The sequence below is a fragment of the Squalius cephalus genome (genome assembly GCF_949319135.1).
Source record: "Squalius cephalus genome assembly, chromosome: 21".
In the NCBI taxonomy this organism is placed as follows: Eukaryota; Metazoa; Chordata; class Actinopteri; order Cypriniformes; family Leuciscidae; genus Squalius; species Squalius cephalus.
In genome coordinates, this window is record NC_137142.1 from 22,882,022 (window position 1) to 22,989,701 (window position 107,680).

Here is a 107,680-nt window from a genome sequence, read left to right on the forward strand (position 1 = left end):
CTGTAGTGCACAATTCAAATTCCAGCCAGCGGGGGCAGTTATGGGCTGGTGTGTGTGTGTGTGTGTGTGTGTGTGTGTGTGTGTGTGTGTTACATAAACGTGCAACTGCTTGTGTGCCTGCTGAGCTGGGCTTGTGGTTGGCGGAGAGTAGGTGTGGCTTCTTTTCCTCCGTGGTCACAGCAGAACAAGATCATTCAGATATTTGCACAAAGCCAACCTGACAGGGAGAAGGGGGAGGAGAGAGAGAGAGAGAGAGAGAGAGAGAGAGAGAGAGAGAGAGAGAGAGAGCAAAGCTTCTGCAGTCTCTCTCATTCTTCTTCTTTCTTTTCTCTCTCTCTACCTCTACAGAAACAAGGAAGACTGTCTACTTCATGCCCTGTGAACTGAGCAGAATCAAATTAGAACTGCAGCTGCATGGGAAATATTTCTATTTCTCATTTGGTTTAAAGGGATAGTTCGCACACAAATAAATATTCAGTCATCATTTACCTCATGTGTTCCACGTGAATTTAGGAGATTGTCCAAGCTTCTCTTTTTCCAAACAGTGAAAGTGGATGAGGACTAGGGACAGCTGAGGTTAATTAAAGCTCACAGTAAAATAATTTGGATTATTTTGACCCTGACGGCCTTTCGGACAGGTGTCAACTGTCACGAAAAAGAGTTAAAAAATCACCCTGGTGTTCCCCCCCCCCAAGTGACTATTCTTGGCTTGTGACTAAATAAGAGGCTTAAAGACTCCCCTCTTCAAAATAAAATATAAAAAAATACTAATAAGAGTATCGTTAATGTAAACCTTCACAAACTCCTGCTGTATTTCAATTTGATGTAGGCCTATTTGTGAGAGAAACAGGGTATTTGAAGTGGAAAAATGCAGGATAGGACTTTTTTTTTATTTTTTTATCTTTGATTGGTTCCTGAAAAGTGAGTGTTTATAGAATTGAGGCAAGTTAGAAGTCAGAGGTTCAGGTAGAGGTAGAGAAATTCATGATGTCATCCAAAAAGTTGTTTCAGAGGAACGTTATTTCATGTTGACTTAGGCTAATACTTAAGTATTCATTTTTTAGAATGTCTTCTAAACTATAAGAAATTGTTGCGCTCTAAATTGACAAAAAAAATCATTTTTCTTCAGGTGCGAGGAGCCAAAGAGATATGGAAAACGAACAAGAAGGTAGCTGGCCGTACACTGAATTCAGTAAAGACTACAGAAATCTATCAAAACATTTTTTTTTTTTTTTTTTTTGGATTGTAAAGTGCAAAAAGTGCAAAGTGAATTAAAAACAAACGAACAATTCTTGTTCGTTTAGAATGTCTTCTAAAAATTAAATGTTCATTTAAATTCAACTAAAACGTTTTTAGCATAAAAAACATGAAGACACTATCTGTCAGTCATTTTGAGTGCTTAATATAGGTATTCAGATATATCTTTAAATGACTGAAGTTAACGAAACTGCAAACACGTCTTCTAGTGATTCATTGCATTGAGTTGCAGTAAGGAAACATACATTCGTTTCCTTTGGTTTGACCCATTTCTTCCCGTGGATGAAAGTGGGCCAACAAAGAACATTGAAGGGAAAGGACGGATACTAACCACAGCAAATTAGTCAGCTTTATGACACAGGCCCCATAGCGCTTACTGGAAACAATACAGTATGAGAAGGCAAATATTTCACCCGCTATCTGCACGTGAAACACGAAACGTGTTAAGCTTGACCATAGAGGGATGTAAAGCGAAAACAAGCCCTGACTGACAGCGCAGGATTATGGCCGTTTCCAGAGCATCCTGAACATCGTAACTGAAAGACTTGTTTTAGATAAAGAAAAACAAATAGTAAAGGTGAGATGGTCAGCTTGAGTGATACAGATTACACACTGACTCTGATAAAAAGCAACATGATCCACAGGGGGGAAACATTCTCGCTGGCCTGAGATCAGTTCAGCTATGTTTTGAGCTGGCCATCCCCCTACAGTTCACACAGACACTGCCACGTGCTAAAACTGTCTTTGCTACACAGCTGTGTGGCCCCAATACTGGAAATAGATTCCTGCTACCAGGCCATGAGTCATAGGTGCAAAATGGAGGCAACTGTTGATGCAGAAAAATGTCCGCCGTTTCGAACAAAGCAGAGTGACTCAGAAATGATATACCTTAACCTGTTCAATTGTCTATGCACTCACTACTACAGTCTTTAAACATAGTAACATGCTTGATTTTAAAGGAAAATGAAGAAAACAAACACAGAATGTCATTTTTATCCGTTTATTGTATGATATAAAACTAGAAAAGTAAGACTGTTTCAAATTCATAGACACATGTCCATATTTCATATATATTCTACAGTCCACACCTTGATGCAAATACAGTGATCATCAGTTGATGGGTTATTTTTCTCAAAATGAATGTGTCTGTAATATTGCATAGAAAAAGGCACAGCTCAAAGGCCTGAAGATACGGCCATTCTTAATGAGCAGAAAAAGGGTTTAGACCCTCCACCACATTTTGTCTCTCTATTTCTCTCTCTCTCACACACACACACACACACACACACACACACACACACACACACACACACACACACACACACACACACACACACACACACACGAATAATCCCAGTGGTCACTATCCTGAAACCACTTTAAACTTCCCCGAATGTATGGCCTGAACCATGGGACAGTGAGATACCGTTAAAAAACAACAACCAATACCATCAGAAATCATGCTGCCTTTCTTCTTTACATTTGGCATTGAGGGTTATCAAAAAGATTTTCCCAGATATAGGCTTTGGAAGATTGAAATTCTGAAGTTTGTAGAGAATAAAGTATTGCTTCACAAACCTTTCCCTTGCACGCAATCTGAAATACATAAAACATTAAATACTTATAATTAAATAGCGACAGGGAGTGTTTGACTAGATGACTAGCACAAACACCACACCAAATTATAATACAAGAAACTAAACAGACAAAAATAATGCATTATTAAAACAAGATGAAAAAAAAAAAAATGGCTTCCACCCCAATTAATAAGCAGTGATACATTCCCATAAGCATAATACATTCCTATCTCATATTCTGTACAAATTACAATCTGGATGTTAGCATAAAATAAAAAATAAATATATTTACACAGGAAACAAAAAAATAAATAACTTAAAACAAACACTCCAAATCTAAAAATCCTATAAGAAATTGTAATCAGTTTTGATTCCATAGTTTTGTCCGCTCTGCTCTCATTCACTCATGCTTTTTAATTCTCAGACAATCTCTCTCTTGAACTCTGGGTAATAAATCCAAATCGTCACCTCTAGCTTAGGTCTCTGTGACAGGAAGTTCAAATCTCAGATTATTAATGGTCACACTTATTTGTTGAATAATATACTTATTAAAAATACACATTTGACAAGTTTTCTTCCCTCACTGACATTGCACTTTCCAGGAAGGCATATAATGCACAGTTTTTGTCGGTATGTAAATCTATCATTATTAATGATAGCTTGTTTAGTGCGACAAACAGCAATGTGAAACTTATACAGGCGATATGATAAATGGTCCCTTTCCTTTTATGTCAGATGCACATAAAATAATCCTTCCAACCAATCTGATTTCAGCGATTTAAAGCAAGTGTTTTTAGCAAATATACTGTGCTGTCTTTTGCACATACATGCATAATACTCTCCCGCCAAACTTGTGCATACTTAAACTCCCCCAAATAAACTCCACTTAAATGTAATGTGACCATTCCTACTGGCCAAACGACACTAAAACCCAGCAGGGCAACAGAGAGAGAGAGAGAGAGTCTGACTGGAACACGAACAGATACCATTAAAAAAATTAAAATAAAATAAAAAAATCAAACAAACAATGGTATAAATAAGATAAAATAAGACCAAACCATACACAAATCATCTGACATCTGTACAATTATGAGCTATAATCCTGCATGCATTAGTATGTTAACAGAAATGTACCATTGTACTGGTGAGAGATGTATATGAAGGAAATGTTTGGCAAAAAGATTATGAAGATGGAAATAGTTGAAAATGAACTGAATAGCAACCATAAACTTACATGTGCGGTACAGTTTTTTCCCCATTTTGCACGAAGAGACATGCACTGACCCTCTTGCTGTGCATTAGTGTAGCATTAAAACTGAACCAGCCACTGAGTCTGAATGATGATATAAAGCCAAACCAAAGGCCAAAATAGGGAAGTTACGGCAATGCCTTGACTCAGACAAAAAGGAAATGCCTGAGAGAAGTTGACAGTTTGCTTATTACTGATCAGAAGGCATTGATTGCATCCATTATTTGTAGCATAAAGGGGTTTAGCGTTTAGCGTTGGCTAATCAAAGAAATGTATCTGTAAAACAATACATTGCCAGCTGAGACGTAAACACATGGAATCTGAGCCGTTATGGCAGATCACAAGAAATTTGGTTGGTTGACTGTAAATATGTGACCACTACACACATCCATGAATAAATAATACCCGGTAAAGCATGTTCCATAAATGAGTACATTTCATAAATGCATATGTTTCACTGAAGGAGGTTTAAAGGGGTAGTTCACTTAAAATGAAAATCTTATCATCATTTACTCAACTTCACTTCACTTCAAACGTGCACTACTTTATTTATTCTGTGAAACATAAAAAGATATTTTAAAGAAAAGTCGGTGGGGTGCAAATCAACATTGGACCCCATCGATATTCATTATAAGGACAACAAATATTTTTTTTAAATATGTTCTTTTATGTTCCACAGAAGAAAAAATCTCATACAGGTTTGAAAGGACATGAGGGTGAGTACATGGTGAACTATCCCTTAATGAACATTAAAATGGAAACAGACCCAAAAAAATATATGAATAAATGACCACATATTAACAGACTATTTTGAATATTACTAAAAAGCAATAAAACAGCTCTGGATAGAAAAACATACAAACAAAATAACCAAGTTCCTCTTTTAAAATCTTTGTGCTTTGTGAAAATGAAAGAAAAATATGAAAATAGGGCTGCCGTTGCACATTCTTGCACCTGTATGCTGAGAAGGGGAAAGAAAGATGCTACTTCTCAGATAATCCATCTTGTTCGATTAGAAATTATGAGAAAAATGAGACAAGACAAACAAACAGTAATTTACCAAGTGGTCATAAATGAAGGCACTCGGATCTGCCAGAGGCCAAAGTGTGTTCCATAAAATTTCTTCATGTTCATTTTTGGGACAGGCAAGCACAGTGCATGCACAGTGTTGAGAAGTAGTACTGGGAAACATCACCATTAAAATGGACAATTTCCTTTGTCTTTAAAAACAAAACGAACACAAAACTGTACAAAAAAAAAAAAAAAAAACTCCAAACACTCACAAAGTGATTCTTTAGTTTCTTTCTCAGTTTCTATTTAAAAACTCTTTGATTGGTTTTGCATTTTCTTCCCCAGTTCCCTTCCAAACCCGGTCATGATCCTACAAGCACCTCCATAATATGGTCCAGTTCAGTGAGGTCCATTTTGAAAGGTTGGTTTGAGCTGACAGCAGGAGCGGAACCGCTGTAGGGCGAAAGAGTCTTGAGGAGCTCGTCCGCCGTCACCATGGGCGCCAGTTTCGATGGAGCCGCACCTGAGGATGAAGTGCAGGGGTCGAAGTCGTACATGGAGGTGTCAATGTCTGCAAAGAGAATGTCGTCCAGGGCAAGGTCTGTCAGAAAGCCCGAGGACGAGGCGGAAGGTGAGGTGCTCATGTCCAGGCTGTTAGGAGGAAGATTCTCTGGTGCGTTGGGGGCCGCTGAGCTTTCCTCGGGCAGCGGGACCAGCCCTCCAAGCTTTGGGCTGCAAGGCTTACTGCAGTCTTTGGAGTCCAAGACCCCAGAGTTTAAGCTGGGGGGAAACAGCGGCATTTGGAGGGTCAATGTAAGGGACGAGAGGGAGGTAGCACCGGGCACAGATGTAGCTGTAGGTAAGGGTGAAGGACAGAGCTCCTCAATCTCATCCAGGGCAGAAGAAAAACTGTCTCTGGTCACAGGTGAAGGGAGTCTGGGCAAGGTTGGTGGAGGAGGAGGAGGAGGAGGAGGAGGAGGAGGAGGAGCAAGCGGAGAGGGCGATGTGCAAAGCGTGACACTGTCCTCCTCTAAAAGCGAAGCTGGGGTAAGACAGGCCTCCAGAGGTGCTTGGTTTGACAGCCCTGACGAAGGCGATGTAAGGACTGGAGCGGAAAGTGCTGGGGACTGGGACAGTGGCGGTGCCACCATGGACAACACGCTGAAGGCAGGCTGTGCCTCACGGAAACCCTCGTCCACAGGGTCGTCGGGTGGAGGGGAAGGAGGAAAGAAGAGTGGCCGCAGGTTGCCCTCCTGTTTCAGCTCGTCCTGGATGCGCCTCAGCATGTTGTTGATGAGCACGCGCTTTTCCAAGCTGGGCTCGGTGAGCGCCCGGTGGTTGTACAGCTTCATCAGAGACATGTTGAAGATGGTCTGCCTCTGCAGTGTGTAGGAGACCTTTGAGAGCCCGTCGGCCATCGTTCCAGGCCCTGCCGCCAACGCTTTGCCTTCCAGCCCCTCTTCATCCTCATCTAGTTTCCGCTTTGCCCCTTTACCCAACATATATCTGCTAAGAGTAAAGAGAGAGAGAGAGGGAGAGAGAGAGAGGGAGAGAGAGAGATAGAGTGTGTTAGCCACATAACCACTCATTACGTTCATGACTCATTGCTGTTTACCTCTCTTACGACTTGACACTGGTTCCATATAAATTTCTTGATCTACAGAAAAATATCTAATGGCAAAAAGGTCAAACATAAACATTTTAAAAAACTGAGATGTTAAAGGTGTAAGTGTATAATTCTATGTTAAAATACTTTCTCCATGCTAGTTGAACATGTAGAGCAGAGGCACGGGAAGTAGGGCTGCTGGGGGTGCTGTGCTGTCATATTTACAAGTGGGAAACTCTGAATTCTGGATGATACATTACTAGTTTTCAAGTAGTGATGTTAGAAGGGGCGTGTTGATTTGAAACACTGATCTACTACAATATATTATAGACAATATATCTTTTTATAGAGATCAGTGAGAGGAAAGCAAGTCAAATCAAAAACTTTCACCATTTGCTTTAAGTAACAAAAACATTGATACAATTTATAAAATAAGAGATAAAAAAATCCTCATTGTGAATTCAGATGTAGTTATTTGGGTTTACTGTTCACAATATAATTATTTTGTTTTTTTCAGGCTACTTCCCTGTTCTGTTTCCTACATGAATATGTGACATGGTGTAAAAACAAACTCCTGAATTTGAGGTATGAGTTTACCAGGTGCACTTGAAGGGTATAAAAGTATAAACACTGCGAAACTATCAAAACATTGGTGTTTGTTTGAGAATTCCAACCAGTTTAACATAGCAACACTGGCTTAACCAATGGTGTGAGTTCGGGGGCGAGGCTGTCTTTTTGTCTGACCAATGGCAGGAAGGGGGAGTGTTTGGGAAACCTGTTTGATTATTTTTGCTATTCTGTTGGGTGCTGCTAGTTCACAGAAGCTGCACTTTTTTGGCTTTTCTTTCTTTTTTTGAAAGCATAGTGAGGAAAGATACAGGAAAGTACAAGCAGAGTAAGAGGGAATAGGACTGGGATATCTCTTGAACCTGGGTCAACATCTTGATAATTCACAAAAACACCAACTTTTTGTTTAGAGATAATCAAAAAACACTTTCGATAAAGGTAATGTAGTGTTTTTAACTACAATATGTACATATTTTTAATAATATAGCCAATAGATGAATAACAAATACAAGAAATTGTTTTGATTAACAGATTTGTGGCTTGAAGCTTGGTTGCTATGACATTGGCTTGCAAGCTGTTGTCATATTAGCATTCGGTGATGTTGCAGAGAGTTGAGAGAGGTGAGAGTCAGTACAGTCTCTGTGCATCCATCGCAGAGAGCCCATAATGCCTCACGTTACAACTGTGCCAAACAGATAAGGTAACAATATGGGTACACACTCCGATGTACACACAGTGTTTAGCAATCACAGCATCTCCAATAGGACATTAGCAACAACAATCTCTAAACACAAGAATTCAAACTTTTAGGGGAAAGATGTGGTGCTAGAAATAAATGTAAGCCATGAGTTGCTATCGCAGGAGCGTTTACAGGAATACAGTTCTGACTACTCCTTCCTGAGCCGTGCTGCAAATGTGTGTCAGACTTTCAGTAAGTACTCACGGTAAGAATGTGTCAGACGAGTGCAAAGCCCTGATCACTCCCTGCTTAAATACATGCTGGCTGCAGGAAGACAAGATCCAGCTGAGTGTTTGGTGGAAAAGAGGGACGGAGAGAAGGAGCGAGTGTGTGACCTACACTGAGCTTTGAATGTAGGCAGTAGTGTTCTCAGATGCTGTAGCTCTAGGTTCATGATACGAGAGATTTAAAACAGGTCACATGGGCCACCGTAATATTACAGTGCACTGATTCACCATTGCTCTGCTTAAGGAGAGACTAGGGGAAAAAGGGTCTGGGGGTTGGGGGTGTGGAGACACAGATGGTCCAAACAACTTAACATTGTACACTGGAACGTTTCATCATGCTTACAACTTGACGTGACTCACATGTGTGTGGGAGCTATTTTAGAAAAACACCCTTTAATGAAAGGTTTTTGTCATGTGTAGAATAAGTCATTTAAAACTTAACTCATTTGGTAGCCGTTGTTATCCAAAGCGATTTTCACTGCATTCAAATTATACCGTACATTTGATCAGTATGCGTGTTCCCTGGGAACTGAACCCGTGACCTTGACATTTGGAGCACCATGCTCTTCTAGTTGAGCTACATTAATTGTGCTGCATGTTATAATTATTTTTTGACTGTATAAAGCACAAAAATACCATAATATGTTTGCAGAGATTTAGAAAACATGCTAAGTCCACATCCTTGTTTCTCCGAAAAACAATGCTACAGCCAGATATTCTACTTTGAAAAGTGCATTCCATGTCGGAATGTCTGTTTTTGTTTTGGTCTCTGTGTGATCCCGCCCACTGCTAATTTACCCAATAGTATTTCGACACTCTGGGTAGCCATTTGGCAGAAAACACAGCGTATTGTTGCCACGGAAGCCAGAAAACAAACTAGGTCAGAGACTGTAGATTTTAGCCAACCTAAAAGCCTTGGCATCCATCTAAAAAGCTCTATGTCCAAGGCATAAAAAAGGCGGATAAATTAAGGCCCTGTCCCAAATGGCAACCTTTGGTCTAACACTTACGGTCTTCCTACGAGTCCGCACTTTCGTGACGTAAGGGCACTTTGACTGTCGGGAAGAAGTCTGCTGCGGAGCTTGCATCAGTGTGGGGTCGGCAAAAGTGTGCATCGAGGGCGCATATCGACCGCAAAGGGGGCGCTCGCAAGCACCCTTCTGAAACCTAAATTGACAAATGGGACACCCTTCGGTCTCATGGATTTAACTAACACGTGCACGCAGCAGCCATTGTAAGCCCACAAAACCTAAAGTGCATATGAAGTGTGCCATTTGGGACAGAGCCTAACTTACAGTGTAAGGCTTGTCAACTGCATTGTCAATTGCACTCGTTCCTGTTGCGTGCCCTCAATCTGGCAACCAGCTTGAGCATGGAGTCTGAGGAGGAGGAGGCAGGAGAAATAACCCTCTCCATAATTTGGAATTTGGACTGTAGTACACATTTCAACCACTAGCTGTCAATATTACATACTGCACCTTTCATAGATTTCATTCATTCTTTGAGACACTGTATATTTTAAAATAGCATTTGCCACCCCATTTTAATTCTTTCTTTACTGCAACATACACTACCATTCAAAAGTTTGGGGTCGGCAAGATTATTTTGAATTATTACACGACTCTTGTGGAATACTTGATTCTGATTGGTCAATAGCGCCATCCAGCGCTATGTTATTCCCAGATAACAACCGCTCAAAACAGATAACGCAGGCTCATCCGGGTTACTGAAGTCAGCAATGCTATACGCCTGCTAGGAACGGTTTTTCTTTGTGGAAGTTTTTCATTTGGTGAGCTAATAAAATATTAAAACTCAGTCGAATCAATATTTTGTGTAGTTATTTAATTATGCCATCCAGTATCGTGCACTCGCTCTCTCCTGTTGAATACACACGAAGCTGTTGCCATTTTGTGACCATTGTTTACACTGTTGGATTATGAGATACAAACAGGTACGATTTTAAAACAGTTTAATTTGAAATCAATATCCCCATAATGCTGTTTAATAAGTGATATGAATGACTGTATACCATATCTCTTAAATGTCCGTTTAGTTTGAACTTGCCGCGCTGCAACTGCTCTCTCCGCGAAAGCTTTGCGTTTAAAGACCTAATAAAATATTTCAACTCAGATCAATATTTCGTGTCTAATTATTTACTTATGTGGCAAGTAGCCGTGTAATAAGTGGGATAATGTACATCCAGCCGGTGGTTCTCTCATAATATCCCCCTTCAGGCTGATCAAGACCCCTCCGTTTCGTGTCGGGGTCCTCATCATCCTGTCGGGGGTTATTTTGAGAGAACCACCGGCTGGATGTACATTATCCCTTACTTATTTCACGTTTGAAAGAAAGACTCCTATGCTCACCAGGCTTTTATTTTGTCAAAAATATAGTAAAAGTAATATTGTGAAATATTATTGCAATTTAAAATAACTGATTTGTATTTTAATATATTTTAAAATGTAAATTATTCCTGCAATGGAAAAGCTGAATATTCAGCAGCCATTACTCTAGTGTCGCATGATCTTTCAGAAATCATTCTAATATATATAATATAATATAATATAATATAATATAATATAATATAATATAATATAATATAATATAATATAATATAATAATTTGGTGCTTTGAATAATAGAAAGTTCAAAAGAACAGCATTTACTGTAATCACTTTTGATCAATTAAATGCAAAAAAAAAAAAAAGTATTAATTTCTTTCATTAAAAAAAAAGAATTCTTACTGACCTCATAGTGTATTCCACTGAAATAAGAATTCCTTCAAGGAAAAAGAAGGATAGCACTTGACTAAGATAGCAAACCACATGAGGCAATCCGTCTAAAATAAAACAGCTACTGATGTGATTAAAGTCTTCACCTCATGTGTGTAAAGGATTTTAAACATTTGCTTAAAACTACAATTAACTTATTGTGTGTCTGTACCTAAAGACAGTACAACCATTAAATATGGTCTAACCTGACTGTGGGCAGTAAGAGGACTTGGTGATGTCAGCAAAAAAAGAAAGTAGTTTCAGAAGCAAAGCAAGTTATTAAATTTTCATAAACGATTATTAAGACCAATAATTTTTTCCTTTGGAGTAAAAAGTGCCAATGAATCACTCACAAAAAGACCATGAACATGTATTAAGTAAAAAGAGTCCATTTTGATTTCAAATCGACTTAAGGTCAGAATGGTTATTTATCGAGTAAAACATGAGTCATTTAAAACAATAGATCAGTCTTCTCTCTAGCCCACAAGGAAAGCACAGAGATGGCAGCAAGGAGTGAGTGAGTGAGAGAGACAGAAAGAGAAGGAAGCCCGTTCCTGAGGCCTCCCCTCATTAGCATAAAGTGAAGCCCGGTAGCAGTAGGCAGCATTGCAGTGGGCTTGAACCTAATACAGGCTGACAGCCTCACGCACCCTAGCCCTGCCTTCACACACACACATACACACACACACACACACACACTGCGCAGGCGCAGATCTGTCAGGCAGCTCCACTCACTCAGGAAGTGCAAGTGGCTGGGCCTGTTGCCTTGCTGCCTGTTACCATGACAAACACAGTCAGCTGGGAATCCACCCAAAGACTTGACAAAGAGAGTGAGAGAAAGAGAGAGAGAGTTTGGGGGGAGAAGAGGGGCTGAGTAAAGTTAAAGAAAGAAATGTTTCTCTTCCTTGACTGTGCTGCTTCTGAGGAGATGAATCTAAAACAGTATACGACTAGCTGGAGAGAAAACGGGTTACGTCTGATGGATGTACATTCCAGAGCATGCTGTTTACATGCAGAGCACGCAAATAATTCATGATATGTAGGGTTTATGAACAAGTAACCAAGATGTACAGTCATATGCAATTTGGTTCAGTAACATTTAGGGGGAATTTTTCAATTTAAAAGATATTTAGAGAGATATTTAAATCAATAAGCCATGAGATAAAATAAGTCTGAAATGGGAAGAATAACCCCAAAAAATAAATAAATAAAATAGTGACAGATACGAACACAAATTAGTCATTTAGTTCAACTTCTAAACACCTCCTCTGCTACAGTAAAGGATCAGCTATTAAAAATAAAATTGTAACGTGACGTCTATAACGATCGTTCAGACTGAAAGACTATTTTTGCAGTAGGAAAAACAATTTCAGGCTATTTTTGAGAGGTTTTTTGGTGGATGAGTAAAAGATAAAGGGTATAAGAATGACTCAAGTGATAAAAATAGCATCTTACACTATGCAGCTAAAAAGTCACTACAAATTTGTGTTTAGATCTAGGAGTGATTCGGAGAGGCAGACACAAACATGACAGTCAAAATAGTCAAAAATCAGTACCACAGAAGTATTTAGTCATTCACTTTGGATATAAACTTACCCAGACTGGCCCCAGAACTGTATGCCATTGTCTGAAGCTTTCAAGAAAGTCTCAAGCAAATAAAGTTTCCCACAGTAATCCACACAGAGGAATGCCACGGCAGCTGAACGCGTCCTTGTGACTCACGCTGAGGAGTGGATACGACTGTCTGCAACGCTCAAATGCCACTGCCGCCCCACCCAACGCATTCCTTCTGATTTTGCCTCTGTCTGCTTCTGCTTCATCCATCCTTTTACTTTCATCTTCAGTGTGAAAAGTCAAAGTGTGTATCATTCTGCTCCCTAGTTCAGAAGTACACTGGCCAGGGAGTTTCTAGGCCTGTTCTGTTCCATTGTCAAAATCACTTCAGTGCACTGAAACATTCGCTCCCTAGAAATTTCCAGAATTCGTTGTAAAAGCCAGTACCGATTGGCTGCTCACTATATTCACAAGCAAAAGTACCAATATACAAAGAAAAAAGCTTATTTTCTGTCTTTAAAAGAGAGTTGGTTTGTAATTTATTAAAAAAAAAATGTTTTATCGCTAATGTGCATGAAAAAATAAATAAATCAAGCTTCTTTGAAGTATTATTCAGGAATTAAAAAGACTATTTTCAGTAAAACTGCCTTGAAACAATATGTATTGTGAAAAGCGCTATACAAATAAATTAATTGAATTTTTCTTGTACTGAGGTGCTAACATTTATTACAGTATAAACAATCATACATATATATGCCATTATGTACATTTTTTTTTTATATAAAAAATGTCAGTCTGACAATGGAAACAATGGAAATCAGTGTCTCGATGTTTAGAGGCTAAAAGGCCCTTGCTAGAGCCCAATTTTGTGTTCAATATATAGTGATTCACATCGTAGGGAACTAAGAAGTATAATGAGACAACCAAAGAGATAGACAATATAAGTGAGAAGACCTTCACCACTACTGTTGCTTCTCGGTTCTCTTGGTTCTTTTACTTCATGTGATGGTCAGTGGCCTTTACCAGATTAACTGGGCAACTTGTTCTTTGGCTCCTGACCTGGATATACTAACCACAGGAAGACAACTTGAGGAGCCAGAAAGAATGAGGAAAAAGGAGAATATCGAGTTCTCCGCAGTAAGAAGCGCAGGGGGAGCACACCGTGTTCCCTCACGCAAAGAGACATTCATAAACAGACAACCTGTCCCTTTACTCCCTAACACGTGTCCTAACCAGACGAGATGCGATAAGATTCCAGCAACAAATAAATTGTCTGTCCACGCGACGCGACTGCGAGATGCGTCAAAATCAATCAAAACCCACAGCCAATCAGAACAGCGTGTGGGCGGAGTCTCGCGGCAAGTGCACAGCACCAGTAAGTGCGTTTCTGAAACACAGCAATGGAAAACGGTGGAATTAGCGTAAAAATGAAGGCATAGGCCTTTTCCGGAGGAGAGCTCTGATTGAGCTGTCAGAGCAGAGCTTGGAAATATGTCAGGGCTGCTAGGCAGGCTGTACGTTCTGTTCCAGTCCTACACATAGCACATACGGCACATGAGGGACCGGGTGTGACGCCGGAGCTTCGGCACTGGGTGTACTGGTGGAGACAGAGTGAGAGAATGCGGCAGAAAGGATGGTGTGAGCAGGCGAACAAGTGCAGCGGAAAGGATGGAGCACAGAGCACAGAGTTTTCAGTGATATTATGATCCTGTAACAGGATCTGCACGTTTCCATGCCTGTGCTTCAGAGCTCCCCTCCCCCCTTCACCTCCACAGAGTGCTATTTCAGATCCGGAGGGTACTGATTCCCACAAACACACACTCACGCTGTCTCTAGCTCTCAAACACCTGCAGATATAAATGCACAAACATAGACAAAGTCGAATTATGCTGAGAAATACTGAGATTCACTAATGGCAAATGAGTGCATCAGATGAAAAGAACATATACAGACATTAATAATTTGCACACACATAAAGGACAACACCAGTCATGAAGCGTGAAAGAGTGATCTGGATGATGCTACTGGATGATGCTATTTTTTCCCACAGGAATTTAAGAGTTAAAAGTCATGAACCAAACCAACCAGCTACGAGGTGGATCACAACAAACTTTGACTGAAGCAAAACAAGTATTTGAAAATGATATAAAAAGACAAAAGTAAAAGATTAAACTAATGAATGACAACTGAATGAAAAATGATTTAAAAGCGAATTGATTTAAATATGTTGATTATAATAAATATAGAAGCAAACAACATATTTTACATTTACTGGAAAACATGCATATTATGCATACACATATTTAAGAATTTAGAGACACTGACTCGATTATGTCATTCGCAGTGCATCATGGGGGTGGGCGGGCACTAAAAAGTTGTTTTGGCATGATTTGCTTGTTTCCATCCTCTTTTTTTTGCAGAATCATGGGTAATGTGGTTTTCAACAAGAATTCTTCTGTTGAACAATTATTTAAAAAAGATTTGAAATAATGAATCGATCGCTTCAACAAAAGTATATACCATCGATTAACAACCTACTGTATAGCTCGCAGTAGGTCAGTCTTTGAAGGTTTATAAGTTATCGTTAAAAATGTATTCATCTATGGAGAAAATTTATATATGTTAGCACAGCCGTTAACTATCATATGCAAATGTTAGTCAGTTGCACTTAATTAAGGGGAGGGGCATTCACATTCAAGAGATCTCATTAGATTTAAAAAAAAAAATCTGTTCAGGATGAATCATCAATACTTTTAGTCAATTTTCCTAGAATAGAAAAAACGTAAATATGAATTTTTTGTTAACAATTAGGAGTTAACATATAGATTAGCCTCAAAGTTAACATTAACTAACAGGCACAAAACTAATTTTGCTTTAATGACAGATGATAAGAGAGGAAAGAGACAGAGAAACACTCAATTCTACAGAAAGATTTCAGGTACATATTTCACCATCCTCTCCACTTGGGATCTGTACTTAGTGTAATTTGTTGCAGTGCAAAGATGGAGTGTAATTTAAACTCCTAAACAAGATCCAATGACATTGAACAAACAAGCAAATAAGTGAGAAAGACTAAGAAAAAATGGGGGGGGGGGGAGGCAAGATAGACAGAGAGAAGGCAGTGTGAGAAAGGAGAGAGAGGGATGTGCGAGACAGTAAACATAGAGCGATTGAGACAGACAGATGGAGAAGGCCCAGACGCCACATTCTCACACAGCACCGAGCGAAAGCTGCAGGGGTCAGACAACCGTCTGACATCTTAAAAACTTACAAAATAACATGTCTGTAAAACTGTCGCATGCTGGATCTGTACTGTACCTCACTCGTGCCTGCTTTACGATCTTTACTGCACAGCAAAGGCTTACAATACTAAAGACAGTCAAACAAGTGGACATATGTATCTGTTGCTGTACTGCTTTTTAAAACAATCAATATACATCAATAAACAGACAAATAAGCTGTATGGGCATAGCAATTTTTAGAGCTGCCTGTCTTCACTTTTCAGAGTTTCAAGAGTGCAGATGAAAACTCATTCTGCAACTGATGCTCTTCAAATTAGCAGATAAGATGTCTGTAAGATGTCACAGCATTTTTAGGCATTGTGAGTCATAACTAGTAACGCTATGTAAAGACAGTTACTATGACTGATATAATACTGATACATTATATATACATAATGTATAATGTAATGTATATAATGTATCAGTATTATACATTATATATATATATATAATGTATCAGTATTATATCAGTCATATATATATATATATATATATATATCTTTAAATGTTTTTGAAAGAACTGATCAAAAAGAATCGTTTATTTGAATACAGTATCAAAAATACAGTAAAAATGTACAATATTGTAAAAATATTATTAAAATTTAAACCAACTGTTTTTTGTTTTAATCTATTTTAAAATATAATTTATTCCTGTGATGGCAAAGCAGAATTATTTTAGCAACCATTTCTCCAGTCTTTAGTGTCACGTGATCCTTCAGAAATCATTCTAATATGCTGATTTGCTGCTCAATAAACATTTCTTATTATTATCAATGTTCAAAACAGTTTTTGCTGCTTAATATTTTTGTGGAAACCTTGAAACATTTTTTTTCAGGATTTTTTAATGAATAGAAAGTTCAAAAGAACGACATTTATTTGAAACAGAAATCTTTTGTAACATCATAAATGTCTCTGCTGTCACTTTTGATCAATTGAACGCATTCCCCTCTTCATTGTGTATATAATCATAAACAAGGAAAAAGGCTGAATTTAAACGAACAGTCACTAGCCAATGCAAATGATCTCATAATGGCCAACTATCACCCAACTAGTAGGCTAATAGATATTGATCTATCAATCAGCATAAAAGAGCAACTTTACGAAACTCATAAATGAAGTATGGAGAGGGTGACACACTTAGAGCAGGCAGAGCTGTGGGTCTGTGAGCAGCAAAGAGGCGGCACACACTCAGAGAAGCTTCTTTACGTCATCAAGAGTAACAAGACAACCCACATTACAGATTTCCACAGGCACTGACTGTTGCAAAGCACTGTATCATGCACTCATTTACATACTTTTTACATTAAATTGGAGATACATTACGGAAGGATTTATGAAATACTCAGTAGTTTGGCACTAAAATTATTCCCTAAAAAAATAACACAGTTTTTGGAGTAACCTACCTAACCTGTGTTGTGATATATACTAAACAAAAAAACAAAAAAAAATGTGTGCAATATACATGAGGAAAGATAAAAGCTTCCTTTAAACTTCTCCTAAATGTCAGACTCCTGTTAAAAAAAAAACCCAGCTAAACAGTAGCATAGAGAGGAACGCCACTCAAACCGGTTTGACCAGAGGGGCAGAAGTCTTACAGCACTATGTGAAGGTGTAAGATACGTCCACACGCACACCATTTAAACGAAAATAAAACTCAAGCAGCAGGTGACATGAAATGAAACTAATAAACAGTAATAATTAGTCTTTCTTCTTTTCACTAGTCCTTCTCTTTTGACTAAGCAGAGTCATATCTCATTTTAAGAGACTAGATTGTAAGACAAGCTATATTTTATTTGCAACTGAAATAGCAATATAGTGTAAGTGAAACTTGTCTTTAAAAGACAAATATCATCTCTGGAACAATATCCAATTGACAAGACTAAGTCTAACTTTGCAGCGTAAACCTTATAGGAAAAACATGAGTGGCCCATCAATATATAATGGTACAGAATAACTTTGTCCACTCGCACAACACTATAAAAGTAAAAAAGGTGAATTCTCTGGACCTTGAATGTGACATTTACGATTAATTGAGGGACAAAACCTCATTTTACTTCTGTGACTGTGTTGCAGGAAGGAAGTTCACATTTCAAGATGACACGGAGAGTACAACATGTAAATGTCACAGAGTCAGGTTTTTTTGTTTCAAGGAAATAAGACAGCAATATGATGAGCAGACTGACGAAAGCAGGGGTTGTAATCTACTCTGCTTAATGTGAACCGTGCATACACTAGAAAATCCAACTGGACCTTGATCCTCTGAATTTACTGAGTGTGTGCGTGTGTGTGTGCTTGCATGTGAGTTATTCGGACTTTGAATGCCAGTGTGTCTGACAAGGATAGCAACTGCAAAATAACTGCTTCTCTGAGTCGCCACAGTTTCAAAGAGGTCTTAACAATAAAGATAAAGAATAATCAGTTTAAGTTATGAAAACAATGTAGCATTTTTCACTACATGGTAATGAACTTATCACTGCAGGTTGAGACTTAAGATTTTACTTTAAAAATTAAAATTAAGTTTAACCCTGCAGTTTTTTTTTACACAGTGTGGTTTAAAAGCATTTTCAAAAACAAAGACGAACAACTTTGCTTACACACTGAGACAAGAAGACACTGTCCTTCAATCCCCCCCCCCCCACCACCACCCCCCCCCCACTGCCATTTTCCAGCATGTGAATTTGTTCCATGACGACCAAATACATTTACATCTACAATCAAATAAAAATCATCTACTGTGTCAAAGCTATTCAATGCCAATTTACCATCTAATCTAAACCAAAGAGCCCATTTACAAGCCATGTCTAATTCAACAGTGAAATGAACATGCATCTTTATAGCCTACACAAATGAGACTGCCAAAATCATCATAATATTATATTAATATCTTCACAATAATTTCAGTTAGCCTTCAACTTCATCAGCAGTTAAATTCAAAGTGGTTGAAATGTGTAATGAACAGGCTGCCACTTTAATTTTTACCTACAAAAAAAAAAAAAAAAAAAAAACTTTAGTTTCCAGTTACAGTTAGGTCCAACATTATGTTTTATGATTAAAAATAAAATAAAACAATATTCAAACGATTTCAGTGTAAAGTCTCTGTCTGGTTCTGGACCTCTGTCCCAGAGCTGAACTCTTCAGCCAATTGGATCTGTATCTTTAATATCAGTAAAACAGAGCGCAAGCATAAACATGTAGAAACATCAAGATGTTTAATGGGATTTAACTGACGACTCGGTTCGGCTACAGAGCGGTTCTGCCTTGGGTTGCGACATGCCTCTGAACTTTCCGAAGATCGCACCGACCGCCAGACAACAATGCAAGAATACATGTATGACTGTTGCCTCTGCTATGAGCAACATCAGTGACGCCGCAGCGTTTCCAAGCCACTTACATGATCTCAGTTATTTATGAATAAGATGCACGCTTACCTCGTCTACTTCAAGTGGAGGAATAAATTGAAGCATCGGGATGGATCTTTGTTTTATTGTTGACAGTCGGTACCGATAAAACTCTCGCAGCTGATAGGGAAGGTCGGCAGTGAGTTTGTGGAGAGAGAAAAGGACGGGAGACTATAAGCGAGCCCCGAGTCAGTCACTATGACCGACAATCGCCTCCAAAAGCGAATGACGTCGAGTGAGACTTGTGCTCGACTACACAGAGCCTGGCCTCGGAAAAGTCCAACCCCTACACACGCAAGCACTCCCTCCACGCGTCCACCCACTAACTCTCGGGCTGTGTCTCAAACCCTAGCGTGCTGCCTGCCTAGATAGCGTCACGGACGCATTGAGAGAGCGTGCGTGAGTTGAACTGACGCCGAATCCGTTAGATGAGGCAGGCAGCTCAGTAGGTTTCGAGACACAGCCTTTGTCTCTCATAGCACATAGGCAGCAAAAATAAGACAAGTTCTTATAGTCTACATGTGCTTTTTCTTCTGAACCTAGCAGGGTTTGAAGCTCTTAAAAAAATGATGTAGGTTCTGGTCAGCGAAAGGTGCTTAGTCTGCAGAAAATGCTAATTAAAAACTTCAGGAGGTCAAACTACATTTCATATGAGTGGTTTTATTTTATTTTCTATGGGCTTTGCGATTTTTTTTTTTTTTACTCAAACAAAAATGTTTTGCTCAAATTTGTAGCAATTTTCTTCAAATAAATATGAAATAAATAAAAGATAGGCTATATACAGGTGCTGGTCATAAAATTAGAATATCATCAAAAAGTTGATTTATTTCAAGAATTCAACTTAACAGGTGAAACTAATATTATATAGACTCATTACATGCAAAGTGAGATATTTCAAGCCTTTATTTGTTATAATTTTGATGATTATGGCTTATGAAACCCACAAAATCAAAATCTGGAAAATGAAGTCAGCATCTCCATAAAGCTTGTCTGCTGAAGAAAGCATGAAGTGCTCTGGAAATGTCCTGGTAGACGGCTGCGTTGAGTGGACAGCACAGTGGACCAACACCAGCCGATGACATGGCTCCCCAAACCAACACAGACTGTGGAAACTTCACACTGGACTTCAAGCATCTTGGATTGTGTGCCTCTACATTCTTCCTCCAGACTCTGGGACCTTGGTTTCCAAATGAGATGCAAAATTTGCTCTCATCAGAAAAGAGGACTTTGGTCCACTGTGCTTTATTAAATCCAGAGTCAACGCAGCCGTCTACCAGGACATGTTCAGAGCACTTCATGCTTCCTTTTGGATTTGCACCTGCCCACACTGCCAAAAGAACCAAAACCTGGTTCAATGACCATGGTATTACTGTGTAATTACTGTGTGATTTCATGTAATATTCTAATTTTCTGGGAATTTGATTTCGTGGGTTTCATAAGCTGTAAGCCATAATCATCAAAATTATAACAAATAAAGGCTTGAAATATCTCACTTTGCATGTAATGAGTCTATATAATATATGAGTTTCACCTGTTAATAAGTTGAATTCTTGAAATAAATAAACTTTTTGATGATATTCTAATTTTATAACCAGCACCTGTATATATATAGAGAGAGAGAACGGCGGCAATTTTAGCTTAATTTAAAGTGATAGTTTACCCAAAAAATCAAATTCTGTCATCATTTACTCACCCTCAAGTTGTTACAAACCTGTATCAATTTCTTTCTTCTGCTGAACACAAAATAAGAGATTTTGAAGAATACGGCAAACAGTTAATGAACCCTGTCCCCACTGAAAATACTTTGGAAGTCAATGCGTCCCATCAACTGGTACCCATAGGCCTATTCTTCAAAATATCTTCTTTTGTGTTTGTGTATGAAAGAAATTCATACAGGTTTGGAACAACTTGAGGGTGACTAAACGATGACAGAATTTGAATTTTTGGGCGAACTATCCCTTAAAGCTGTGGCCTAGATCATCACAAGCTGCAAAGGAAATTATTTGTTTGATCATTTTTACTTTGGTAACAGGGTTGAAGGTTGAGCATGAGGAATGCAGTCAACACGACAGTTTGTATTAAAATAGAGAACATGAAATGAGATTATTTACTTGTCTTCCCACCATGCTGTAAAGTTCAAATTATGCTTTTTTCACAAGAAATGTTACACTTTTTTATATATAATTATCAAAATAAATTCAATAGATGCTTTAATACTTTTAAGTCATGAGATAGTGTACTGTCATGCAAATGGTTAAGGCTGATAAAACAAAATGTTCTTCAGTAGATTTCATGTAATGAAAAATGGTTTCTTTGTGAGGAGAGCAATGTGTGTGCTTGACTCCAGTTGACCACAGCTGTATACTGTAAGACCTTACTGATGATGCTCTTACAGGGCCTCAAGCTATCAAACTGCCACCACATGGCAAGGACAAGCACTGCATGGTTCATTCTGTATTCCTGTACACTAGAACTCTAGCTGTATATTAACAGTTAAGACACAGGCAGTTAAATGAAACAATATGATTCAATATTTATAATAAACAGGACAAACAATTAAACAAATAAATCATGCCTTGTTCGCAATAAGCTCAAGGTCAATTCAGGAGAGTTACAACAACATCAAAGAGAGTATAATATCTGATGCAAAAAAAAAAGTCATACATTCTGTAAATGTTTAAAACTGCCTAAATGATTGCTTTGCCAGATATAAATACATCATTTCAAACTGGACATAATATGACATTTGAGATCATAAAAGTGGCAAACTTGTTTTAAGCAATGCATCATCCCAGAATAAAATGCTTCACTGTCTGCTCTTATTTTTAGACGTGATCCACTATATTTATGCGGCAATTAAGTATTATTTCCAAAATAAATACGCAATCCAAAATACATAAATAAATTCTCTGAGGGAACCAACATCATTTGCACAGTTCAGCAATGCAGTGTTATTTATTGCCACCACTGCAATAACACAGGGCATGTATCCATACTGTGTAAACCATTCATGTACCATTGCCATGGCTATGAGGCATTATGATGGGCACAACACTCACCTATTTTAAGTCTCGCAGCCAGTTTAGGATGTTGCTGTTCGAATGTCAAAGAAAGCCACGCATATTGTGCACACAACAACAACAGCGCATTGCACAAAAGATGCTAACTTTATTAAAGAGGAGCTATTATGCCCTTTTACAAAACTTGACTTTGTTTTTGTCATTTTCAAAAGTAGGTTTTCATGCTTCAATGTTCAAAAAACACATTATATTTCACATATTTTATATTATTGCAGCACCTCTTTTCCAGTCTGCTCTGTTTAGTTCCTGCCTCTATGAAGCCACTCCTTCCGAAAATATGCATTGTGCTCTGATTGGTCGGCTGGACCAGTGTGTTGTGATTGGTCAAACGTTTCGAGCATGTTTCGATAATGTCACAGCCCTTACCCTAGCCGCAATTTCAACACACTACTAGCAACTCAGGCCTCGTCCCTATTTTGCGTATGCCTTGGGCGGGAATTATTTAAATGAGGAATATAATGACGTCCATTCCCGGAAGAAAACTGAAGACTACAAATGAGGCGTTTCAGGGAGTTCAGAAACAGGGCTTACTGATATAGTGAATAAATCTCTTTAGAGTGTACTTCGTGCGTTGTATATTTGCAGACCTATTTCATGCTCAAACAGCAATATAACATATATTATGGCAATATTAAGTGCATATATGTATGTAGGTCCTCTTTAAACATCTAAAGCCATGTACACATCGATCTTACACTATAGCTATACGGCCCTCAAATATCACAAAAAACATCACTGGAGTAGACGTGAGAAAAAAAGCAGTGGTGTGAATCCATGTTCCTGTGCCTATCTCTGAGTTGTTATAAATGAGGAGGAGAGCTGAGCAGAAGGGTGGTTCTAAATAAAGATTTCAGGTCAAAAACAGGAAATGGCTCAGTGAGCAGTCGAGGTGGACGGAGAAGTGCTGGCCGCTGGGCGGCATCTACAACATCCCCTTTGTTCCCCCACACTACAAGCAAGGAAACGCAGCCCGTCCCATTTCTCTCTCTCCCCCTCGGTTTCTCTGTCTCCCTGTCTCTCTCTTTCTGCCCTCCCTTTCTCTCCCTCGCTCTCTTTCTATTCATCCGAATCTCTCCTGCCTTCCTTTACGAAGCCCGTCTTATATATTGTGACAGTGTGTGATCATTTGTTGTGGGAACCTCCCAAAAACTGCCCCTTCAGCAGGAGCACTGAACATGGCACGAACAGTGTGGGCAACCATTCAAAAAAACCAAATGAGTCACTACCAAATAATGAGCAACTGCTTTATTTCCTGGACTAACCCTACTATGATGTGCAAGTCTTTCATATTTAAGATATTTTTGTATTACATACACATGAACAATGTAAATAAAATCATTAAAAAAGACTAAAAATGCTACAGTAAAAACCTAATTTAATTGGTTAACAATAAGTTCCCTTACTCTGTAAAAAATAAATGTAATAAATCTAATGGGACATTTTATGTAATTTTACAGTAGAATGTTGTTAAATTAAGTTCGAATTTTTGAAAGTGAAAAGTTTTTATTACATTATCTTAGTGCTGTGTGTTACCATGGTGGTTTTTTGTACTTGTGGGCATGACACTTTACCTGGAAAAGCTTGTGATGAGCTTTGATTCAACATGTGGCTTTCTCATTACCACCTGAATTTTTTGGTGGTTGTGTGTATAATAAAAAGTATAAAACAGAACTAGTATTTCAGTAGTAATTTAACATTCAATCAGTTAATGAAAAACAGGTTTTTACTGAAAATTTATATTCAATCTGTAAAACCTAAAATGTTGTTACCGTATATTTTTATTAATAAAGTTGTCAAGCATCGCTACCAGGTTTTTACTGTAAATTTCACAGTTTTTTTTTTTTTTACAGGGTGTTAAGTATTAAGGGATATTCACCCAGAAGTGAAAACTCTTACCTTTATGTCATTCTTATCTCTATATCTTTCTTCCGTGGAACAAAAAAAACAAGGTAGGCCTACTGAAAAAAAAAAAAAAAAAAAAAAAATTCTAAATAACTTCTTTATGGTTTCATACAAGGATAGAGGCTTTCGGCGGAGGAATGTTTTAGTTCCTATGAGTATTGGCGGAAGTTCCCGCTTTTTGACGTGTTTGTACCTCAGGGGTTAGTTATAGGAATGCCTTTGACAGATGCATGAAAAAACAGTGTTTTTGCCGGTAGTGTCTCGCCTTAAGGGAGAACGGGCTTCTTTTTAATGGTTGCAGATTTTTAACGGTTCGATTCTCTAAAGTCTGCACTCGATGCATCCTCGATATCAAGAACACATCTGGATAATTTCATGAGTCCTCTGTACTTCAGTTCTCGAGCACTGGAATTGAACTTTTGATGATGACGTAGTATAACACAAGGACGCAAAATTGCTTATGAACACATATTGAGAAACAGCCTAAATAGGGTCTTACCAAGATCAATAGGAACTACCAGTGACGTAAGTGTACATTGATTGGCCGAATGCATGCCATACAAAACACCGGCACCTGCCATTTTTAAAAAGCTGTGTAAACACAGTTTACAGCGATCGATAGCATTTACTTGTCGCCTTTGTCTGTGGAGTTGTGCTCTTTTCTCAGCCTCAATGATATGTAACACTTAAGTTGTCGTTGGAGATTTCGTCTCTTAGCCCTCCTTTTTGCTCTTTCAATCGCATAACATCTAGATTCCATCTCTGTTTTCACAAAACCCACGACACAGCAAAAACACATCAGATCATGGTGTCCATGACGGAACTTGTTCAAGTTGCTGAATGCAACGCTGTCGGCCGGCTTACGTCACTTCAGAGTTCATACTGGCGGTGCGAATGCAACCAGGAAAATGGCCGTAGGGGAAAATTTTGTTCTCGAGGGACCGCTCTTGTGGCTAGTTCATATAACTGAATTCCTAGAACTACCCAGTGCGAAAGCACCTAAAGACACAGGTTTGGAACGACATGCGGGTGAGTAAATAATGCAGAAATGTGAATTTACACGTGAACTGTCTCTTTAAGCAGCAGATCAACAAGTCATGCAGTAAACATGAAGGCTTCTGTTTCATGATATGATGACAGATATTTGGTGTTGATATCACCAAAAGAGGTGTGAAATCATTCTGCTCTATTACGCACATTAATGCAAACAAAAGAGCTGCTTGATTGCAGTGCTGTTAATTACAGGCCTCTTTAGGGTCCCAGCTCTGGTGCCAGCAGAAACAGCCCTGACTACACTCCTGCTAAACCCTCCGCTCCACACCACAGTCCACTCTACTCCTCCTCAACACCCCGTCAAGTACCCTTGGCACGTCTGTCTACCTCATTATCTAATTTGGCTCATTATTATGCAGACACACTTCAGCAGGGGGTGCTCCCTCATCTTAACGCCACAACTGATTGCCGCCATCGATAAATAGCTGCTTATATCAGTGGCCTGGAAGAATGGGCGATAAACATCACCATTGAAAAGTTTGGAGTCACTGAGGTGTTTAACAAAAATCCTCTTATGCTCACCAATGTAGCATTTATTTGATGAAAACATGGAAAAACAGGATAAAATTATTACTGTGATAGCAAAGCTGAATTTTGAGCAGCCACTACTCTTCAGTAGGCGCGTTTCCATTACAGATTTGCGAGTTTTTCTAAATGTCGACAAACAAACGATTGTGAAATGACGACGTTTCCATTAACCGATGTTATGCGACTAAAACGTCATTCCAAACATCATGGTGATGGATGTTGCTAGGTTTACGTTTATCCCAGCCACCGCACTGGCCATTATTATTAACTGAAGGAGACGTATGTGTGTCATCTAAGCATTAATGAGGAAAGACCCTTATACTTGGAGTGGCTGGTGTTTCTGGATATTTCTCCCTCATATCTGCTTCGAGGTGTTGATTGTGGCATTTCTTTGAGGTTTAGAATCCAGTCTTTTATGAATTTAATAAAGAACTCTGTCTTGTATTCTGTCTAAACATACTCGTCAGGTGACCTGTAAATGCGAAAAATCTGTTTCCATTGCAATTTTGCGAAATATTTCTTTTTCGAATTGCCTGAAAAACCACCTCATGCGAGCGTATTTTCAATTCGCAATTTCAATTTGTGTAATTTGAAGGGTAATGGAAACGCGCCTACTGTCACATGACCCTTCAGAAATCATTTTAATATGCTGATTTGGTGCTCAAGACATTTCTTGAAATGGTTGTGTCACACGCTGGCTCGACTTGATTATCCACAACGAGGACACTAGGAACCAAACAAAAATACATACAGCACGAAACATTAACACAAGACAAAGAACAGACGACGACTGAGGGTTTAAAACCGCAAGATGACAAGGGGCAAAATGAAGGACAGGTGTAGGTGATTAGTTGACATGGTAACAAACAAGATGACAATGGAAACAGGAACTAAATCACAAAAACTGAAACTAGAAACATCAAGACAGAAGAACATCAAAATAAAAGTCTTTGAATCATGACAGGTTGTGCTGCTTAATATTTTTGTGAAAACTGATACATATTTTCCAGGATTCTTTGGGGAACAGCATTTATTTGAAATTATTTGTGACGTGTCTTTACAATCACTTGTGATCAATTGAATGCATCCTTGATTAATAAAAGTATTAATTTCTTAAAAAAAAAAAAATCTAACTAACCCCAAACAGTGGTAAATCTGTAATATTCTCAATATATATTCACAATTTATTTGTTGGTGATATAAAATTAAGTTATTCAGAGCACTTTTTATTTTGCCATTCATTTTCTGTGCAATTACATAAGTTTTGCATATCATTCCTTGTCTCGTTATTAAGGAGTGTGAGCATGGTGAAAAGTTTTTGGATTGAAAAAAAATAAAAAATTAATTTCTCTATGTAAAATAGAAGAAGAAAAAATCTGTTCCAATAGTCAGCTTCAGTGAATCAATTTAAACCTAAATCATTTTTTCCATCAACCTCCCAGGGACTACAGATGAAAATTAGCCTGTATGACTAAATCTGGCACATGTATGTGATGGACTTAAATTATTATATGCTCATGTAAATGAATGTGCATTGTCCCTCTTAAAATAAAATTCATGATTCAACATCACTCAATTTTCTGTGACTGCTCATATATTAAAATATATATTTCTTAAATGTAAGCAAGTAAATATTACAGTTTATTGCCACATATTGGTATATTGATGCATATAAATTAAAACAATCAAAAACATTTTAAAACCTTGTCTTCATTTAGAGTAAAACAAACTTTGATAGATTTTATTGTTTTACTTTTTTGCACCAATGGCTGTTTGGTTGAAATGATGTATCCTCTGAATGCAAAAAGAAAAAAAAACTTTTCTTGGAGATGTTCTTGGCTATATTCCCCAACCGTTGTGGCCAAGAAAGTTGAGAAGTTAAAGCCAGTCTGAAATCTGATTCCTTTTTGTTCCTCATTTATTTATTATTTGCCGTGCTCTGCCCATGTTTGAGATGCACCGCGTGCCAGGCTGTCGGACGAGCATGACATGATTCTCCCCCATGCGAATCCAGCTGCCCACTTTCCCTATGGCCAACATTATAGCATTTCCCAACAGTGCCGCCTCCACATCAGACTCACTCACACCCTAACGACTCACCTCTTCCACTGCATACACGTGCGAAGCAATGCTACAAATCTTGAGTCATGCAACATTTCAGAAAGAGAAATCAGGAGATATAAGAGAGTATGTGTGTGTATGTAACACTCTTGCCTTGCAGATAGTGGGCAGGTAAAGAAAAGAGGACAAGATAAAGCACAAAGCGGAAGCACAAAGAAAACAGATATTTAATTATAGGGATCATCTTAGCACAAGTAAGAGGGGGAATTTACAAGAAAGCCTACTAGCAATTTGCTGATAACAGTTATTTTGAAATAAGCAGAAAATGTGATAGCTTGATAACAATCATCATCTCAATAGCAAGGAAACAGAAGATAAATGAAAAAGGGTTATTTTGAGTCATCCATCACTGCTCTCCCTAAGGTGCTGTGTATTAAGGCAAAGAAAAACAGGCTGCGCTATGAGGCATGCTGTGCTTTACGAAAAAAAAAATTGAACGAATGCTGAACTTGCTTGTGTTTTATCCCATTTCCATGGTGATTATGTAGAACAATATTGATATAACACAGGGTTTTCCTATCCTCCTCCAGACATTAGTAGGTTTGCACGTCTCACATGAACAAACACTCACATAAATACACTTACACATCCCCGGCTGGAGCAAAACCAATGCAGTGATGGTTGTGGTTTTGGAAGAGGACTTCATATATGACAGGACATCATACATCATGCTGTTTTTCTTTTTCATTCTGTGACTCTCCTGGCTGGCGCTGGAGAACTTCAAAACGCTCAAGATGTGTTTATTGGGAGACAAATTTTTGAGTGGACACAAAGACCCAGTACGAGCGGAAAGGTCTTACATTAATGGCATAAAGTTTTGGCACAGAGTATCCCCATTAAAATCCTGCAGGAAAAGGGAGATATTTCATTAAAAGCTGGTGCCGCGACTAAAAGGAAATTCTCTATGGGAGGATAAAAAGATAATAATTCAACAGGAATATGAAGTGCAAAAAGGGACAATATCATTCTCCCCCCACCCCCCCACATCTATTAATTTATTTACAGATAGTCATATACTTTAAAACTATAACTCATGCAATGACTTTTATGATGAGTATATTTTTCATTTGAATATATAAAAAATCATTTTGATACATTTTTATGGCATGAAATTACTGATACAACTGTCCTGATATCATAATAAAGAAAAAAAGCCTCATTATAAGGATGAAATTCATGAAAAGAAAACTGTGTTATGAAGTTGGGTATAATCGTTTATTATTATTTCTTAAAAAATGCAGAAAAACAACATAACACAGGAAATTATATCATAAAGAGGACCCCTGTCAAAGTTAATATATCTCTTAAAATATCAAAAAAAGGCTAAATTAGTTCAGGTTGTAAAAACATATGTGGTGCAATTCACCCAAAACATATATACGCTGATATTTATTAATGAATAATTCATGATAAATGTTTTACTTTGAGAAAAATTGATTTTAAAACTTTATTGAAAATAATAATTAAGATGTGTACATTCACATGTATTCAAGGTGTCAGGAAAATACTTTTTGCTTGATATGGCTACACCACATAAAACATTACATTTATACATTTCTTGATCAAACTTGATTGTGTTTTAAACTAGATTCTTCAATGTTTAGTTGTTGTTGTTGTTGTGGACACTCTTATTTGTCATTGACACACTTTCAGCGTTTGTATGTCCACTGGCGCCATCAAAACGTTTATCAAGTGTGCATGTGAGTAATCTGCCATCATGTCAGTAAATACCATTTAAATAAAAGCATAATTACATGGGCGAGCACGAAAAACTGAGCAAGTCTTTCTGGTGTCTGTCTGTGCACTTAATGCCCAATGAATTATTACATTCCTAGTGTGCTATTCATAGACTCACGACTAATGTAACAGTACCAAACCCATGTTGGGAGAGACAGTAATTGTAGAAAACAGGTAGGTTTGTACAGTGGTCAGGTCACACTTCATGGCAAACATTCCTCTATCTTGACTTGCCTTTTTTTTCTCAGGCTGACTAATTCAATAAACATTCCAGTGCTGGACATTGCACCGTCAACAAAAAGTGAAACCGTTTTCTCTAAACATATCTTATATCGGTCTTCCTCACGTCAAGCAGTTGTTTGATGGAGTACAGTTGACAACACACAGCACCACTGATTAAAAAAGCATGAATCTATTAATATTAGTCATAGCTGAAGATGGCCTGAGTCATAAAAGAACATTGTTTTCACCAACATGGCAATAAGTTTTCTGCTACATAGCTTCGAACTAGAATGAGGAGAAAAACAGCAGGTTTCAAATGAAAAAGATCAAATGTCTTGATGAAAAACAACTCCTAGCTAAAAGCAATCATTTTGGTATTTAGGGCTTATGCATGCCAGCACCTCCGTATTCACCATGTCTCTAGTGTTTTTAAAATTGTGGGCTCCTAAAGAATGTCTCAAATCCCCATTTCCATGTTCTTCTTTTTTTCCCCCCCATTTAATTTTGGTATTTTGTGGTTGACTGCTTCAGTTATTTTAGTTTCTGTTTACTTGCGGAAAACACTACAGCATTTGTTACCGTGTCTGCTCTCTCTGAAATAGCCTGTTGAAGAGAATGAAGCCACAGATGTCACTAAGAACATCAAACAAAGAGAAATGAAAGGCACCAGAGTGCTTAGGATTGTGGGTAATGAAATGATTGGACGACTCAGCCTGGACCAAAGCCACAGCTGATATATGTCACTTGGGATAAGAGCTACACCAATAATTACTGATCACAATGTGATGTTTTCATACCAGTATTAATATTAGCCAAATTCAGAGTTTCATGAGCCAATTTATGTCTTGTAAAAGAGAAAAATGACACAATAATTCCATATTTGTAGTCCAGACTCCCCTGAGCCAGGCCATTATGGGTACATTGTTCAGCCTGGTCAAATGTGGTTGTTTGAGGAGCACAGTGGAGTGAGTTTTGCGGTGAGGAGACTGTTTACAATGGACGGAGGAAGACCCCTGTGGAGAGAGTTTGCTGCTCTAATAACTAAGGTCCAGTCTCACTACAACACAAACACAACATTAAGGTCACTAAGAACATTGTGCTGAACATTGTGCTTTACTTGTAACTTCTGGGTTGGTGCACAGAAAATTGTCAGAAAAAAATGTGCAAAATTAAGGGCACAACAACTTGTCACAGAGGCTGAACCCTTAAAGGGACAACTTTATACTTAAAGGTTTATTGTAGTACCTTAAGGGTACATACGGTTCAGTATGCTTTCTGTACAGCAGAGGGAAAACATTTAAAGCAACACCAAAGCACTTTTCCTCTTCGGTCCCCCTACAGGTTGGAAGCGGAATTGTCCATTACCGCTGTCGTAAATAATTTAGCCTACCGCAGGCTATCGCCACTAGCCTGGGAAAACCCAGACAACTTCCGGCAAATTTAGATTTGCTCTGCAAGTAGTCTGGCAAAGAGCTCATTCAAGCCCATTTCTAATCCGTCGAAATCGCGGCACCAATCAGAAACGTTGGGGCGGGCTTTACACGACGACGATCGCTCTGATTGGTTTTGGGTCTATCCAATTGCGCCCATTGAGCGACGTCCGTTGGTGAAGCGCAGCAACTTTTAAATGCATTATTATATTCAAAATGCAAACACATGAGGACAGTCTCCATGAAAGACCCACTGGCAGATGAACGTGCTACGAAACGGTAGGAAATTAAATTAGATTTAATAGAGGATTTTAACTGTGACAAGATGATTGACAGGGCAGTTTACGTGACAGGATGCACGCGACAGATCCGTCCGATAAAGATGACGAAGTAGTATGTCCCAAAGCTTGCCTACTTTTTGCTACACATTCAAAAGTAAATACCTTTTCTTCACAAAAAGAGTACATACTTTTATGACGTAGTGTAACTTAGGCGAATTGGGACGCAGCATATGGCTTTACACGATGACGATCGCTCTGATTGGTTTTAGGTCTATCCAATTGCGCCCGGAGGCATTTGAGCAACGTCCGTTGGTGACGCCCCTTTGGAAATGAGTTATTAATGAAGCTTTGCCAGACCATAACTCAGTTACTACTGAGAATGGTCTGGTTTTAACCAGGCAATATCGCCACACGCACGCTATTTGTTTATCCAGCAACGGGTTTGGAAATAACGATGTCCACAGACAAGGTAGAGTATGTTGTATGATTTTATGAAAGTATGATGTATTGCGATATCAGAAACGAAGAAAAACAAAATAATGACATTGCTTGCTATTTATTTGCTATTGTAACGCTTGCCATAAAGCAAGTCAAATTTGTAGTTTCTTATGTCTCATTCGAACTACAGATCTGCTACCTGATCTGGCAAACTTGCATAGTGCGGTTATAGCCGATAGAGGGTCGCAAAGCGAATGCAGAAGTGCCGTTCACCCTGTTATGACTTGATGAACCACTGAAACGATTTTGGAAACATTATTTTAAGGTAGAAAATAATCTTTGGTGTTGCTTTAATTTAGTTTCTTTTTTCATTAAACAGTGATTTACGAAGAAAAAAAAAAAAAGAAAAAAAAAAAAAAGAGTCTTCAAATAAAAAAAATAAAAAAAATCTGTCAATACCACTGCAACTGGTTGCAACATACTCTTTGTACTGCAGTTTATATTGCTGTTGTAAACAGAGAAGGAGATTTGAATGCAAAATATTTTAGCAAAATGTAAATTTATTTAGAATTATTGCGCTTTCATTCTATCGCGCTCCTATCATGCATGCTGGCGCGCCTCCGTCAATAAAGTCAGTGAAGTTTAATGAAGTCTTTGCTTGCTGGGGATGAGCCTTTATGCAAAATGTAAATACTGGACTTTCTAACATTTACAGAGAATGATATGTCTTACGGTTATATCATTCTCTGTAAATGTTAGAAAGTTATACGCTGAGGAAAACAGGTCTCAAATGCATTAAGCAGCACACGCATCTGACAAGAGGTGTATAAAAAAGATCAGCATGTTCAAGTAGTCACGTGACTATAGAAAAACATTCTGTGAATCAGGTCTGACAGCATATTAACCACTGCACAAAAACTCTGCTAAATCCTTCAAATAACAGCCTCTTTGCAAAGCCTGATGATATGAGAGTGGTTCACTTTAACAATCAGTAATGAAATGTGCAGCTCAAAATGGAGTGAAATTATCTTACAACCATTATTTGGGCGTTAGGGTTAGGATTTTTATAGTATTGTGTAACACTCTAAATGTCTTTGCTCAATTTAATGCATCCTTTCCTAATTTTTTTTTTTTTTTTTTTATAGTGACAGCAAACTTTTGAATGGTAGTGTATATATGTGCCTTTAAATCTCTACGTCTCGTTCCATTTCTGTGTAACTACATTTCCCAGCATCCTCTTCAACACAAAGCCATCTGAACTAATTTGCTTCAGCAGTCACTTTTTCTTTGTACTAATTGCACTCACTTAAACAGTGATTACCTGACCTTCATAAGAGCACTAATGCCTCCTCCGGTTAATATCAGCCTCCTTTTCCCTCTCTTATTTCCTCTCTGACACACATACGCGCGCACGCGCACACACACACACACACACACACACATTAGGCTGCTGTATCTGAGTATGTGCCTCAGGGCTTCTCCGGCAGAGTGAAAGAGAAAAGCTTTGGCCATCACAGCTGTTCCCAATGCTTTAGTCCCCATTGCTCAGCAACAGAGAACAAAACAAAAGCACATCCCTCCCCTCCAACCCTTTCCATCTCCTCCCATCCTCTCCAGCACCACTGCCACATTGCAAACCGTTTGCTCTGCCCCTGCTCACACACACACACACACACACACACACACACACACACACACACACCCCTTCTGTCCTCATACCCTCACCCCTCCCACCATCCTCACACACAAACACCAAGTCCTTTGTCCACATTCACTTGGCAAAATATATATATATTCTGCACTAACAGTGATTAGTAGTCTAGCCAGAACAGTAGTAGGAACAGCAAACAACTCATGTTCTGCTGAAGCAAACCATTAACTAAACAAATCAAAGTGAATCTCCATTCAAACTTTTTTTGTCACTGCACTGTTTCACTTGCCGAATAACTCAGTAAGGTAAACACATTGTCACAGGTCTAATCTGTCAACATTAGTTTAGGACAGACAGACTGAATATATGAGGCTAAAAGAAAATATGCAATTTTATATGGACTATGTCTCAACAATGGCTGCAAAAATCCCATATATTCAGCAAAAGCGTAGGCCCAGGCTAAATGTAAACATGAAGAGCATTACTTTAACTGACATGGTAAATCTAACATTGGCATGAAACATTGAAGGCATTTTTAAGGTTTCTTGCCCTCCCTGGTAGATATATTGCTAGTCACACAGGGAGGCCGAGCCACAAAAAAGTGGTCCAAAATCGGCCAATATTAGTTTAATAAATGTCTGATAACTGATAAGACACTAATATATTGTGCATCCATGGTAGGGGTGTGTGATATTGACAAAAAATTATATCTCGATATTGAAATATCGAATTATTATTTTAAAAAAAGAAAAGGAAATGATACTTTAAATATTAAACTAAAACCACTAGTAAGATTCACAGATTGATTCAGGAATGAAGCAAGTGGCTATCTTTGAGAATGAGTCATTGAATCATTGACTTACCCGATCTGTTCAAAAACGTGGATTCATTCAGTAAAGAAACACTGCTGTATTGCTCGGAGACACCATTTTTGTTGGTGAAACAGATGACAATACTGTGTCTAAAATGTAAGTCATTTCATATCAATTTGTTTATTGCACTGTTGTCAATATCACATTTGCAATCCAATATTCAGGTAAATAAAACAGCACTATACTTGTGTAATATTGTCATATCATTATACACATAAAAAAAAAAAACTCATACAGGGTCATTTTTGCCCCTATATTTTAAATGATTGCGATATGATCATAGACAATGCATCTTATACTCCCCTAATCCATAGTGAAAATGCTATAAAACTTTTGGCTTATTTTCTTATTATTATCCCAGATTAGAATGAACTTAGAATGACCAGAACATGACCTTTGACTGTTAAACCTTGAGTTTTGTAAAAAAAAAACATAGACTGTCAGAGGGAGGTTGGTGGTGTCTCTGCCTGTATGTTGTACTCAGGCAGGACAGTAAGTAGCTGTCTATCTCTTACTTCCAAACTTCATTTATGTTGGCTACCATAATGAGGTTTAAACAGAAATACAATATGCGTCTCCTATCAGAGCTTTAAGGTACTCAGTTTCCTTGTAGCCAGCTGACAATACCAGTCAAACACCAGATCACAACGCTGACAACCCACCCAATCAGAAGGGCGGAAACCTCATATGGCACACGGTGCCCACAGCCTTTTCTCACACTCAGCCATGATTTTGACCCTGACACGCTACGTGAACGAGTCGGATTAGATATCGAGCATCTGTTTGATGAAGCAGTGAAGGCGTCTGCCTGGCCTGCCCCTCTCTCTCTGAGACAGCTGCTGTGCTATTAGAGCTAGATGCTCCGATGGTTCACACCTCAACACTGAACACATGATAATAAAAAAAAATGTTTCTCTAAGGTTTCTCTCCATAACCTTCATCTATATCAGTAGTCTTCAACCTTTTCAGGCCAAGGGACTCCTGCTGGATCAGGCATCCCTGCTACATATAAAACTGAGTGTTGCATTTTAAGCCTGATCTATAATATATGAAAAATGCAACAGTTTATTTACATTGTTATGATGCTTACATAGCAAAGGCATTGCACATTACATTTTAATAAATAAATACAAGTTTTTATGTGGGTGTGACAATGAAACATTTTAAGGTTGAATTAAATGTACTTTTTAATTAAAATTGTATTTTATTTTAAATTAACTTCATTGCAATTAATATTTTACAATAAACAATGTTCTTTTTACAGTAAAAAATTGAGGAGGGAAAAGTGTCTTACACAGACTCGGAAATCTTTCACAGATATTGGAGATCAAATACTTGGAGGACTACCTGTTGAAGACCCTTGATCTATACATGTTGACTCTTTTCTTAATCATAGAGTTGCAGTATCAGTGCTTTTAAAAAAAAACTTAATCAAATTAAGAAAACAGGCCATCATGCCATCAAGAAGTTTTGAAAGACCACTGCTTACAAGAGCGAACTTGCTTCAGCACATCAGTTTCATTGTTTCTGTGTTAACTTACTGTACTGAGATGCCTTTTTGCACAAGATAGTTATTTTACAGATTTGGCGGTGGAAGAAGAAAAGTTGGCTCAATGCGGTGTGATAATAGACAGTTTTATAATAAGAGTCCACTTTGCTCCACTCCACAGACATAATGAGGAGGTTGGACGAGAGGGCCAGGCATGTGAGAATGCGCCCTTTATTCTAGCAGCTCAGAGCCTCACTAAAGCCTCTGTTGTGCGGGCCTGGCATACATTTATGACACAGGGCACCAAACCAGCGCCGGTTCTGCGTCTTTGACTACAACATGGGGCTCAGATGTTAACACATGGTGCACACAGTGCAATGAGCCCACAGCAGTTAATCAGCTGATAATTATCCTGTTGGTGTAAACACAATCACGACCACAGGCACCAGAGTGATTGTGGAATGACAAGTGGTTTATTATTTAAGTATTCTGATAAGGTACCAAGTGTGCAAAGTAATGACACCTTTTGTAAACATGGTATAAATCGTAACTAAACTTGCACATCAAGACATATTGGTGGCAGAAAATAGGCTGTGCTTTGTATAGTTGTTGAGGCAGGGTTTTGATCTCTCTTACTGTATTCAGCGTCAGTATTATTCAATAATATCAACAATTCACAGCACAATGAGACTGTAGGGAAGAGACCATTTGAAAAGCTACAACAATGCTATGCCTCTGACATACAAAGAGATCAGGCATGCAGGAGTTTGATGCCTAAACTTGTTTCTTTGCATAAGATAATGAACGAAAGCTAATAGATCAATAAACACAATACAGTAAGAATGGTTTCAAAAGTGGTAATCTTTGGCAAGACAAATTTTGAACTAAATCCATTCTGGAGGATACTGCCACCTTCAATTGTAATATATGTATTTAAATGAAAATTCTGTCATCATTCACATATAAGAAGAATGTATTGCCTGTTATTTTGATTGCAATTAAAGGTACTGACATTTTCAAGTATAAAAAAATGATTTTTAAAATGTTTTTAAAGAATTGTTTTTGCTCACCAAGACTGCATTAATTTTATGAAAAAAAAAAAAAAAAAACTAAACTAAATATTGTGAAATACTACAATTTAGAATAATGGTTTTCTTTTTTAATATATTTTAAAATGAAATATATTCCTGTTGACAAAGCTGAATTCTCAGTATCATTACTCCAGGCTTCAGTGTCACATGATCCTTCAGAAATCATTCTAATATGCTGATTTGGTGCACCCAAGAAATATTTCATTTTATGAACTGCGTAAGCGTTTTCACCATTGATTATTTTTTTGAACCGTGATTTTTTTTTCCCAACGATTCTATTGATCCAAAAAATAAAATAAAAAAATAAAATACAAAGTATGAATGTTTGTGAATTTGTTCACAAATCGCAATAATTTGTCTCTTAAAATCCAGTTTTTCTCAGTCAAAGCTACTGTTACTTCGAAGATCTGGAATATGGCACACAAATCATATAGACCACTTTAATGACACCTTTATGGTGCTTTTTCATCCTTTTAAACATTTAAAGCAACATCTGCAGTTCATTGTAACTGTATAGATGGCACAACCAGCAAATTTCTCATTTTTGTGTTCAAAGGAACAAATAAAGAATGACATGAGGGTGAGTAAATGATGACAGAATGTTCATTTCAGGGTGAACTGTCCCTGTAAGACGTTTTCACTGCAGGTCAGAGATCTTGTGTGTCCAGCAGAAGATGTGTGCTTCAGTGCTAAGTCATCAGAATTCCCCTGCCTTCTGCAATACACACACACACACACACACACACACACACACACACACACACACACACACACACACACACACACACGTATCACAGCAAACCTCAGGGAGAAAAAAAAAAAAAAAAACATGCCTGAAAACGTACTACACCACAATATTATTCAATTATCAAATATTACTGATTAAAGCTATATATTTAAAAGAAAAATGTTGACAGAACAACTATCATGAGACATTATAAATGACCTTATAATTTGTTACATAGAACTTTTCTCTGCACTCAAAGAGCTTTACATGGAAGGGGGAATCTCCTTAATCACAACCAATGTGCAGCATCCACCTGGATGATGCAATGGCAGCCATATTGCACCAGAACATCAGCTTATTGGTGGAGAGGAGACAGATACCCCTTTTCCACCAAAAAAGAACTGGTTCAGAACTGGTGCTGGTTCAAAGTTGGTTCAACTCGCAAACCGTCTCAGAACCTGTTTGTTTTTCCACTGACTAGAGAGCCTAGCGAATGACGTCGTTACGTCACTGTGTACGTTGCCATATGTCTTAGCTTTCGCCAACTTCAAGCAACACAAGGAACCGGTTCGTGAGTAGGCACCGGCTCCGAACCTGCACCAGCACTGCCTTGGTGGAAAAGGGGTAAGAGTGATGAAGCCAATCAGTATATGGGGATGATTAGGAGGCCATGATGATGGACAGAGGCCAATGGGCAAATTTGGCCAGGATGTCGGTGTTACAACCCTATTCTTTTTTCGAAGGACATCCTGGGATTTTTTTTAACGACCACAGAGAGTCAGGACCTCGATTTAACATCTCATCCAAAGGACGGTGCTTTTTGACAGTATAGCGTCCCCATCACTATATGGGGCCGGGCGTTAGAAACCACACAAAACCACAAGGTGAGCGCCCCCTGCTGGCCTCACTAACACCTCTTCCAGCAGCTACCGAGTACTCCCAGGAGGTTTCCCATCCAGATACTAACCAGGCTCAACCCTGCTTAGCTTCAGTGGGCAACAAGTCTTGGGCCACATGGTGATATGGCTGCTGGCCTTATGTTGATTCCAAGCCTTTATTTTTTAAACCACTGACAAATGCGAAAACATATGAAACCATTCACACACTAACTCCTCCCTATCCAAATTAAAGAGGTGTTTACAGACAATGTATTCAATCAGAATTGATCATGTATATGCCATTTTTCCACCCCCAACATTCAAACATTAAAAATCTTAAAATCATTTTATACAAGAGCAGAAGACATTTTTTTCTCATGCACAACTTAAGCATGCTGCACAAATGTTTCTCATGCTAGAGGGAGGAAGAAAGGCTGCATTGAAAATACGCCAGATAGACAGACAAAGAAACAGAGAGCAAGAGAGACTGAGATTCTATATCAGGGGTTTTCCTGCATTTTTTTGGAATAATATCTGAAATAATCTGTTTTTGTGTGGGAATCACTAAATACGTTTCCTAACTCAACCACAGTGTGTATGACTGGATAATGCAAAGCTTACTTGTTAAGAATACTTTGTGAACCGCTGTATAAATGTACAGACCTGAGTGACCCATTTGAACTCTACCGATAATTTTATACTTTAAAACACTATGGAAGAAATCAAACATTTCAACTGAACATTCTGAACTACAATGACGAAAGAGTAAGAACTATGCCAATTACTGTAGTAACATCTGTGGTAACTGTGTCTAAATTCATATTAAATAATCAGTCATGGGAAATGAGGAAGACTTCTTTATTTTTATGATAATGCCAGTTATAGTTATAGATTAAGTTTGTAGTTTAGATAATCAGGAGGATGAATATAAATAAGGTAGAAGTCAGTGTCAAATTCATAAGGTTCCAGACGCTTAGATCAATAAAAAATTATTATATTAAATATTAATCAACTGCAATTATTAACAGTATCATCTAACAACCCAGTACATAAACTACCTACCAGACACAGAAAATTCACAGAAACATTCAATATTTCCATGTCAGGCTGGATGGACATACAGCTATGTTCAACATTAAATCCACAAATATAAAGTGGAGAATTAACTTAGTACTGGAGAGCATGTGAAGCTTTCATGCACTGTCATGGTGTGTGCAGACGCTTAGCATGCCTTATTGAGCCATGGAGAATGCCCTCTGAGCTATGCTTTTCCAAGGCCCCTCTCCGGCTTGTTCTCTCAGCCCTCCTCCTTCTTTAAAGGTGGGTGTATGAAATATTAATGCTGCAGTACAACTGGCTGTAGGAGAGCGGCCTCTCTCTTAATGTGTGTGCGTGTGTGTTAGAGAGACAGCCGGCTAACTCTGGCATTGCTGCTGTTCCAGAGACACCCGATCTCTACAAGCCCAACCGGCTGGGGCCTTCGCTGCTACTGCTGATTATTTTAGAGTAAATACTCGAGAACACTGACTCAATATCAGCACTTTATTATAATGGCATTTAGATAACCGAACACCAAGTATAAGCAGATCTCAAATGCTACTTGTATGTGTCAGGATATCTTTCAAATGTCTAAAAGTCTAAATGACTGGATCTTTCTTGACTTCGTCAAAGATAATTGATGAAATATGCTTATGAATGAACACTGGAATTAGAGCAACTTGTATCAGCAGTCTAACTTTGCAGATGAGAGAATCAACCAAATTTCTCAAATAGGGTGACCAGACGTAATGAAAAATTCGGGACAGTCACGAAATCTAAGCTGTTGTCCCGAATCCGGCCCTAATTGTCCCGAAAATATTTGTCTTGAGTAGTTATTGTCTGAGCCAGCCCCTGCCGGCTGCTCATTGGCTGAAGCATCTTTCTTTTTTTTAAGTTCTACAAAGATACCGTAGGCGCGAATTTAGATATGCATTGATAAGCAAATTTTCATTAATTTGTTTCGTTGACATGGCTGGTGTACCGGAACCCCAACACGCCGCTAAAAAGCAAAAACGTCTCTACAGGTGAAATGCAGGGGGAAATTTTGACAGCTAAATTCTTGTTGTGTCGTCAACAAGAAACATGTCAGACTACCTTTCCTCTATTGCATAATTCCACCTAGTCTCTCTTTTGTTTTTGGATAATCTGTCCCTGAAAAATTAACACAAAATACACATGAAAAACACCTGGACTAACCATTACTATTGTAAAAGGGAACTGCATGATAACAAACAAATCTGGTGATGATCAAACTATGTTGACAACATATATAACACAGCAATACAATACAGCAATACAACAAGATGCAGGCCACAGGTTATAAAGTTCTTAAGGGGGAATTTTGACATCTCTCTAGAGGTTTAGCATTCAAAATCCCCAGGTCGTCAGTGTGCCTGACGCTTCAGAGTTCAATACAGTGAATGTGCTTCCTGCACATTATAATGAAAAGCAGGTCACTGCCCCAGGCACTGGCAGTTCATTTACACAGAATTCAATGCAAATGCATTTGAGCAATTCAGTAACACTGGACTCATAATTTATAGCACATTAAAACATTAAAGACTGGCAGAAAATGTTCTTTAACCATGTTATGGATTTAAGTCTTCCATGGGAAGCTTATTCAGGCTTGGCCTAAGCACACGTTAAAGGAATACAAAACAGACAGTGGAATTACAGTCAAGAAGAGTGCTTAATGAAACTATAAGCTCTACTTGCTCCTAACTGGCGAACGTTATCTCTATGAATAGGCTCTGTTACACAGGATACTGCCTTTATCCATGCAAGCTACACACTGCAGCTAAATACAGTTGTAACCTCTCTTCTGTTTTCTTAATCCCGCTCTGAAAACACAGAGTTTGGTTACTTATGAGTGTGACTGACAACAGTATTCTACAACCAAATTAACTTCTGAGTGGCAGTCAATGGAGAAAGATGCTTTTGCATCCATTTTCATTTTAAAAACAATTCACTATCCACTGCTATTGTATAAGAAAATGTCAAAATGTCTTTTTTGTGTTCTACAGAAAAAGTCATGTGCATTTGTAACGGCATGAGGCTGAGTAAATAATTACATAATAGTCATTTTCAGTGAACTCTCTCTTTAAAATCAAATATTGCGTAATAAAAACGTTCGACAACATAAATATTTGTAAAAAATATCAAGTGCTGGAAAGCATATCAATTTGTCAAAAATGACCTCTAATGAGGTGATGAGTATGAACTCTCAGCTCTCTGACCCAACAAAGCACTGTACAAGCACATACCCTAATCTGGATTATCAACTAAATTAGATGTGTCTCTAATCCGCAATTGCCAAACTCTTGCCTTAACCACTAGATTCCAGCCCGGCAGGACACACAAACCAGTACGTCTTCCATAACTGTACTGATTGATCTTATTGTGAAAGAATCATTCAAGTATAGGTTTGTTTTTTTTTTTTTTTTTTTGACCTTGTAATCTTTAATCAAAATCGACAGACTTCTCTCTGGTGAACTATGCAAGACCTCTCCAATCACGGGGCTCGTTTGAGATAAGCAAAATCTGCACAGAACCAATCACCGGTGATCACCGCGAGATGAATACTGGTTAGATAGGTGGTCCGACATGCTCTGATGTCATGCTTGCTGAAAAAACTCTTGCAAAAGGAAGGCAGTAGTGCAGGATTGTGCAGTCGGAACCGTTGCTCTCCTCGAACTGCACTGATCAAAAGCTCGATGGGAAACGACTTGCTAACGACGCTTTCTGCTCAGTGGTTTAAGCAACCATTGTGTATTGTTCCATTTCTAATATGTTTGATTTTAAAACTCTGATATCATGTTTTATGTGTAAATTTCATATTTCTAAAATAAATCTAAAATACATGTCTATATTGAAAAAATGGATGGAAAACACATCTTTCAGATGGAATTAAATAACAAGAACGGTAACACTTTATTTTACTTGTTACACGTTACATAGTTACTGTGATAATGACTACAAATTATACATCATTACATGTAATTAACCCTAAACCACAAGTATTATGGGTGTCTTGTTCATCACATTTACTTTCATATAAAAACAAGAGAACTTAAATTACATCAAATTTATTAGCAACCCAGCACATGAGTGTGAATCAGAGATATCCGCCTTAGTCGCGTAGGTGTCTGATGCACAACATAGAAAAGTGTCCGACTTGTCTGCACTTATTTCACTCCTCCCCTCAATACATCCGCCTACTCTCATCTGAATTCCAGACGAGGCCATCTCAAACAAGCCTATTTAGTCCAGTGGTTCCCAACCCTGGTCCTAGAGTACCCCTAACTCTGCAAATTTTGTATTTCTCCCTAATCAAACAAACCTGATTCAACTCATCAGCTCGTAAGTAATCTGAAGGGTACTCCCCAATTAGAAGTCTGCATCCTAGTGAGAGTGGAGTTTGATGACGAGATATTATGCAGCCTTACTAGGATGCAGCCTTCAAATTAAGAAGCACCTCACAATGGTTGTGTCAGATTAGAGAGACATCCAAAATGTGAACTTATTGGGGTTCTCCAGAACCAGGGTTGGAAACCACTGATTTAGTCAGCTTAAACCCCGCTAACATCTCAAAGTACAATCAACAATCAGTGAATTGATTTCCCGTCATAAGAAAGATCTGTCTTTACTTTTGCTTCATCACAACTTTAAAAGAACATTCATTCAATAATTTTCTAGCTGCAAATGATAGAGGTGTGTTTTGACCAAGCCAAATTTTCCTTTGAATTCGTGCGATCTGGTGTTTCACATAAGGGTGAAAAAGTTCCCACCACAGATTTTCACAGATGTTCAATCTGATCCCTTGAATTTGCCACACCGACCAACAGAAAAATGCTTGATTTAAAAGTGACTCCTGTGAGAGCTTTGCTTCATGAATTGCTACAATACTGACAACGGACATTATTTTTTCCCCCTAATGTGACTGCACTTTAAGTTGAGCATTTTTGAGGTAACTGAAAAGTTGTTTGAAAACACTGCTAAATTGCACATATAATGTAAAGTAACATAGCCTACTTTAATGCATACTTTTAGTACCCCCCTTTCCTTTGACCTTCTTTGTGTGTTCAAGCCTTTCTTAAGGGGTCATAATTGACTGTCTATTATTATCATCGCAGTAATCATTCCATAAAAAATATTTTAGCTTTGGAAGTTGCAACAGACTGCATCAGCAGCTTGCACTGTTCATTTCTATTTTTAGCCCTTTATTTATTAGAGAAAAAAGCCAGAGCCACTGGTAACCAAATAGAAAATCGAGAAAACTCTTTAATCTTTAGTTAATACAAATCTAGCAGGAATACTGAACAAAACATCAAGTAGCCTACTGTCCTACGTTATATGACCGAGCAATGCAGCAGCATGTCTCAACGGCTTCAGAAAACAGTTATATAATAACACCAAAACAAAACAAAAATGCATAGCTTACTCGGGTCGATTACAGAAAACTATCAACACGCAGCAATCATAAGAATATCGTGTGGCTTCCTCGTTTAAGACATTAACTATTTTGCATCCAGAGAATGGGCTTCTACAACTGGCAACTTGTGTTTACATATATGCCAAGTTTGTAGAATTAGGCTATAGCCTACTGTATGCAAACAGGTCACTGCTGTTGGGGTCAGTAGGCTACATGCAAGTCAAGAACGACCCACATCAAAAATGACCAGTCAAAACACGACTTTATGTTGATAATTCAGTAGGAACGTCAACTCACCCTTCTGAAGGACTTGTACGATCCGGTTAAATGAGTGTAAATTACTGAGTGCTCAGCGGATTTATTCTCGAATGCGTTTACATTGTATCAGTGCTTTCTGCATGCATCGATAGTCGACATGAATTCACATGGCACTTTTTAAGCGTCCCGTGCCTCATCAGCCTGAGAAAAAAAGTAAACAGTTGCACATACGAGAGTCAGACTTCACAGTGCCCCCCGAAAGTAGTAGCAGGCAGGTTGCCTTTCGGTGACTCTGCGCGTGGTCGCAGTTGCAAGACATTGGATTTGACTGATAGGTTGTTCTGTAGGTCGAGGCGGAATCCCAGTTCGTATGTCCCGCCCCCTCTGGTAGAATCAACCAATCAAAATGCAGAACAAGGCTGCTGTTCGACATGTTATTTAAAGAGCCTAGTCTAGTAATGTGGTATTTACAGCACGATGAAAAAGTGACGGCGCAAAATGTGAGCTCACAAATCAGTCTAAAAGTCGTGTCACACTGACAAATTATGAATGGGGAGCATATCTGAACTTTAAAATGTATATTTAAAATATATGATACGTCGCTGCAATACCTACTGTAGGCTACTTGAAGCGTCAGTGGTCATTTCTAGCGTAGGCTACTTTAGATGGCCAGAGTTGAGTTCTTTAAGTGGCGGAACTGAGAAAAGGCGACAGCATGCTCTGGCAAGATGCCCACCGACAGCTTGGCTCAATCTTTTTTGTTACATGTTCAATCTCTGCTGCATAACAGGAAATGGAGTGTTCAAAAAAGCCTGCCACTGCGGAAAATGGGCATTAACTAAAATGAAGGGTCGAAAAAGCAGGGAAAGTGGTGAAAAATGTGTTTTCTCTCACATGCTTGTTCTTCAGTGAATTCACCGGTAAAGGAAAATATAGAGTGTTTAGTTACTTCTAATGTTTGACTAAATGGGACAAAGAGCCAAGAAAGGCTACCCACGTGTGTGTGTGTGTGTGTGTGTGTGTGTGTGTGTGTGTGTGTGCCACAGCTGATGGAGCGTGGTCTGATGGAATAAGTGCAAACAGTCATTAATCTTGGGAGTCTGACATTTGATTTCAGGTTTTCAGGGTAAAGCTTGCTGCCCTGACATGCTCATTATCTGTTAACCATAACCTCCCTATTCGATTCTAGGCCTCTTAAAATAAATATGATAATATCAAGTATAGTATAGGTAAGTGTAATGTTATTCTCATTGAGTTAAGTCACTTCATAAATCACCATTAACATGATTAACATTACTTTTATAAGAATAAAAAAGTGAAGAAGAACAATTTTTTTTTTCTGTCTATCATATAATATTACAAGATTCTTTGCAAATATTATAATAAGCAGCAATGATCAGTAGTGCCTGATGGTTTGCAATCACTCAAACAGAGAAAGGACTTTATTAAACAAAAGAATGCCATCTGGTGGTTTGAGAATATTATTACAGTCTTGAGGAGTTACATCACTCTTTCTTATTTAAACATAGGATCATGTTGCCTTTCTATGTATATCTATGTATATCTATTTTTTTGACAACCAAAATGCAGCTTTGAACCACATTTGAATATTTTAGGAGATATTTCTTAAAGTAGACTATAATCTTGCTTATAATGTAGGCCTACAACTGTGAACATAAAATAGACCTATAGGGAACACTTTACAATAAGGTCTCATTTGTTAACATTAGTTGGTGTATTGACATGAACTAACAATGAGAATTAAACGTGTTACTGTATTTATTAATCTTTGTTAATGTTAGCTAATACAAATCCAGCTGTTCATTGTTTCTTCATGTTAGTTCACTGCGCATTAAATAATGTTAACAAATAAAACTTCATTTTTAAAAATAATATATTAGTACATTTTGAAATTAACATTAGCCAAGATTAATAAATGTTGTAGATGTATTGTTAATTTGTTCATGTTAACTAAAGTAGTTAACTAATGAAACCACAAAGTGTTACCAACATTGCTAAATTACATATGGAAGCCATATTTTGGGATGGAAGTCAATTTTAATCCAATTGTTCTACAGAAAACAGTTCAACCTTGCACAGAAAGCAGAGGGGAGACTTTTTGTAAACTATAGGAGGGGGTCGTGTGGACAGAGCTCATCTTTCTTCGGCATGACAGCAGCTGAAGGATGTGGTCTGATTTTACATCAAATCAGATGTTTGTTGTATACAACCCCTTTCTTGTTGTATTATACTCTATTGCTTTATTGTATTACTTTTGCAATACTTTTTAACAATATTATACCTTTAATGCAAGCTACTTCTGAAGATTGTACAAGACATATTGGGGCTTAAAATCTTCACAGTCTTGTTCTGTCCAAGCCTCCTCACAGTGGGGTTCAGTATATTATAGCAAAGACTGGAGAGCAAACTCAGCTTCCTGTGCTCCTGGTTTGGCAGCTGTGAAATGTTATTTTTGGAACAGAATAGTTGAGGTTCAGGGGAAAGCAACTACAGACAGCTAAAAAGTATTTACATCTTAGGCTCTTTAACTTGGGGGAAATCTTTACACAAAAATGTGTAGATTCTGACTATAACAATAAAAAAGTGGACACTAACTATGTCTTATTATAGTCATTGTCTAGAGTGTTTATTTTATAAATCCATGTTTTTTGACCTGTCCCTGGATAGATAGATAGATAGATAGATAGATAGATAGATAGATAGATAGATAGATAGATAGATAAACCCTTTGCCTTGTTGCAATTTATTAGCACACAAAATGGAAAAAGCACACAAATATGAAATCACCCAATAATAATAATAATAATAATAGGCTAATAATAATAAATCATTGATTTATTTTTTGATATCAGCAACCCTTTGCCTTGTTGCATCATTTCATCGTGGTCCAGGAGTGCGCATGCCCTGAGTCTTCATCTTTGAAAGACCCCTCGCCATTGGTGGATCAGCACATGTCTATAAGTGCCGGCCGGTTTTTACAAGCGCTATCCACTCCGCTCCGTTCCAAGCGCGCGCACGCTGCTGATGAGAAGAGCCTGCACCTCTTATAAACGGGTGGAAATACTGAGCGTGAAGAGAAAATCATGGAGGAGAAGAAGAGCGAAATCAATGGGCACGCCGGGAACAAAAGCCCGTTGCCAGCGGTCTCAATTAAATCAAAAAAGAAAAGCTTTAAAGACAGGTTGATGGGCTTCCTCAAAAGAAATCTCTTAGTGATCCTGACGGTGTCCGGGGTTCTGGTGGGCGTTGGGCTCGGGATGATGGTTCGGAACATGAACCTAACCCGAGCGCAAATGACTTATTTCGCCTTCCCCGGGGAGATGCTGCTGAGGATGCTCAAGATGATCATCCTTCCTTTAGTGGTTTGCAGTTTGATTTCTGGCGCTGCGAGTCTGGACACGCGCTCGCTGGGAAAGCTCGGAGGCATCGCCGTGTCTTACTTTCTGGTGACCACTCTGATAGCTTCATCCATCGGGGTCGCGCTCGCCTTCATCATCAAACCCGGCGTGGGAGCCGGAGCGCTGAACACCAACAACTTGGGACTGGAAGGCTTGAGCTCCAACAAAGAGACAGCGGATTCGTTTTTAGACCTGGCAAGGTATCATTTCGGTTATGAAAATTACTGATAGTAATATATAGTAAAAATTGGTGATAAAAATATATTTCAACCTGACGTGAGAAAGAAACACACCACTATGGCAACTAATCCGCTCCTGCAGGTTGCCGGTGTGATTAACGATGTAGGCTATGTGCCACACACACGAATGCGTGCAGATCATGTGACAATAATCTCATACTTTCCATCTTCTTTTCTTTCTTTCTTTTTTCTTTTTTAAACTATTTAAGTCACCGACTGTTGTGAATTTAATTATTGCTCCAGACAGGGAAAGAAGAGCTGGAAAAACAACTGAAAAATTCTCACATTTCTGGAAAAAGGAGAATGTTTTAGACAGCATAGTGAGAGTTCAACACAATTGGGACATCAAGTAAAGTAGGAGAAAAAATGATTGATAAGCTTCTACAAGTAAGGAAACAATCAAATCAATTAATAACTGTCACAAATAAGGATCATTGTCATTCTGAAAATGTAATTTGCCTGGAATCATCATAATGGGCATCATGTTTCAATATGTATCTCTGTGAACACATGAAAATCCATCAACAGATTTTCTAAAAGCCTCTTAAAATTAAAAACCACTGACTCTAAACTTTTATTAATGTTTTTAAATGATGATTGGATAATTACAAAAATATATTGTATTTAATTGGTTGTCTGTTTTAAGTGGCATATTTCTTTTTCTAACATGTCAAGGTATAGCGGTTCTGATTGATTTGGACCATTATGTGTCTTACTATTAACCTGGCTCACAACAGTTAAAATATTTCATTACAGCCCGATTGTTGCTGTGCTATAAGACCAAAATTAGACTATGGCTGCCTAGGAGTTACATTTCTGATGCTGGTTTTACATGATTTGTTTTTGCAGGATATGGTCTTTATTCATCTAAGTTGATCTAGATGATGGACAAAATGGATGGATTACCAGCTGGTGGGGTCGCAATCGACCTGGTAGATCTGTATTAGGGTTGAGAGTTCACCATGGACCAGTAACAAATCAGCTACAATATTGCAAAAAATATTTTGTTTTTCCAGCAGGAACATAATTGTGACAATTTTATTTTTCATGAAAGGAAATTACATTTTTCAAAATTCCAGCAAACATGTTTGCTATTAACTTAACATAACTGTCCTGCTTTTTCCACTAATCAGTAATTTACAAAATATAAATTACATCCAATTTAATCACAAAAAATACATCATTACATGAACACACATGAACATTATTGTTGTTCACCCTATTTGGACCAAATGTGCACATATCTTGAAACCTGAAATCTGTTAGTAAAAAGTCTTTAAAGTTTCTCTTGTTGAAGTATAAATCTTCTATGCAATTATGTAATCAGAACTTGAAGAATGACTATATAATAGGCTTGCGTGAAGCTGGAGAAAATGCACTCCACTTTGCCCCACAGTTCACAGGGTTACTAGATTAATCCTCTTTTAACTCAGGTCATATGATGAATAAGAACTAATACTCAGTTTAGTTTAAAATAATCCATTCTGTAGAGTGAGTGAATATCTGTTTAGATAAAGATATTGATCTGCATGGATCAATGGAAAACTTCCTTTACAGGTCCATCATGCAAACGGGTGGGAATTTAGCAATGGAACACCAGTGGTGTCCATCTGTGATGATAAGAGCCCATTTTTACACATGTCTGCATCACTGGTTTATCTTTCTTGCTTGTTTTTCCTTTTCAGAAACCTGTTTCCATCCAACCTGGTGGCTGCAGCTTTCCGCTCAGTGAGTTACTTTTTTTCTACACACACACACACACACACACGTGCGCACACACACACACACGTGCACACACAAATGCGTGCACGCACGCACGCACACGGTTATGTCCAGAATGAATATCTGTAGATCACTTCCTCCATGTTAACAGCTCCTTCATCTCTAATTGAGAGAGTCACAAAATGGAGTGACCATTTTTGTCCCTACTCAATAAATACCTCCCATCCTCTCTCACCACTAAGCAACCAGGCAGTTACCATAGAAAGCTGATTCCATTCCTTGGTGCCTGGCAACCTGGCTTAGTTCACTGAGTTGTACCACACGGTCAGCTGCTTAACAGTGAGCACACTCTGCTCAAAGGAAGGTCATGGGGTTTGGTGGTCTGGGTAGGAGATAACATCTCTGTCCCCAGACTGGAGCATGTGCGCAACCTCACTGACACAAACTGAACAGGGTACCCAGTTATCTATTTGCAAAAACTATGTTTTTTCTAAAGGCCAGAGTAGCTTTAGAAAGAAAAACAGGGTCATTGGCTGCAAATAATGGGATGTTTCTTTAGGAGAATGTTTCTTTATCCAGTGGGATTTCCATCAACACTTACCTGGATGGAGTCCAGACAGGCTTTAAAGAAGATGAGACACGGATTAGCAGGATTAATACAGAAATGCCTGGGAATTATTTTAATGGCCAGTTACATATGAACTTGTCCAAACTAATTTTTGAAGATCTATTCCAGGTTGCCTTAATTATCTCTAACTGAGATATGTTTATTTGCCATCAAATGTAAGTCAACATCAGAATATGCAAACACAGTGTAAATTCATCTCATTAAAGATACGGCTGCCTGTGAACCTTTAACAGACGAGTTTCTGCATTCCACTACACTGATTTTTATATGTAAACATATGTTTGTCTATGTAAACATAAGCTACCCAGATAGCAAATGACATCTGGCCCAGTTGTGGCCCACATCCCGCATGGCATACCATGGCATGATGGCTCAACCTGAGTGTGGCTGGCAATCGCATCCGGGCCACACACAGCAAGCCACAACTCAAACTACCGGCTTGATGTGTGTGGGCCAGATACGGCCCATATGACCTTTGCCACTGCCAGAACTGAGCCATTTGTGCCATAGTTAGCCCAGATGAGGCCCGAATATGTATGCTATCTGGGTACACGGACATCTATCAACACTGTGCCAAGATCTAACTTTTTTTACGATGAAGTTAAACTTAACTTAAACTAAGTTCAACTTTTAAAAATGTATCCTGAGATCCTGTGTTCTTTTCTATTCCTTAGCAGCACAAAGTCTCACATTTTTTTAAAGGCAGGAACACATTCTGTGAGAAAAGCGCCCCGCTTCTAAAAGGCAGCTACTTTCGTTAAAGTTGGCATGAAATGGAAGTGGTGATTGTTTTTTCTTCCCTATGTGACATATATCTGGGTAAAAAGCCTTTTCGAATGAGAAAAAATGTAGGACTGGACTTGATTTTGTCAATGGGGAATTGATTGTATTGTTTGCTATTGCTGAGATCTCATTAGAGTGATAGGTTGTTCCACCCTCACACCGGTAAACAAGAGATATCGTTGCAAGAGGAAGGGGAAGTTATTTTGATTAAAGATTACGAAGGCACATTAATAAAAACATAATAATGATGTGCACTGGTAAATAATTTATAATAAATACTGCAACATTCCATTAAAAAAATAAGAATAGTCAACTTTGATTTCATGGTGACTTTAACACCACTCCCCCACGATTTTGCTGCATTTTTACATTGCCGAAAAGAGATTCAACCTTTAAAAACATGTCTCGAGACCCTGCATTATTACCATAGTTCAGTGCCACTGCCACGTCTCATGTTTTTGACCTACTCCGATCGTACTTTTGAGGTAGGAAGTAGACGGAAACTAAACTGAGTGGCTTATAGCTCATAGAATTGGATTTTTTGAGAAACAGGGGTTCTGAATAGGAGAGCTGTGGGGGGATCACTTTCATTGTCTCTGTGTGTACCAGTCTCAAAGTCCTCTTCAGCTAAACTTTAAATGCTGCTTTTGTGAGTATTTTGGCACTAGACATGCACAGAAACACGCTCAGTGCAGAGAAGTAATCAAATGCATCCCAGTTCATGAAGCCGCACACTGGAACGGGTTGAAATCGGCCAGAATAGCTCTTTGATAAGCACTGCATGTAGCTCATAATGTTTTCTTCCTCTGTCTTTTACTTTTGTCACAGTATATCACTGATTACAAGATGGTTCTTGTTGGAAATGGAACAAATGGAACCCTCATCTACCAGAAGGTACATGATCTCTTTATTTTCTAATAATAATTTTATTTAAAAATTATACATTTTTATGTTACGATAATGATACATTTTATAATTATAACATTATTATTATTGTTAATAATAATTAACATTTATTTTCATTAATATAATTATTAATAGCATTAGGTCTATCCTTTCCCTATATTAAGCATGTACTGTCAATTGTAAACACATGTCACTTGCTGAAATGTCAATTTAACCCAGTAGTTTTGCACTTCTTTTTTTTTTTTTTACTCAAGTCCAGTTAGGGCTTCTTGGCTGGTTTGTCTCAGACCACTCAGTAGTGTTTGGCTCTTTGGCAGCCTTGAAAGAGCTTGCTGTTTGTTTGCACAGGGCCAGGGTTGACGCAGCCGGTTTTGCTGCTCCTGTCCTACTGAGCACTCAAGCAGCTGGAGATGGCAAGCCTTTCCCATAGGGCCTCCCATGTGTCTGCATTCTAGTCGCAGCAATGTGCTTGTAGAAGGACTCAGGATGTGCTAAGAGATATTCACATTTCAAATAATTTTCTAATGAACATTTTCTGTCCTTATAGTAGTACAGTCAGCCTCAAATAAATCTAGTTACATTACACCCAGACCCACATGCATGCAGATTTCCACAGAATTAGAATGACCTTCAGTTTATGTCTCGCTACTTCCCAGCAAGCAATTTAAAAGACGTCTTATAGCCGCCCAAACACAGCGCAGACGTCTAGGCTAAAACAAGGCAAAATTTGGGCCGTCAGTGAAAATTTAATAGACGTCTAAACCATAGCCGAAGAATAGACTAGTCAATTAGATAACAAAGAAATTAAATGAGTGAAGAAATGAAACCAAACATCTTGTAATCACTGTTTATTTTGCTTACATGATGGAATATCATACATCTTGCAAATTATTTAGGAAAAAACGACATGTAACCAAATTCAAGGTTATTTTGACTAGAAGTGGGTTACTCATAGCCGGACTATATCGGGTCTATAGTTAACCTAGATGGTGAAATGACAACTATTGCTTGTTGGGTTGTATATTTGTTCATTGATAATTGTAGCTAATTTGATCGATTTAACATACTTTAAAGGGTTATTTCACCCAAAAATGAAAATTATGTCATTAATGACTCACTCTCATGTCGTTCCAAGCCCGTAAGACCTCCGTTCATCTTCGGAACACAGTTTAAGATATTTTAGATTTAGTCCGAGAGCTTTCTGTCCCTCCATTGAAAATGTATGTACGGTATACTGTCCATGTCCAGAAAGGTAATAAAGACATCATCAATGTAGTCCATGTGACATCAGTGGGTTAGTTAGAACTTTTTGAAGCATCGAAAATACATTTTGGTCCAAAAATAACAAAAACTACGACTTTATTCAGCATTGTATTCTCTTCAGGGTCTGTCGTCAATCCGCGTTCACGACTCCGCAGTGACGCTGCTGACGTAAGACGCTGCTAACGTGTTATCTGGTGCGCCCGAGCTTCGTTTACAGTCTGAGGGAGACGCATGCTGTATTCAAGCTATTCTACATTGTTTGTATTTTGGTATTGCTATATTTATTAATATATTTTTAATGTCAGCAGCGTCTTACGTCAGCAGCGTCATTGCGGAGTCGTGAACGCGGATTGACGACAGACCCTGAAGAGAATACAATGCTGAATAAAGTCGTAGTTTTTGTTATTTTTGGACCAAAATGTATTTTCGATGCTTCAAAAAATTCTAACTAACCCACTGATGTCACATGGACTACTTTGATGATGTCTTTATTAGCTTTCTGGACATGGACAGTATACCGTACATACATTTTCAATGGAGGGACAGAAAGCTCTCGGACTAAATCTAAAATATCTTAAACTGTGTTCCGAAGATGAACGGAAGTCTTACGGGCTTGGAACGACATGAGGGTGAGTCATTAATGACATAATTTTCATTTTTGGGTGAACTAACCCTTTAATGTTTAAATCTATTCCATCAGTATTTCCTTCAAATTCAGTGCAAAAAAGCAAATAATAAGTCACAGATGCAAATGAACTACTCTATCTAGTGCTGTATGTGATTAGCCTTTGTATAAATCATTGGGTCTTCATTACATCCTGGCTCAGCTAAAATGTCTCGTATCTGTTGGTGCATGGGTAAATATGTGGGCAATCCCTCAGAACGCTTGAGGTCCATAATTGCTTAAGTAGGGCTTACAGAACAACCAGTGTTGTGTGCCAAGTGATGAGCCATGCCTGGATGTGTGATAAATCCCAGAACAAGAGAGGGATTCTGTTGAACAGTAGCTCAGTCCCGTCAGATCTTCATCACCTGTGACCCCACAGCCATAACCGCTGAGGAAATTCTGTCTGAGAGCCGAGCTTCATGACGTTTTTGGCTTTTGAAAGTCACTTGTCCATGAACAGTCATATCAGTGACAGGAGATATGATATTGCATCAGTGAGTGGGAACATTAGTTCATATAGGTTACTTAAATTCAGCACTAATCAGAGCACATTAATATGTCACATTTTATTGCTTAAAATAATGATCATCAAATCATCACATTTGTTTTGCTGTTGCATTTTTCGCCTTTAACCAATTCTTGACTGTATGCTGCCAAGAAAACATTGAGAAGGCTGAGCGGCAGTATCCTAATATTTGAATGTCTACTTATGTAAGCCACTTTATAACAATGATAAACATGTTTTGGTGGGTTTCAGGTTCCCTATGGAACAGATGCAGATGGAATGAATATTCTGGGCCTTGTTCTCTTTGCTATGGTTTTTGGAGTTGCTTTGAGAAAGCTTGGGACAGAAGGAGAGGAGCTCATTCGCTTTTTCAATGCCTTCAATGAAGCCACTATGGTATTGGTGTCATGGATCATGTGGTAAGTAAAGGTATTTGATCAAATTGACATCTAATGCAGTCTAAGGCGCAGAGCCTTAATGTGATGTAATGGAATTTATTACATCATATATTGTCCCGATGATAAATAATAGGGACATGAGGAAAAAAAATACACTTATATTCATATAAAATATTGCATTATTTGCAAGTGCAGTATGTGTAAGTACAAAATACTAAAAAATTATTTTACTATTCAACACTGAAATCTTAAAGAAAGCGAAACTTTTATACATTTTAAAAGCTTAAGTTGCACTATGCACATGATGTCTGATACATTCTGTTTTTTTATCCTTCAGGTATGTGCCATTTGGCATCATGTTCTTGGTTGGCAGTAAGATTGTGGAAATGGAAGATGTGGTTCTGTTGGTCACTAGTTTGGGGAAGTACATTTTTGCCTCTATCCTGGGCCACGTCATCCATGGTGGCATTGTCTTGCCTCTTATCTACTTTGGGTTCACTCGTGAAAACCCCTTCAGTTTCCTGTCTGGCCTCATCACACCTTTCACCACAGCCTTTGCTACCTGCTCCAGGTAATTTGTTCTATGTCATTTGTAGTCCTAAAAGCAGGTTTAGTTGAGCTAACCTACATTATTTTTTTCTATAAGCAAAAAATAGCTTAATACAGGCAATATGCAGTTTAATGTTTGGGTTAATTTGTTTCCCAGAATGTGACTAAAAAGCTTTGTTTTCTTTTTTCCTGGAACCACCAGTCTTGCTAAATCTTTAGTAGTGTTATTGGAAATGCAAAAACCTTGATTTGTTGGCAAAGGAATAAATTCTGGTGGTCAGTCCTTAGACCAATCCAAAGCAGTGTTGTTATTGTTAACTAAAACTAATGCAAAATGCTTTTGTGAACTGAAATAAAGTTAAATGTAAATATTACATGAAAAACGTAAACTTTAAAAACTTTAGAAATGTTGCAACTACCTGAAATAAATAATTTGAAGTTGAAGTAATAATTCAAAAGCATATAACAAAATTACTAAATCCTAAACTAAAATGAAAGCTAATTCAAAGCAATAAATACTATAATAGTACTTAGTAATTCTAAAATAACACTGATTCAAAGCCATCATGTAATGGTTGTAATGTTACTAAAAGATGGTTATATACCTTTTTTCCACCAATAGAATGGCTTTGACCATTATTACATCTATTTTGCCATTACATACTCAAACCTTGTCTGTTTTCTTCAGCTCAGCGACCCTGCCCACCATGATGAAATGTGTCGAGGAGAACAACGGTGTTGACAAACGGATCAGTCGGTTTATTTTACCGATTGGAGCCACTGTCAACATGGACGGAGCAGCCATTTTCCAGTGCGTTGCTGCTGTGTTTATTGCCCAGCTCAACAACGTTGAACTCAACGCTGGCCAGATCTTTACAATCCTGTGAGTGTACATCCCTATGAGGTCTTTCTTCAATCAGCAGGAGTATTCATAGATACTGTGAACATTCCTATATATACAAGGCAGAGATGCTAAGCTTGATCTAAATTTACAAGTAACACACACTCACTTTCTGGAGCCTGTCCCAGTGTGGCAGGCTATGCAGTAATGGGCGATACAGATCTGAAGCTCTGATGGAAGGATGGATGTTGATAGCTTTTAGCATTATGGCACTTAACTCCGCTTGTCTCCAGGGAATTTGTCCCTGTAGTAAGTGTACCATTGGTTGCTTTGGATGAAGTATCTGATAAATGACTGCTCATTTGCTTATTCACATGTGCAGGGTGACAGCCACCGCTTCCAGCGTGGGAGCAGCTGGTATTCCAGCGGGTGGGATCATCACCATCGCTATCATTCTGGAGGCCATTGGTCTGCCCACCCATGACCTGTCACTCATGCTGGCTGTGGACTGGATTGTGTAAGACAACTTTCCCATTTTACTCATATAAATACATTGGTCTCAACCAACAAATTAATACTGTAAATCGATATTGTAATTAATACACTGATTAATTACAATTAACCTCATATATCAGTATTTGCTGAGTGTTGTAATTTTGAGATGCCATATCAGTGACAAGTTTACATTCAGGAAAGGGAATAATGATTAATTGCATTTAAAAAAAAAATGTATTTGTTTAATTTATGTCAACTATTTAAATGTATTTTGTCTTATTAATAATGCTTCAGTAAGATTTTTTTTTTTTACATTTTAAAAGAAGCACTACATTGATAAAAGTGACAATGAAGAATTTCTATTTCAAATAAGTGCTGTTCATTTGAACTTACTATTCATCAAAGAATCCTGAAAAAATGGTTTCCACAAAAATATTAAGCAAAACAACAGTTTTCAACATTAATCATAAGTAATGTTTCTTGAGCAGCAAATCAACATAGTATAATTATTATAATATATTACATTTTAAAATTATTTAAATACAAAAAAGTTATTCTAAATTATAATAATATTTCACATTATTTCTGTTTTTACTGTATTTTTTATCTAATAAATACAGCCTTAGTGAGCATGAGACTTCTTTAAAAGAAAACATTTTTAAAAATCTTAAGGATCCCAAACATTTGAACGGTAGTGTATCTATTTACAAAGTATATATATATATATATATATATATATATATATATATATATATATATATATATATATATATATATATATATATACACACAGGATCCAGGATCCCAAACATTTGAACGGTAGTGTATCTATTTACAAATTATATATATATATATACTGTATATATATATTAAAGGTCTTTATAAAATGCACCCTCCCCACACATATCATCATGAAACCTGATAGCTTTACAGTCTATGTTTGTTCCTAAGGGTCTTTTAAGGCTTCATATAAGAATTAGAAAAGTTATACTTCTATAATAAGAAACTAATATTATGTATATGCATACAATAAAGTACAATACAGTTTCAAACATAAGGACACAATGTAAAATTTTCAATATGGAATTAAAAAACATTTACTTTATCCAATGCAATTTGAACCCATATTTGTACCTATATGACCTTGGCATCGCTATAGCGCCATGCTCTACTGTTTGAGCTACATGAAGGCATATAGAATTAGGAATTAGAATATAGAATAGAATTAGGATTTTCTAGCCCTTGAGTTAACAAACTGTGTGTCTGATGTGTGATCAGCGACCGCACCACCACAGTTGTGAACGTGGAGGGGGATGCCCTCGGTGCTGGAATACTTCACCACATCAATGAGCGAGAGATGAAGAGACAACAGCAGCAGCATCAAGAGGAGCAGGAACTGCAAGAGGTGAAGGTGGAGGTAGTGCCTAATGTCAAGGCAGAAGAAGAGACCTCCCCTCTCGTCACACACCAGAACCAAGGAGAAAGCTCCTCACATGAAACACTCAATGAAAAGGACGGTCTGGAGTCTGTACTGTAAAGTGTTGACTGTGGTCTCCCATCTCTTTCATCACTATTTTCTCTCTTTAAAAACCACTACATGATGAGTGTGAAGTTTACGTCAAACGTAAAGTTTACTCATTCCTGTGAAAGGAACACTAATGGTCAGTTTACATAGTTTGGACTGTTTTTTTGTTATGAAAATCTTATCCAACTGTGCCAAAATGATTTCTTATAATCAGATTTTGTGTTTGAGAACATGTCCCAGATGATATGCTAAATCAAAAAGGGAATATTTCCAGTCTGTGTGCAGAGATGGGTAGTAATGGAAATCATTCACAGACTGACCTCTTGATCTGTTTGTTTTTCTATATTTTGACTGACTGTGTGAAATATTAACTATTTCAAAGATACACCGGAAAGTATTGCTGTATATATTTGTGTCCTTAATGGCAAATCCTGTTGCATTGTGGTATAGTCTGGTGATTTATTGGGGACTATATCAAAACTGCATGTGTGCTTGTGAAGTACTGTGAATTCTAGCTGATTTTAGAGCTTGTGCTTTATGGTTTCAGTAGCCTACATTCAAATCTGATTTAAGTGAACGCCAAGCTCAGAGATAGAGACAAAACCCAGGGTCACGTGTGATATTCAACCTGATGATGAAACACTGTAGGGTCAAACATTTCCTGATAGACCTCCGTTCTCTACATAAAATATTTATTTTTTTGTTTGACCCAAGAACATCACCCATGGTATCTAGTGACATCTAGTGGTAAGTGGGATTACAAACAAAGAACTTGTCGTGGCTTTTTTTGTACATTTTATGCCCAAATATTAAGTTTGGTTATTAGTTAAAGAGCAAACAATTTTAAAACGACAATTAGATAAGAATGAATAAGCTTAATTTATTCTAATTGCTTACCCTTTTGTACTGCATTGAAAACTATTTTTCGTAATCTGTTGCTATGAAAATATTCAGATGTTAGATGAACTCTAAAAGCTATTAACTTTATTAGTGTGTTTTTATATGCATTTTTACCTCCATGTACTTTTCCCCATATCCTTTAACCGTTAGTTGTCTTCTTGTTACCGATGTGTCTGTGTGTCTCTGCTTACAATTAAATCCAAAGCATCTGTCTCTGATTTACATGCATACACATTTTCCTGCGTGTGACGGATAATTATTTGTTGATAGTAATAATGTAACTGTAATCAACATTTATAGCTAATAATCAAAATGATATCTAAACACAACAATTTCTATAAAATATTTTTGTTAAATCCTAATCAAATAATCACAAACTACCGTGATTGGTTGGTTCTGACCAGCGTCAAGAAATGTAACATGTATGGCGTGACAAGGCGTTATTTCAGCAGTGGTCTGAACAACAATTCATACCAGAATAATGACCAAAAACAAAAAAAACTTTAATAAACATCATTGTCTCAGACAGTGGTCTCTCCACAATAACTAGTATTTTACGTCACATTGTCATGCACATGCGCATTAATGAGTAACTTGAATTTTGGCTCGTGCAGTTCTCCTCGTTTTATGACGCTATTGGCTGGAGAGGCAACAGTGAGTCTACGCTACTTGACCCGCCTCTGTGTTATGAACCGTTTCCTTTAACGTTTGGATTCCTCTACAGCGGTGTTTTATTTACCGTATTATATCTCTTGCCACATGCACGTAGTTCATCGAGCTGTCTATGGATTTTCCATAGCCAAAAACGGTACGTAAAGACAGTTTAAGATCAGTTACGTTGGGTGTTTTAGCCATGAAAGCCAAGTGAAAGTGATGTCGAGTGTCGACATAGCTGTGAAGCCACTGTATGATAGATACATATTTCTGGCTGATATAAAATGGCATTTACACGAATCACTTTGTTTCTTGCTGCTGTTTGTTTGTGATTGTGACTGATACCCAAATACATTTTATCATTCCGTTATCGATGCGTGCCACAGTTTTCAGTTAGGAATATTTACTTTATTCTATTTAAATAGGTATTGGTTGCAGATTGTGGCTTTCAAAACAAGTAACGTTAGATTTTATATTGTGAATTATAAATGGTGTGTTTTATATTTGAATCGATTTAAAAGTTTTTTTCTTCGGTTTCTTAGAGGGATTGTATAATACAAACACTGTGCCGTCCATATATATATATATATATATATATATATATATATATATATATATATATATATATACATACATATACATATATATAATGTATGCATGCATGTGTGTGTGTGGTGCAGTCTCTACTAGGCATTTGTTTGATGACTGGTTTGCCATGGTAACTGCCAATCAATCAAGCCTATAGCCCTATGACTTTCTATAGGATTTCGCACTGCTTTATTTTATCTAGTGCCATTGTAGCCCACAGGATCTTGCTGGCTTTTTATGTCCACAAAAACATATTGATGTCAGTAACAATTATGTGAACCGACTAGCCGTGTCCATGAGGGTTCTGTGGTGAAGACACTTATTGTCTTTGTTTGCAATGCAAGCAGGCTACGATTTAAATTTACCCACGTGATCACATCTTATGACATGCCGTTTTCTGTTGGTCGCCATGGAAACCAGAAGCATCAGCCAATCAAAAAACAGTGCCTGCCTATTATTATTCCACAGAGAAATACAAGAAACTGCTTTGTCTGCACTGTTGCATTTATCAGAATTCATCTGACACATATTAGCCTAATACAACTATATTTTGTCAGTGTAGAGTATTATTATTATTATTTTATCACTAAATTATTGAATTAATTAATCATTTAATTTTTTCTTTTAAAGTGCCACTATTATGGATTTTTGAAAATGACCTTTCATGTAGTGTGTAACATAGTGAATGAAAGTGAATAACTAAGTGAATGAAAACATCCTGCAAAGTTTTAAATCTGAAAGTGCACTGTATATAAAGTTATTGTCTTTCAAAAGCAAGAGTCGACTCTCTCTGAGTCAATGAAATGAATTGTTTTTCAAATGAGTCATAAGCTGTTTCGTTGTGACGTCAAGACGAAACATTAGCATATTGCCTGCCCACTTATTGTGCGCAGACACCAGGGAAAACTTGAACCCCAAACCGGTGTTGTGCCGAATTTCGACCCTGCCAAATTATTATGGATATAGATGGTGTTCAAAACACTTAGTTTTGAGTTTTATATTGTGTAGGTCTGCTAACTGGTTAACTCACATTATTACTGTTTGCTGAAATACTTCTGCTAATCAGTTGTGGGCCACTATTACCTAAAACTGTCTATTAATGCAGATTGTCCGTCGTTCTCACTACTTCGAGGAAAGATTAAGCATGGGGCAAGATTTGTTTTACCAAAGTTTATGTTATATCAGTCATTCACGTTAGAGCTTGGCTAATGTATGCACTGTTATTGATACAGTTTCCATATGTTCACCGCAATAAATTAGAAAAATACTCGGTAAATAAATAAGTAGGCCTACAAGTAAAATTGACAAGGTTTATTGAAGGACATGCACTTGTTAATGCTGATGGTGAGGAATTACAGGTGCAACATCTCATAATGTGCCTCAAACTGAGTAGTGTATCACTAAGAAACGTCCTGCTCGAGTTGTCCTTGCGATGGAGGTTCGAGTTGATTGAATAGGCCTAGTTCTTCCAGTATTTTATCATCGGACTCGCGCTCGGATTGATATGGTAAAATCAACATCACTGTACGTTACTGTGTTTAGTTTACGGTGTAGGAAGCCTCAGGACACGCAGAGCTGACGTTGTTATGGCAATGGGCATTTTTGTTTTCAACATGCGCCAATCACAACAGACTGAGCTGTCTTGGCCAATCAGAGCAGAGTAGTTTGTGGAAAGGCGGGATTTAGAGAGATTGATTCATCTGACAAGTCTTTTGAGAATCATTGAAAATGTGGTGATGTGCAAATGTATATTATGAGAAAATTAAACTGTTTTTTTACCTTTGATGCATGTAAACCTGTTGTAGGAGACTCCAAAACAACATTAGGAAACTTTAAAATAGCATAATAGGGGCACTTTAACAACAAAATTGAGCATTCATGACAGAGCATTCTTGAATTTCAGGCAAGCCTGAACATGTAGATAATGACCGATTACAGTAAATGAGCCCTGCATCATGTTAGACCACACATCACAGAGCCTCCTTCTGTGATCATTCAAGCCTTTGTTTTGCAGTGTTTATAACACAGTGTGATTTTGACCTTTTAGCTGTCGCTCTCGACAAATGAGGAACTACAAAATCTGGAAGTGGTGCTATGGCTCTCGGAGTTGACAAGGCTTTATTAGACACCTCTTCTCAGATGGAGAACAAGAGCTATGGGAGGTGGAAGACCAGGACCCCAGAGTTTATTCGCAGCGGTCACTCTAAACCCCTCAGTCAAAGGGCAATTGAGAGGACAAGGTCTGCAAATGTCCTGGGGACCAAAGACTCAGACACAGAGAGGAGTGGCTGCAAAAAGACAGTCACAATGGCACCTGTTTCCAGGTATATGACAGACAGAAGCCTCTATACCATGAGAAAACCACTGATCTCCACACAATGCCAGATTCCCATCCTGAAGAACTCATCCACACATGAAGACTCAGAGATGGTAAGAATCTAATGACGCAGTTCATGTTGAACCAGGAACTATTTACTACCACTATTTAGGCTACTAACTGAAACAATAAAAGGGCATTATATTGCTTTATTTCTTCCTGAACTTTGAAATGCTAGTCTTATATAGGGCTCCAGACTGCAACTAAAAGTTTTGAAAATAAAACAACAATATTTTTCAATTAGTTTGGAAAGCTTTGTGTGTCCAAATGTTAAGAGTGCGAACCAGTGTTTCCTGCAGACAGCAACAAACACAGCACAAGCTGTGTTGTCCGATTAGCAAACTGTTTTTTATCAGTGAGATTTGTGAATCTGTTTCAAACTTGTTTGTGAGTTAGGGGTTTGAATCATATTAATTTAGTCAGTGAATGTTCAAAGCTATTACTGAGCCACAGCTGACTCCATCACTGAACCACAAGTCGTTATTTTGGGTTATGTCTGAATCTAAATGAACCAGAAATTGTTACTTCTAATTAAAGATACATATTCGCAATTGTGTTTGATGTTCTAAATGGTATTTTAAAAAGATATTTACAAAACTTATATTATTGGTCATGGTTTAGCATAGTAATACCCAATTGTAATGTTTGGGAACTTGGAAACTTGTTAAAACAATATACACACTACTGTTTTTTTTGCATTAAATTTATCAAAACTGTTTCAACATTGATAATAATAAGAAATGTTTAATGAGCAGCAAATCATCATATTAGAGTGATTTCTGTAGGATCATGTGATGCTGAAGACTGGAGTAATGATACTGAAAATTCTGCTTTTCTGTGAAATATTAATATATAGAAAGTTATTTAAAATTTTAATAATATTTCAAAGTATTACTGTTTACTGTATTTTTAATCAAATAAACTTAGCCTCGGTGAGCACAAGAGACTTCTTTCAAAAACATGAAAAAATCTTACTGGCCCCAAACGTTTGAATGGTAATGTTTGTTTAATAAAAGGAGCCAATGACTTTCTGGTTATGTTTTAGTCTACATCCCAGGATTTCCTATTAACATTTACTTTTTTTCCCCTCCTCAGATCAATTACAAAGCAGATTCCTCTAAAGAAAAGGACAAAAGTCTGGCCAAAGAGTCATTCAGAAGGATCACACAAGCTTCTCCATATTATAAATCCTCCCCCACATTATCCAGAGAAGACCTGGATACTTCCATGAATGTATCGGACCTTAGACTAGGGTCATGTGACAAGGATCCTTTTTTTACCACTTCAGCTGCCAAACGCAGTCTGTCCAGTCCCCCTTCAGCTTCCTTGAGCCTTACAGAACCCCCAGTGCCTAAGTGGATGTCCACTCCTAGAAGCACCTCTCACTTGTCCAATCATACGTCTCGTTTCACGAGAAAGGTAAAAACAAGAACAGGTGAGATGACGGACACAGGAAGAGATTCTCTTCTTAACACAGGATCTTCTGAGTTTTATAGTAAGAACCATCAACGTGGGTTCAAACACATGTCGCCTCATCAGGCCAACTATTGGGCCTGTGCCATCCCCAACTCCATGCCACCCTCCCCAAACCGCAATTCCCCCAGCTGGGATCCTGAAAAGGAATACCAGGCTCTCCTGGACTACACATACCCTCTGAGACCCAACATCACAGGCACATGGGGTTCACCAGATGGAGATCTTCTCTCACAAAATGATCCGTTGTTGCAAGACTCAGGCATTGAGTTGGACCGCTTTTTCAGCTCTTCCACCCTTTCCTGTTTGGACCTATCCCATACAGGGACACAGCAGAGATGCTTTAGTCCAGAAACAGGTCGAAAGTCAACTGAGTTTCCAGCTCTAAACCAATCACGCTCAAAGTCCTCAGATGGTATCATGTCCAGTAGCCTGTACTCCTCACTAGACCAAACTGGCTTGTCAATTGAGAGTCTTGATTGCGACGGGAAGCCAGGGGGTCATTACCGTAAATTTGGCATCTTCTCAACTTTCAGGTCTGTCCCCAATTTCATTAGTTCAACACTCGTCCTCCCCCGTCCTAATTCGCAAGACGAGTTAGACGAAGAGTTCCTTCGCCTACCAGAACATCTACAGGAACTTCAGGTGCTTTCACAGCAACTGAGGGACATTAGTGACCAGATAAGCCAACCGGTCATCACCAGCTGGGAATCCCTGGAGAGCGAGATTACCTCCATCAGATCACCAAAGGTTCAAGTAGGAAAGCATGAACCGTTGATGGAAGAAAGGGGCGATGAAGACATTGAGGCGAGGAGGGGATCTGTTACTGAAGTTCCTCTTACACCTGAGGATCATTTAGAGAAAGCAAAGGAGCCTGCTGCCAGAATCCAGATGATTAGTCAAGACGTGAATAGAAGGAACCTGAGGGAGGTGGAAGCTATTATGAATCAGCTGAGCGGATTGTCAATGTCAGAGCTTCAGAGGACAATACAAACAGACCAGGATGAATATGAGACCCAGGAGTCACTAATGCAGCACATACAGGTGAGTAGACTTTTCTGGTATTTAATGATTCTGAGATTGCCATGAATTTATGAGAACTGTTACATCCTTTCTCAACAGTCATTTTGCTCAAACCTAGAAAAGCTGATTCAGTGGCTGCACAAGGTGGTAGAGAAAGTAGATTTTCTATCTCCTCCAATGGTTGAATTGGAGAGCGTCAAAGCCTCCTTGGCTGACTACAAGGTTTGTAAACTACAATACCATTCAAAAGTTTAGGGTCAATAAGATTTTTTTTTATTATTGAAAGAAAGTAACATGTTTTTTCCCAAAGATACATTAAATTGATCAAAAGTGAAAGTAAAGAGATTTATGATTTTACAAAAGACTTCCGTTTCAAATAAATGCTGTTCTTTTAATCAAATAAAAATATTACAAGTATATTACAAAAAAAATATTAAGAATCAGAACTGTTTTCAACTCTGATAATGATAAGAAATGTGTCTTGAGCAGCAAATCAGCACATTAGAATGATTTCTGAAGGATCATGTAACACTGAAGACTGGAGTAATGATGCTGAAAATTCAGCTTTACCATCACAGGAATAATTACATTTTAAAAGATATTAAAAATAGAAAACGGTTGTTTCAAATTGTAATAATATTTCACAATATTACTGTTATTACAGTTTTTTTGATCAAATAAATGCAGCCATGGTGAGCATAAAAAACTTATTTCAAATACACAATGGCCTGGTTTCACAGACATGGCTTAGATTTTGCCAGGATTAGGTCTTAGTTCAATTAGGACATTTAATTTGCTCTTTAAACATGCCTTTGAAAAAAAAACAACATTACTGGTGCATCTTGAGGCAAAACAATGCAAGTTGCTTTCAATTAAAACAGCTTAAACATGCATTTTAGTCTGGGACTAGCTTAAGCCTTGTCTGTGAAACCGGGCAGAAAAAGCTTCCCGACCTCAAACTTTTGAATGGTAGTGTATATGCATCTAATAACAATAAGAAATAATCATTTTATTCCAAAAGAAGTACATTAAAAAAAAATACATAACTGCATCACATGATATCTTTCAGAGTTTTCAGGAAGAAGTTCAGGCTCATAAGCCCCTCACAACAGATGTTCTTCAGACTGGAGAGATGCTTTTGCATTGCATGAATTCAGCCTCTCCGTGTGAGTCTAATTAGCTCTATCAAACTATAATACAATAAGATAATATAATTGTTTTTTACATAACAGCAAAAACATCTCTCTGCAATTCAGCTGCTGTACTGAATACTGAATTAGCACGACTCCTTTTAATGGAAGGGAAAAGCTGCATTTTGTTACTGAACCCTCAGTTGTGGCTCCATAGCTGTGAAGTGAAATTATATTTTAAATTAGAAGAAGCATTAGAGCTTTTTAATCTTTGTTTCTTGATCATTCGGTACACTTCCACAAGTGTCTACAGCTTCTCACTTTTGGACATGTTGTGCAGTGTAACCCAATACTCACAGTCACATAGGACAGAAACAGGAAACGCTCTGCTCGGAGAATGCGGTCATGCATGCATGAATTAGAGAGCAGTGCTGTTACCTAGCATTCTCCATTTCTGCATTCACATCAAGAATTAACACCATTACTTTCGTCAACACATCACTAGTATTTAGATGTTCTCATACATACTGCTGCTCATATATGTTTTTTTCTGATCCTACAGTTCTGAAAGACACACTGGTGCTAATAGAGAGGCAGTCTCACACACTGGAAACTCATTCAGAGTATCTTTTCTCCTCTATTCTGTCAGCCATGGACTGCCTCACTGACCCCAGATCTGAGGAAGCATCAGGTAATGATCTACTGTTATAGTGCCCTCTAGTCTAGTGTCATCACATGGTTATATTACTATAAATGGATGACTGAATATGCTGCAGTGATGACATTTTTTTTGTTGGCCAACATAGAAGTTGAATAGAATTTTGGATTATTGCAGAAAATAAGCTTCGTGACCTGTTGTTTTGTGAATTTTTTTATTTTTTATTTTGAATTATTTTGATGCCTAAAAACAATGGCAGAAGTAAAAAGCTATTGCGATAATGCTGCGTTCACGTCATGTCGTAATTTCAAAGCTTGTATTAACCACAGACTTTATTTCAGGCATTTAACCAAAAACCCATTGACTTCAGGACGATGGAAGCTGAAGTGCTAAAATTCTGATTTCTGGGTTTTGGTCTACAAAAATATTTCCTCCCTGCAGCAATCTATTTCAATTCCTACAATATACAGTTCATTATTCACATTTTCCCCTATGACTTTAGCCTCTTTTGATTATTAAAAGTGCTGCATAACTTTTTTCACTCTTTCTCCCCAGAAGCAATTTCCTGAGAATTATTAGGAATCTGGGAAGGCAAATATCTGGTCCGCACACTGTTTTCACTGAGATGTATTTTTTTGGTGTTTTCACATGAAAACGATACTCGGTTACTCACGTAACCTCGGTTCTCTCTAGAGAGGGAACGAGTATTGCGTAAGGAACTTACGCTACGGGAAAAGTCATCTTTTCTCGAGATACTGAAGCCAAAAAATTATCCTTAATTAATTTTTCATAATTTGTCAACGCAGTGCAGCAGGCAGCACAGCAGAGCTAGAGCGGGCAATACTGCGTGCTCATTGGCTGCCGCGCGGCAACTGCTTAAGCCTACCAGTGAGCCCCGCGTGACGTCACGCCCAATCAGGGTGCGCGCGCCCTCGCGCGTCACAGCCCGCCAGAAGGGGCGGCGTCAGAGCGTATAAAAACAGGGCTCGGAGGCTTAATTCTCTGGTTTCTGTCGAATGAAGCGACATGAGCTCGAGGCGCAAGCACGGCAGGGAACGCAATACTCGTTCCCTCTCTAGAGAGAACCGAGGTTACGTGAGTAACCGAGTATCGTTCTCTTACGAGAGGTTCTCTCGTATTGCGTAAGGAACTTACGCTACGGGAACCCTTTGTCAACGCCGTGCGCGCCATGCATCCACACACAACTCCAGGGGGAGGGGACCCGGGGAGTGAAGAGTGGGGAGAGAGGTGGCCAGCAATGCGGGCCAACACATGTACATAAGCACCCGTAGGGAGAAACAGAGCGGCGCAGCCGGTCTGTATATAAAAGCTTTCCCTGAAAGTGCGGCTCGACCAGAAGAGTCAAATCTAATATCCAGCCTGCGAAGAGCAGGGCATGAACATGATTTTAGACTGCAAGAAGTTTAGCCTGCAGGGCGGGAACTTCCAGGTTATAAAACCTAACAAATGTAGACGGGGAGGCCCAGCCTGCTGCCGTACAAATGTCATAAATGGAAATCCCACTGGACCATGCCCACGATGAGGCAACGCCTCTGGTGGAATGAGCCCGTATGCCCAGAGGGCACTGCAGGTCTTTGGACGCGTATGCTGTCGCAATAGCGTCCACTATCCATCTGGATAGCGTCTGTTTCGAGGCGGCGAGACCCTTGGTGTGCCCACCAAACGAAACAAAGAGCTGCTCTGAGAGCCTGAAGGCTGCAGAGCGCGTAATATAAAGCCTTAACGCCCTGACAGGGCAAAGGAGGTTATTATCGACCTCGCTGGCTGCCGGCGGCAGGGCTGAGAGGGAGATAACCTGTGCTCTGAAAGGAGTACCCAACACTTTAGGGACATAGCCATGTCTAGGTTTGAGAATGACTAACGAGTCGTTAGGTCCAAACTCGAGACACGACGCGCTAACTGATAGCGCATGCAAGTCACCCACACGTTTTACTGAGGCGAGGGCCAGCAGAAAAACGGTTTTGAAAGTGAGGTATTAGAGACCCACAGAGTCTAACGGCTCGAAGGGAAAAGCTTTAAGGGCCTCCAGGACCGAAGACAGATCCCATATCGGAACCGAAGGTGGCCGCGGAGGGTTCAGCCTCCTGGCGCCTCGCAGGAAACGGGTAATGAGTTTGTTTCTTCCTAGTGCGCGGCCGCGCGCCGAGTCGGCGAACGCAGCAATCGCCGCAACATACACCTTGAGCGTGGAGGGGGACCTGCCCGCGTCCAAGAGCTCTTGGAGGAAGTTCAGAACCTGTGGAACCCCACAGGACTGAGAGTTCAAACTCTTCCCTGCACACCATTTGTTAAACACTGACCATTTAGACGCATAGAGCCGCCTCGTCGAGGGGGCTCTGGACTGCGAGGTCGTGTTAACTACCCCTTCTGGTAGATCAGCGAATATTCGTTGATTACCCACGCATGCAGAGACCAGCGCTCTGGATGGGGATGCAGAATTGACCCTCGGGCTTGAGAGAGACGGTCTCTCCTCGCCGGAATCGGCCACGGGGCTGTGTCTGACAGGCTCACCAGCTCCGGGAACCAGGGTTGGTTCTCCCAGTGCGGGGCTATGAGGAGCACTGCGCAGCGCGTTTCCCTGATCTTTGCTAATACCTGAGGCAGCATTGAGATCGGGGGGAAAGCGTACAACGGGACACTGGGCCAAACTTGGGCCAGCGCATCCTTGCTCTTCGAAAAGAACCTTTTGCACTGAGCGTTCTCGCTTGTGGCAAAAAGGTCCAATTTCGCTTCGCCGAAGCGGCGCCACAACGTCTGTACCGTCTGGCTGTATAACGCCCATTCCCCTGGGGTAACATTGTCCCTGGACAGTTTGTCCGGGTCGTCGTTCAGGTGCCCGGGCACGTGCGCGGCTCTCAGCGAGCGCAGCGAGCCCTGAGCCCAGACCAAAAGGCGTTCTGTTAGAGCGCGCAGGGCTCTGGATCTGAGTCCGCCCTGGCGGTTCACGTAGGACACCACTGACATGTTGTCTGAGCGAACTAGCACGTGGTGTCCCCGCAAGTATGGGAGAAAATGCTTCAAAGCCATCTCGACCGCTAACATCTCCAGACAGTTTATATGGAGGTTCCGCTCTGGGCCCGACCAGGGGCCGCAGATTGGTCTGCCCCCGTAAAGCGCTCCCCAACCCATGTTGGACGCGTCTGTCGAGACCACTTTGCGGTGTGAGATGACTCCCATTGTCACTCCCTGTCGGTACCATTCGGGCGCTAGCCAGGGCTGCAGGGCTGAGACACAGACCTGAGTCACGCTGACTTGAGCGCTGCCCGAAACCCACGCTCCGCGGGGTATTTTCGATTTCAGCCAGCATTGAAGCGGGCGCATTCGAAGTAAACCCAGCTGTAGGACCGCTGCGGCTGATGCCATATGGCCTAACAGCTTCTGGAAACGTTTCAGAGGGAGGTATCTGCCCTTTTGGAAGGATGCCGCGAGGTGTCGAACACAGCGCGCGCGCTGTTCTGACAGCCTGGCCGTCATCGCCACCGAGTCCAGTTCTATTCCTAGGAAGGAAATTGACTGACTGGGGATAAGTGAGCTCTTGGCCCAGTTCACCGAAAGACCCAGGCTTTCCAGATGACTGAGAAGCGCTATCTTGTGAGAGATGAGTTCCTCTTTTGACTGCGCTAGTCTTTCAGATCGAGAGATATGAACCAGTCCCTCGGGCGAATTAGCGCGAGGATCTGCCTGGTCGTAAGCATTTTGAACGGCCGTCTCATGAGAGCCCTGTTCAAATGTCTCAGATCTAATATGGGTCTGAGCCCACCGTCCTTCTTGGGCACGAGGAAATAACGGCTGTAAAGCCCGCCTCGGTCAGAGAAGGAGGAACTCTCTCTATCGCCTTTTTTTTTTTTTTTTTTTTTTCGTAGCAGCTTCGCTATTTCTGCATGAAGCAGATGGGCTGCTTCTGCGTTCACTTTCATTTCGGTCCGGGCTTGAAAGCGCGGAGGCCGACGACTGAACTGTAGCGAATAGCCCTGTATTACCGTGTCCAGCACCCATGTCGACACACCCGGAATAGCTTTCCATGCATTCGCACTCATAGCTACGGGTCGAATGGCCTCTGAGTCCTGCCCGCTGCATAGCGCGGGACGAGGGAACTGCAGTGGCGGGCGCGCGGTGCGCGCCGAGACAGTGCTGCGAGACGGGGACTCGCTGATAGCAGTGACCGGCCGGATTGCGCTGAGAGAGCGCGCGTGAGTGTTTATAGCAGAGTGTGAACGCAGGGGAGCGGGCACAGGACTCTTTATTAAAACACGGCCGGTGGCAGTGGCGATATCTGAACCCTGAACGTGTGAGACAGAGCGAACAGCGTGTGGTTGTGAGCACTCGTGAGCGGGCACCTTTCCTACACTTAACACTCGAGCGGCAAGTGCGCGCTTTATGTGAGTGTGCTCTGTGGGGTACACAGGGGGAATTGTGCTTGTGTGTAGAAATGAACACTGGGTCGTGGGCATATTTACTACACTCAAACACCGTCGGCGTGAGCCGAATAACCAGAATTAACACTCTTTGCCAGATTTTCTGGGCCGCTGTACGAACAGCGTTTGTGTGCAGGCGAGCGAGTTGTATAACTGACTCATTGGCTGCAATACACACACTTTCTGCGTGTGAGAAGCTGGCCGCGAGCTTGGATCAGCGAACAGCATAAAATTTTTTGCTGCCAGAGCCGGGATCGAACACGGGTCTCTGGTGTGAAAGCCTGTTATTCTGCCACTGAGCCACAGGGGAAGAGTGCATAGGCTATCGGTTCGCTCGAGCATAAGAGAGTGCGGGTCATGTTTTTCGTCGGCGATAGCGTGCAGACGTGCGTGTATTATAACAGGCTCGTTGCTGCAACATTAACATTTTCAGCCGCCTAAACTCAGAGGGGGCTGAGAAACGTATGGGAATTGGAGAATGGCCCGGCCTCAGCGGGGCTACAAACATCTCCCTCCTCATTCCGCCGGTGAGTGAGGCACGCGGGGTGCTGAGCATTACTCGTGACCGTCCGCTCTGACATCCCTGAGAACGGCGCAGTTTGCGCGGGAAGCGGGGCGAGTAGCCGGAGCGTCGTCATGTTTTGCAGGCGAGCGTGTAAGGTAACAGGCTCGTTTACTGCAATATTAATATTTCCAGCCGCCTGAACTTAGAGGGGACTGAGAAATATGTGAGAGAGGCGGAAGCCAAGCCTCGGTGGGACTCGAACGCTCTCTTTCCTCCTATCACCGGCGAGTGACGGACGCGGGGACAGTAGCTTTCTTGTAACGTAAAGAAAACTAACCCCGCGACTGTCAGCTTCTGCAATCCCTTGTGAGCGGCGCAGTCCGCGCGGCTCGAACAGAGGGAGAGAGTGCGGGGAGAGCGAGTAGCCAGAGAGCGTTATCATGTTTGCAGGCGTGCGTGTGCTGTGACAGGCTCGTTTACTGCAATATTAATATTTTCAGCCGCCTGAACTTGGAGGGGACTGAGAAATATGTGAGAAAGGCGGTAGCCAAGCCTCGGTGAGACTCGAACACTCTCTTTTCTCCTATCACCGGCGAGTGACGGACGCGGGGACAGTAGCTTTCTTGTAACGTAAAGAAAACTAACCCCGCGACTGTCAGCTTCTGCAATCCCTTGTGAGCGGCGCAGTCCGCGCGGCTCGAACAGAGGGAGAGAGTGCGGGGAGAGCGAGTAGCCAGAGAGCGTTATCATGTTTGCAGGCGTGCGTGTACTGTAACAGGCTCGTTTACTGCAATATTAATATTTTCAGCCGCCTGAACTTGGAGGGGACTGAGAAATATGTGAGAAAGGCGGTAGCCAAGCCTCGGTGAGACTCGAACACTCTCTTTTCTCCTATCACCGGCGAGTGACGGACGCGGGGACAGTAGCTTTCTTGTAACGTAAAGAAAACTAACCCCGCGACTGTCAGCTTCTGCAATCCCTTGTGAGCGGCGCAGTCTGCGCGGCTCGAACAGAGGGAGAGAGTGCGGGGAGGGCGAGTAGCCAGAGAGCGTTATCCTGTTTGCAGGCGTGCGTGTGCTGTGACAGGCTCGTTTACTGCAGTATAGATATTCCCAGTAGCCTGAACTAGGAGGGGACTGAGAAATATGTTATAGATGGAGGTTAGAACTGCCTTGGCGGGTCTAGAACACTCTTTTCTCCTTTCGCCGGGAGACGGCGGGCGGGGGGGAGGGGGGTAGCTTTCTTGTAACGTAAAGAAAGCTAGCCCCGTGACCGTACGCGTCTGCGATCCCTTGTGAGCGGCACGTTTTGCGCGGCTCGAACAGAGGGAGAGAGCGAGCCCCGTAATCATCCGCATCTCTAACACACCTTGTGAGAGGCGCAGTTGCGCGGCTCGACAGAGGGAGAGAGAGAGCGGGGAGTGGTGCGAGGCATTTGAAACAACGCCTCGTGTAAAGATACATCAGTGAAACACATAATGAGAAAGGATATATCGCCGGATAGCTGAGCTGGCACGGCAGGCTGAAGGCGGCGAAGATTCGTCCGGCTTCCTCAGGCTGTCCTAGGCTGGCTCGTTGCTGGTTTCGACGGCGACGGCTTCTCTCAGAGAGCAGCGATGCGAAGAGCTTCGCTGAAGAGACAGAAATCAGAGAATTAAGCCTCCGAGCCCTGTTTTTATACGCTCTGACGCCGCCCCTTCTGGCGGGCTGTGACGCGCGAGGGCGCGCGCACCCTGATTGGGCGTGACGTCACGCGGGGCTCACTGGTAGGCTTAAGCAGTTGCCGCGCGGCAGCCAATGAGCACGCAGTATTGCCCGCTCTAGCTCTGCTGTGCTGCCTGCTGCACTGCGTTGACAAATTATGAAAAATTAATTAAGGATAATTTTTTGGCTTCAGTATCTCGAGAAAAGATGACTTTTCCCGTAGCGTAAGTTCCTTACGCAATACGAGAGAACCTCTCGTAAGAGAACACTTATAACTTGACTCATGTCGCCTTTGTTTTACACGCTTACTGTATCCAGAACTGGTGTTATGTGCTGTCACATGCTATCTGTCACAATATACGTTGAACTTTTCACTTTGTTTTTTTTACATACCAGCTAATGATTGTCTGTCTATACATACAGTAGTCAACATTTGAAGTGGATCAAAACCTTTCATCAAAGTTAAACATGAATCTTGTCTTAGGACACTGTTTGATGAATTTTTTTTGATCCACTTCAAATGTTGACTACTGGATTTTAACATATTCATGTCAGAAAATGTTCTGAGATGGCCTAATTTATTAATACTGTTCAGCTCTGCACATATGTGCCAATCATGATTGTGATCTCAGATTATTATTACCTTGTTAAGTTTTAATGGAGGACAGCCCAGCCTTCATTAGCATCTCTGCAGCTTTAGTTTCCCTTCTGAGTAACTTGTGCCTCGAAAATGTATTGTATTTTTTGACTGATTATTAGTGTCAGTAATGGTATAATGATCAATATATGAATAATCTGTTGGATGAGCATTCATACTTTACTGTTCACCCAAAAATGAAAATGGTCATTAATTACTCACCCTCATGTCATTCTAAATCTGTATGACTTTATTTTATTGAATGTAAATGCCTGTCTCAGTGTTGTTGTTGATTTTCTCTACACGATATAATTCAAAGGGGTCCAATGTTGTGTAGTTACCAACATTGTTCAAATACCTTCTTTTGTGTTCCACAGAAAAAAAGAAAGCATAGAAAGACATGAGGGTGAGCAGATGATGCAATTTTCATTTTATGTATGAACTAAACCTTTAGGGTGAAAGCATTGTCAGTATGTTAACATTTGGAGATGTCAAAGGAACAAAATGCAAAAACTAAATTATGGTGCATATGCATGTGGAATGGATTCAGCTGAAAGAATGTGACGGAAAACTAAACAAAACCTTGAGGCAGAAAGTTTTGGAGAACTTCAGCTGTAGAGATCACAGACTGATGTGTTGCATTTTTTTTTTTTTTTTTGCATTTATGCATTTGCATTTGTGTATAAAAAAAACTTTTTAACAATAAACGGTGTCCTTTTTGATTGTTTTTGTCTTGTTTTTTTAGTAAGGATAAATATATATTTCTCTGTAGGTTTTGATGAGGATACTTGATTAAATGCAAAAGTACTCAATTGCTTACAAGTATGTACATAATATACTGAAGTATTACCATTCATGCACACAGATTTTATAGGCCTGGTTTCACAGACAGGGCTTAAATTAAACCAGGATTAGTCCTCAGTTCAATTAGTAGCTTTTATAAACATGCCTTAGAAGAAAAAAAACCTTACTGGTGTGTATCTCGAGAAAAAACAATGGCACTGACATATTTTAAGACACGGTAAGTCAGTGCAAGTTGCTTTCAGTTAAAACAGCTCAAACATGCATTTTAGTCTGTGAAACCAGAGGATACTGTATTAAAAGAAGTTAAGTCATTTTTTTAAAAATCCTAAACAGTAAATCAGTTATTTCATAAGGTGGATCCACAAACCAGTGTTGTTATTGTTAACGTTAAATAAAGCTCAAACTAAACCTACTAAAGAAAAAAAAAATTATAGATATATATAAGATGAAAAACTCTGGACTAACTGGAATAAAATACATTTACGCTGAATTATTAAATTACGAATACTGAAATTGGAATTAAATTACAACATATTGAGAAAATGCCAAAAGCAAAAAAAAAAATGCAATGAAAACTGAAAATATAAAAAATAATTCAAATTATTTAGAAATACCATGATGGTATATAAATACTAAAATATGAATGAACCCCTTTTGGAGTGTTGTAAGGGCCATGTACCGCAACAAGCTTTAATCCTACTTGTACTAAATGTCCCATATCTGGGATGTAAAATATCCATCCAAAACAACAAAAAATTATAAACTACACATAAACGGTTTCCAAGTTCATTCAAAAAATGAATTCATTTGTCTTTATTATGAAAAAGAGAACATAGTGTTTGTCACATATGCAAAATGTGAATTTGTTGCTTTCAATGTATTCCGCAGGTAAATGGCCAATATTAAGAGATTGTATATTACTGGAACAATATATTTGCATATAAATGTTGAATAAATAAAACACAAATGGTTTCTACATGTCCCACCAATAATTGCAGACATACTGATATTGTACAGTATGGTCGTACAATATTTATTTATATTTTTGTTAACTGTTACACATTGCGCAACAAAACTACAAGTCTGCAGACACAACTTAATGAAAAAGAAGTTAAAACTACTCGAATCATGTATTTAACTCTACAGAGTTGTCAATTCAGATCTTATATATATATATATATATATATATACACACACAATGTATATGTACATATATTTTACTAAACCGATGTTGAGCTGGGAACCACCGCTGCCCGGTTGATCGCAACAGACTGACAAAACAATCTGTGGGGACAGAAACCTACACATGCAAATATCAACAGTAAAATAATCAACAAGTAAGAATAAAGTAAGAAAAGAAAAAGGACAGAAAAACAAAACGTCATTGAATTTTGACCACAGACCAGCCCTGCAGTAGGAATGCAGTGAGATAAATACACACATTATTCTTAGAAACCTGCAACACAGAGAATTTAAAATCGTTGAGGGAAAATGAAATCCATCCTTTCTTGATGTGGGGTTGGTTAAAAGCAGCCCCTGACAGACGGCAGGGGTGAAGGGGACTGACCGTTACCAAATCTCATCAGTTACAGTTTGTGAAAAGCCAGGGAGGGGAGGGGAGGGGGCAGCAGATTTTTGAATGTTTTTGGTAGTGCGGCTACATACAGTACAACTTGGGTAACTTTAATTGTTGCCTGTTTCACACTCTCTTTTATTCGTTCTATTCTCCATATTCACTCTTTGCTCCATAACAAATGATCTATTCCCCTTTCTTTCTCCTATTGTGGGGGCTCTTGCTCCAAGATCCATGGGCCGAGGTGAGGGGGGGGGGGGTCGAGGTTGAGGGGGTCTCAGCAGCAGCCTCCAGATGCAGGCTTCACCGGAGTGCTCTGGATCTTCACGTTAGACTTCTCAGAACCTCCAGCGGTGGCTCCGGGGCCCATTCTCTTCTTGATCTCAGCAGCCATGGTCATGAAGGCCTGCTCCACATTAGTAGCATTCTTAGCGCTAGTTTCCAAGAAAGGAATGCTAAGGGAATCAGCAAATTCCTAGAGATAAACCAAGTAGTTATTTCTGTTAGAACATTGGAAAAGTGAACAACTGGAAGTCTTATGTGCATATAGGCTCTGCTCCAAAACCTAGAGAGCTGCATATGTAGGCAGAAACTTAAGGCACACTCCCGACCATCATTGTGCAGCATCATTAGCCAACTATGGTACTTGTACTGAGGGGAAGCACCGTCGAGAAGCAAGCAGAGAAAAACTATTTGAGCTTTGGGGTTAGACAAGTCTTAATGAACTCGTTTTTGTGAAAATCTCAAAATTCGCATATGGTAATAATTTTTTTCAACTGCTTACACACAAAATCCTTACTTGTCACAATTTCTGAAACCTGACACTCAAACACCATAACCCACACACCAAATCTGCAAAACCATACACCAATTCTTGGCCTTCAACTCAGTTTTCAATTTCATAAAACACTTTTTGCAAACCACAACACACAATTCTCTATGTAACACAAAAATCTAACAGGAAGTATCTTGACTTCCTTTCTCAAACACAACCTATCAAAATGCCACACTAATTCATCAGTGCATCACACTAACTCCTCACATGTGCAAACACTTGCTTTACTTAACACCAACCAATCATGGCTTTAGAATAGGCCTATAAATAGGCCAAAGGTCGAGTTATAGGTTTTTCGGACTGTGTAATACTGTATTCACAACCACAAACGCTTACAGTAAAAAGAAAAAGAAAAAAAGGTGGGTTCAATCTTGCTTTCGTGTTTACCATGATTTTTTTTAAACATCTCTCTGCCAATTACTTTCAATCTTCTACAGAAATGTACATAAAAGCTCATGAAAGAAGAGCTTTAAGTTTCGAATAACTGTGTATATGATATCCAAAATATAATATTATGGCAAAGGTGTTTGCAACTTAAGACAAATGTTGCTTTTGAGATGTGTTAGAGTGTTTAAGCAGTTGAAAAATACTGTAATCGTTAGTGTGTGGGGGTTTTTTTTCATAAAAATGTAATATTTCATATGCATGTTAGTGGTGTAGTTGAGGTACTTTGCTGTAAAAAGGTACTTCATATCCCCCAAAACACAGCATAAACATATAGAGAGGTAAATAAAAACACTATATATCATTTGTATTATTTAAAATCTATACGCTCTATAAATGTTACCAAGAGTGTAAACAAGGAATAAGGAGAATAGTAATAAATATGAGTGCATTCTATGCATTTTTATGCTTATTACAACATCAAGTTGTTAGCGTAGCAAGACGATAAGACTTAAGTCTATTGAAATCAGGAGTCTCCAATGAACTGCGTTGTTGCCCAAGTACACAATTCCAAATTAGTCAGTTATGAGTTCTTGTTTTAGTTAGAAGGCAGCTTGCTATGTAGGGGGTAGACAGCCAGGTAGCTCACTAGGATTGGAACAGAGTCGTAATAATATTGGAATAAATGGAGTAATATGGAGAATAGCAATATTACCTTTGCTGTTGTGTAGTCCACCACTTTTTTTGTTGTTAAGTCACACTTGTTGCCAACCAATAACTTGTTAACATTTTCACTGGCATAGCGGTCAATCTCCTGTAGCCACTGTTTAACATTATTGAAGGACTCCTGAGAGAAATGGAAAAAAACATTAAAACAAATACAGTGGAGCAGAAGTAAAACCAGTTTTGTTTCAAGGCATTTCCACAGGTGTTTGAAGTAAAATTAGGACACTTGCTTAAGGTTTGGACGAGCTCACCTGATCTGTAACATCATAGACTACAATAATGCCATGTGCTCCTCTGTAGTAGCTGGATGTGATTGTGCGAAACCTCTCCTGTCCTGCTGTATCCCACTGTAAGGGAGAAGGAATCATATGACACCAGAATCAAACACAAAAATAGGCTCTCAAAATATTATTTTAGCTATAGTAGCAATAGTGGCAAAGATTTCACAAATTGATTTGATTCTCTTAACTAATGCTGTAAACTATATAGACCTATTTAGAGAACCCAGTTGGTGCATTACCGTACTATAATATTAAATGTTAAAATTAACAAAAACTATTAAATTCATTTGCCACTTAGCCTATTTTTTTTTAGATATGATCATAAAGACTAATAAAAAATGTGAAGTTGTATACAAACATTTTAATTACACAAAGCAATTTTAAATTTAAATTTCTTAGTGATACAATGTTTTCTACTCTAATTTATTGTGGAAATATAAAAATATAAGCTTGTTTTCCTGACAGACTCACTCAAACATACATTAAATTAACAGGCTAAGTACAAATATAATGGATATGTAATCGATTGCATACATTTAACAACATTTTCTAGAGCTATAGCTATTTTTCTGTAGCTTGTGTTATGTTGCCGACAAGCTATTTCACTTTATGTGGTTAAAACACTGAGCAGTTACATGGGGACATCACAACATTTCAGTAGGTTGTAATGTTTCTTTCATGCTTATTTGTTCATATTTTGTGCTATAACTAGTAGCAAAGAGGAAGAGATGATCAGTTCGTGTGCACTCACTCTGCTGCTTGAAATGAGGCGCTACAGCGATCTGTCACGTCATATTAAAGTGTGTAAAAAATTACATTTATTGTTTGAATTTCATGATAAAATTACCAGAAATTCATAGCTGAGACTTTGTTTCTAATTAACAAAGCACAAAGTTATTGCTATTATATGTTGTGTAGTGAAGTTTTCTTCGTGCATTAACAGAAAACAGAATAGAATAAAAGATCAGTTCTTGCGATTTAAGAATTGATATTGGTTCATCAAAATGAGATAGGCTAAAATTGAATAATCAATATCATCAACCCAGCCCTATTCATAGTTAGCAGAGAAAAGTCCTTCTCGGGCATAATTTACATCACAAGATCAAGGGAAATGAGATTCTGAGATTATGTGACCACTTTAAACATGGCATAATCTCTCTCTGATGTTGTCCCAAAATATTTAAAATGATACCACTAAACACTAAGTGTTCACTTTTCTTCAATCACATGCTTAAATATTCAGCTCATGTCTTATTCACAACCATTCATTTCATTAAAGGATATAAAGGAACTTACGATTTGAAGTTTGATGGTCTTTCCGTCTAATTCTATAGTTCTTATTTTAAAGTCCACACCAATAGTGCTAATGTAGCTTTCTGTGTATGTGTCATCCTGAAAAAAGTCAAATAACAGGTGAATTAGATATTTCAGTAGTCACATCTATTTTGTTCAGTTCAATTTAATTCACTATAAAATGTGATATAACATTCTCTTATTAATATTATATAAATTAAATCATTTTTATTATTAAACCTCTGCCACTTCTGACCAGAAATACTAATGTAGATTCAAGCAAAAATGACAGAAACCACAACACTAGGGAAACGTATAGTCTACTTACTGCAAATCGGAGAAGAAGGCAAGACTTTCCAACACCAGAGTCACCAATCAAGAGCAGCTTGAATAAATAGTCACTAGAAGAGAAATAGCGACAAAACTTTAGACCATCAATATTTGACAGTGCATTTGTCTGAAATATTCACTATTTTCTATGTCAATAATATATTTTAAAATATAATTGATTCTTGTGACGGCAAAGCTGAATTTTCAGCATCATTCCTTCAGGCTTCAGTGTCACATGATTCTTAAGAAATCATTCTAATATGCTGATTTGCTGCTAAAAAACAAACATTTTATTATCAATGTTGAAAACAGTTGTGCTGCTTAATATTTTTGGAAACCTTGATACTTTGTCACGATTCTTTGATGAATATAAAGTTCAAAAGAACAGGATTTATTTGAAATAGAAATCTTTTGTAACATTATAAATGTCTTTTCTGTCACTTTTGAGCACTTTGTATCCTTGAATAAAAGTATTAATATAAAAAAAATTAAGTCTTACTGACCCCAAACATTTGAACGGTAGTGTAACCATTATACTGATGCAAACAGTATGGCGTACATCTCAAAAGCCATGCATGAAACCAACTGTTGCTTTCTTTCGCTGTACATTTCGCATTGTTTATTTTCTAGGCATTCATAAGCAATGAGCTCATTAAAATCCCCCTGCAACATGTGAAATAGGTCAAACTTATTGTTGACAACTGATGGAGCTCAGCTGAAAATGCAGTAAATCAGACACTGGACCACTTGTGCATGCAAAAAATAAAATGTTTGTTTAACAGAGACAATGTGCTTGAGGACCTCTGAGGTCGGGAAACTTGAGTAAGCTGATTAAGCATTCCACAGAGAGGGATTTTTGCCCGTTGTGCTAAATCCTCTGGCCCTATTCAACATGGCCTAGTAAGAAAAGTCCATAGGAAGGAAATTCAGCAGATCGGCCTGGTCAAGAGACCAGCTCATTGGCGACTCAGCAGAACAGTCTGATGTTTTCCTCTCTACCCTTCCGCTGAATTCAAGTCATGCTCTCCTTGTTAGGTTGACTGCAACAAACGATCCTGTGTAGGGAGCCACTACACAAAAAACTGCATGTAAAGACCCTCTGTTTGCGAACTGCAATACTTTCTGATTTCTATCAAACAGAATAAGTAGGTGTAGCAAAAGTTCCTTTACAGTTAATTATGGATGCAAAATATTTAGTTTAAATATGACTATAATAACAAACTTTTTTCACCAACAATGAGAGACAGTATTAGGAAAGACAAAGAGGTGTGCATTTTAAAAGTGTATCATGCAGATCTGAAATTCTGCATTAAGTCCTACAATTGAGCTGAACGTTAAAAACTTGTGTCAGAAAAGACAGATAATATGCACGAAGTCCTACTTGCTAACTATCTTTATTTAATCACAATTCATGTAATCTTAGGAAGCCACAATCAAATCTGTGAGCACTTTAGCATTGAATCTTCGATACGATTCGAGAAGAACCGAAAGAGAAACTACAAATGAGTGTTAAACAAGCACCATTGTAATAGCTAGGCTATTAACTATGACAGAACATATTTCACTCCTATTCTGCCCGTGTAAAATTCATGCAACAGCTGACATGAAGTCTGTTAAGCAACTGAGTTGCTTAACACTCACACTAGTGATGGTTATAATAGACCGTGTAGCTTGTCATTTGGCATGTGACCTACACATGACTACCTTGCAAAAGGAAGGGCTGGGCACTTCAGTTCCTTTAGACATACTTCACATCTGCACATTCATTCATTTGGACAGGAGTATAGAAACCTTACAATTCAGTGCCAATGAACACAGGAAACATAGAATCAATGACAAAACACATTTTAAGATTATGTAAACCAGTACAAATAAGGAAATAAAGATAGCACAAATCAGACTGGTGTTGTGGAAATGTGTCTATTAAATCCTACTAAACAATTTTTTATTTCGAAGAACCAGATATAGAAACCCTGTTACTGTTATGTTTTAGTTTAGTGTCAAAGTGTGGAGTAGCCTACTTATACACCTGTGATTACATTTTTGTGTTAAACAACAAGCCACGTGATTGTATTTCTGTGTAGGAACTCCAGGTGATAAAAAAGCATTAATAAAAAGACAAATAATTACATCCAGACTACTTTAAATGCTGTATTAACAAATAAATAAACTCGACAGACTCTGATAACTCATTAGTAATTTACAAGTCCACATTCCTGACATTGACAAAAAAAAATGGCTACTAAATCAAAAACCCCTTTCTGATCAAATTGGAGATCAGCAACAGGTTACTAAAAATGTTAACGATATTTAAGTCATTTAACGTTACCCACTTTGCCGGCTCGTCAAAATGTTTAAAAAGTAAATGAAATGCTACCCGAGACGTTAGCTTACATCAGCTAGCCTTCATAATACTTTCTACTGATGCCTGACAGCTAAAATCGGCTTTAACGAGTGGAAATTTAAACATCACAATGTAAGAAATGGTAAAGGTGCGGCATGACTAACTAATGAGCTCTAACGTTACTTGTCATAAATGTAACGCGGATGGATATTTAACTTGGCTGAGCTCCGCTATACAACAGCCGTTTAATTACAAAAGTTTTGACTCGATGTGAGAAAGCGATGTGTTAAAAATGCTTGTCTTGCAAATCACGAAGCTTTCGGGTTTTGACCGGTGAAGTATATCAAATAACGTTACCGTGATATTCTTTACTGGTAAGATTGATCACACAGCTAGTCATCATTGCTGCTGCCTGTCAAAAGTAGCTACAGGTAAATTATAAGCACAGTAACGACAAACAAGCCGTGTAAAAACTCCTTCACTTACTATTCGGGATTCATCGTGGACTGGACACTGTGAAAACGTCTGTCTTCTAACAAAAAAAACTCCGCGGCGTGAAGAGACTAGAAACAATAACCTTTCTCCCGATTAAAAAGTAACTAGCTGGCTAGCTGCTGCCGCAAAGTCTAGTCGGTTGAAACCCAAAATGGCTGACTCTTCAACCAGGAAATAGGAACTCCTTAAAGAGATTGCGTAGGCTATGTCGTCATCAGAACGTGTGCGGAAGTTGTAGTTCAATTCAGATAACACCTGGACCGTGCTAAAGGAAGATGTCTGTATAAAGGACTACAATACCCACATCTATTTATCAAACCTTCAAGATGAGTTCATAGAGACTTGAATCGTTCATGCTTAGGACTGGCGAAATCCTGCCCCCTATCATAAGGGGTAGAAAATTACGTAATTTGTGAAACGTGGCATTGGCTAACGTGAGTGTGAGTCACTGATCAATACACGTCAAAAAACAACAAAAAAACCGGTGAACCAAACCACCAACTCTTTATTGATTATGAAGAATAATGAACAAAGTAGTTTTTTATTGAACGCTTAGAAAAGTTGAACAAATGTTAAAAGTAATGAGGTTTTGATCACCCACATGCTTAATGAGTAGAAATTAAACGTTTAGTGATTTTGGTTGGTTAATAAGCTCCTCCACTGAATCCAGCCCTTGGTTCCAGAATGTGTATGGAAATTCCACTGAAGATGCAGCTCCTATCTCTCCCTGTGAGAAGACCATAAGTACAGGAATCACCTTGTGCATGATAAAATATAGAAACAGCACACCAACAATATTTAAAAATAATATTTATATTGAGTAAAGTAAATACAGTGGACCATATAAAAGGTGTTTACCTTCATATTCAAAGAAATAAGCCCAATTTCAAAGCATTTATCGTCACCTATTCTCCTCTGTATGTCGGCAAGCACAGCATGACAGGCTTCATTAGGAGATGAGCCCTTGGTAGCAGACAACAACAGATGAGAGAAATGTGAGCCAGATCTAATTTACTGAAGTACAAACAGGTTGCTAATGGTTTAATGAGATTTTCATTGACCGTTTTCACTTTACACCACTAGTCAACGACACAACCATCAGGATACCCAGATGCTCCTAGTATTCAACATGAAATGTACTACTGAAGACAAATTACACCTCGGCCTTCGTATACATTGACATAATCCTATGTATAATTACCTAAATAAATACACGACTGTATGTTCATCCAAGGTGATAATTTAATTTATACCAAAATAATAACATTACTTGTTTCATCAGCTGCACAACATGAAAGCTTGGGCAGTAGCACATGATTTTGTCTCCATCTCCTGTAGCTGTAGACAGAGAGAATATATATTTTGAAAGTACATACACTATGAGGACAAATTTACTGGGACACCTGACTATAACACCAACAGGGACTGTAATGACATAACATTCTAAATACATGACATTAATATGGAGTTGGTCCCCCCATTGCAGCTATATCAGCTTCCATTCTTCTGGAAAGGATGTGAGGTCAGGCACTGATATCGGGTGCAAAGGCCTGGCTCACAATCTCCGTTCCATTTCATCCCAAAGGTGTTCGATAGGGTTGAGGTCAACTCATCCAACTATGTCTTTATGGATCTTGTGCACTGGGGCACATTCATGCTGGAATAGAAAAGGGCCTTCCCCAAACTGTTCATACAAAGTTGGAATCATAGCATTGTCCAAAATGCTGAAGCATTAAGATTTCCCTTCACTGGAACTAAGGAGCCCAGCCCAACTCCTGAAAAACAGCCCCATACCATTATCCATCCTCCACCAAACTTGTCACAATGCAGTCAGGCAGGTAACGTTCTCCTGGCATCCGCCAAATCCAGACTCGCCCATCATACTGCAAAACAGAGAAGCGTGATCTGTCACTCCAGAAAACACGTCTCCACTGCTTCAGAGTCCTGTGGCAGTGTGCTTTACGTCACTCCATCCGACACTTGGCATTGTACTTGGTGATGTGAGGTTTGCATGCAGCTGCTCGGGCATGGAAACCCATTCCATGAAGCTCCCGCCGCACAGTTTTTGTGCTAATATTAATGCCAGGTATGGAATCAGCAGACCTATGTGCCTTTACATGGTCTTCCACTTTGTCGCTGAGTTGCTGCTGTTCCTAAACACTTCTACTTTCCAATAATACCACTTACAGTTGACCGTGGAATATCTAGCAGGGAAGAAATTTCACGTACTGACTAATTGCAGAGGTGGCCTCCTAGCACAGTAACACGCTTGAATTCACTGAGCTTGTCAGAACGACCCAGTTTTTCACAAATGTTTGTAAATGCAGACTTCATGGCCCCAAAATATGCACACTGTATGGTCAATAGTACAATCTAATTTAATCTAATAAAGTGTTAAATCGAATCCAGTCTAATGAGGAAACGATACATTTGAGGAACAAGCTCAGGCTGCAAAGTCAAAAGCAGCAAAAAAAAAAAAATATATATATATATATATATAACCCTACCTGCTGCAGCCCCCACCTGAAAATACAGAGAATAGCCGTCATACTAAAATAGAATAACACTGAAACTTGTCATACTTAAAATTAATATAATTTGATAGTAAAGAAACAGACTATGAGTTTAATGATAAAAAGCCCTGCAGATTGCACATCTTACTGTATGGTCAGCATATAGACCACAGCCTGGAAGCGGAGAATCCCCCACCCTCCCTGGTGATTTGAAAGGAGCTCCTGATGTAGAAACTCCTGCACAATACTTTTAAATTTAGGAACATACAAATGATAGTTGTCAAATAACAGAATTTGCACAAAAATACCTGGCAAATATCACATTTGTATAATTAGACTAATATTGATACTGTATCATGCATAATTATGAAATATGAACCCAAATGTAACTACAACATCAAAACAGTATTTTTATAGAAATAAAGATAACAGGAAGTGTAAACATTTTCAACCTTACCTACTGTTATGTTTCCACTTAGATCGAGAGCAATAAGACCTATGAGAAAGTAAACCAATTTAAGCTGGAATCTGCGCAAAATGCACTGCTTGACTACCATAAAGCTGTCACAAAAGTTCATTATAAACATGTCAGATTCATTTTATTACATTAGGCCATACCCAGTTCAGAAATAATTAGAGTCATAGTAGATGTTTCCCTGCCAAGTGAGTTAACCAACCCCCACCACAACCTGGTTGAGTCATCAGACTTAAAAAATGGGTTAGCCCCATATATGATTCACTCATCGCGAAATATTTCAGGTTATATTAATCTCTTACCTATTGTATCATGCCCACCACTAACAGGTTGATTTTTTTCAAGGAATTCCTTTTGGAGCACATATAAAATAAGAAAACAGAAAAATGTCATTAAGCATATGTATTCTCTCTAGGGATTTAAATAATAAGTAACCATGTGTGTGAATACCCGGTAAGCAGTAGCTGTATGGTGAGAGAGCATATTGTCATTGGCCTCAGATGTAAAACCTAGATCCTGAGCAAATGCTTCTGCTCCATCTCCAACAAGCAAGCTGTGAGGACTCTTCTCCATTACTTTGCGAGCTACACGACATGGCTGTGCAATACTAGCAATGAAAACAAAAGTATACAAAATGGTTCTGGGCCAGGAAAAACTGATTTCCTGTTTGTTTGTTTTCTCTCTCCAAGCAGTGCATTGCAAATGAAAGCATTGTACCTAAGGGAAATTTTGTTATATGTAAGAGATTCTAATGGAGAAAATACTCAAAAGACTTTTATTTTACCCTCGCAGTGCAGCCACTGCCCCAAATCTCCCTGGCACACCTTCCATAATTGCAGCATCACATTCAACCACTCCCTTGAAATTTGGATATCCTCCTCTGCCAACAATGTGCCGCCCCGTGTCTGCATCATCTTCAACCTCTGAGAGAGTAAACATTTATCAGAAAAGCATATAGGCCTATGCCTGGTTATTATTTATAAAAGAAATATGCCATAATATAGAAAACCATTTACTTCATATGTATGGCATATTTAGTAAATAAATTATTCTTAAACAGTTCCAATACATCCCTTAAATAAACAAAGTCTGCTAACATTTACAACAAATGCTTGGGATTAATATGAAAAATGGGAATGAATTCTCTAATGATAATTACTGAATCTCCAGTAAACATAGTTACAAAAACAATTGTTGAAGGTCCAACCAGATCCCTAATTATTAACAGTGTCTGTATTTATCCCCTTTAAATAATAAAAGTTAAAGTATTTGATTGATGAAGAGCACAACAGCTGCCTATTTACCTGCCATTGCTGTTTCTACAACATCTGTAGCATTTTGTCCAGCTAGCAGCATACATCTCATTCTCTCCACTGCAGGACGAGAGAAAGACCATGTCCCCACAGCTGCCATTTGACTTAAGTGCATTAAAATATGTATACATGTATTTATCTACGGGAAACATTCATTTCTCTCTTTAGTGAAAGTAAAAATGTAAGCCCGAGGGTTGTTAAAACACCATTTCAAAATAAAAGTCAGCGCGTTAATTGAAAGTGAAAATGTAAAGTTTTTTTTTAATGGCAATGGGAGAGAGAGAAAAATAAACACATATGATAGAATCATTAATATTACTGTGGAAGTTGCATATACATAAAAATGAAGTGGTCTGGCTTTCCAGTTTTGTTTTAATTTCATACATCATTCCAAAACTTTTTATTCATAGATGAAACACCTTTTTACTACACTATGTTTACGTATACTTATTTTATTTTTTGCATAAGTGCATAATTTCCCATTATATTTTATAAAGTGTTAAAAAATATTATATTTTGGTATATGATTGTGTGCATATATATTTAAAAATCCCATGATGCACCGGAAGATAATAAAAAAACTCGACGGAAGTTGTTGCGCATGTTGTGCGCGCTCCCTGTGTTTCTGGAAGTATTCCACTCAAACTCTCATCCAGCCTGGTGGATCCTGCGAATTACCGGTTTGTTTTTGCTCTTTTTTAATGCACAGGCTATGACACTATTTCGGGAAAGATGTCTGTTATATATTTAGCATGAATTGTTTGAGTTTGTAACGAACAGATTAGCGCCACAAGCTAGCCACGCTGGGCTTCAGTCTGCTCCGTAGACATTAGTAATGTTTTGATCACTACTAACGTTACCTGGTTAACTGTCAACTCAGTTGTTAGTCCAGTCATTTTAAGCCAAAACGGGGGTGAACCTAGGACAAATTGCAGAAGAAGCAAACTCAACTGATTTTGTATATGTCCTCCTGAGTAAGGTAAAAAAAGCCCCGTAGAATCCCATTAGGGGAAAGTTTCTAAAAAGACACAAATATAGCCTATTCATACGCCTATTTATTCTTTTTCTCACGTGAATAGGGTAAACATTGTAATCTTTAGATATCACCATGAAAATTACTGAGTTGATTACTTGCATCAAGACAAACAAAAAATGTGTTTCAAGCTTTTTGAAATAGTTTGTTAACATGGGCAAACGTTGCATAATCTAATTACGTAGGTGGTCATTTGCATAAATACCACAACAGATCTAAACATTGGGTATAGCCAGGTGAACATGTCTTGTTCAATCTTGTTGACATATAACAGTAAAATACATAATGTTGAGGTCTGAATGGAACCCATTTAGGCTACCCATGAGCATTAATACATAGAGGCAGGAAAAGCCCCGTAGAATCCCATTAGGGGAAAGTTTCTAAAAAGACACAAATATAGCCTACCGGTTTTCATATGCCTATTCATTCTTTTTCTCACGTGAATAGGGTAAGCATTTTAATCTTTAGATATCACCATGAAAATTACTGAGTTGATTACTTGCATCAAGACAAACAAAAAATGTATTTCAAGCTTTTTGAAATAGTTTGTTAACATGGGCAAACGGTGCATAATCTAAGGTGGTAATTTGCATAAATACCACAAAGGATCTAAACATTGGGTATAGCCAGGTGAACATGTCTTGTTGAATCTTGTTGACACATAACAGTAAAATACATAATGTTGAGGTCTGAATGGAACCCATTTAGGCTACCCATGAGCATTAATACATAGGCAGGAAGAAGTACTTTAAACCAGCCTTTATGAATTATTATTGCAGAGATGGGGTTTGGGGCTGGGTCCGTGGGACTCTTTCTGGGGGTTCACTTTTTATTTTACCTACCTTTTGTCTTTTGCATTCTCCTTGTTTCCTGTTCTTCCCTCAGACTCATCCCCCAGAAACAGTCCCACGGACCCACCCTCAAACCCCATCTCTTTTAAATTTGATTTCCTAATTAACTTGGTGTAATGACACCCCACACTGTTTATTCTACAACCAAACCATGCAATTTTGTTGCATTTACTTATCGGTCTACAATACACGGAAGTGTCTCAGAAGTATTGTGCTGTTGTGTGTTAAGTGTTTTTTGTTTGTTCTTGATTTCAGCACAGGTCTTCTGAAGCCACTGAGACTTGAAGACCTAAGCTAGTCTTGAAATCACTGCTAGGTTGTTTTGCTTCATAACCTGTCAATATGGAGCAGAACAACAGTATACCTCCTTTTACTCAAGGGCTGTCTCCACAGGTGAGTAATGTAAACATAGTGAAGGCTGGAATACACAGCTTAACCGATTTTAAAACATAGGCATCTTACACTTTACAACTTTGTAAATGGTTACAGAAGAAAACTAGGCAAACAACCGAGGATCGCACACTACCAGACTTCGTTCGTTCCGAACACAACAACCTCACAGACGCACGACAAATGAAAATGTGTCATAAAATCGGCCCAAAAAATCAAACATTTTCAATATTCGTTGACTGGATGGAGTCATAGTCTGAGGCTATTTTTTGATGTTGTGATTGTCAACTCAAATCTGGAGACTGGCTCTGACTTTCGCCAACTAGTGTTGACTCCTCCAGACTGTAAATCTGGGCATCATATAGTGTATTCCAGGCCTTACAAAACACAGGTATTTTAATCAAAACTTATTCAGTGCATGAACTTAATTCACCTCGTCTTTATTCAAAGGGATCCATGACGCCTGGCTTGACCCTTTTCAGTCCTATGATGCCGTATGGCACGGGTCTTACACCACAGCCAGTGCAGAACACCAACAGCTTGTCCCTCCTGGAGGAGCAGCAGCGACAGCAGCAGCAGCAACAGGCTGCCTCACAACAGCAGGGTGGGATGGTGGCAGGTTCAGGCCAGACACCCCAGCTGTACCACTCACAGGTCTCCACGACCACGGCACTGCCAGGCAACACGCCACTTTATAACACACCTCTCACCCCTATGACCCCCGTCACTCCTGCCACACCGGCCTCAGAGAGCTCTGGCATTGTTCCCCAGTTACAGTGAGTTCTTTAGCTGTCATCACTGCACAATCCTGTTAGAAACATTGTTGATTGCCTTTCAGACAAAAAAGTTATTAAATATGTCTGCTATGATGATCATCTAGAAGAAGATCTTAACATGACTGTCATTTTGAATTTATTAGAACTGTTTACAATTTCCATGTTATGTTAAAAAAAGTTAAATTATATTCCATTTTATTTTTAAGGAACATTGTGTCCACTGTAAACTTGGGGTGCAAACTTGACTTAAAGACGATAGCACTTCGAGCCAGAAATGCTGAATATAATCCAAAGGTAAGACTAGTTTTTAATTTTTTTAAAGCATTGACCATTCATTTTTGTACAACCTTTTAAATACCATTTGACCATTAAAAAAATGATGGGACTGGTTATGTCAGATTTGGATTTTTCTGATTTGAAATATGTTTCAAGTAGATAAGAGTTGGCCTTGCATGCCTGAAATAGCTGCCTGGAGTTGTTGCAAATATGACTGCAAAGTGAACTGACTTTCCTTAAAAGGGACTTTGCCTATTGTTAGTCTAACTGTTCATAAGAATCTAAATTACTTGTGCAAGTGTACTAAACAATAAGCAAAATAGCATAAACATCCACTTTAGTTGAACTCATATATTCATTAATAACTATTTCAGCGTTTTGCTGCTGTCATTATGAGAATACGAGAACCCAGAACGACAGCCCTCATCTTCAGCTCAGGGAAGATGGTGTGCACAGGAGCCAAAAGGTACGAATCCCATCTTGCTGTGGTTTTCTTCCTGTCACACACGTGTAGAACAAACAGCAGTGTGTGTGTTTGCCTTCTGCAGTGAGGAACAGTCCCGATTGGCAGCCAGAAAATATGCCAGAGTGGTGCAGAAGTTGGGTTTTCCTGCCAAATTCTTAGACTTCAAAATTCAGAACATGGTGGGCAGCTGCGATGTAAAGTTTCCCATTCGATTAGAGGGCCTGGTGCTTACACATCAGCAGTTTAGCAGGTTTGTCTATATTTGTTAATTAATCGGTTTTATAGTACATCTCAAACTAACTTCTAAATTAATTCTAATTTTCTACACTATTACTGTTTGTACCACTTAAGTTATGCTTATGGGTTTATTTTAATATTATACTAATACAATATTTAATCCACTGAGCTTTTGAAATCAGAATCATTCTGTCTGTGAGATGGAAAAACTAATACCATTTGATATAAAAGCTAATATTCCTGCTGATACTTTTCCCCAGCTATGAACCGGAGTTATTTCCAGGATTAATCTACAGAATGATCAAACCAAGAATTGTCCTTTTAATATTCGTTTCAGGCAAAGTTGTACTCACAGGTGAGGTCATTGTTGTATTTAAAATGGCACAAACAGTAACTTTCAATGCTAGTATGAGATTCTGAGTGATATTGAGGTTGCATAATGATAATTTTCTCTCTTTTTTTCCAGGTGCAAAGGTTAGAGGAGAAATCTATGAAGCGTTTGAGAATATATACCCAATCTTAAAAGGATTCAGGAAGACTACATAATCTCTGGGCAGAGCATCATTCTGTTATCGCTGGTGAATTACTGGCTGAGCCCACCAGTATGTCTGGGATGACCTACGCCGTTTCATTTACTTTTGTAAGCTTGTAAATAAGAAGGACACCTTTTTCTTCACTCAGAAAGTGAACCGATTTGAGGATAACATGTTTTTATTTTACCTTTTTAAAATGTTTCTCACCTGCCATTCGGTTTTCAAAATACTGTTTTATCCATGTTTGATTGTTTTAACGAATTCTTTTATGGTTTTATGACGTATGTTCATCACAAGTATAGATACTTTAACACATTCCCTTTATTAGCAGGTTTTATGTGTATTGCATTACTGATGGTCTGTGTTGACTGCCCATCAGTGAAAGGAATATGTCTGGGAAATTATGCCTTTGTTGAACAGTGCGAGTATTTTTTTTTTTTTTTTTTTGGAGCGTATTTTGGTTATTTTTTAACAAAGCTTTGCAAACGAGTTGTTGAAATCATGTGGATTTGACATTAAGTTACAGTTTTAAATAAGATGTTACAGTTGGCATATCTAACAACTGAAATCACATTTCATTGTATGATGTGCTGTAGGTCTCCCAATAACCCCATGTGAAGCACTGACGTCATTTTAATTTAATTTGTTTGTCCATGTAACTAACTTTGCTACATTGAATGCAAATAAATCTTTGCCAACTTCAGCTTCCTCTACAGTATCTACATTTTTTTTTTTCTATTGTTCTAGAATGTCAATAAGACATCTTATTTTTGTTGCGTTATTATGACAAGTTTTTGCAATCAGAAAAACAGGTAGTGTGAAATTAATTTGGATTTCATTCCAGGCCTTCGCCAAATAATAAATGATCCAATTGTATTACGAATAACAAGGCAGGAAAAAAGGCATAACAAACATATGTTGCTTTACAAATTGTATTTTTTTTTTTTTTTTAAATGCAAGAACTATTAAAATTTAAGCAAGAATACCAAACTCAAAAATACAGTAAAAACAATGTTGTGAAATATTACAATTTAATATTTTAAAATGTAACTTATTCCTGTGATTGCAAAGCTGAATTAAGAGTCAGTGTCACATCATTCTTAAGAAATCATTCTAATATGCTGATTTTATGCTAACATATTTCTTATCGATCTTGAAAATAGTTGAGCTGCCACTGATCTATATAATGACGTCATTCAATATAGATCAATGTGTGCTGCTTAAAGGTATAGCAGAGGATTTTCCCGAATTTTAGAAAAGAACCGCCCTCTCCACTTTATGAAAAAATGCACATGCGCAACACTCTACCTGCTCCCGAGAGGGAACGCCTATTAAACGTGTGCACGAGCTAATCATAGCTTACTTTAACTTTTACTAGCAGTGATTTTAAATGTATTTCTTCAAATAGCATGCCAAACTTTACCTGTCAAGTAGAAACTTCGTGACTGAGGCATCAGTGGGAAGCCCAACCTGTGTTTTGAGCGCACGTCATCGTGTGAATCGTGTGCACGAGCACGTACGACGGCCTTACGTAAACATATCACCAGAATGATTGACACTTAGGAGGACCAATAGTCTTGATGATCCACCCGGAAAAAGAAAATCCTCCACTATACCTTTAATATTTTTGTGGAAACTGTAAGGCATTATTCTTTAATGACTGGAAAGTTGAAAAGAGCAGCATTTATTTGAAATGGTAATATTTTTAATGTAAACAGCTTTACTGTAACTTAATTGAATGCATCCTTGATGAATGATTAATTTCTGTAAATGATATATATATGCTTCTTGTGAAGATGCATCTTTTAATTTCAGTTAGGGACAGAAATGGTGTATGTGGGTGCCTCAAAAGAACCAATCCTTTATTGTTCACATTTCTTTATTATATAAGTCTAAATAATAGTTAATCTGCATGGATTAATTCTACACTGTTTGATCTCCTGAAAAGTCTTGTTTCCAGATGAACTCGGCTGAATATTTGGTGCCTTGGTCACAGCTGTCAGCACATGTGTAGATGGCCACTGTCCCCCAGTCTATGCTGGCATCTGTCCTATCCACTTTGAGGTGATTAAGTAACTGAGGCATGATCTGAAATAAACACAGCGACAATTTAAACAGTGAAATGCGTTAATCTAATGACATGTAAGAGATACACCAAAGCATAGCTGTGTATTTTAAAACAAAAGTTTGGGTTTTTCACATCCTTCAGAAATAATTTCAATATGCTGATTATGGCGCTTAAGAAATATTTATTATCTATGTTCAAAACCATTTTGATGCTTAATATTTTTCAGGATTCTCTGACGAATAGAAATTTTGAATATATACATTATAAACAACTTTACCGTCATTTTTGATCAATTTAATGCATCCTTGCTGAATAAAATCTTACTGACCCTAAACTTTCAAATATTAGTGTATAAATGACAATGTGCTTTATATTTAACATGTATTTTACATTACCTGAAATTCAAAGAGACGTTTAGCACCACATGGACATTCTGGAACTTCCTCATCACGTGGCACATGTTCAGCTGACACCCACAGAGGAGATCCTCCTTTACAATACCGCAAAACCTTAAAAAATACATATACAATCACATAACCATTGAACCATATAACAGACATTACCCATGGGTAGCATTTGCTCTTATAACTCACCTGTTGTGGGTCATTAGCAATTCGCTTCTTGAACTTTTGAAACACTTTAGCGTCTTGTGTTTCATGAAACGCCATACTCTCTAGCTCACTGTCCTCCAAATCTGAGAGAGTAAATCAAAACTGAATGACAAATCCAAGACAAGACATAGAAATATCAAGCTGCTGAATCTGTTCTGAAAGGCATACCGTTATTTAAGCACGCCGTGCTCTCTTGATCCAAACTGTGGGATTCATGGTGTTCCTCATCTGTTGCTGGAAGCTCTTCCGGTTCGGTAACCAGCTCCCACTCAGGAAAGAGAAATGAATTAAGCTCCTCTGAAGTTTGAGAAGCTGTAGATCCAAATATGAAGGCAACACAACATATATATTAAAGCTGCAATCATTAGAAATGATGTATAATTAAAGCATTCACTCACCCTCATTTGAACATTCTCTCTTGTGCCGGTGTTTCCAATCTATGGTCTGATGCTCTTTACTGCAGTATGTGACAGAGTGACATCGAGAGCAGGCTTTCTGTCCCAGACAGCCACACAGTCTGCACAATTTGAGCCCAGATTCCAGAACCTGATGTTCATCCACTGCGTGGTCTGGCTTCTCATCAGAAGGTGGATCAAAAGGGTAAAAGTCATTTTTCCTTGGCAGTTGACATCTGAACACTGGAAATGGGGATAAAGCAGAATACTGTAATGTTAATGTTATACAGATGCTTGCACGATTAAAACGAAACCACTTTTAAATAATATGAGAGATGATGCCCAAATGAATACCTCTTCAATTAAAATATAACACAAACACAAAGGGTAATACATCAGAAAGTTCTACTCAACATATTTCGACAGCTCATGAATTACCTTTAAAACACTTGTTGTCATTTCTTGTATAGCAGGCTGGTGTCTTACAGCAGAACACAAATAGTGTTCTGTGAAAGCATCGATCATATTCCGTAACAGGCGCATACACCTGCAGAAGAAACACTGTTGGGAGTTTGCACTTCTCACACTGTAGCTCAGACACAGTTGGCAAATCCAGCTGGCGTAACCACGCAGGTCTCCCTCCGACTTTACTTGGAAACTGGTCGCTAAGAAGTTGCCATGATTCTGCCTCCTCTAAGAAGCCCAACACGACCTCAGGGACTGTCTTAACTGCTTTTGCAGCCATCTGTCAAACTCTCATATAAAGCAAAAGGTTTCAGAGTCATGTGCGGGTGTCTGTTCATCTGAGACTGGGGCTCGGGTCAAACAAGATCTGCGACTAACGTTCCACACACAAATAAGTATGTTAGCCTGAGCAATGCGCACATAATGTGGATGTAACCTACCATATGTGACTTATATATCAGTTAATATTATTAATAATTAAAATCCTGAACTAATATTCTCTATTAACTAGCGTTAAACGTCTTTATCTTGTTCTTGGGTGAATTTAAACCGTTTTAGAGTTTGTCCAATAGATGGCGTCACAATTCAATTAAATTGTAAACGCTTGCATAAATTGTTAAATTGCAGTTACATAAAAAAAAAATAGAGACATAAATTCCACATATAAAAGCCATATGTATGTATGTGTATAGTAGTGAAAATACAATTACAGATATCAAGAATTATAGTTTTTACTAGTTTAAATTCAATTGTTGATATCAAGAATTTTAGCATTTTAACTAGTGAAAATAGTAGACCTATCTAGAAATGTAATTTTTACAGGTAAGAATATGGTAATGAGTTTATGAATATTAATGTACTGGAATGGAACGCAGACCAGGTCAGATAATTTGTGTTCTCGTTTTTGTCTTCAAAACGAATTTTTTTGTTTTCTTCACACTTATTGTTCTAATGCATCAAGAAAAATCGTTTTTTCCAATGCATTTTTTACCTTTACAAATTCCTTTATAATATAAATAATGTTTAAAAAAAAAAAAAGTTCTTATTATATCTTGGTGTCATTACGGGAAATGTGTTGAAAGAAGATAGATACATATTGAAAATTATGTTAGCAGCCTGTAAAAAGGCAATTACAAGAAAATGGTACAAGATTGACCCACCATTACAGGACGACTGGATGACAGTTATGGACGAATTACATATTATGGAGCAACTAACCTACAGAATAAGGACTCAAGAGGATCAATACTGCCAAAAGTGGGAGAAATGGATTGAATACATAAAATCGACAGAACAAAGACCATCACATTGACATTGAGAAAGGATCAAACTGTAGAAACATGGTGATCCAACATGTTCTTTTTCATTCCTTTTTTTTTTTTTTTTTTTTTTGTTACCCCCTTCCCCCCTGTATAATGTTTAAAGAAAAACAATAAAAAGAAAGTATCAAAAAAAAAAAAAAAAAAAAGTTCAATAGAGAAATATGCAATGATGGTAAAAACGAAGTGATGCTTTTAAATATTAAAACCGCCATTAGGTGGCGGCAAGTCACTGTCTTTATGAGTGAGTCATCGAGTCATTCATTCATTCAGTAACGAAGCAAGTGGCAGTAATTATGAATGAATCATTGAAGCATTGACTCTCACGATTTGTTCAAAGCCGCAGATTCATTCACAAACACTGCTGTGTGCTGCTGTTCTGCTGTGGCTTTCATGGAGCTATTATTTTGTTGAAAAAAATACTGACACTACTGTTTTTAAAATTAACATCACTTAATATTAATACCTTTCGTTTGTTGAACTGTTGTATAAAATCAATGTCACATTTGCAATCGTGTGGATATTTGATTAATGTGATCAACATTAAACACAGGAACTCACACAGGTTATGTTTTTGTATCGAAGAGAGTTTAAATCTTAAATCGATCTCTATGCATAGTCTGTGTCTATATTTGTTCTTCATGCTAGTAAGTGCTAAATCCCCAACATGGGCTACATGTTCGAGAACGGCAGTAGGCTATAGCGCGATTTGCCACCGTCTCCGGCACGGACACCCACGTCTCTGGGACGTCCCTGCCGTCTCCGGCACAGACACCCACGTCTCTGGGACGTCCCCGCCGTCTCCGGCACAGACATCACCGTCTCCAACATGGACACCAATGTCTCCGGCATGGACACCACCTTCTCTGACACCGGCACGGATGCCACAGTCTCCGGAACAGACACCACCGTCTCCGGCACGGACACCATCGTCTCTGGCACGGACACCGGCACGGACTCCACCGTCTCCGGAACAGACACCACCGTCTCCGGCACGGACACCATCATCTCCGGCACGGACACCATCATCTCCGGCATGGACACGGACTCCACCATCTCCGGAACAGACACCAATGTCTCCGGAATGGACACCAGAGTGTCCGGCACGGACACCGGCACGGACTCCACCGTCTCCGGAACAGACACCAATGTCTCCGACACAGACACCAACGTCTCCGGCACGTACACCACCGTCTTCAGCACAGACACCAATGTCTCTGGCATGGACATCACCATCTCCGGAACGGACACCAACGTCTCCGGCACGTCTACGCTGTCTCCGGCACGGACACCACCATCTCCGGCATGAACACCAACGTCTCCGGCACGGACACCACCGTCTCTGGAAAGGACACCGCCATCTCCGGAACGGACACCAAAGTCTCCAACACGGACACCACTGTCTCCGGAGCGGACACCAAAGTCTCCGACACAGACACCAACATCTCCGGCACGTACACCACCATCTTTGGCACGGACACCAACGTCTCCGGCACAGACACCGGCACGGACACCACCGTCTCCGGCACGGACACTAATGTCTCCGGAATGGACACCAATGTCTCCGGAACGGACACCACCGTCTTCGGAATGGACACCACATTCTCTGGAAAGGACACCACCATCTCCGGCACAGACACCAACGTCTCGAATTATGAAAATCGAATTATTGATATAAAAAATTAGATTTGTTACTAGTAGCAATTCAATTGTTGATATCAAGAATAGACATTTCAATACCGACAATTGAATTCTTGATATTGAATATAAAGGATTTACTAGTAAGAATTGTATTTCTGATATGTGAAATTGGAATTTCAACTAGTAAGAAATCAATTGTTGATATCAACAATTGAATTTGAATGGCAGCCTATTCTGACATTTCACTAGTGAACAGGGGTTAAAGTGGGCTGGAACGGTCCGGAACTGCGTTCCGACACCTCAGATAAATTTTAAAAAAGCCTGGTGCTCCTTCTGAAAGAGTCCTTCTGCATCAAATCAAAACGTAATGTGGGCTGGTGTGGCTACAGTGCCAGGGCTGAATTTTTGTCCAAGTCCGCCCCTGACAGCTACTGTTCTTCTAGCCAGAGTGGATGTTGCAGTGTGCAGTGGAGTTAAAAGTCAAAGGTGAAGAAGGCTAATTTCAAATTTACATAATTGTGGTTGTGATTTATTTCTGTTAGTTGTCTTCTGTTGTTCCATACTGTGGTGTTCAGCAATTTTAACATCATATCAGTGTAGATGTAGATGGACCAAAATAAAACCATTATTTGTTTTTTGTGATACTTGGTGCCACAGTGACACTCTTGTCCCAAAAAGTATTCCTATACTATACCACAATACTCAATATGTTGTCCCATGGTGAGTCATTTTTCCCTGTTGGACCTACACAAAATTTGAGGGTTCCCCACCTGCCGAATCCCACTTTAACTACTCTCACTCTCTCTCTCTCTCTCTCTCTCTCTCTCTCTCTCTCTCTCTCTCTCTCTCTCTCTCTCTCTCTCTCTCTCTCTCCAAGATGTATGATGGTGTCGATATCTATATATATTGCACATGCTCTTCTAGAAAAAATAATAAACACTAATGTGTAAATGTTGTTCATATTAGTCAAGCACAAATTTATATGCACTTCGCCCATTTTTATTTTCAAGGACATTATCTCCCCGATAACAAATAAAAATGCTGACGCGTGTATTCGCGCCGGTTCAGTTGAGTTTATCAGAAATGACAACAGGTCTGCTGAACTTCAGTTCACGCACGGATAATGCAGCTCACAGTGGATGATGTCATGGGCTCTGTCCCATATCCCACTCATCTTCCTACCTCGGGTACGACCAAAAATGCTGCGCGCGCCTCAAAACACTGTCTAGTAAGGCGGCTGACTAGGCATTGAGACACAGCCACAGTATTTGGGTGTAAGGGAGTAAAGTGCTCAGATCAGTTTTAGAGAGGGCGGAGGATGGCTCGCCTCATGAGGGCATAACGTCAGTGCATGTGTGGGCTTCGTATTTATTTTTGCCTCAGAGTTTCTTTGTTTTACGTCCAGATAAAGCAAACACTTCTTGATTTGAAATGCAGCTTTTAGCGGACTTTTCCCCGCTCTAAAATAAATGGACACCGCGATGAAATCAGAGACTGGCGCTCCGGTCTCTCATTCACAAGCGAGATGAATCGCTGAAACTGGCGTTGAAACTCCTGGACGGTCAGTGTTTTCAACGATGCCTCCGCAAGGAGGTGGAGAGTATAAGCCTGTCCCAGGTACGGTTGTGCCGCCGGTACCCCCGAGGAGATTCAGGGGCAAAGATTTGTCCTCCGCGGTGAAGAGCCGCTTCGGGTCTGCAGCGGCGGAGCGCAGGGTGAAGTGCGTGTTGGTCGGTGATGGTGCAGTGGGTAAAACTAGTCTCATTGTGAGCTATACCACCAATGGATATCCCACCGAGTATGTTCCAACAGCGTTTGACAACTTTGCAGGTAAATATCGCGCCAGCATTTAAAAATCAAAATGTAAAATCTAAAGGTAAAAAATTAAATAAAATGTAATAAATTAAAAACTTTAACTACTCTTACCACCTGCTAGAAAATCCAGTTTAAGCTAGTGCTGCTTTGGGTAGCTGGTTTCTAGTTGGTCTAAGATGGCCATTACTTTACTTGTCCAAACTGCTGGTCATTTGCTTGATAGACCATCTTCAGCTACCATCTGCATCTGGTCATTCCAACTTAACAAGGTCATACTGGTTTTTGGAACATGATGTCTAGCCAACTAATAACCAGCTTGAACTAGCTAATGTATTTATATATATATTGTCATTAACGTGGTGAGTTTTTCTAAGGCCAGCGAGTTCACCAACCCATTTCAATCTCATTTATCACAGTCCATGTGTCTTAATGTGCTCTGACAAAAGAGGGATAAAATGTCAAATTGAATCTGTTCTCCTCTGCAGCGGTTGTAGCTGTGGACGGCAAGCCTGTGAAACTTCAGCTTTGTGACACAGCCGGTCAGGTCAGTCCATTGAGCCCCCTCAGCACCACCAGACCCAAACAAACCACCTCACAAACACATTCAAGGCAGTGCAACTTCATCATGTCCCTGTATAAGGATGACATATTGTTTGCACAAACACATGCTGGTCGAAGCCCTCCTCTCTTAACTGTAAACAGACTTGTGAGTCATGTCCTAATTAGTCATATGGTTGCCTATCTGTTAGATAAGAAAGAAAGTGATTCAGTGTTGTTTTGCTTATTCATGATAAGATTTTCTGGTAAAGTTCAGCTGAAGTTTGCAGTCCAGGCATCATAAGGAAGTATATGCTTCATCCTATGGGAACACACTATTATAGGTCAGTCAGTGTCTCTCCCTTTGTTGGAGGGGGAAACCAGCTCTAGGATCACAAATGGGAAGCAGTCTAATTGTGATGAATTGGGCTTGATCCAAGGGAAAGGGAGACCTACTTTCAGCCGGGGTACAGCTGGGGCTAGTCACTGGAAATGTGAGATCAGTGTGTTTTCGATGAGTTTAGCAAGCTAAGGGGAGACAGTGAAGGGAGGCAAGCCAAGAGAGATTTGGATCAGTCCTGTTTAGGCCAGTGGAAATGGAGGAAGAAAGAGAAGGAGAGAGACACACAGAAATACTTGAGAGTATTATATATAGTGCATGCTAAAACACTGGTAATAACACTGGTATATTAAATCTTAAGCAAATATATTTTCTTCATACTTTATAATATAATGTTGTGATAAATTAATTTGTAATATATAAAATAGTTGGTTATTTTATTTTTACTTTATGTATTAAAAATAATAGAGAAATTTAATATCAGCCATTTATTTGGTATCGGTCATAACATGAAAATAACTGTCAGACAGAATTTTTAATTTAATTAACCAGATACAAACATATTTGCACTTAAATTATATAAAATATACTGCAGGATAGGATTGTTTCTCATATGTTAGAAAGTGTTCAGTTGACTAATATTACAAGAAAGCAGCCTTGGTGTGTATCGACAGAAACCAAGCTGGAGACGGAAGGAAGAGTAAAAGAGATGGAATGCAGCTGTAATAAACAACAGATCTCACATTTGTGTTCTAGATTATATCTTTCATGCCGCTGACATCAAAGCGGGTTCTGATATTTCAGAGATATGGAATCATAAGCATGACCTGGATGTTGCCAGTTTAAAAGATTAAAGTAAAGACTAAATAATGGTATCATGGTTTCCAAAAAATATTAAGCAGCATGATCTCAACATTGATTTCTGTTTTCAACATTGATAATAAGAAATGTTTCTTGAGCACCAAATCAGCATATTAAAATGATTTCTAAAGGATCATGTGACACTGAAGACTGGAGTAATGGCTGCTGAAAATTCAGTTAACAGTTATTTGAAATTGTAATAATATTTCACAATATTACTGTTTTACTGTATTTTTGACCAAATAAATGTAAAGCATAATATACTTATTTCAAAAACATTTAAATAAACAAACAGAAAGAAAAATTAAAGAAAATAATACATATACAACAACTTACTGACAACTTACAAGATGTTTAATGGTAAATCATAACTTCATTACTAAAGGAATCTAACAATTAACAGTATGAAGTTCTAAATGTAGATGTGCATTTTTGAGGAATCCAGCACATAAACTGTTTCATTAACAGAAAAAACAAATGTAAGTCCTTTATGTGAGAAAATATATGATGTAAAACACAGAGCGAACAGAACAAAAACCTTGGGGCCAGTCACATTACTACATAACTACTTTTAACAATCCAAAACAATAACAAGTGTTAGTTTGTCCTGGACGTTTATCACAACTGAATCTTTCTTTGCTCTGGGCAGGATGAGTTTGACAAGCTCCGGCCGCTGTGCTACACCAATGCTGACGTCTTCCTGCTCTGCTTCAGTGTGGTAAGTCCCTCCTCTTTCCAGAATGTGAGGGAGAAGTGGGTGCCTGAGATCCGCCGGCACTGCCCGAGGGCACCGATACTGTTGGTCGGCACTCAGGCTGACCTCCGGCAAGACGTCAAAGTGCTCATCCAGCTGGCCCAGTACAAGGAGAAGCCGGTCGACCCCCAGGAGGCCTGTGTGTGTGCTGAGGAAGTGCAGGCCGTCTCGTACATGGAGTGTTCGGCGCTCACCCAGAAGAACCTAAAGGAGGTGTTTGACATGGCTATAGTGGCCAGCATCCAGTACTCTGACAGCCAGCAGCAGAAAAGGCTGAAGAAGCGGACGCCTGATAAAATGAGGATGCTCTCCGAGTCATGGTGGAAGAAATACTGCTGTTTGGCCTAGACACGAAAATATGAATGTACTGTCGATATTGATTCGGTTAGACTTTTATGGATGAAACGGACACAGATTCATCTGCTTCATGAGACTGTGTTAGTGGGTTAACTGGAGCGCAGGTGGCCTTGAAATGAATGGGACCGTTTAGAAAAGATCGCCAAGCTTTTATCATAAAATGGAAAGATTCTAGAGACTAGTTGTCAGCTAAATTTTAGGATCTGCTCTCCATTTGGAAAGTCCCAGGTTAACCTCAAATGCCCATGTGAACAATTCAGAGCAAGAGTCATCTGTCTTTCTTTACCTTATCTCTTGTTGAAGAGGTTTCAAGTGGACTTAAGGGCTTTTTTTCTATCAGATTTAGATCTAGTTTAGACTGCCAGATTTTCCTTTTTCATTCAGGCACTGTGAAAAGCACCCTATTGGTCGGTCTCAGCAAAAACACAGCATTTTATTGTTGTTCTAACACTTCTTCTACTTACATGAACAGGATTACTTGCCTTTGTTATCCGGGATCCAGAGCGGGTTCAGTCTGAGATGCTCAAGTGCTTCGTCGTGTACCTGTCAAAGCATTGAGTGTGATGTAGAGTACAAGCAGATGTTTGGACACATTATCAACTTGACATCACTGACATTTACCTTGTTGTCCAGTGAGGGTGAATGATTGTCCATTTCAGAGACAGCAGGACGCTGGCACATCTCTCCAGGCTGTCTTGTTTACATTTGGAGTTAAGTCCTGACTCAAACACGCTGTGAGGTCAGGGTCTTGGAGTGTAAGCAAGTAGACTTAGTTGGCCTGTTGGATTATATATCTGGTCATTGAACCTGGAGCTTCATCAAAAACAGAAGCTTTTCAGTGCTGTCAGGAGGATTTTGAGTGGCTCAGACATTCTTGAGTATTTATTAGAATATACACTAACATTCAAAAGTTTGGGTTCGGTAATATTTTTTTATGTTTCTTATACTCACAGAGGCTGCAATTATTTGATCAAAAACACAGTAAAAAATGATATTGTGAAATGTTATTACAAATTAAATAACTGTTTTCTATTTTAATATATTTTAAAATATAATTTATTCTTGTGGTGGCAAAGCTAAATTGTTAAGCTCCTTCAGAAATCATTCTAACATGCTAATTTTGTGTTCAAGAAACATTTCTTATTATCAACGTTGAAAACAGTTGTGCTGCTTAATATGGAAACTGTGAACATTTATTTTTTCCAGTATTCTTTGATGAATAGAAAGTAAAAAAATTTTTTTTTATTTGAAATAGATATCCTTTTTTAGCATTATAAATGTCTTTACTGTCACTTTTGATCAATTTTATGCATCTTTGCTGAATAAATGTATTCATTTAAAAAACGTCCTATTAACCAAACTTTTGAATTGTGGTGTATGGTCATTTGGATGAAAAAAAAACTTAAATTAGTGGGGACAAAATTTTTAACCAGAAATAATGGTTGACATTGATTTCAAGTTTCCGTTTAAGCCAATAAAATATTTGTGCCTGAAATTCCTAATTAGGTTTTTCATGCCTTTGCAATTTATGGCACTTTATAAAGGTGAAATGTGTCATTTCTGCCCCACTTGCAGTCTTTTTGTTTAAGTTGGACATCATAACAGCACAAACAATGGTGTAAGTTTGAGGGCTGGACTATCTATCCACAACTAATAGAAAATTGGGAATGATTTTAGTGTTATGTTTTCAAATCTGTTCTTTCAAAAATTATTTCAAAATTATGTAATTATTAATTCAGTTTGATTCAATTATTTCACAAATTGGGGACATTAGTGGCGCAGACATGACACGCTTCACCTTTAACCTAAATATTTCCACAGAAAATCTTTAAAAAACAATTCTTCCATAATTGCATGAATGCATTTGGCAGGCACTTTTATCCAAAGCAACTTACATTGCCTTTAAGGTTTAAGCTACTAGTTGTGTATTTGTCGCCCCTAAACCATGATGTCAGCCACGTCATGCTTTGATAAGCATTGCAGTCTTATAATTCTATATAAAATACGTGGAATGTTGTTCCAGGTCAAACTGCACTTTTTATCAGGCTTCCACGTCGAACGAACTGGAAAAGTCGTCCCGCTGCTATGCGACATGAATGAGTATTAAGCTGAATGACACAGTAAAGAAAAGTTAATGTTTCACTACATAAGCTGGGTTAGGAGAGGAAGAATCACTAATGTCATTAGTGGCAAACATTTTTCTTTCATGAGCACAGAATGAACCAAGAATGAAATCAAGATGAGTTTTATGCTTGCCACTTATACTGTTAGTTTGTGCCAGAATGTGGCGAGGAGTTGAAAAATAAGCGAATGGCTCTCAGCAAGTGATTAAAGTGCTGTAAACCGCAAGTGTTAAAGGTGGCATAGTGAGAGATGAACCCCAAACCAAACAATCATATTGATTTTAAAGGGATAGTTGCACAAAAATGAAAGTTCTCTCATCATTTACTCGTCCTCATGTTGTGTTCAAAACTGCATGATTTTCTTCTGTTTTTTGTTTTTTTTGTCCATACAGTGAAAGTCAGTGTTGTTTTAGACTCTAATGACTTCCATTCTGTGATCAAAAACAGTTAAACAGTTGTATACAATATATGTTTGTGTTGCACAGATAAAAGAAAGTCATACACATTTGGAACGACATCAGGGTGAGAAGATGGTGAGAGACTTCACTTCTGGATGAACTATCTCTTTAAGCATGCTCAAAAAACATGAGATATTTAAAAGATATTGTAATCATAATCATATATCAAGAAGTATTTTGGTGGCATTCCTTATATTGTGAATCTTAGAATTGCATGTGTTTCAAACAACAGGCCTTAAGTTCAGACTGACCAAAGCATAGAGCGCTACAGTGCTTTCACAGGGCAGCGTCAATTACTGAGAGGTTTTTGACAAGTTGCCAAACTATCACTTCGGACACGCAGTGTTTGTTCACTGCTTTGATTTGCACGCGAGTTGCATTGCAGTGTTGTATATTTACTGTGTGAGTGAGCTCATAGCTGCGGCGTCCCACCAGACGGAACTGTTCAAGATCTGGTGGTCGTTCAGACAAAGCCGACATGCAATAACAGAGACCTCCCTGTAGATTGTTATCTTTCTCAGAATAAATATACTTTTTGTCTACTTATTGTCTGTGTGCATCTTCTTTCATTTTCTTGGGATATGTTATGAAAAGCTAGCAGTCAAGGGGATAATTTCATAATCTCTTTGCTTTTTATAGTTAATAATTGGTAAACACTGTCTTGCCTTGAGGAATAATGAGGCTTAATAGTGTCTGTTCAGTGCAGGTTGTGTACAGTTCACTGTCTGGGGTTCTATGTTGCCTTATCGCAATTGAGAAAATTCATATTTTCCAATATTTTCTTTTCATAAATGCTTAAATTATACTATTGTATGGTTACAGCTTAAATGTTACATTTTGCAGTGCGACTTATCTTATAATGTGAGTGAGTATATCTCAAATTATGACTTTATATCTCACAATGTGACTTCATCTCACATTGTAACTTTTTATCTCGCAATGTGAATTTAAATCTCGTAATGTGACTTTATTTCTCAAAATCTTACTATTTCTCCCAATTTCGACTATATCTCAAAAAATTTACTTTAGATCTCACAATGTAACTTTTTATCTCACGGTGTGACTTTTAAATCTCGTAACGTCATCTCAAAATATGACTATATCTCACAATTGCGTCTTAAAATATAACTATATCTCACAATTGCGACTATGTATCAAAATATGACTATCACAATTGTGGCAATGTATCAAAATATGACTATATTTCATAATTGCAACTTTGTTTTTCATAGCTGACTATATATTGCAATGTGACTTTATATCTCAAAATATGTCTATATCTCACAATTGCAACTATGTATCAAAATTAGGGCTGTCAAAAGATTAATCGCGATTAATCGCATCCAAAATAAAAGTTTGTGTTCACATAATATATGTGTGTGTACTGTGTATAATTATTTTGTATATATAAATACACACACATGCATGTATATATTTAAGAAATATTTGCATACATATACTGTATATATTTATATATAATTTATATTATATATAAATATATATTTTTTATATATAAATTA

At 38.7% G+C, this 107,680-nt stretch overlaps 8 protein-coding genes across 16 annotated transcripts; 4 read left to right on the forward strand and 4 right to left on the reverse strand.

The window, feature by feature from the left end:
* Positions 1-2,251: 2,251 nt before the first annotated feature.
* sertad2b (SERTA domain containing 2b) lies at positions 2,252-44,775 on the reverse strand. 5 transcript variants are annotated; one of them, XM_079856412.1, is made up of 2 exons: positions 19,267-19,544; positions 2,252-6,600 (listed from the first exon to the last, which is right to left on the reverse strand). In XM_079856412.1, exon 2 carries the CDS (start codon positions 6,594-6,596, stop codon positions 5,457-5,459), a length of 1,140 nt encoding a protein of 379 aa, XP_079712538.1. In that variant the 5' UTR covers positions 6,597-6,600; positions 19,267-19,544; the 3' UTR covers positions 2,252-5,456. The 5 variants fall into 5 exon arrangements, 4 of the variants coding, with proteins under 4 accessions (XP_079712538.1, XP_079712539.1, XP_079712541.1 ...); XM_079856413.1 differs by lacking the exon at positions 19,267-19,544 and adding an exon at positions 44,504-44,775 and having other exon boundaries at positions 2,258-6,600; XM_079856415.1 differs by lacking the exon at positions 19,267-19,544 and adding an exon at positions 44,504-44,515 and having other exon boundaries at positions 2,258-6,603.
* A 2,656-nt stretch (positions 44,776-47,431) lies between these two features.
* slc1a4 (solute carrier family 1 member 4) lies at positions 47,432-59,959 on the forward strand. Its single transcript, XM_079855565.1, has 8 exons — positions 47,432-48,083; positions 49,808-49,850; positions 52,084-52,149; positions 54,849-55,015; positions 55,332-55,565; positions 56,232-56,426; positions 56,767-56,901; positions 58,158-59,959. The coding sequence occupies exons 1-8, from the start codon at positions 47,569-47,571 to the stop codon at positions 58,414-58,416; spliced, it is 1,614 nt and encodes a 537-aa protein (XP_079711691.1). The 5' UTR covers positions 47,432-47,568; the 3' UTR covers positions 58,417-59,959.
* Positions 59,960-59,993: 34 nt separating this feature from the next.
* cep68 (centrosomal protein 68) lies at positions 59,994-67,834 on the forward strand. 4 transcript variants are annotated; one of them, XM_079855561.1, is made up of 7 exons: positions 59,994-60,112; positions 62,594-62,976; positions 64,019-65,440; positions 65,519-65,641; positions 66,489-66,585; positions 67,112-67,240; positions 67,763-67,834. In XM_079855561.1, the coding sequence occupies exons 2-7, from the start codon at positions 62,641-62,643 to the stop codon at positions 67,774-67,776; spliced, it is 2,121 nt and encodes a 706-aa protein (XP_079711687.1). In that variant the 5' UTR covers positions 59,994-60,112; positions 62,594-62,640; the 3' UTR covers positions 67,777-67,834. The 4 variants fall into 4 exon arrangements, with proteins under 4 accessions (XP_079711687.1, XP_079711688.1, XP_079711689.1 ...); XM_079855562.1 differs by having other exon boundaries at positions 67,766-67,827; XM_079855563.1 differs by lacking the exon at positions 67,763-67,834 and adding an exon at positions 67,549-67,636.
* Positions 67,835-76,675: 8,841 nt separating this feature from the next.
* Positions 76,676-83,715, reverse strand: rab1ab (RAB1A, member RAS oncogene family b). Its single transcript, XM_079855575.1, has 6 exons — positions 83,545-83,715; positions 80,713-80,785; positions 80,388-80,483; positions 79,062-79,157; positions 78,800-78,931; positions 76,676-77,340 (listed from the first exon to the last, which is right to left on the reverse strand). The coding sequence occupies exons 1-6, from the start codon at positions 83,556-83,558 to the stop codon at positions 77,143-77,145; spliced, it is 609 nt and encodes a 202-aa protein (XP_079711701.1). The 5' UTR covers positions 83,559-83,715; the 3' UTR covers positions 76,676-77,142.
* A 318-nt stretch (positions 83,716-84,033) lies between these two features.
* LOC307149297 (N(4)-(Beta-N-acetylglucosaminyl)-L-asparaginase) lies at positions 84,034-88,066 on the reverse strand. Of its 2 annotated transcripts, XM_079855548.1 has the most exons (10): positions 87,846-88,052; positions 87,326-87,464; positions 86,992-87,148; positions 86,844-86,892; positions 86,524-86,562; positions 86,215-86,303; positions 86,061-86,076; positions 84,824-84,891; positions 84,412-84,516; positions 84,034-84,280 (listed from the first exon to the last, which is right to left on the reverse strand). In XM_079855548.1, exons 1-10 carry the CDS (start codon positions 87,967-87,969, stop codon positions 84,173-84,175), a joined length of 894 nt encoding a protein of 297 aa, XP_079711674.1. In that variant the 5' UTR covers positions 87,970-88,052; the 3' UTR covers positions 84,034-84,172. The 2 variants fall into 2 exon arrangements, with proteins under 2 accessions (XP_079711674.1, XP_079711675.1); XM_079855549.1 differs by lacking the exon at positions 86,061-86,076 and having other exon boundaries at positions 86,208-86,303; positions 87,846-88,066.
* Positions 88,067-88,438: 372 nt separating this feature from the next.
* On the forward strand, positions 88,439-92,851 carry tbp (TATA box binding protein). The gene is made up of 8 exons (XM_079855081.1): positions 88,439-88,534; positions 89,994-90,131; positions 90,579-90,904; positions 91,111-91,198; positions 91,555-91,646; positions 91,729-91,896; positions 92,144-92,238; positions 92,350-92,851. Exons 2-8 carry the CDS (start codon positions 90,081-90,083, stop codon positions 92,427-92,429), a joined length of 900 nt encoding a protein of 299 aa, XP_079711207.1. The 5' UTR covers positions 88,439-88,534; positions 89,994-90,080; the 3' UTR covers positions 92,430-92,851.
* Positions 92,852-94,252: 1,401 nt separating this feature from the next.
* pdcd2 (programmed cell death 2) lies at positions 94,253-96,305 on the reverse strand. Its single transcript, XM_079856361.1, has 6 exons — positions 95,929-96,305; positions 95,494-95,733; positions 95,264-95,407; positions 95,078-95,178; positions 94,880-94,993; positions 94,253-94,504 (listed from the first exon to the last, which is right to left on the reverse strand). The coding sequence occupies exons 1-6, from the start codon at positions 96,233-96,235 to the stop codon at positions 94,340-94,342; spliced, it is 1,071 nt and encodes a 356-aa protein (XP_079712487.1). The 5' UTR covers positions 96,236-96,305; the 3' UTR covers positions 94,253-94,339.
* A 3,846-nt stretch (positions 96,306-100,151) lies between these two features.
* rhoua (ras homolog family member Ua) lies at positions 100,152-106,702 on the forward strand. Its single transcript, XM_079855894.1, has 3 exons — positions 100,152-100,745; positions 101,216-101,274; positions 103,118-106,702. The coding sequence occupies exons 1-3, from the start codon at positions 100,493-100,495 to the stop codon at positions 103,568-103,570; spliced, it is 765 nt and encodes a 254-aa protein (XP_079712020.1). The 5' UTR covers positions 100,152-100,492; the 3' UTR covers positions 103,571-106,702.
* Positions 106,703-107,680: the final 978 nt, after the last annotated feature.

Coding starts and splice junctions, on each gene's coding strand:
- sertad2b (XM_079856412.1), bottom strand. CDS start 6,596: ATGTTGGGTAAAGGGGCAAAGCGGAAACTAGATGAGGATGAAGAGGGG.
- slc1a4 (XM_079855565.1), top strand. CDS start 47,569: ATGGAGGAGAAGAAGAGCGAAATCAATGGGCACGCCGGGAACAAAAGC. Junction 49,851..52,083: donor TGGCTGCAGCTTTCCGCTCA/GTGAGTTACTTT, acceptor CTTTTGTCACAG/TATATCACTGATTACAAGAT. Junction 52,150..54,848: donor GAACCCTCATCTACCAGAAG/GTACATGATCTC, acceptor GGTGGGTTTCAG/GTTCCCTATGGAACAGATGC.
- cep68 (XM_079855561.1), top strand. CDS start 62,641: ATGGCTCTCGGAGTTGACAAGGCTTTATTAGACACCTCTTCTCAGATG. Junction 62,977..64,018: donor CACATGAAGACTCAGAGATG/GTAAGAATCTAA, acceptor TCCCCTCCTCAG/ATCAATTACAAAGCAGATTC. Junction 66,586..67,111: donor CATGAATTCAGCCTCTCCGT/GTGAGTCTAATT, acceptor CTGATCCTACAG/TTCTGAAAGACACACTGGTG.
- rab1ab (XM_079855575.1), bottom strand. Junction 79,158..80,387: donor AGACCATCAAACTTCAAATC/GTAAGTTCCTTT, acceptor TCTCCCTTACAG/TGGGATACAGCAGGACAGGA. Junction 78,932..79,061: donor TCTATGATGTTACAGATCAG/GTGAGCTCGTCC, acceptor CATTTCTCTCAG/GAGTCCTTCAATAATGTTAA.
- LOC307149297 (XM_079855548.1), bottom strand. CDS start 87,969: ATGCACTTAAGTCAAATGGCAGCTGTGGGGACATGGTCTTTCTCTCGT. Junction 86,563..86,843: donor TGGTGGGCATGATACAATAG/GTAAGAGATTAA, acceptor ACTTTCTCATAG/GTCTTATTGCTCTCGATCTA. Junction 86,304..86,523: donor AAGTGGAAACATAACAGTAG/GTAAGGTTGAAA, acceptor AGTATTGTGCAG/GAGTTTCTACATCAGGAGCT.
- tbp (XM_079855081.1), top strand. CDS start 90,081: ATGGAGCAGAACAACAGTATACCTCCTTTTACTCAAGGGCTGTCTCCA. Junction 90,132..90,578: donor CTCAAGGGCTGTCTCCACAG/GTGAGTAATGTA, acceptor CTTTATTCAAAG/GGATCCATGACGCCTGGCTT. Junction 90,905..91,110: donor GGCATTGTTCCCCAGTTACA/GTGAGTTCTTTA, acceptor TTTATTTTTAAG/GAACATTGTGTCCACTGTAA.
- pdcd2 (XM_079856361.1), bottom strand. CDS start 96,235: ATGGCTGCAAAAGCAGTTAAGACAGTCCCTGAGGTCGTGTTGGGCTTC. Junction 95,734..95,928: donor TGACAACAAGTGTTTTAAAG/GTAATTCATGAG, acceptor CCCCATTTCCAG/TGTTCAGATGTCAACTGCCA. Junction 94,505..94,879: donor AACGTCTCTTTGAATTTCAG/GTAATGTAAAAT, acceptor TGTTTATTTCAG/ATCATGCCTCAGTTACTTAA.
- rhoua (XM_079855894.1), top strand. CDS start 100,493: ATGCCTCCGCAAGGAGGTGGAGAGTATAAGCCTGTCCCAGGTACGGTT. Junction 100,746..101,215: donor AGCGTTTGACAACTTTGCAG/GTAAATATCGCG, acceptor TCTCCTCTGCAG/CGGTTGTAGCTGTGGACGGC. Junction 101,275..103,117: donor TTTGTGACACAGCCGGTCAG/GTCAGTCCATTG, acceptor TGCTCTGGGCAG/GATGAGTTTGACAAGCTCCG.